Genomic DNA, 144,179 nt, shown 5'->3' on the forward strand with positions numbered 1-144,179 from the left:
GGATGCAGCCCAACCTCATTGAGGCTTAATCCCCACTGTAACCACTGGGGGTGGGAAATCCTGTTGTGGTAACTGAAAGGTGGGGCCTTGAAGAGGTGATTAGATTGCAGGACCATGCCATAGCAAAGTGATTAATAATGGTGGTCAGGGGTGTGGTTCTGAGGGCTTTAAAAAGAGAGTGAATGAGAAGGTTAGTCTCTCTCTTGCTCGCTCTGCTTCCACCATCTTGCAATGTGAGACCCCCGGAACCCTCACTAGATGTGTTCTCTGGACTTTGGACTTGGACTTCCTAGCCTCTGAAACTGTAAGCAATAAATTTCATTTTCTTTATAAATTACCCAGTTCCAAGTATTTTGTTATAAGCAACAAAAATGGACGTCTCTCAGTACTCCCATGCCCTGTGATTAAGGTCAATGGAAAATTACAACAACCAAATCCAGGCAAGACTATAAATGGCCCAGACTCTTCAGGGATGAAGCTTTGGGTCACTCCACCAGGTAAAGAACCATGACCCACTGAGATGCTCACTGAAGGCAAAGGGAATACAGAATGGGTAGTAGAAGAAGGTAGTTATAAATACTGGCTTCGACCACGTGACCAGTTACAGAAGCAAGGATAGTAATTGTTCTCCCTGTTGTATTAAGAATATGTCTATATGTATATATACTGTACACATATTAAGCAATGAATGTTATTTTTCTTTATAAATCACCCAGTTTCAGGTATTTTGTTATAAACAACACAAACGGACTAATACAGAAAATTGGTACCAAAGAAGTGGGGTGTTACTTATAACAGATACTGGAAAATGTGGAAGTGGCTTTGTAACTGGGTGTTGAGGAAAGGCTGGAGGAATTTGGAGGACTCAGAAGAAGACAAAAAGACTAGGGAAAGTTTGGAATGTCTTAGAGACTGGTTACATGGTGGTGAGCAGAATGCTGATAGAAATATGGACTGTAAAGGCCATTCTAAGGAGGTTTCAGATAGAAATAAGGAGCTTATTGGAAACTGGGGCAAAGATCACCCTTGCTGTGAACTGGCAAAGAACTTGGCTGCATTGTGTCCATGCCCTAGGACTTTGTAGAAGTTGAAACTTAAGAGTTGTGAACCAGAGTATTTGGTGGAAGAAATTTCCAAGCAGCAAAGCATTAAGGAAGCTGAACGGCTTCTTGTAACAGCCTATGCTGAGTTATGGAGGCAAAGGCATGACATAAAGCCGGAATTTAAAAGGGATATATAGAGTATAAAGATTTGGAAAATTTGCAGCCTGGCCATGTGATAGAGAAGCAGAGAGCATTTTCAGAAGAAAAATTTAGTGGTGCCAAGAAGATTAATACAAAAGAAAGGGATTATCAAGAGAAGGGGGGAAGGCTCTGAAGGCATTGCTGAAGTCTCTGGAGCCAACCCTTCCATTACAGGTTCAAAGGCCTAGGGAGACAGAATGGTCTGGGGAAATAGGCCCGAGGCACCCTCCATGGGCTCGCAGTCCAAGGCCACCTCAGGAAGCTGCTTCCAGCATCAGCGCCTCAGCTATTTTGGCTACTCCAGCTTTGGCTAAAGTGGCCCCAGGTGTGGCTGGACCTGCAGCTTTGGAAAATACAAGCAGGAAGCCTTGGTGGCATCCACATGGTGTTAGGTCTGCAGGCTCAGAGAATGCCAAACCTCTGAAGGCTTGGGAACCTCCACCCCGATTTCAAAGGCTGTATAGAAAAGTCTGGGGGCCCGGGAAGAGATCTGTCACAGGGGAGGAGTCACTGCATTCAGCCTTTGCTAGAGCAATGCCGAACAGAAACATGGGGTGAGAGTTGCAGCAGAGAAACCTCATAAGCACCATGTCTGTTGGGGCCTTGAAAGTAGGACAGCCATGGAGACCCCAGACTTGTGGAGCTACCAGAGTGGAATACCAGCCTGGGAGAGCTGAGGTGTGGGCTGAGACCAAGAAAGCCAGAGGAGTGGAGCTGCCCAAGGACTTGGGGACCCAACCCCCACACCAGTATGCAGAGGACATAAAGTCAAAGTACACAATTTGCCAGCTGTAAGATTTAATGCCTGCTTTGCTGGGTTTCAGACTTGTTTGGGACCTATTATCCCTTTCTTTTGGCCTATTTCTCACTTTTTTGAATGGGAACATGTAACCTACGTATGTGCCACCATTGTATGTTGGAAGTAGATAACTTGTTTTGAATTCACATACGGGACTTTGGATTTGAGGCTTTTGAGTTGAAAGAAGTTAAGATTTTGGAGATGAAATGAATGCATTTGTGTGTGGAAAGGGCATGAGTTTTGTGGGGGTCAGGAGCAGAATGCTGTAGACTGGATGCCCCCCCCCAACCTCACTGAGGCTTAATCCCCACTGTGATTGTGGAGGGTGGGAAATTCTATTATGGTAACTGAAAGGGGAGGCCCTGAAGAGGTGATTAGATTGCAGGACCACCCCATAGTGAAGGGCTTAATAATGATGGTCACGGGCACGTTCTGAGGGCTTTAAAAAGAGAGTGAACAAGGAGGTTACTTTCTCTCTGCTCTCTCTGCTTCCACCATCTTGCAATGTGAGACCCCTGGGTCACTGTGGCCACCACCAGATGGACTTTGGACTTCCCAGCCTCGGAAACCATAAGCAATAAATTTCATTTTCATATAAATCACCAAGTTCTGTGTATTTTGTTATAAGCAACAGAAATGGACTAATACAGGAACAAACATTCAGTTCGGGTGGGGAGGGGAGGGACATGGGAACTGTTAATGCGAAGAAACACTGACAACCAAAGCTTGAACAGAGGCACCGAAGCTGGACTTTCCTGAGCATTTTCCTACTTCTGATTAGCCTTGTTATCCTTCTGCAGTAGGACTTCTCTTACTTCCCCTGATTTTCTTTTTTCAATTTGATGTCATAAAAGAGGTCTTCAAAAAGTTCATGGAAAGATTCATATTATCTTTTTTTTTTTTTTTTTGGTGGCCAGCTGGTACAGCGATCTGAACTCTTAACCTTGACATTATAACACCGTGCTGGAACCAATTGTCATATTATCTCTTAATTCCACTTTTCCACGAACTTTCCGAAGTACTCTCATATGTTTCATGTTAATAAAATTCCATAAATAAATAATAAACAAATGAGTTTAGAGTGCATCCCCTTTCTCCGCATGAGAGGCAGTAAAGGACAGCCCTGATCTTCATTTTATACAATGAAGTACAATATTCAAGCAAAAATAATTACTAAAAGAAAACAATGTATTTCTGAGTGGTATTATAAAATGCTTTTCTTCCCTCTGTTTTCACACAGATGAACTCAGGAAGAAGGCCTTTGGGGAGGAGACTTCAGAGTTCACTTCCATCCCTCCCTAAAAGAAAAAAATGGGATAAAAAAGAATCTTTGGAGTTTCAAGATGGCGGCGGCTGCGGCGGCTGGCGCGGAGTAGCTGAGGTGGAAAAGGTGGCCACTGGGCCTCAGGCAGCTGGGAAACTTGTGGACCTTCCTCTGGCCATCTCTTAAGGGAGGACTGCTGCTGCTGGCCGGTCGTGGGGGCTCAACGCCACTTTGCCCCCGGCAGGAGAGGCTGCCTCATTTACCGGCAACAGCTTTGAAGTGTGGAGCAGGAAAAGAACTGATTCTTAGCTGCAAAAGCGAGTCTTGAAACAGGGAACACGGCGCCAGGGCTGCTGTGGATGCAGCCAGGATCCCGGAGGCTGGGGCCGCACTGAAGGCGGCCAGCTGCCCTATTCAGGATTCGAGGTTTCAGGCCAGCATTAAAGAAGATTCCTGGGAGCGCCCGAGCGGCGCCGCGACTGAACAGCCCGAGGCGGCAGCGCCGAGAACACGGAAGGCAACAAACCAGAGACAGAGCGAGCGCCCGACCTGGCACAGCACTGTGAGTGATCCCTGGCACAGCTCTGTTCGGGGGGTGGTTGCCCACCCGGCTCCCGCCTGCACCACCAGGCCACTCACTGCCCCAGTGCTGCCTCCATTTTCCCAGGTGCGGGCAGCTCCGCCCTGATCGGCCATCACTGAGCCCATTTGCTTAGCCTGGCGCGGGGCTTTCCGGACCCTGCGGGCCGGCCTCCTCTCCCACTCCCTCCGCGGTTCTCTGGCGGGGCTGGGGGTGTGGGGCGTCCCGACCAGTGTTGGGAGGGCTAGGAAACACGGGCGGGCCGACTGTCACTCCACCACACCCTGGACTCCAGCCCGGTAAACTTCCTGTTACTGGGAGGCAGATACCATCTCTGCGACCACCAGTTTGGAAAAAAGCCTAACGAATTTCTGGTTGGGAATAGTGTGGTAGGAGAGTTCCCAGGTCCGCTAGAACCTGCCGGAGAGCAGGCTGCAGGCGGGCACTAGACTCGGTTTATACCGGGGGGATACAAAGGTGAACAAGACCCGAGAAAGATCTACACAGTGCTACAAAGGCACCCAGAGAGACCGGTCGTCTGTGCCTAGCAGAAACCTGGTAGACTTCCTGGGCGAGGCAGTGCTGAGCAGGGTCTTGAAGGCCCAGCTGATAGACGAGGGGTGCAGAAGACACACCCCAGCCCAGCACAGTGTGCACAGAGGGGGGAGACGTGCGGCCAGGGAGGCGGAGACTCGACAGAAACCACACACCCGGTGGGGTCGCCACTGCACAATCTAACAGCCTGGGCCAGAGCACACGGAACGGGGAGAAGTCCTGTACAGAAAGTGAAAGCTCAACAGAGATCACACACCCTGTGGTGCGTGATCCACCAGCCCAGCAGAGTACAAGCTGACCAGAAAGGTGGATCCCCGGAGAAGCCCAAGACCCGAGGCAACCACACACACAAGACACTAGAGGCCAACTGAGCAGTCACGGCGGGAGCCATACCAAATTGGCAACCACAGCAACATCCTAGTTAGTCATTAGTCTCAAACCGCTGGACTGTGAAACCCCCTGCCACAATGAATAAACACCAAAAAAAAGACACCAGAAATACAAAAAATCAAGAAAGTACACCACCAAAAGTTAATAAATCTCATACTCTAGATCCTATAGAACAAGAAGCCCTTGAAATAACTGACAAGGAATTTCGAGTGATAATTCTAAGGAAACTGAATGAGATACAAGAAAACTCAGCTAGACATCATGATGAAATGAGGAAAAGTATACAGGATCTGAAAGAGGAAATATACAAGGAAATCAATGTCCTGAAAAAAAATGTAGCAGAACTTGCTGAACTGAAGAAGTTATTCAGCGAAATAAAAAACACAACGGAGAGTTTAACCAGCAGGCTTGTCGAAGTTGAAGAGAGAACCTCTGAACTTGAAGATGGGCTGTTTGAAATAACACAAGCAGACAAAAAGAAAGAAAAAAGAATCAAGGACATGGAAGAAAATCTGAGAGAGATATCAGACAACCTCAAGCGCTCAAATATCCGAGTCATGGGTATTCCAGAAGGGGAGGAAAATGGAGATTCCATTGAAAACATATTCAACAAAATAGTGGCAGAAAACTTCCCAGGTATAGGAAAAATCACAGATCTTCAGATCCAGGAAGCTCAACGATCTCCAAATGTATTCAACCCAAAAAGGCCTTCTCCAAGACATGTCATAGTCAAATTGGCAAAACTCAGAGACAAAGAGAGAATCTTAAAAGCTGCAAGAGAGAAGCGTCAAATCACCTATAAGGGAGCCCCAATCAGGTTAACATCAGACTTTTCATCACAAACCCTAAAAGCTAGAAAGGAATGGGATGATATTTTCAAAATACTAAAAGACAAAGATTGCCAGCCAAGAATACTCTACCCTTCAAGGCTATCCTTCCGAAATGAGGGGCAAATAGTATATTTCTCAGACAAACAAAAACTGCGGGAGTTCACTACCACAAGACCACCCTTACAAGAAATCCTCAAGGGAGTACTGGGTTTGGTTCCTGAAAAATAACTACCACTGTCATAAAAACCTAAGAAAAATCTAAACCCGCTAGTACAATAAAAATGGCATTCATGAAGAGAAAACAAGCTAACAAAAACACTATCTACAACCTAAGGAACCAACAAAGAAAGAAACCAAACAGTAAATCAGAAAGCAAGGAACAAAAGACACCTAAGACAACCAAACAACCAATAAAATGCTAGGAATAAATCAACACCTTTCAATAACAACTCTTAATGTTAAAGGCTTAAATTCCCCAATTAAAAGACACAGACTGGCTGACTGGATCAAAAAGCAGGACCCAACTATATGCTGCCTACAAGAGACCCACCTCACCCATAAAGATTCACACAGACTAAGAGTGAAAGGATGGAAAAAGATTTACCATGCAAACAGAAAAGAAAAACGAGCTGGAGTGGCTATTCTTATATCTGACAAAATAGACTTTAAACTAAAAACCATAAAAAGAGACAATGAGGGACACTACTTAATGATAAAAGGACTGATCCATCAAGAAGACATAACAATCATAAATATGTACGCACCCAATGTTGGAGCAGCCAGATTTATAAAACAAACTCTATTAGACCTAAAGAAGGAAATAGACACTAATACCATAATAGCAGGGGACCTGAACACTCCACTGTCAATATTAGACAGATCATCTAGGCAAAGAATCAGTAGAGAAACACAAGATCTAAACAAGACTCTAGACCAATTGGAATTGGCAGATATCTACAGAACATTCCACCCAACAACCTCAGAATATTCATTCTTCTCATCAGCACATGGATCATTCTCCAGGATAGATCACATATTAGGTCACAAATCAAGTCTCAGTAAATTCAAAAAAATTGGAATTATCCCATGTATCTTCTCAGACCACAATGGATTAAAACTAGAAATTAATAACAAACAAAACTTTGGAAACTATACAAACACATGGAAATTAAACAGCATTCTACTTAATGACATATGGGTCCAAGAAGAAATCAAGCAGGAAATCAAAAAGTTTATTGAAACTAATGAAAACAATGATACATCATACCAAAACCTGTGGGATACTGCAAAAGCAGTATTGAGGGGAAAATTTATTGCATTAAACGCTCACTTCAGAAGAATGGAAAGATGGCAAGTGAACAACCTAACACTTCACCTTAAAGAACTAGAAAAACAAGAACAATCCAATCCTAAAGTTAGCAGACGGAAAGAAATCATTAAGATCAGAGCAGAACTGAATGAAATTGAAAACCAAAAAACAATTCAAAAGATCAATGAATCAAAAAGTTGGTTTTTTGAAAAGATAAATAAAATTGACAAACCATTAGCATGGCTAACAAAAAAAAGAAGAGAGAAGACTCAAATAACAAAAATTAGAAATGAAAAAGGCGATATTACAACTGATTCATCTGAAATACAAGGAATCATTCGAGACTACTATAAACAACTATACGCCAACAAATTTGAAAATCTGGAGGAAATGGATAAATTTCTGGACACACACAAGCTCCCAAAACTGAACCGTGAAGACGTAGAAAATTTGAACAGACCAATAACAATAAAGGAGATTGAAGCTGTTATCAGAAGGCTCCCAACAAAGAAAAGCCCAGGACCAGATGGATTCACAGCAGAATTTTACCAAACATTCAAAGAGGAATTGACACCGATTCTTTACAAACTATTCCAAAAGATTGAAACGGACGCAAATCTCCCAAACTCATTCTATGAAGCAAACATCATCCTGATACCAAAACCAGGTAAAGATATAACCAAAAAAGAAAACTACAGGCCGATATCCTTGATGAATATAGATGCAAAAATCCTCACTAAAATACTAGCAAACAGAATACAGCAACACATACGAAAAATTATTCATCACGATCAAGTGGGATTCATCCCAGGGATGCAAGGTTGGTTCAACATACGCAAATCAATAAATGTGATACACCATATTAATAAACTCAAACACAAGGACCATATGATCATCTCTATAGATGCTGAAAAAACATTTGATAAAGTTCAACACTCATTCATGACAAAGACCCTCTATAAGTTAGGTATAGAGGGAAAGTATCTCAACATAATTAAAGCCATATATGACAAACCCACTGCCAATATCATCCTGAATGGGGAAAAGCTGAAAGCTTTTCCTTTAAGAACAGGCACTAGACAAGGATGCCCACTCTCACCACTTCTATTCAACATAGTGTTGGAAGTACTAGCCAGAGCAATCAGAGAAGAGAAGGAAATAAAGGGCATCCAGATTGGAAAAGATGAAGTCAAACTGTCCCTGTTTGCAGATGACATGATCCTATATATCGGACAGCCTAAAACCTCTACAAAAAAACTGTTGGAATTGATAAATGATTTCAGCACAGTAGCAGGATACAAAATCAACACACAAAAATCAGTAGCATTTCTTTTCTCCAATAGTGAACATGCAGAAGGAGAAATCAAGAAAGCCTGCCCATTTACAATAGCCACCAAAAAAATAAAATACTTAGGAATTGAGTTAACCAAGGATGTGAAAAATCTCTATAATGAGAACTACAAACCACTGCTGAGAGAAATTAGAGAGGATACAAGAAGATGGAAAGATATTCCATGCTCTTGGATTGGAAGAATCAACATAGTGAAAATGTCCATACTACCCAAAGTGATATACAAATTCAATGCAATCCCCATCAAAATTCCAAAGACATTTTTCTCAGAAATGGAAAAAACTATTCAGACATTTATATGGAACAATAAAAGACCACGAATAGCCAAAGCAATGCTCAGCAAAAAAAATAAAGCTGGAGGCATAACACTACCTGACTTTAAGCTATACTACAAAGCTATAATAACCAAAACAGTATGGTACTGGCATAAAAACAGACACACTGACCAATGGAATAGAATAGAGAATCCAGAAATCAACCCACACACCTACTGCCATCTGATCTTTGACAAAGGCACCAAGCCTATTCACTGGGGAAGGGACTGCCTCTTCAGCAAGTGGTGCTGGGATAACTGGATATCGATATGCAGGAGAATGAAACTAGATCCATACCTCTCACCGTATACTAAAATCAACTCAAAATGGATTAAGGATTTAAATATACACCCTGAGACAATAAAACTTCTTAAAGAAAACATAGGAGAAACACTTCAGGAAATAGGACTGGGCACAGACTTCATGAATACGACCCCAAAAGCACGGGCAACCAAAGGAAAAATAAACAAATGGGATTATATCAAACTAAAAAGCTTCTGCACAGCAAAAGAAACAATTAACAGAGTTAAAAGACAACCAACAGAGTGGGAGAAAATATTTGCAAAATATACATCTGACAAAGGATTAATATCCAGAATATATAAGGAACTCAAACAACTTTACAAGAAGAAAACAAGCAACCCAATTAAAAAATGGGCAAAAGAGCTAAGTAGGCATTTCTCTAAGGAAGATATCCAAATGGCCAACAGACATATGAAAAAATGCTCAACATCACTCAGCATCCGGGAAATGCAAATCAAAACCACATTGAGATACCATCTAACCCCAGTTAGGATGGCTAAAATCCAAAAGACTGTGAACGATAAATGCTGGCGAGGCTGCGGAGAAAAAGGAACTCTCATACATTGTTGGTGGGACTGCAAAATGGTGCAGCCTCTATGGAAAATGGTATGGAGGTTCCTTAAACAATTGCAAATAGATCTACCATACGACCCAGCCATCCCACTGTTGGGAATATACCCAGAGGAATGGAAATCATCAAGTCGAAGGTATACCTGTTCCCCAATGTTCATCGCAGCACTCTTTACAATAGCCAAGAGTTGGAACCAGCCCAAATGCCCATCATCAGATGAGTGGATACGGAAAATGTGGTACATCTACACAATGGAATACTACTCAGCTATAAAAACGAATGAAATACTGCCATTTGCAACAACATGGATGGACCTTGAGAGAATTATATTAAGTGAAACAAGTCAGGCACAGAAAGAGAAATACCACATGTTCTCACTTATTGGAGGGAGCTAAAAATTAATATATAAATTCACACACACACATACACACACACACACAAACCGGGGGGGGGGGGGAAGAAGATATAACAACCACAATTATTTGAAGTTGATACAACAAGCAAACAGAAAGGACATTGTCGGGGGGGAGGGGGGGGAGGGAGAAGGGAGGGAGGTTTTGGTGATGGGAAGCAATAATCAGCTGCAATGTATATCGACAAAATAAAATTTAAAAAATAAAAATTAAAAAAAATAAAAATAAAAAAATAAAATAAAATAAAAATAAAAAAATAAAAAAATAAAAAAATCCTCATGCTCAAAAAAAAAAAAAAAAAAAAAAAAAAAAAAAAAAGAATCTTTGGAACTAAAGGCAAGAAATTGCAGAGAAACATAAAGCAATTATGCATAAGGAACCCTAGCACAGTTTGACCTATTTGTAAAAATTAGGACTGGAGTATATAGAACTGATACCTGTAAAACTTGCTTTAAAAGTTGTTCTTCATGTGGTTAAACTGATACTTCCTATGAAGTTCAGAAGGAAACTTCAAATCCTTCTTTTCTTTGTGTGTCTTCCATCTCTGCAAATCCAGCACATCTGACAGGCAAACACGTGGATGCCATTTCTTACACAAGGTAATTGATAGAGTTGAACAAGGGATTCTGCCTTTCACCACAAAGTGTATGAGTCACTAAAAAAGCCATAGCTCTCAGGCAGGATAAGACTCAGATGGGAAATCTTGAAAGTAGAAATAGAGATAGGTCCAAAGCAACATAATACAATAGCTATGAGTCCTAGACCTTGTGCTGTCTAAGGCTGCACAAGGAAATCTCTGCACTCCTTCACTGGGGATCCCAAAAGCCTCTGGAACTTGGCATTTGTGTGGACATCTGGGATCACATTATGTCCTCATGTGGCTAATGCAAATATCCAAACTCTTCCACCTCACAGCTTCCCTCTTGTTTCTGTCTGACACCCCCACTAGAGGGCAGGAAATGGCATGAAGAACCAGTAGAACTCTATTAACAGAGTTCATAAAGTTTTGATAGTGAAGGATAAAGATTAGGAATGAATTTTTCTTTCATCCACAGGGTCTGTGGTCCTAATTAACATCCATAATGGAGAAAAGGATCTCACTTGAATCCCAGGGCCATTTAAAAAAACAGAAAATTCAAATTTTTGGACCCAAGCTTTTTCTAGCAGTGATTTTATTTGGTAAATCCATTCTTTCTCCTGGACTCTAAATAATACCTTTGAGTAGGCTCTCGTAGGCACATGTGAAAGACCAGTAACATTTGTGAGATAATATTAACTGAATTTATTGTAACATTTATCCACTTAAGGAAAAGGAAGACAGAGTAAAAATGTGATCCACAAATGATTTTGTACTTTTTCATAAACAAGTCCTAAGATTTTTTTAAAAGCGAGCAAGATTTTGCTGTGACATATTTACCCAAGCTCACCACAAAATGTAGGTTATAGTATCCAGATATGACATGAATAAAAATTTTTAAAAGCTACAATTGCACATTTTAGAATTGACTCCACCTGAAACAAAATATAAAATATTTATGCAGCCTTGATCATTTAAAAACAAAAGGTGCCTAATTCAGGGCTTAATTTTTTTTTTTAATGCATACTACTTGAGTTGTTGGAGAATACAGATTAGCTGCCCTTTCTACATAATATGCAACTACTGTTTCTATTCTGGGGATTTCTCATGAGTTAACAACCACACTGTCACATATGGTTGCCTTTCTACCTACTACTGTATAAGGTTAAGTACCTATTGATTTCTGTGACTGGCATTTGGGTTTTTTTTTTTTTTTAGGTCAAACGTATTTTATCTGAGAGGTCAGAGTGTGGCAATGCAGCCATGGTCTGGGCATTCCCAACAGGAAGAAGGTAACAACAACATATTTCATCTACAGAGCTAAGCATGAAGAAAAACTACAATTAGCTTTTGCTGCTTTTCTGCAGAATCTGCATTTGCATTTTAAATTACATTTTAGTATACTCATTTTCATCTTTCTTTTGGCTTTTAAAGCTGGAACAGAGACTCCTGACAAAAACACTGCCTAAGATTGGCATTTATTAGGGGAAAAAAACACATCCACATGCTATTTTTTTTTCTAAAATATTCCTTTGAGATTAGTTATTTTAGAAAGTCATGTTGACAGGCAGATGGAGAGAAACATGCAAAATGGTTTCAGAGATTCTAGGAATCTCGACGCCTGGATTTCCATCTTAACATTTCAGTTCCTTGCTAGTCAGTGAATTTCTCTAGCTCGCTATATTAAAATGTGTACTACTGTAATATATATTAAATTTGCTCTCCTGGTACATGCTGACAATTACATAGTTTATCACACCAAGAAGTTCATGGAAATAAAATCAAAACAAATTTCTTGTCTCTAAAATTGCTCATAGAGATGTTCTTTATACAAATTTGTTAAGCTCTCTCTGTTCTCTCTCCCCTTTAGTAGACTAAATGCTATTGATTAGCAATATCCTTCTCCCTAAGTGGTCATTGGGTATTAAAATGTAAAGCAAAACAAGAATTCTCATGAATTGGATTGTGAGCTTATTCTTCCTTCTTTGAAAGGGGCCAGTTCCTTCTCATTAAATGATTATCACACTTGACATTCTCATGGACTCTTTGTTCAATGACTTTATCGATGGGAAACCAAAAACACAGTTTACTTTTCATTTTATTACTAACAGTCAGATGCTAGAAAACTGAAGATTGAGCCATGTGCCAAGGGAGAATAGAAAAATATACAACTTACTGTCAGTTTTCTAAAGGCAATATTAACATGGAAATGTACTGCTACGATAGACTCAAATGGACTTAAAGATAGATATTGTTGAATATTTCTAATTCTCAATATCTTATTGCTATGTCTCATTGTTATATTTCTGAGTAGATCTTAGTCTGTATTTCTCTGGCACTCAGTCATTTCTTGCTATACTTTCTTATGGTGCAATAATAATGAAACACTTTATTTTTGAAGCACTTTTACATGCATTTTTACACAATACATATATATTGAATATAAAAGGTACTTGGGATACCTTTGTGAAAAACACAGATAAGACCCTGGTCTGAAAAAGTTTACATTCCAGTCAGCAAAACAGAGCTAAGAAATACGGGAAGCAAATCATTTCAGGTAGTTAAAAGTGCTATGAAAAATACAGTAATGAACTAGAATGAAGCTAATTCAGATCGAGTAATCTGGAAGAGCCATTGAAAATGTGACATTTGTGCTCCATGACAAGGAGACAACTATGAAAACACTTCACGTCAGAATTTGAGCAGAGAGTACAGCACATGCCAAGGTCTTGGTACATGGACAAGCTTGGCGTGTCTGGAGAAGCTGGAGTAGTGGGAGGGCAATAAGCAAGAGGGAAAATAGGAGATAATAAAGAGGCCATGGGACTATCTATTTCTGTTGACATAACTACCCTCCAAACTTAGTGGCTTAAAACAAACATTTTAATTTGCTCACAATTTGGAGTTTAGGAATATGGGAAAGCTCTTCTGGGAAATTTAGGTCCGATCCAGATGGTGTTAGCTGGGGCAGCTGAAGCTGTAAAACACGCTGCCCAGGTGACCCCTTCACTCAATGTCTGCTGCCTCATGCTTGTTGGCTTCTGTCTTTCTCTACATGGCGTCTCACATTCTATGGCCTCTCCACATGGCTTGTTCTTCTCACAAGTTGGCTTCATGGCTGCCTCATGGTAGTTAGACTTCTTATATGAAGACTGGCTTCCTCCAGAGCAAGCCTTGATCCAAGCTCCACTTCTTACGACCTCTCTTGGAAGTCTCAGAACATTACTTCTGCCATTTAGCCTTTTTTTTTTTTTTTTTTACTCAAACAAGCACAAAGACCAGCCCAGATTCAAGGGAGGAAAACCAGACACCTCCTCTTTACATGAGGAGAGTCAAAGAATTTATGGCCATCTTGAATCTACCACAGAAGCCACAGTGAGCATTCTGCATTTTATTCTGAGTGTTACGAGAGGCCACTAGAGGCTTTTAAACATGGAAATCACATGATTTTTTTCTTAAGAGATCATTTTGGCTGCCAGATAGAGAACACATGGAATAAGGACAAGAAAGGAAGCAGAGTAACAAGTTAGACACTATTACAGTTGTCTGGGTGGCCTGTAATGGGATGGCCACAGTGGGGAAGGGAAGAAGTGAGTAAATACAGAGCAGGTTGTGAAGGACTCATAGTCAGACAGGTCTGGGGAAAAGAAAAATATCAGGATGACTCCACATATTTTACTGAGGACCTGCACAGATGGTGGTGAGACATTTACTGAGAGAGGAAGGAAGGGGAATATCTACTTACATATCTCATTTAACCGTCCCACCTGCTCTCTGAGGAAGCTGTGTGGCAGGCATTATTATCCCCAACCTCTCCTCAGATGAGAACAATGGAGTTCTTAGAGAAAAGAAGGAAGGGAAAGAGGGAAGAGGAAAGGATGGGGGGAAAGGAGGGCAAGAAGGAATAAAGAAAGATTTTCCTAAAACACTTAACAAGATAATAGGAGAACTAGTCTAGAATTAGTTCTGATATCTAGTCAACACATCTTCCCCTATGCAACATAGTTAACTATCATTAGAATAACAAGTTGAATTTTAAATTATTTTTTTACTCTGATTTTAAGCCCATTCAAAGAATGTTTCCCTCTGGGTAAAAGAGGAAAAATAAAGATGAACACAAGCAAGGTCTGGCCCGTTAGCTCAGTTGGTTAGAGGGCGTTGTTCTAACACCAAGGTCAAGGCTTAGAATCTCCACACTGGCCAGCCATCAAAAAAGAAACAACAACAACAACAGCAACAACAAAAAGATGAACACAGCAAAAGTTTTGTTCTTTGTAACCGCAAAACTTAAACAGTGGATGCCTAAAACTTTTTAAGGTTCCCAACATTTAGATCGAATTGATTTTGATTTTACTTCTGTTCAAAAATTATATCTAGAAGGAGATACTTAAGTTAATTGATAAAAAAAGTAAATAGAGGAAGAGTGTGGTCTAGTAGAAAGGGCCTGAAAGTTCTGGTTCTTACTATTTCTGCCTTTGATTTAAATAACTATGAAAATTTCTTAAACTCTGTGCTTCAATTTTCTCATCATCAAAACATTATTACTCTTATCAACCATGTCATGGGCACGCAATAAGGAAAATGTCAGGAAAAAAGATTTTAGAAACTTCAAAAAAACTTGATTTGTTATTATGAATTCTTCTAAAAACAACATTAATTTTAAATTTTAATTTCATTACAACATCAGTTTATTACTAAATTTTTTAAAAAGATATCCAGAATAACCCAGTATGACTTTTTGCTTGTAAGCAGAATTTTTTTATTGCCACCCCTCTAAGCCACATTAATCAGTGTGCAGTATTTAGCAGAATTTTGCCAAAGCAGTTATCACATATGAAAACCCACAATATGGTAAGAAAACAAACATTCTATGAAAATCTCAGTCACCCAGACTGTCTGGGACTTTTATTGCAACAGCATAACTATTAGTCAAATTTTCATAACCACTGATAATTATTTTTATTTCCCAAGCCCTTGCTTTATATTGAATTGTTTTGTGGACACCTTCCACTTGGCAAGAGCCTGAGGCATTGTGCTAACACACACACACACACACACACACACACACACACACACACACACACACACACAGCCCAAGATACCTTTCTTTCACTCTCAGCAATGCTCCTTTACCCATGTCTTAATATTGGTTGGGCCTGTTTCCATTCCAGGGGAGTATAAGAGTAAAGTTTTCTCAATAATCATTTGGTGGCACAGTCTAAATAGTATTTTCCTCAGCAGAAACAAGCCAAAAACATCAAAACTGCCTGGATACTTTTTATCAACAGTCTTCTGTTGGATCTCAAAATTGTGCAGTAGGTAAGCTCTAAATACAGAAAACCAAACCATTTCTACTGTTTGTTTTGGGAAAGTGATTTAATAGATTTGGAAATGCTTAGATAAAACCAGGTTGAGAAAAGTCTGCTGAATGTGTAAATAAACATTCTTATTTTTCCAAGATTTAGCTAAAGTTTCTGAGAAATTGCAGCCAAGAGACCTTTGGATTTCAGTGCAACCAAAATTTAATCAGACATTCTACTAGTGTCATTATTCTCAAAATTCAAATTAAATAACATTCCAAAACATAAAATTTCAAAAGCATTTTCTTTTTCCTCAAAAAACATCTTTTTTTTTTTCAGACATCAATAATTCTGTTTCAGGCATCACTAATTCTGTTAAAGACCTGAGCATTCTTATCTCCCTCCAGGTTTGAACCCTCAGTCCTCCACTGGCACTGTGAGTCTGCCCTCAGAAGGACAGTTGCATTGGTCTCCCAACCATTCATGGGCCTGTGATTACTCCTTCCATACCCACTAACTCATCTTACAGTCTCTTTGCATATTACAATTCAGAAATAAAATTTGATTATGTCACATTATGCTAAATTTTATTTCAGTGTTTACTTATTGACTACCAAACAGTTTAAAGTCTTTAATCAGGCGCTTCAGGTCAGGGCCACCTCTAGAGTGCATGAGGTCCTGGGCAAATCTTCTTTTGTAGAGTCCCTGTCTATATAAACATTTTGACCAGAAATGGGCTAAGAATCCATAGGTCCATTTGAGGTAGAGTGATGAACTAATGAAGATTTAAAATAATGGGTAGAGAAGAGGGACTTACACATTTGTTTATTGTTCATTTGGGGCAGGTGAAGATTCTTCACAGGGGCCAGGCATTATCTCTTCCTGTTCAGGTACAGAAAAAATCTTGTCATATTCTTTTGATGATGACCACTCCTTATTTTGTATTGGCGAGATTAATTCCCCATCTCTTGTTATTACTCTTGACATTCCAAAATTTCTGTCAGTTCCTTACTTAATTTGAGTTCAAAAAAATCATGCTTTTCTTATTTTTTCCACTGAGAGAAAAAAGTACAAATGCTGTTATGACACAATGCCAAGGCTCTGAGGAATCTGTGTGTGTTGATGCAATAGAATTCCTCCTTCCTCTGCAGTTTCCTAGTATTATTTATATAATGACAGTCACAGTATCACTCATGCTACTCTTCAGCCATGAAACCAATCATGAATACTGGTTTCCAATGAGTCTTTTACAGGTGGTTAATATGCTTCAGGATGATGGCTAAAAGCAAGTCTTACTCAAAATTTGCTGGAGAATATGGCATGCTAGAGGTGCCCAACACACAATCGTCCCACAGAAAAGGACCACAGCAAGAAACAACTAAGTATGGGGAGAGCATGAGTGGAGAGCATGGTAGGGCAGCAGGAGCCTGGTGAGGACCCTGTGGAGCACGAAAACCAAGCAGGGTGGTGAAGAGGAGAAAGAGTCATGAAGCTTCAGCCACATCTCCAAAACCAGAATCAGCCAAAAAGAATTCTTCCTTGTGGCAGAAGGAATCTGCTCAGCATTGAGGTCTTCCCAGTGGTAACCCTCCTCTTGCCTCTGCCCCAGTCCACCTCCATCACCACTATGGTTTCCTGTGTCAGTGTCTAGTCCCAGAGCTGTGGCCCTTCTCCCCCAACAGGAGTTCACCCTGCATAGCACACCCCATTGTGCAGCTCACACCACCTGATGGTCCAGCTCAGCTGCCTGTGCACCACAACCACCCAGCCGCCAGTGAGGCACCACCCACCAGCCTGGGCCCAGCCATCCAACTGCCCATATAGCCCCGCCCACTCATGAAGGCTCGGCCATCTGGCCATCTGTACAACACCAGACATCCAGTTGCCCACACAGTCCCAGCCACCACAGCCACCCACCAGCCCCCCACACACATGTGGGACCAGCCGTCCAGCCACCCACATGGTCCCAGCTGCCCCAGCTTCCCACATGGCACCCACCCACCTGCACAGGCACAGCCGTGCATGCAGCCTAGCCACAGACATAACTGCCGGCACCCTCCAGAACTACTGAATCTACTCAGAACTACTAAGTCTACCTGGAACAACTGAATCTTCCCAGAACTACTGAAACTAATGAGTCTACCTGAAACCAAAACTAAAACACCCCACCAAACAGACAATGTATAACAAATTTACAGGAGGGAATCTCTCTCCTCAAAAGCCATCCCAGAATAATAGAAGAAGCAACTGCTCTACCAATGACTAGAAATCAACATAGGGATACTAGAAATACAAACAAGAAAATATGACACCACCAAAGGAATACTATAGTTCTCAAATATCAGTCCCCAAACAATGGGAAAACCTCGTAATGTCTGAAAAGTAACAATCTTAAAGAAACTCAGTGAGCTACAAGAAGACTTAGTTAGACAACACAAAGAAATGAGAAAAACAATCGAGACACGAAGGAGGACACTTACAAAGAGATAAAAACCATAAAAAAGAATGTAGCAGAACTCCTTGAACTGAAAGACTCATTCAACAATAAGAATAACAATTGAAAGCATAAGCAGCAGGCTAGAGCAAGCAGAAGAAAGAATTTCTGATCGAGAAGATAGTCTTTTTGAAATAACCCAAACAGACAAAAAAGAAGAAAGAAAGAAAGAAAGAAAGAAAAGCAAAATGAATTTTAAAAAATGAAGAAAATCTAAGAGAGCTAGCAGACAAACATCCAAGTATTGGGTGTTCCAGAGGGAGAAGAAAGAGGAAAAGGCATTGAAAATATATTCAACAAAATAATGACAGAAAATTTCCCAGGTATTAATAGGGATACAGACTTCCAGATCCAAGAGGCGCAAAGATCCCCAAACAGACTCAATCCAAAAATGTCCTCTCCAATGCACACTGTAGTCAAACTGTCAAAAGTCAAAGATAAAAAGAGAATCCTAAAAACAGTAAGAGAAAAGCATCAAGTCACCGGTAAGGGAGTCCCATCAACTAACATCAGACTTCTTAGCAGAAACCCTACAGGACAGAAGAGAATGGGTGATATATTCAAAGTACTAAAAGAAAAAATTACCAGCCAACAATACTATACCTGGCAAGACTGTCCTTCAGAAATGAAGAGGAAATAGTGTATTTCCCAGTCAAACAAAAGCTGTGTTCACCACCACGTGACCAGCTCTACAAGAGTTCTTAAGAGAGTCCTGCACCTGGAATGCCAAAAAAATGATAATCACCACCATGAATACATGAGAAAGAACACACACCACTGGTAGAGCAGATATGCAAATGAGAAAAAGAAAGAAACTATACCATACCACCTCAAAAGACCAACAAACACTGAAGACAAACAATAAAAAGTAAAGAAAGGAACAAAAGATATTTAAATTAACCATATGAAAAGCAATTAAATATCAGGAGTAAGACAATGCCTTTCAATAACAACCCTAAATCTAACTGTATTAAATTCCCCACTCAAAACACAAAGACAGACTGATTGGATTAAAAAGCTAGATCCAACTATGTTCTGTCTACAAGAGACTCACCTCAGCTGTAAAAACACACACAGACTAACAGTGAAAGGATAGAAAAAGATATTCCATGCAAATGAAAACCAGAAATAAGCAGGAGTACCTATACTTATATCAAATAAAATGGACTTTAAAACAAAAACCATGAAAAGAGACAAAGAAGGCCATTATATTATGATAAAGGGAATCTGTTCATAAAGAAGACACAACAATCATAAATTATGTGTGCACAACACCAGAGCACCCAGATATGTAAAGCAAACACTATTAGATCTAAAGAAAGAGATAGACCCCAATATGATAATAATGGGGACCTGAACACTGTCTCACAACATTGGAAAGATCATCTAGGCAACAAATCAACAGAGAAACAAAGGATTTAAACAGCACTTTAGACCAATTGGACTTGGCACATACCTACAGAATATTTCTTCTAACACCTATAGAATACATGTTCTTCTCACCAGCACATGGAACATTATCCAGGATAGACACATGTTAGGTCACAAATCAAGTCTCAAAAAATTTTTAAAAATTGAAATCATTTCAAATATCTTTTCAAACCATAACAGATAAAAACTAGAAACTAATAATTGAAACTCTGGAAACTACACGAATACAAGGAAATTAAACAACGTGCTCCTGAACAGCCTAGAGATCCAAGAAGAAATTGAACAGGAAATAAAAAAAATTCTTGAAACTAAAGGAGATAAAGACACATCATACCAAAACCTCTGGGATACTGCAAAAGCATTACTAAAAGCATTACTAAAAGGAAATTTTACTGCAATAAATGCCTGTATCAAAAGAATAGAAAAATTTCAAATAAACAATCTGACACTACACCTCAAAACTAGAAAAACAAGAACAATCCAATTCCAAAATTAGTAGATAGAAAGAAATAATTAAGATCAGAAAAGAACTAAATGAAATAAAGACCTAAAAAATGATACAAATGATCAAAGAAACAAAAAGTTGGGTTTTTGAGAAGATAAACAAAATAGACATACCATTAGCTAAGTTAACTAAAAAAAGAAGACAGAAGTCCCAAATAACAAAAATCAGAAATGAAAAAGGAGACATTATAACCGATACCACAGAAATACAAAGAATCATTAGAGACTATTATAAACAACTATACAGCAACAAATTTGAAAACCTGGAGGAAATGGAAACATATAAACTACCAAGACCAAACCAAGAGGAAATAGAAAACCCAAACAGACTAATAACAAGCAACAAGATTAAAGCAGTAATCAGCGATCTCCCAAAAAAGAAAAGCCCAGGACTGGATGGCTTTACTGTTGAATTCTACCAAACCTTTAAAGAGGAATTAAGACCGATTTTCTTCAAGCTATTCTAAAACATTGAGAGGACTGCAAGATTAGGCTCAGACCTTGGTTCAAAGATTGAGGGTGGTGATGGGGTTGGAGAAGGTAATGAAAGCTGGGATTCTGAAGGGCTGTGCTCATGGCAAGGCAGCCCTGGCTGGCCCCAAATGGTTATTCCCTGTCATCTGTCATCTGGCTGGACAATGACAGTAATCTGAGGCATCTCTCCATTAGCTTGAGGCTCCAGACCACCTCCCATCCGGGGAAGTATGGGTGTGGAGACACTACATGCCCCAGACATGATCTCCTCCATCATATCCTTCTGTCCTTGGTTTGGAACTCAAATTTGGATCATCCTACATTCCCTCTTGGGAAAAATCTGGGGTGGCTGGTTCATGAAAACTGGGGTGGGGTCTATGCCAGTGGGAAACTGCTGCACCCCTTGGGCTGGATAGAAAGCACCAGTGTAGGTTGCAAACTCTGTAGGATTTATACCTGGATAGAAGACTGGGGCTCCTGGATGCACAGGATACTGCTGTGTCAGGACAATATATGTGGAAGCCCCTGTCCAGGGATATAATAGGCCCCCTGGGAGGCTAGATAGGAGATCTGAGAAGGGATCATCATTACCTAGAATCCAGCCAGGTAGACATGGGCAGCTGGGCCATGGTGGGTGTGGGCCGCACTCTGCACTCGGGAGGCTACACTGCTTGGGGCTGGGCCAGTCTAGGGTAGAAGTGCTGTGGGAGTCCAGGGGATAGGACAGGCAGGGGGCCTGTGGGCAGTGGAGCTTTGTTCATTTCATGTGGTGCCACATCAGGGTCCCTCCAGCACCTTCAGTCTCCTTTAGTCCTCATGGCCAAGCCCCATACAGCTGTACAGTCCACAACCATTTCCAAAAGTATTCCCAAAAAATTAAAATGGAAGCCATTCTAGCAAACTCATTCTATGAGGCCAGTATCACCCTGACATCAAAACTGGACAAAGATACAACAACAACAACAAAAGTAAACTACAGGCCAATATCTCTGATGAACATAGATGAAAAAATCCTCAACAAAATAATAGCAAACAGAATACAGCAACACATCAAAAAAATTATACAGCTTGGGACCGGGCCGTGGCTCACTCAGGTGAGTGCGGTGCTGATAACACTAAGGCCACGGGTTTGGATCCCATATAGGGATGGCCGGTTAGCTCACTGGGTGAGCGTGGTGCTGACAACACCAAGTCAAGGGTTAAGATCCCCTTACCAGTCATCTTTTAAAAAAAAAAAAAAATTATACAGCTTGATCAAGTGGGATTCATCCCAGGAATGCATGGATGGTTCAACATACAGAAGTCAATAAATGTGATACATCAAATCAACAAAATCAAGGACAAAAACCATATAATTGTCTCAATAGATGCAGAAAAAGCATTTGACAAAATTCAATATGACTTCATGATAAAGACTCTCAGCAAATTAGGTATAGAACGAAAGTATCACAATACAATAACAGCCATAAACCCACTGCCAATATCATCCCTTAAGAACAGGAACAAGACAAGGATGCCCACTCTCACCACTCCTATTTAACATAGTATTGGAAGTACTAGCCAGAGCAATCAGGCAAGATAAAGAAATAAAGGGCATCCAGATTGGAAAAGATAAAGTCAAACTGTCCCTGTTTGCAGATAACATGATCCTATATATAGAAAAACCTGAAGACTCTATAAAAAATAAAAATAAAAAACTCTTAGAGCTGATAAGTGATTTCAGGAAAGTTGCAGCATACAAAATCAACACACAAAAATCAGTAGCACTTTATATGCCAATAATGAACTAGCAGAAAAAGAAATCAAGAAAGCAAGCCCATTTACAATAGTCAGCAAAAAAATGAAATACCTAGGAACAAATCTAACCAAGGAGGTGAAAGATCTCTACAATGAGAACTACAAATCATTGCTGAAAGAATTAAAAATGACATAAAAGGTACAAAGACATTCTATGCTCTTGGATTGGAAGAATTAACATTGTGAAAATGTCCATACTACCCAAAGCCATCTACAGATTCAATGAAATCTCCATCAAGATACCAATGACATTCTTTACAGGAATAGAAAAAACAATCCTCATATTCACATGGAACAACAAAAGACCCCAAATAGCCAAAAAATAATAATAAAGTCAGAGGGATTACATTACCTGACTTCAAATCATACTACAAGCTGTAGTAACCCAAACAGCATGGTACTGGCATAAAAACAGACACTTGGACCAATGCAACTGAATAGAGAACCCAGAAATCAACCCACATACTTACAGCCAACTGATCTTTGACAAAGGCACCAAGAACATACATTGAGGAAAAGATTCCCTCTTCAATAAATGGTGATGGGAAAACTGGACATCCATATGTGGAAGAATGGAACTAGACCCATACCTCTTGCCATATACCCAAATCAACTCAAAATGGACTAAAACTTTAGATATAGGATCTGAAATTATAAAACTCCTTAAAGAAAACATGGAGAACATTCAGGAAGGAAGACTGGGCAAAGACTTTATGAATAAGACCACAAAGGCACAAGCAACAAAATAAAAAATAAACAATTAAGATTATATCAAACTAAAAAGCTTCCGCACAGCAAAGGAAACAATTAAGAGAGCAAAGAGATAACCTACAGAATGAGAGAAAATGTTTGCAGACTATGCATCCTACAATGGACTAACATCCAGAATATACAAGGAACTCAAACAACTTCACAGTAAAAAAACAAGTAACCCAATTAAAAAATGGGCAAAGGAGCTGAATAGGCCTTTCTCAAAGAAAGCTATACAAATGGCCAACAGATACATAAAAAAATGCTCAACATCTTTAAGCATCAGGGAAATGCAAATCAAAACCGCACTAGATATCATCTCTCACCCCAGTTAGACTGGCTATTATCAAAAAGACAGGGAATAACAAATGCTGGCAAGAATGCAGAGAAAGGGGAACCCCCATACACTGTTGGACTGTAAATTAGTGCAGCCATTATGGAAAACAGTATGGAGGTTCCTCAAACAACTACAGATAGAACTGCCATGCAATCCAGCAATCCCACTGTTAAGTGCATACCCAAAGGAATGGAAATCATTGTGTCAAATGGATACCTGCACTCCCATGTTTATCACAAGTCTATTTACAATAGCTAAGAGTTGGAACCAAACTGAATGTCCATCAACAGATGACTAGATAAGGAAAATGTGGTATATATACTCAATGAAATACTACTCTGCCATAAAAAAAGAATGACGTTCTGTCATTTGCAGCAAGATGTATGAACTTAGAGAAAATTATGTCAAGAGAAATGAGCCAGGCTCAGAAAGAGAAATACCGCTTGTCCTCACTTATAAGCAGGAGCTAAAAAAATTAAATATTTTTTTAAAAAAGAAAGAAAAATAGAACGATTACAATATTACATTGAACTTTCAGAAGGAGAGAACAGAACTGCAGTTATCAGGGGTGGGAAAGTGGGAGGGGGTTAGCAAGAAATTGGTAAAGTGGCACAAAAAATGATTACATTGTATAATGCTGAAAAAACTAACTATCCTGAAAATAAAAATAAAAATAAATAAAATGCTAAGTCAATCGAAAAGAAAAAAAAAGAATTTGCAGTAAAATGTTAATGACAATTCATTTTCTGGTCATGCTAAATTCACTGTTCAGAATTTTATTGCATAAATGTAAAATAACCATTTTTTTATCCATGTCTTCTCTTAAATGCTTGAGACTATAATAATTCATTCCTAGAATGTGCTCTTTTTCAATGCTAACCACAACCCTACCTTTCATGCACCACTACCATTGGGGAAAAGGGAGAGGGGCCTACGGACAAAATGAAAGAAGTTGTCCTGCTCATGTAAGGAATGTCCATTCCTCGTCCAGCATGGCTTATGACCAGCCTGAAGGAGCATGATGTCACTGCATCAGCTGGAGCCAAGAGAGCCCAAAATTCAGAAGAGCTTAACAGCCTTTACTAATATGTATATTCTAATAAATGCAACTTTAGATCTCATTCCTGCCATTGGGATGAACTGATGCCCAAATAAAATCCTTGGTGAATTCATGTAAAATGTTTAAATAAACAAAACATAAAAGATAGGAATGGAATTCAATCTTTCGTTCTTGATTTTATCATTTCATCAAAAACTATCTAGTGTTATTTTTCCAAAGACACATCTACTAATATGATGGGATGAATTATATCGTGAAGCCATTTTATTCATCTACCTGAACTGCTTACAATCTGTCTTCTGTAGACTTGTTTTTCCCACAACTACATAGGCCTCCACTTGAAAGAAAACCAAACAGTGATCTAGTTTCACCTTCCAAATTGACTGACTCATTAATGACTGTGATGGCAGCTGCTTATGTTCTGGGTCAGGCTGACCTGCTTAACTATCTGGAAATCTATTATGATAATATTGTTATCTTTCAGGATAGAATATAGTACGGTTACAAAAGGTGTCTGGAAAAATGTCAGATGGAGTTTGAGTTTTCAAGGAAGCTGGTTGTTTTCCCTCAGTTTCTAACACCCATTCTGAACTATGAGAGCAGGAACACTGTATATTTAAATGCATCTGTTGTGCAACTGCTGAGTTCAGAGTACTCTAGTAAGGGGTGGGTAATCACACAGATGGTGTGCTTCACGACCAAAACCACTTGCTGTAGATGCCACATTCAGAGAGAACATGTAAATACTTGGCACAGTTGTGAGAGTTTTGGGAGGTGTTATATTCATTTAGAGAGTTACAGCTTTGGTGGTGACAGCTTCTCATTTTGGGCTAGCAGGATTAATTCTTCCTTTCTTATTTTTACTCTTGACATTCCAGAAATTGCCACATTTCTTAATCTAACTTGAGTTAAAGAATTGTGTGTGTGTGTGTGTGTGTTTATTTTCCCCCTCATTTAAAGAGGATTACTATACCACCAAGAATGGAGATGCAGAAGGACTGGGTGACCAGGAGTATACTGGCCTCATGTGCCCCAGTGGTGTTTTCAGGCCTGTATTTGTGTGCCTTCCCACATTTCAATAAATACCACCAGCAGCCAATAGTATTGGTTTTTTATTTTCTTTCACCCTCAAGTTACTATCAAAAGCATCAAGTTTTTAAATGTATGTTTCCTCTGAACATTCTCTTGCCCATCTACCTATTTGTTATATAGATTATTAGTTCAGGGCTTGCTAAGTGTAACATGTAATTGATAACCAGATCCTTTTCCAGGATCTGAATCTTCCAGCAGGAGCCATGTCAGAGTAAGAAAGTCAGGAAAGGGGCAAGGCTGAGAAGGTCTTGACAAGACAGGGGGGGAGGCCCATCTGAAGGAGGGGGAGAAGATAGAGCACAACAAGATGCGGCGTAAGGTCTGGGAGAACTGACTGACAGACAAGATGAAGTGTGGCAAGATATAAGTCGGGTTCAGGACGTTATCCACAGACAGCATGTTTCTGAGCATGCAACATATGTGGCCTATCACCCTTACTGTAGATCTGGGAATGGCTGACTAAAGGAGCAACACAGGGCCACACACTAGGGAAAGATTAAAATGACACAATAGCCCTTCTAAATAAAGCCAGAGTCTAGACAAGAATAAACATAATATACCAACAAATAGGAAAATAACCAAAGAAAGAGAGAAACCATAGTGAAGAGGAAATGTAGAGGAGTGTTAATAGTTTACTGAGTGAGGCACTTCAGGTTCCACAGAGGAAACAGCATTTATATGACGGTCTTATAGAATGAGAAGATGTGTGGTCGCCCAAAGAAAAGAGGAGTAAGAGAGATGAGCACAAAGTTTCCATTGTTCATTTCTCCTAATTCTGTAGCACATAGAATAGAGGCCGGCACACAGAGCCACTCAACATGTATTAAATGAATGAGTATATGAAGATGATTGTTGGGTGAAACATGGTAACATAAGATTCACACTTCAAGAACATACTTCATTCTTGCAATGGCATCCTACAGACTACATTAAAATGAAAAATGTGTAGAAAGACAGAGTTTATAAAACCAACAAACAAAAACAATAATATAGGGGGGAAAAAAAACAAGAAATGAGCTTAGAAAGCCAAAGGGAAAACAAGGATAGGCAAATAGTTTAAGCCAGAAAAGAAGCTTGCACTGAAAATAAAATTAGTTTGGTTCTTATCAGTGCCATTTCAATGTTTTTTCTGTTTGTTTATTTTCTATAGAAAACTCAGAAAAATGAAGCAAAACAAAAAACAAACTCCTAATTCCAACATCTAGAGAAAATCAATTACCCAGACACAACCACTATCAATTCCTTGCACATACTTTAAGATGTTAACACTAATATTTAAATGAAAATACTCACCTGTAATATTTTTTTCACTACTTGTTAGTATATTCTGAAAAAGGACATTACTAAGAGAATGAAAGAAATTAGAAATAATTATCATCTGATTTAGGAAAATTTTCTGAAATGTCTAAGAAAACAAGAAACTTCTAGAAGTAACTAAGTTATTTTAAGTTACAAAATGTTCTAGAAGTAACTATAAGTTACTTATAGTTACTGGTAGGCAGCCCAGTGCCTGTGCACTAGCTCCACGGTGTCATCGTCGGCCCAGGCTCTTTCTCTGTGTCCCCATTCTCCAACCATAACGTGTTTGCGTGCTCCTTCAAGGCCCCAAGATGGCTGTCCCAGCTCATCTTCATGTTTACATGTATGGCAGGAAAGCATGAGCCATGTGTGGCGCCAGCTTTGTCTCTCCCTTCAGTCAGAAAAGCAAAAGAGTTTCTTTCCACTTGACCCAGCAGGCATCCCCTACCTAATCAATGATGAGCCATTGCTTGCAGCTAAGCCCCTGGTGGTACCAAACAAAACTGGGGTTCTGTTAACAGGGAAGGAAGGGAAAATGGACATTAGGTAACCAGTTTTCTGCCACACATGATAATAAGAACCATGGATCACAAAAACCACCCAATAACCTCTCAGGTGTACATCAAATACTTCCCACCCTTTAGGGAAGTCTCATGCTCCACCTCCTCTAACTCTAAAAGTCATTTGCCCAGTCACTAAAATACATGCAGGTCTCTGCTCACTGACACTTTAATTCATTCATACATCTCACAGGCAGTACCACACAGCTCTACTCTCAGTCACACTGTCAGTATTTTCTGTCCTGTATGTTTCTTAGAATGTCTTTTATCCTCTACAGCAGGTGGCCCATGGACTAAATACAGCCTACTGCCCATTTTTGTAAAGTTTTATTAGAATACAGATATGCTCATTCATTTACATATTATTTATGGCTGCTTTAGCACTTGTTGGGACAGAAAGCACATGACTTCCAAAGCCAAAAAAATCTTTACTATCTGGCCTGTATAGCGAAAAGTTTGTCAAATTCAAGAATTAAGTAACTGACTAATTAAGGCAAAATACCCTAGTACTTAAAGTGTGGACTCGGATCCAAACTTCCTATGTTCAAAGGCTCTATGTGCTAAACAATAAACTTAACCTCTCTACAAAATAGAAATAACAGGATTTAATGAAGTGTGGGATGCTTAGGACAATACCTGACACATAGTAAGCACTCAAAAATTATTAGCTATGAGGAATGCTGTGACAGAGAGTCTATTTAAATATAAGGTATTATTTTCTTTTCCTTTCTTTGAACCCATTCTGTTTTTTTTTTTTTAAAAAAAAAAAAGGGCAATCTTTTCCCCAACATACGTCCTTGTTGAAGATCAGTTGGCTGTAAATATGTGGGTTGATTTCTGGGTTCTCTATTCTGTTCCATTGGGCCATGTGTCTGTTTTTTTTGCCAGTACCATTCTGTTTTTGTTACTATAGATTTGTAATATAGTTAGAAGTCAGGAAGTGTAATGCCTCTGGCTTTACTTTTTTTGCTCAGGATTGCTTTGGCTATTCAGGGTGTTTTTTTGTTCCATATGAATGTTAGGACTGCTTTTTCTATTTCTGTGAAGAATGTCATTGGTATTTGGATGGGGATCACATTGCATCTGTAGATCACTTTGAGTAGTATGGACATTTTTACTACACTGTTTCTTCCAATCCACAAACAAGGAATGTCTTTCCATCTTTTAGTGTCTTCTTTAATTTCTTTCAGTAGTGATTTGTAGTTCTCATTGTAGAGGTCTTTCACCTCTTTGGTTAGATTTGTTCCTAGGTATTTTATTTTTGTGTGACTATTGTAAATGGGCTTGTTCTCTTGATCTCTTTTTCTTCTAGTTTGTTGGAGTATTTAAAAAATAAAAAAAAATAAAAAAACAGGAACAGGATCAGGAACAATTTCTGCCTTTCCCTGGCGATGCTTCATCAAGTCTGAACTAAAAGAAGATTCAAGGTAGACATTGCAGGGACACCCAAGGAGGTAATTGCTAGTAACAGGGTCAGAGAACAAACTAGCACACACGAGGGGGGAAACCAAAAGTCACAAGCATGTCAACACAACATGATTTGGATGATGAGAAGCGCCAGTGCCACAGACATGAGGTGAATGGCAGGAGAGCTCTTTCATTGAACTGTCAACTAATGAAGTGGTGAGAAATTAGCAGGCTCTGTAATTTACACGCTAATTCTCCCTAATGCCACCTGGGGGTTTCCTTCTGGCAGAGGCGCAGAGGAGTGGAAAATGGTGTCGGCCAGCCTGCAGCCAGCCTGTGCCGCTATTCTCTCTCTGCCAAGCAACACAGCAGCCCAGCTTGTTCCCATTCACCATTCAGCAAGCAGTTGGCAGACTTCCCTCAGAGCACGGGCAAGCCTCAGCTATAAGAGCAAAATGAAGACAATGAAAGGAATTTTAAAAGCCTTCCACCTCTTTGCACTTTCTGTATGCTCTCTCTCTAAAAGTTGATGCAGTGGGTAGCCCTCTACCTTTCCTCAACCCTGCCACCTCCTCTCACATAAGAATAAGTCAATGGAAATGGTCACTGCAACCAATGCTCTCCCTGAAACAAAACTCAGAAATAAGATTGGTGATACACAGCACCCAGGAGCTGCGATCCCTGCATTTATCATTATTTAAAGGAGTTTTTCTTTTAAAGCTTCAATGTGCATTCCTTCAACAGAAATGTGGCTCTGCACACCAGTCTCCTCCCTAGTCTATTATGAAAGAAGTAACAGTTCTCACCCCAAAAACACATGCCAGGGGAAAGCAGGAAAGGACCGTTTCAGTCTGCTGGCATCTTTCAGGCAAGAAGCCAAGTCCACACTGAGGAAACAGTGTATGATTGTGTATAGAACTGCCTCCCATATTGTAATCATATATTTCCTTGAACATTCTCTAGACTGTCAAATGAATAATGCTGCATTTCAGCTCTCCCTGCTAAGCAAGGGCTGATTTTAAGACCATTAGGAAAGGGGCGAATGTTACAGTCTGCTCAGTTTCTCTAGGGTCACAGTGTAATTGTGTGGTGGGGAAACGGGGCCCTAGAGATGGCGTGACAGTCACTTCTCATTACCTCCCACTTGGTTCATTACGCCTGTAGACAGCGATTGCCCATGTGTGGATACTTCCATTACACAGAAGGATGTAATGTGCTATATAGACCTTGCATGGCTTTCAAAGGGAGAGAAGGCTGTTTATTCCAGGCACATACCTATCTTGTTTCCAGGGGCCATGCCACAAGAATGGAAAGTGACATAAGGAATAGATTAGTGGTAATCAATACAGGAGAACCAGGTCCCATGTGTGCTTATACCCAGTGAGATATTTATATGTATGCATCCCACTAACATAGAACACTTCTTACAAAGAACAGAACCCTCACTTACAAATCTACCAAATTTTACTTTAACAAACAGACATCCATTCAGGTGCATTGTGTATATATATATATAAATGCATTATGTATGTATATATATATAGGCTTCTTTGTGTAGCTTCTCTGGACTGGCATCCACCCTATTCTCTCTCTCTCTCTCTCTCTCTCTCTCTGACACACACACACACACACACACACACACAGATACAAAAGACCTTTCTCATTTGTAACAGTGAGTCCTGGGAACCATGGAATATAGAAATACTATTTCATACTTTTTTCAAAGGTGTATGAAAGCCACGATTAGATTATAAACTAAAGGGAGTTGGAGAAAACAAAATTATAGAGAATTACACAGTGTTAGAATCAGAAATGAATATTAGATATAATTTATAATAGATATGCCCAGACTTTTTCTTAAAGAAAAAAAAAAAACCTCTCCCCCAAAAGTTAATATGAGGTACCTAAAAATAGATGCTTATGATGAAATAAATCTAGGATGCTACATACTATATCCTATTCTTGGGAGTTCACAATAATGTCAGTTTATCAAAAGGTCTGAGAATTCCTGTTACAAAAAAAAAATTATTTAACTCAGTGTTACCCTAAATTATTAATTCAAGGAACACTTTATGTAACTCTTTTTAACTGCAATCTTAACATCCTACAGAACAATAGCACTACAGTAGGGAAAATCCTGTTCTACTATAGTCCCATCATTTTCTGTAGATTTTCTACAAACTAGTAATTTTCAAATTTTAGCATGCTTTTGAATCACCAGGGGATCTAATCCTTAGTGATTATTCAAAGAACCGGATAGGGTTCAGGAACCAGAATACTTAACAGCTCTTCTAACACAGGGAGCCTCATAGCCCACTTTGAGAAATACAAATCCACACATGTGTCCTTTGTCTGAACTCATTAGGGATTAAACTACACATTGTTGAAAAGAAAGCCTAACAGTTAAAAAGTTGGAAGTCTAGAGCTTTGACTCTGGAAGTTGACCAAGTTCATCATGAACTGCAAGGGCTTTTGAATGTGAAAATAAATGCTTGCCTCCATAAATTTACCACAAGTGATGGTCCACTCACCTGCGCACCTGGCTTTAAGGGTGCATCCCTTTCACTCTCCTGTGAAATCCCATCTACTCACTTGCTTCACTAATCCAGTTTTATTTACTTATTCCTTTAACAATTATTTACAAAGCATCCTCTATGTGTCAGGCACTGGCTGAAATACTAGGAATATCAGCAACAAAAACCTGGCCTTCGTAGGTTTACATCCTAGCAAGGAGGAGATAGGCAAGAACACATCAACATAATAAGTAACTTAGATAGCAAGTTAGAAGGTGGCCAGTGTTAAGGAAGAACTAGAGCAGGCTAAGGGGGATCAGAATATGAGTGGGCAGGGACCAGGAAAGGGCTCAGTTTTTAAAAGGGTAGTGAGGATATGAATTAGTGAAGTGACATTTGAGCAAAGCCTTGAAGAAAATAAGGGAGGTGAGCTTTTTAGGTATGTAGAGTAAGAGTCCAGACATAAAGAACAGCCAGTGCAGAGCCAGCTGCCTCCTATGGACAAGGAGCAAAGGGAGGGTTTGGGGGGGGGGGGTGAGAATGGGGAAGGAAGCGGAGGAAATACAGCCAGAGGGACAGCAAGGACCAGATCACCTTTATCAGGGCTTGGACTTTTACTCCCAGTGAAGTGAGAAGCTATGGCAGTATTCTGAGCAGAGAAATGAGACCATCTGACTTAATGTTTTTAAAGGATCTGAATTTATTCAGAATTTATTACACATTGATTGGGCTTCTAGTCATATGCCAGGCACTGGGCCTGGGGCCAGATATGCAAAGATGAACTTAACAGAGTCCTTGCCTTCAGAGTACTCAGCATCTCCTGGCCTCTGGTACAGCCAGAGTTCATACAGTTCAATATGTGAACATTTAAAATCTATTGTCCTCACCCCTTGAATAACCAGACCTCTGCTCAGTGTGTACTTCATGAGCTCAGCATCTACATGCTGCCCTGCCTGGGGCCAGAGCAGGAAGACCCGGGTCAGATCAGTCAGGTTGTTCAGGTGCCCAGCCCTGCCCTGAATATACTGTGTGGCCCTTGGCAAGTTATTAGTCCCTCTTCTTGGCTTCTCCATCTGTTTAGACAATTTTCTGCAGAAGTATGTTTTTTAGGTCTGATGAGATAACCAGCACCAAGAGCTTGAGGGTGTAATGAAAAACTGACAATTTTAATTTTCCCTCAAATCACCATACTCTAAAATAAATAAAGTTGAGTAGATTCTCCAGTTATTCATTCTGGCAGCACTGCCTCAGCTGAAGACAGTCTACAAGTTGGCAGGCCAGAAGCGAAGAGAAAATTATCTTAGTTCCTGGAGATAAAACCTGCTAGTTACCAACAACTGAAATTCTGAGAGAGGGTCTTCTGGGGAAAAGCCATTCGCAACAACAATCTCCTTTTAGAATTTGAACTTGCTTGCCTCCTGCTGACTTCTTTTTGTTAAGGAAGGATGTGAAACCCACGTTTAATTTCAGCCTCAAATGTAACTTTAAGTGATCAGACTTGACTGTCTCACCTCACCTGACAGTCATCAGTAGACACTTCAGAGATGAAACCTTCATTGTAAAGAAATGGAAATAAAATGAGAGATTTCAAGGAACGTTGTTCAGTAAACCAGAATTATTATCAGGGCTGTGTTTGCCTTCAGTATGCATATACTGCCTTTATGGAAAGCAACACCATTTTTATCAGATCCTTGTGATGTAACCTCACTGAAATCAGGGAAATTCAGGATTTGGCAGGTACTTGGGAAAAGAGAAATGGAATACAGCACTATTTAAGCCTGTGGTCTGCCTTGGAGCTGAACTACTCCAGATGTTTTTCTTTTGTCTTCATTTAATGATTCCTCTAAATACAATGTCTTAGTATCGGCCAAGGCAGCAAAATTTACAACATACTAATTAATAGCAAGATGCTTAGCTAAGCAGTTCTCTCTCTCAGTATATAATTATATTTTCAGAGCTTTAATTTTTTTCCTCTTACCTTTCTTCTTCTATATTTTACTAGTGGAGTAAGGGAGTATTAGGAGCATATAAAACCTCACATGGTAAGTGTGATTAAGTTTACTTAAACAATAAGACATAAGCTATGCTACTTATCCTTAAACATACTAGCAGTAATACTGGTTATATCAGTTATGAACTCAAAACAAAGACAAGTTGTACATGCAGCAAGAACTGCAACTCACAAAGAATAACTATAGGTTATTGCTATACATGAGGGGTTGTTGGGAAAATAGAATAGTTTAATCAGGGCCCCTTGCCTTAGGCCAGGTTGGGGGTGGTGCAACACATTTTTTGTAAGCAAATAAGTTGGGGGTGGAGTTAGTGCACATGTGCAGTGCCACCACCGTGGCTGGCTTCTGCCTTGGGCATCCACCCGCACACGGCCATGCTCTTAGACCTACAGCTTCCAAGGACCTTTTTGCCAGTTACTTAGCCATAGACCTGTATGTGAGGGGTCTGGTGACCCACCCTGGGATGTGAAGGGTTTATGACCCAGTCTGTGAATGGGCTTGAGGGTTCTGTGAGTTTCAGACCCAGCCCTAGCTTGACAGGGATCTTCAAAAAGTTCATGGAAAGATTCGGTTTTTGTTTTTTTGTTTTTTTGGTAAGGGGATCCAAATCGTATTTTTTTTTTAATTCCATTTTTCCAAAAGCTTTTGAAGTATCCTCGTATAGTTTCTTCCCACCATTACTGACATACTTATTTTTTAAAGTTATAGACAAAATTTGTTCCTTTTGCTTGTTTGGGGATTTGAACTTCAAATGATCAGTAAAACATATTGCTGCACCTGCCCTGCCAATCGCCTGCCCTGGATCAGTTCAACCATTAACTTTCTCAGCTCTTGCTTCCAGGCAGCTGAGCATGGCTAGAGAAAAATCACATAACTCCATTTGCTGGCACTCTGACAAATCTATGTTCTCCAGCATCAGCTGGGCCCTCTGCGCTACTGGCCATCTTTTTACTTGTCGCTAGCCAGCTCCGTTTCAGATTTCCCTTACAGCTGTTCCAAACTATTAACATGCTCTACAGTCCCTTCATTCTAAGCAGATGACCTTGCTCAAATATCACAGGCAAAATAAAGTGCCTCTCCTTTCTCCCCATTGGCAGATCGACCCATGAAAAAACCTACCTTCTCCCTCACTTTCTTCTGAATCAGAGAAGTTATCTCTTCTAATCCCCAAAGTTAACACTGCTGTAGAATATTGGACACCATCTCAAGTGTCTTCTGGCGCCTCATTACACCTATCATTTCCCTTCACACTTTGGTGTCTTTAATCCAACACTCTCTGTACTCTGGTTTCTACACTTTGGTCTACACATGTGCTCAACTCTTTCCTTATCACCATGCACACATACACACACACAGAAACACAATTTGTTAATGACTTAAGCCTCTCACTCATGCTGCAAATTGTCTTATACAATTATCTGTTTACATGACAGTTTTCAACTGGTCCAGCAGTTTTTAATCATTGTGTCCCAAATACTTTGACAATCTGATTAAAGCAATGGACCTTCTTTCCAGAGACATGCACATACCTACACACACACACACACACACAAAACTTGCACATACAATTCCACGTTGCTCACTGACCCCCCAGAGGAGATATTACTGCTGCTCATAGATGTTTCCAGTTCTACTCCTCTTCCAGGAACACCAGAGCATTACACTTCCTTGCTGACTTGAGGATAGTCACAGCTTTTGCCAAAGAAATGCCAGTGGAAGTGACGTGTGCAAAAGCTTTGAGAGCTTCTAAAAGCCATGCTTTCTCTTTTTGCTCAGTCACCAAAACTGCTGTGTTCCAGATAGTGACTACTATGTCAGCTCGGGTCCTGGAGTGAGGACGATGCACACAGAGCCCCTAGCCAACCTGTGATGGACATGTACATTTAGTGAAAAATGAACGTAGTTGTTTAGAGAGGCTGAGATTGAGGGATGATAGATTACCGTAGCATAACCTAGGCTATCTTTCTTGCTAGCAGGGTGCTCTTCATTAGATATAAAATAATCCACATCTTTCTAGGGGAGTTTAAGTTACTCTCCTTTTCCCTAACCAATAATTTTTCTTTCACCTCATATTTCTATATTTTCTGTTCTTTCTCACCCAGAAGATTCTTTCCTTTGTTCTTCCCATGACTCATCCTTCACATCTCAGTTTATAAGTTACCACTTCAGAGAGGTCCTCCTTGGCCTCTTTCCTTCTGTCACTCCAGCCCCCATAATTATTATACATATCACCCATTTTTTTCTTTCACCAAGTACGTCACTGCCTGTAATGATCTTATTTATTTTCTGTGTCTACAGTTCTCAATTTACAATACAGAATTTTTGCTATCAACAATGATCTATAAGAGTTCCAGTCAAGATAGCAGAATAGACCATCCCCATCATCACTCTATCCCACAAATCAACCAATTTACAACCATAAAAATGTAACAACAGCCAAGCTGGGGCTGCTGGAGCTCAGAGGAAGAGGAGGAGAGACCTAAGGAGTTCATGAAGGGGGAGAAGCCACAATGAGAGAAAGAAAAAACTGCTTGGAGCATTTCGGGCCATGGCCGCTTTAAGGCTGGAGCTGCTGAGTGCATGGAGCAGGAGCCACAGCTGTGCCCTTCAGATGGAGTTGCTTGGAGGCAGCAGGGGAGAAAAGGGGTTTGGTGGCCCCTAGAACAGCAAGACCACTAATAGGGTTCCCATGGACCCACACAGGAGTAAGGAGCCAGAACAGCTGAAAAAGGGGAGCCATTCAGAGGCTGGTGAGTCATCACAAGGGACTGGTGCAGGGCCCATCCCATGGAAAGTGTTTGGAGCACAGGCGGTGGGAGAGACGGGCCCACTGGAAGAACACTGGGACATAGCAAGGACAGGTAATCCGCCCCCCAATCAGCACAGGACCATGGAAAGGAACCTGGTCAAGAATGCAGAATTGCATGGGGTGCAATTTGATGAAAAGATTCAGGCCCAGATCAGAGTTTCTACACAATCCAGGTGAATCAAGTCTCCGGAGAGCAGGAAGTACCTATAAGGTCAACCATTAAACCCTGAGCTACACAAAGAGCCTTCCCTAGGGAAACAGCAAGAAAGCAGCAATTTAGCTCAACAACACAGCCAAGTACTGGTTCCCACAGGAAGTTCCCCTGTTTTAGAAGTAAGCAAAGGACAAAAAATTTGTTCCAGCCCAGGCACACTGCCAGTGCCTCAGGGCCCACCCATGGACCTGAGGCATGGAGCCATGGACCAGACCCCCCCGCCCACATCCAGGCACACTGCCATCACCAAGGAGCATGCCAAAAACATCACCTCCGTGTGGGTGGCCCACCACAGCCACCACAGTAAGCACGGCTTCCACAAAAGTGACTAAATGTCACAACCATCACATAGATGGCCCACCAGCCACTGGAGTGCATTGACATAAGGAGAGTCACCAGCAGAGATCAAAGAAAAGAAGAGGATGTCTCTCTCCACAAAGCCTATTCCAGTGACAGAAGAAGCATCTGCTCTATGATAATATTGGGGAACCTGAACACACCTCTCAGCATTGGACAGATAATTTAGGCAACAAATCAACAGAGTAACCATTACTCTTTCAGACGGGGAGAAGAAATCTAGGGTTATCAGAGGTGGGAGGGGGGAGGGAGAGGGGGATAGGGAGAGATTGGACAGGAATATAAAGATAAGTTAAAAAAATAAAAATAAAAGAAATAAAAATAAACTTTTTACCTCTACTCACAAAAAAAAAAAAAATCAAATAAAAATAAAGTTTAAGTACTTACATTTAGGTCTTTGATCTATTTTGAGTTAATATTTGTATATGGGGTGAAGTAAGGGCTCAACTTCATCACACACCAACTTTTCTCATAACAATTGGGTTGGCCAGTTAGCTCAGCTAGTTAGAGCATGGTGCTTATAACAACAAGGTCCAGGGTTTGATCCCTATACCAGCCAGCTACCAAGAAAAAGAAAAATTCAACTTTATTGTTTTACATACTGGAATCTTATTAATAGGAAAGAAATAAGTTAATAGATTTAGTCACATATTAACATTTCATTGTTGCACAGTGGTTTTATAACTGTCATGGGTATGTACTGAGTCTTACATGTTGCAGATTACAGAAGATTTTTGTTATTCATTCTGAGATTGTGATATTAGCTGGACTTTCACTTTCTAAAATTGAAAGGAAGTTGCTCTAGAATGTGGAAAGAAGTAGAACAGAATAGCAAAAGGGTAGGAGAGGGTTTGGGCCTACATGGGAAATGTCTTTACAAGAAATAAAAGTCAAAGCATACAAAATAAAAATTAAATTTAAAAAAAAACAATGATCCATACATAGATAACTATTGTCATGCTACTTTAACCACATATGAACTTAAGGGAATACATGCAAAATATGGACTGTTTTCATTTGTTTAATATGATAAAAATAGGTCCATGAATGTTTTATAGCAAGTCACACTTTATACTTTTTTAAACTATGTTAATAAAAGAAAAATCTCTAGCTAAAAATATTGGACTGATGTGCAAATGTTTGGATGTTCATCAAGAACAAACCACTGAATCTTGATTTTTCACCCAGTCACTGTTAAGAGGTCAGCTTGACATTTTGGGTTCTTTTCAGAGAGTTGTGGCCAGCAGCTCTAACATCCTTTGGTCCCAACCCAGTTAAATAGTAGTTTTTGTAATTCATTGGCTTATAGTTTTTGCTTTCTTTGCCTTTTTTTTCTTTTACTCAGTATCTGTGCCAAATAGTCTTGCTTCATAGTGATAGAAGGAATTAGTCCCGAAGTTTTAGAAGTATTGAGTGGCTAACCCTCTGTTACCATCCAAGGATACAGGTATAACAACTTGTCACAGAGCAAATAATCAATTCGCAATTGTTCAATGCATAAAAGAATAAAATAAGTATTATAAAATTACCAGAAATGTCATGTTTCATTTCAAATCATATTGAATTTCAAATTATATTTGTTTCATTTGACTGTGTATGACTAATGACCATAAAAGACAGCCACTATTGCAATTTTAAAAACCAAAGATTAGCCTTATTGCTTCACCTCCATACAAACATATGTTTAAAAATGTTAGAAATGCATAACTTAAAATCAATAAGTAAGTTTTCTATTTTCATTGTCTTTGTAAAATGTGTTCAAAAGCACTGACACCTGAGGGGAGATTCAGAAGTTGTGGTATTGTCCTTCCAGCATGTAATACATCCTGAAAAATATTCACTAAGAACCTTCACCTCTTCAGACACCCAATTCAAGAGCAGAAAGCTTTGAGATATTCTGAATTAATTGTTAGAGTAGGATAAATTTAAGTTTTGAAAATATTTTTAAATTGGTATAGAAATACGTTTAATTTAAAAACAAAAATAAGCTTTAGTTTTGTTTTGCTTTTTTTTATAAACTGGTTTTTTGTTTGTTTGTTTGTTTTCTTTAAATCTCCTTTGTGAAAGTGTGCATTGCAAAATACTATTTCTTAAAATGTGGAACATATCCTGTTACCCTGCACTTGGTATGCAATAGCTACATTTTTCCACTTATCTTTTATAAAAATTCACATGAGCAACAAAAGGTAACATAGATTTTTCAGGATGGAGCTAGGTGTTTCTTCTTTATTTTTGAATTGTTTAGTACAGTTAACTAATTTTTAAGAGGAGATGATCTATGACTTGCTACACTGTTTTTAAGAGGGTATGAGTAGTCAAGTGTACTTACTATCTGTAAAACTGAGCATGCAAACATTTGTGTACACATGTGTTTATGTGTAGGGTATAGGGCTTTATTTTTTATTGTTTTGCATGCAAGACTGGTCATTTCTCAATTCTTCACCACTACAACACAGCCTTCAAATAAAAACTACAAATGATTCTTTTCTGTTCTGCTAGAGAATTTCAACCAAACACATAACTTCCATAGAAACAGTTGCTATAGAAATGCAAAGGGGACAAATAACACTGAATTGTGCTATCAAAATTGCAACTGAAGTAGGGTAGTATCAAGGTTTATGTTTAATAATGCTGACTATATGTATTCTTGACTTTATGTGTACCCTAAATTGAATGTGCTGAGTCCCAAACTGGAGGCAAAAACATACCTAAATGAAAATACTTTAGCAGGCATTTCAGAGTAGGATATCAGTACATTCCAAGAAAGGTTACTTTTTTGTACAAAAATGATAAAATTTAATGAATAATGGATTCAAATGATACCAATTGTTTTCTTCATTTGATACAAAATTTATTTTATGAAATGAAGGAGAGTTAGATTTTCTACAGAAGATTTGCAGACACCTTGGCTCACAAGAATAAATGTTTCCTCAGGTTTTTACATGTCTTTAATTTACTAATGAGCTTATTTTGAAATAGTGCTCTATGACAGCATTTAGGGTAGCATAAAATTTTATGTTTATTTTTTTAAAACCATAAGGTAAGTATGGAGCAGAGAGATGTCCAGCAGGGGAGGCAGAAGCTCCGTAGAGCCCACACACCCTGTGGGGCAGCCACTGCGCAATCCAGCAGGTAGGCTTCACTTCCCCCAACCGGCTCCATCCCCAGCCTGGCCCAGTGTGCATGGAGCAGGGAGACATCCAGCAGGGGAGGTGGAAGCTCGGCAGAGACCACAAACCCTGAGGTACCACCCCGTGACCCAACTGCCTGGCCGAGTCCATGCTGACCAGAGAGATGGTTCCCTGGAGAGGCCCAAGACCTGAGGCAACCACACACACAAGGCACTAGTGGCCAACTGAGCATACACTGAGGAAGCCGTACCAAATTGGCATCCCCAGCAACATCTTAGTCAGACATAGTGTCAAACTGTGGACTGTGAAACCCCCTGCCACAATGAATAAATATCAAAGAAAAGATACTAGAAATACGAAAAATCAAGAAAGTACACCACCAAAGGGCAATAACTCTCAAGCTCTAGATCCTATAGAACAAGAAGCCCTTGAAATGTCTGACAAATAATTTTGAGTGATAATCCTAAGGAAACTGAATGAGATACAAGAAAACTCAGCTAGACAACATGATGAAATGAGGAAAAGTATACAGGACCTGAAAGAAGAAATGTACAAGGAAATCAATGCCCTGAAAAAAAATGTAGCAGAACTTGCCAAACTGAAGAATTCATTCAGCGAAATAAAAAACAGAACAGAGAATTTAACCAGCAGGCTTGCAGAAGTTGAAGAAAGAACCTCTGAACTTAAAGATGGGCTGTTTGAAATAATACAGGCAGACAAAAAAAAAAGAAAGAAAGAAAAAAGAGTCAAAGGTATTGAAGAAAATCTGAGAGAGATATCAGACAACCTTAAGCACTCAAATATCCAAGTCATGGGTATTCCAGAAGGGGAGGAAAAACGAGATTGCATTGAAAACATATTCAACAAAATAGTGGCAGAAAACTTCCCAGGTACAGGAAAAGTCACAGATCTTCAGATCCAGTAAGCTCCAAGATACCCAAATGTATTCAATCCAAAAAGGTCTTCTCCAAGACATGTTATAGTCTAATTGGCAAAACTCAAAGACAAAGAGAGAATCATAAAAGCTGCAAGAAAGAAGCGTCAAATCACCTATAAGGAAGCCCCAATCAGGGTAACATCAGACTTTTCATCACAAATCCTAAAAGCCAGAAAGGAATGGGATAATATATTCAAAATACTAAAAGACAGAGATTGCCAGCCAAGAATACTCTACCCTGCAAGGCTATCCTTCCAAAATGAAGGGCAAATAGTATATTTCTCAGACAAACAAAAACTGTGGGAGTTCACTACCACATGACCACCCTTACAAGAAATTCTGAAGGGAGTACTGGGTTTGGTTCCTGAAAAATAACTACCACTGCCATAAAAACCCAAGAAAAATCAAAACCCACTAGTATAATAAAAATGGCATTCATGAAGAGAAAACAAACAAACAAAAAGGCTATCTACAACCCAAGGACCCAAAAAATACAGAAACCAAACAGTAAATCAGAAAGCAAGGAACAAAAGACACCTAAGACAACCAAACTATAATCAATAAAATGCTAGGAATAAATAAACACTTTTCAATAACAATTCTTAATGTAAAAGGCTTAAGTTCCCCAATCAAAAGACACAGACTGGCTGACTGGATCAAAAAGGAAGACCCCACTATATGCTGCCTTCAGGAGACCCACCTCACCCATAAAGACTCACATACACTAAGAGTGAAAGGATGGAAAAAGATTTACCATGCAAACAGAAAAGAAAAATGAGCTGGAGTAGCTATTCTTATATCTGATAAAATAGACTTTAAACTAAAAACCATAAAAAGAGACAATGAGGGACACTACATAATGATAAAAGGATTGATCCATCAAGAAGACATAACAATCATAAATATATACACATCCAATGTTGGAGCAGCCAGATTTATGAAACAAACTCTATTAGACCTAAAGAAGGAAATAGACACTAATATCATAACAGCAGGGGACCTGAACACCCCACTGTCAATATTGGACAGATCATCTAGGCAAAGAATCAGTAGAGAAACACACGATCTAAACAATACTCTAGACCAATTGGACTTGGCAGATATCTACAGAACATTCCATCCAACAACCTCAGAATAATCATTCTTCTCATCAGCACATGGATCATTCTCGAGGATAGAGCACATATTAGGTCACAAATCAAGTATCAATAAATTCAAAAAAATTGGAATTATCCCATGTATTTTCTCAGACCACAATGGATTAAAACTAGAAATTAATAACAAATGAAACTCTGGAAACTATACAAACACATGGAAATTAAACAGCATTCTACTTAATGACATATGGGTCCAAGAAGAAATCAAGCAGGAAATCAAAAAATTTATTGAAACTAATGAAAATAATGATACATCATACCAAAACCTGTGGGATACTGCCATTTTTCTTCCTTTCTAGGTATTCATTATCACTCTCTTTTGCAGACTCTCTCTGCTATTAATTAAATGACTTCTGTGATTTTCTCCCTCTGAATTGTCTTCCCAACAATTCATGTCCACTACTCTCCTTGCCTGTGTCTTCAGCCATCACTCATGAGCTGATGATTGCCCTGGATATGTCTCCTTTCCACTTCTCTGTCCCAAGCTCTTAACCTGCATATTGCTCCAGCTATTGGACACTTCACTGGATTGTTCTGAGTGCCATCCAAAGCTTCCTCCCACTTGGATCCAAGATTGAAAGCTAGACCGCATCCCAAACTCTTGCTCTTTCATTCTGCTCTCACATCCCACCGGTCAATGATACCTTATTGATTCTACCTCTAAAATACCTATTTCTTCTCATTTCTGCCACTGCCTCAGTTCAATTCCTCATATGTAGATCAATGGAATAGCTTCTGTATTATTCAGAGTAGACTAAGTATTGTAACAAACAACATCTGTAACAAATGCGGCAATAAAAATATCAGTGCATTAGCAACATAAAGTTTTATTACTCCTTAATGTCACAATCCAGTGCAGGTTGTTGGTCAGGATCTGATTCATTCAGGTAACCAGGCTTCTTCTATCTAGTGGCTACACCACCTCCTAATGGCTCAGGGGCCCCCACCAGATCCCTGTATCTGGCAGGCAGGTGAAAGGAGAAAGGAAAGAGTTTGTTTATGGGTTTGCTCTGTCCGCAACAGTGCAGCAGTGATAGGATAACTGCAATTAAAACTCCCATTCAAAAGAGAGAATCATGGGATGGCCAGTGTTCACTATCCACCAAAATTCTGCAGTCCTACTTGCCAGGCCTTATGAAGTTCCCTACCCTGGGGAGAGGGTGAGTTACTTGATTAAACTTTAATTCTGCTCTCTGGGAATAATTCCTTTGTCCTTTTCCTCCTTGGTCCTCAGCTCTTCCCTTTAGCAGTTCTTCTTGCTTATTAACTCCCTTTGGCCATAGCTGAAATGAGTATAACCAAAAGACTGAAAGCAAAACAGTGATTATAGCTCAAATAATCAAAGGCATTTTAATCTGATATTTTGGATTTCTTGATAATACAAGTTCTTCAAAATTTGCTAGGCTTCTGTTTTATTTGTTTCCATATGTAATTCTCAGGTCTTTCTCTTCTCTTTTCTCTCCCTCCTTCCATCTCTCCCCCTCCCTTAATCTGATTCCATCATAAAACTAAGTCATGTTGTTCAACTAAAAAGTCTCACTAGGCCTTTGCAGCTCCATTTGGGATGTGGAAGCAATTGGATTTCCAACCATTTTTCACTACAAATTTTTGTGCTCTTTCTATTGTTTTCTCTCTAGTTTGAAAATTGGCCAATCCTTTCTGAGCTCATATCTTTCTTGAAATATCTTACCAAAGAAAGCTGACAAGAGCTACCATACACTAATGCTCTGATTCTTTTAAAACACATTTCCTAAAGCAATGGTTCTTAAAGTGTGCTCTGCACAACCCTGGAAATACCAAAGACCCTGTTAGTGGATCCATGAGGTCAAAATTATTTTCATAATAATAATAAGAGGTACTGCCTTTTTTACTGTGTTGACATTTGCAAAAGCAATGGTGGGTAAAACCATTGGTGCTTTAGCATAAATGAAGGCAGTGTTTCCAAACTATCCTATCATTGCATTATATCATTGTACACTGTATCATTTCACAGCCATGATTTCACAGTTTAAAAAAAAAAAAGTTTTACTTAAGAATGCCCTGATGAAACAGTAAAAATTGTTTATTTTATTAAATCTCAACACTTAAACATAGGAGAAACACTTCAGGAAATAGGACTGGGCACAGACTTCATGAATACGACCCCAAAAGCACGGGCAACCAAAGGAAAAATAAACAAATGGGATTATATCAAACTAAAAAGCTTCTGCACAGCAAAAGAAACAATTAAAAGAGTTAAAAGACAACCAACAGAGTGGGAGAAAATATTTGCAAAATATACATCTGACAAAGGATTAATATCCAGAATATATAAGGAACTCAAACAACTTTACAAGAAGAAAACAAGCAACCCAATTAAAAAATGGGCAAAAGAGCTAAGTAGGCATTTCTCTAAGGAAGATATCCAAATGGCCAACAGACATATGAAAAAATGCTCAACATCATTCAGCATCCGGGAAATGCAAATCAAAACCACATTGAGATACCATCTAACCCCAGTTAGGATGGCTAAAATCCAAAAGACTATGAACGATAAATGCTGGCGAGGCTGCGGAGAAAAAGGAACTCCCATACATTGTTGGTGGGACTGCAAAATGGTGCAGCCTCTATGGAAAATGGTATGGAGGTTCCTTAAACAATTGCAAATAGATCTACCATACGACCCAGCCATCCCACTGTTGGGAATATACCCAGAGGAATGGAAATCATCAAGTCGAAGGTATACCTGTTCCCCAATGTTCATCGCAGCACTCTTTACAATAGCCAAGAGTTGGAACCAGCCCAAATGCCCATCATCAGATGAGTGGATACGGAAAATGTGGTACATCTACACAATGGAATACTACTCAGCTATAAAAACGAATGAAATACTGCCATTTGCAACAACATGGATGGACCTTGAGAGAATTATATTAAGTGAAACAAGTCAGGCACAGAAAGAGAAATACCACATGTTCTCACTTATTGGAGGGAGCTAAAAATTAATATATAAATTCACACACACACATACACACACACAAACCGGGGGGGGGGGGGAAGAAGATATAACAACCACAATTATTTGAAGTTGATACCACAAGCAAACAGAAAGGACATTGTTGGGGGGGAGGGGGGGAGGGAGAAGGGAGGGAGGTTTTGGTGATGGGGAGCAATAATCAGCTACAATGTATATCGACAAAATAAAATTTAAAAAAAATAAATAAAATAAAAAATAAAAAAAAGAAAAGAAAATTTAGAAAGTTAAAAAAATAAAAATAAAAATAAATAAATCTCAACACTTGAGTATAAATCTTTTAAATATTCCATGGGACCAGGGCCGAGCCCGGGGCGCACCCAGGAGAGTGCGGCGCTGGGAGCGTGGCGACGCTCCCACCGCGGGTTCGGATCCTATATAGGAATGGCCGGTGCACTCACTGGCTGAGTACCAGTCACGAAAAAATAAATAAATAAATAAATAAAATAAAGCTGTTGCTTTTAAAAAATATATATATATATATTCCATGGGACCAAAAGAAAAGAATGCATGAAGCACTTCTGCTACCTACCCAAGTACAATGATTGTCTAGAGAAAAAGCAACGTGCAATTGTTTGAGTTGCAAACAGAACTCGTCTCTTTTTCATGGAACACCATGCTTACTAGAAAGAACAAGTGATAAGCAAAATATGGTTATTCATACTTGGGTATTTGGCAGTCATTTTCTTGAAAATAAATGAAGTGAGCCTGTCACTTGAAAGCAAACAACCTGACAGCATTTGTTGTAATGATAAAATTTGAGCTTTCAAGTAGAAATTAGAATTTTGGAATACTTATATCCACCACTATGAGCTTGACAACTACTGAGTAGTTAAGAACCTTTTTACAAGATCATTTCTGATATAAAAAAATGTGAAGTTTTCAATTGCTTGAAGTTGACATGACAAGCAAACAGAGGGGACACCGGTGGGGGGAGGGGGGGACGGAGGAGGGAGGGAGGTTTTGGTGATGGCAACAATAATCAGCCACAATGTATATCGACAAAATAAAATTAAAAAAAAAAAAAAAGAAATGTGAAGTTTTAAAATATTATGTAATAAGATATGCTAATTATATAACTCAGTGAAACAATTATTTTCCAAATAACCAATACAAGATATTACAAAATTACACTTAGGTAAAAGACTCGTTTAAAGTTCAAGTAAACCAATGGGCTTCAATGTAATAGAGCGTGAAAATTTCATTGATATCATTTCAGATTCCACACTGCGATAAACTTTTAAGAAATTATCACTTATTGGGTTATGATGTAGTATCAAAGAATATCCACAATTACCTAAAAAGACTATTAAAATACTGCTTCAAAAGAAGGATTATTGGTCTTCTAAGAAGAAATATATCTTGTGTGGGGCCAGATTTTCTTCATATACTCTAACTAAGATAACATAAGACAGCAGGGTGACTGAAGAAGCAAATGAGACTATAGATGTCTTCTCTTAAACTAGACAACACAGAGCTTTGCAAAAATGCAAAACAATGCCATTCTTCTTACTAATTTTTTTGCAAATACAATTATGAAAACATTTTTATGTTAACATAATTGATTTATTATTGTCATTTTCAATTCATTAGTATTTTTTAAATTTCTGTTTTAATCTTAATATGGTAAATTTTGCTAGATATAATCCATAAGCAACAGCTTTTTGTGATCCTCAATAGTTTTTAAAAGGGCAAGGAGCCCTAAGAACAAAAAGGTTGAGAATTACTGTCCTAGAGAAGGGATCAGCAAACTATGGCCTGCAGATAAAAACAAGCTCATTGCCTGTTTTGTTAATAAAGTTTTATTGGAAGACAGCCTCAACCATTCACTTACATGTTGTCGTGATTGCTTTCATGTTATAATAGCAAAGTTGAATATTTGCAACAGAGATAGTATTACTCCCAAAGCCAAATACTAAAATATTTACTATCTGTCCCTTTACAGAAGAAGTTCACTGATCTGTGCCCAAGAGCTTTGGTTCTCAGTCCTAGCTGTACCCAGAAAACTTAAATAATGCTAACGCCCCCTGCCCCCCAACACATGCACAGAGAGCAAGTAAATCAGAATCTCTGGGAGTGGAGTCTGAGCATGAACGGTTTTTTAAAATTTCCATGATGATTCTAATATGAAGCCAGGATATTAAATTGTAAGAAAGGGGGAGGAGGGATAGCAAGAAATTGGTAAAGGGCCACAAAAAATTATTACATTATGTAATGATAAACATAGTAATAAAAATAAATAAAATTTATAAAATAGAAAATAAACTGTAAGACCTTTAGGCATAAAGCCTGCCTTCCATGTTATTCCAGACAACAGTTTATCCAGGATTTTTCCCCTTCATAACATACTACATTTTCAGCACTTAATATTAGGGTCCTTACTGTCCACTGGCCAAACACTAAGTGAATGCCACATGTTTTGGTTTTTATTCTTGTTACATCAGCACCCCACTGCTAGATACAAACTTCCATATTAGTCAGGAGAGGGCACCTGCTGTAGCAAATGCTTTCCAAATTTCAATGGCTTAACACTAAAAAAGATTTACTTCTCATGCAAATCATGGTGCAATATGCTTTGGTGGGATCTCTGCTCCACATAGGGATCCAGCTGCTTCTAGCTAGAGACTCTGCCATCTCATAGTGCCTCAGAGTACAGATGCTCCTCTACTTACAGTGGAGTTACATCCCAAAAAACTCATCATAAGTTGGAAACATCACGAGTCAAAACTGCATTTAATACACCTAACCTACCCAATGTTATAGCTTAGCCTAGCCTACCTTAAATATTCTCAGAACATTTACATTAGCCTGCAGTTGGACAAAAGTATCTAATACAAAGCCTATTTTATAATAAAATGTTCAGTATCTCATGTAATTTACTGAACACTGTACTGAAAGTGAAAAACAGAATGGTTGTATAGGAACCTGAAGTACAATTTCTATCTAAGTCAAAAATATTGTAAATCAAACCACCGTAAATTGGGGATTGTGTGTACTGTGCCAGTCCCTCTACATCCAAACAGCAAATGAGAGAAAAGAGAAAGCATGAAGGACTGCATGGGAAGTGTATTATGGGCTTGGAGAAGGTGCACATAACCACCATCAGCCAGAATTTAGTCATATTGGCCACAACGAACTGCAAAGAAGGCTCAAAACATAGACTACCTCTCTGCCAAAGAGGAAAAGCAAAGTGGTTTGCTGAACTAGCTGTATGCATGTCCAAACCATTTTTTCCTGCTAGCCTCCTATATGGAGTTCAGCCTCCTAGAGATGTCCATATCCTATTCCCAGAACCTCTGAATATGTTACATCACATGGCAAAAAAAAGGATGTTTGCAGATATGATTAAGTTTAAGGATCTTGACATAGGAAGATTATCCTGGATTATTCAGGTGTCCTAGTCTAATCAAATGAACCCTTAATATTGCAGAATCTCTCTGTACTATGGTCAGAGAAAGATGTGAAAATGTAGGAAAGATCAGAGAGGTACAATGTGTCTGGGAAAAGGTAGAGTAAGGGGGCCCTGAGCCAAGGAATGTGGGCAGCCTCTAGAAACTGGGAAGGGCAAAGAAATGGATTATCCCCGACAGCCTGCAGCAAGGAACACAGCCCTGACAACCCCTTGATTTTAGTCCGGTGAGATCTGTATTGGACATCACACCTAAAGAACTATAAGATAAATTTGTGTTGTTTTAAGCCACTAAGTTTGTGGTCATTTGTTACAGTGGCAATAGAAAACTAATACACCCTTCTCTTCCATGTTCATCCTGCTGTCAGTGATATTCCTAAAATTTAAATCGTATTTGGGTACTCCTTTCCCCAAATTCCTTCAATGGCTCCTCATTTACTTAATAAATACACATTAAGCAATTACAATGTGTCAGACACTCTCCCAGCCACCAGGATTGCCACACCGAGTGAGGCAGACATGGTTCCTGCTTGAATGAAGCTAAGGGCATAGTGACTACAAGACACAACCTGAACTCTTTAGCATGCCATTTGACACCTCCACGATCTAACTCCAAACAACCTGCAAAACACCATCTCTTAGCTTCAAGACTCCTAATATAATAAACTCATTAAACTTATTCTAATATTCCACAGCATTCCCTGGCTATTTTAGGAATATCCCTGGCCACAGTATGAAACTATTTGCTCTGCCCTATTTCTTGTCTTCTTGGAAAACTTGGACTTCTCCTTTAAGAGTTACCTCAAACATAAATCACTCCAGAGATTCCCTCCTCTATTTCTCATTGCAGAGTTTTATACCTAATTTAGAATTTATATTACTGAGCTGAACTGCCCCTTTTCCTGCCTCATTTTGGCTTTTAACAGATTCAGAGAAAGTTTCTAATACATTTACTTTTAAATAAAGGTTGAGAGTTCTCTTCCTTTCATTCATTCGTTCAAAATAAGTTCATCAAAACACTTACTTCACCAGAATTTAATTCGGCAGGAAGATTGATAGGACCATAAAAATCCCAAAATAGAAAAAATGGGCAAGCTTCTAACCCTCTTTTGCAATATCTTTTCCTGCACAGATCTCACATCCATTTCAAAAGATCACACTTCCTAGAGAAACACAAAAGGGAAAGGAATTCTGAAAAAGCCACATAATGATACTGAATATGGCTACAAAATTAGGATTCTGCATGTTCTTCATTTACCAAATCTCTGCAAATTATTAAAACTGTGTGAAGGTGTGTAGAACCTGTAATTTCAACATAGACTTGTAACAAATTACCCACCAGTGGATTGAGTTTATATGGATCACTTCATTTGGATGAACTTAGTTCATCTTCATACAAAAACTGAAGAAAAAATCAGTCTTTTTATAAACATTTCTAGTGTAAGACATGAAACTTGTATTGTGAAACTATGTTGATATAATTTGCTATTAAGTTTTTCTTGGAAAAAAAAAGAGACACTGGTCTGTGTCACACCCTGACATGTTTTCACAGTACAATCCCATACACCATGCAAGATACAAATTCTACTTAATTAAGTGGACAAGAACCTTCCCCATAAATTATTAAATTCCCCTGCATCTAGATATTTTATGTTAACTACAGTGAGTATTAATATATTTTACTCAGTAACATGTCTGTTATATATGAATTGTGATCTGCTAAATAATGTACTGTTTATAGAGAATATTTTGATAGATTATTACTGTAACTATTGCAGAGGTTAAGTATTCTTCAGAGCCCAAATGTACTGTTTATAGAGAATATTTTGATAGATTATTACTGTAACTATTGCAGAGGTTAAGTATTCTTCAGAGCCCAATTTTATTACATTTTCAAACATTTCTTGAACAATTATTTTACACCTATTATGTATAAGGTACAGCAGGATATAGATAGATATAGATATATAGGTTGAAACACTTGTAATTACCAGTTGGTGGACAGAGTTAAATTTATTCTGACCAAGGGAAAATTAAATCTGACCACAGGCACATAATTTTCAATGTCCACATCCCAGCCATCAGACACAGTTTCCTGAACCTTTTCATTTATCTTTTGTTAAGAACTCTCCTCCAGCATCTAGCAAGCATTGGATTCCTGCTGTCCCTGTGGTTCAGTTTCCCTGCATACTGAATATTAATAGTAATTAGCTATTGTCCTCATTCTTACCTCCTAATACATTATCTGTTTTCCAGTGGGCATTGATTCTGTACTATGGAGTCTAACCATCTAATCACAGTGGCACAGGATAACCGGGGAATTATCCCCATAGGACAAGAGTTCTTTTCACCTCTAAGTCAATGATCATTAAAACCAGCCAATACATTGTTCAACTTAACAAATCACAATGGGGATAGGGACCCAACAAATTGCAATGTTGGAGTCACAATTATCTGGCAATTAGGTTTACCAAAGTATCCACCCTTTCAATAATCAAGTCTACTAAGGTTCCCAGATTTCTTTCTCAACTTAAGATGGAAAGTTTCTAAAGCTTCTTTTTTTAAGCAGGTTTCTGAAACCAAGGAAGAAATTGCATCTAATGAAGTAATAGTGACAAACATTATGAAGTACAAAGAACAGTAATTTATTCACCTAACACAGGTCTAATTTTTTAAGAAGTGGTGGCAGGGGTTGGGAGGGTGGAGTAATTGCTACGTTTGACTTTCAAATGGAATGTGTTCTGAGCCATCATAAAAATTTGGCTGCCAGAAGAGTTTCTAATTTAGTAAGTAATGAACACAGATACCTAATGTTTTAGGAATGCTTTCAGCTACAGGTAACAAAAAGCCTGACTAGCATGGCTTCAAAAAAAAAAAAAATGGAGAATTATTTTTCTTTCATAATGAGAAATCCAGAGTTATCAGTGGTAGGCTCTGGTTCAGCAGTTCAATGACATGAAAGACTGAGGTCTCCTTGACCTTGTCTTCATAATCACAAAAAGGCTATTGCAGCTTCTACAATTATATTCCCTTTCTAACAGAAAGAAAGAGGATGTGGCAGGACAAAGGGGTGGTACCAATATCCCAAAGAAGTTTTATCACGAAGCTCCCAGAAAACTTCTGTTTATGTCTCTTTGGACATAATTTTGTCCCAGAGTCACTTCTGGCTGAAAGGTGGCTAGAGAGAAAGGAGATGCAGAGAGAAAAAAGAAAAGCAGTTTCTGACATCTAGAAGCTGACCTGACACCTATAGCTAGGCCTTGATAGTGTGAAGAGCTGGCCCCGTGATCACAAATAGGCCTTAGTGATATCCTGTAGAATGTCAGTGACCATGACGAAGTGAGAATAACAAGGCCACTTCATCATTTTGTCTAAGCTCATAAACAAGGTCATTGTGCAAACCACAGAAATACCAAACACCTCCATATCCTGTCCTAACATGAGCAACTACTGCTTCTTTTCCGATTTTGGCTTTAGCCTAACTTTATTTTTGCCACCTTACAGATGATATTTTTAAAATTAGCAATCATAGAGTTTGCCAGTTCCTGACAGCATCCAATCCAGGGCAAAGCCACTTCCTTAAATCTTCCCCCAAAATTACCTGAGTCCAGATCCTATGAGTACAAGAATCCTTTCAAACACCCTTTTCCTAAAATACCTAACTTTTTCCATGGTGTGCAATCTCCTTCATTGCATCTAGTAAGAAGTCTACCTTGTTCAATTATAGGTGTGTTTCTGGTGGTCATTAACTGGACGGCATCGATGGCAGATTGGATTAAAGTACATGTATTTGCCACATCTTTGTTTCATTCTAGTCCATTTTTAATTAAAATGATGTACCTTAATATGGCATGCTTCAAAATCCTTAGCTATAAAAGAAGCCAGGATATACAGAACAGAGCATATGTGAATAATCAGGGCATAACGGCTCTCATCTGCTCTGTCCAATGAACTATTTATGTGACCCTGGAGAAGTCATTAAAGGACAGGAGAGGAACTGACCTCACAATAATCTGATGAACCAGCTAACAAGAACAAATTTGAGAGATGGCAAAACTAAAGCTCCAAGAGATTAAGTGCATTTTTCTTCTGTTTACATTTAATAAGTGGTCGAACCAGGATTTGAACCTATGTGTCTAACTCTAAACTCTAAAAGCTTTCTTTTCATTGCACCAGTTGCTTCACCAAACCTGAACTTCCTCCTCTGTGAACTGATGAGGTTGTTGAGCTAAAACTTAAAGCTCTTTCCGTTCACCATTCAAGGATTCTGAATAACAAACAGTAATGTTTACCTTTACTCTTTTTTAGTTCCACCTGATCTGTAGATGAAAGGTGCAAGAATAATTCGAGGTGATGTGTGTTTATACTTTTGAATTTCAGCAAGCCCTTTTCTAAACAGTATAAATCAAGGATTTGATCTACCATTTGAACTTCCAAGTCAAATCAATTTTCAGTTCCTTGTAATTTAAAATATGACTCCTTCACTTAAGAAATTGTTCGAGATACTGTACAAAGACAAGCTGAGAAAAGTTTTGACTTGGTAAAAGTAGAGGAAAAAAGTGGCATATTCTTTTTCTATATTCAACACTAAACTTTAACACTTTAACATCTGCACAATCATATCAGATACCTTACAAGCCAGTAATAGCAAATAAATAGGGGAAAATATAATCAATCACCAAATAAATAAGGACAAATGTAAAGCTGTATGCATTTTATTATTGATTAGTAATTACTTTTTAAAATAAATAGTAGTTAATGGTGTTGAGGATTTGGGGTAATATGCACTGAAAGACCAAAGGAAGGAATGTCACTTTGTAACTTTCTTTTGGAAGGCAATTTGAAAAATGTATCAAACACTTTTAAGACTTTTGCACATCACATTTGACCCACAATTTCATTCTAAACAAAATCACAGATGTATGCAAAGAGTTAGGCTCAAAAAATGTTTATAGAAATATTATTTATAATGGGTAGAAATTAGCTAAAAGCTTAATGATAGAAGATTGGTTAAATAAGTTATAGTTTATTCATACAATGAAAGTTTGTGTAAATATGAAAAATGAAATGAAAAAACATGAAGCAACATGAGCAAATGTTCCAAATACATTTCTAGGTTGAAAATGTAAGGTACAAATGTGGGATTCTGTTTTTGCTTTAAATATATGTATATAGGGGTGTAAATGCTTTTTAAAAAGAAAAATATATTGAATAATTATCTCTGACTAGTGGGATTATGGGTGGTTTCATTTTCTTCTTTTTATTTACCTACATTTTCCAAATTTTCTGCTAGGAACATATATTACTTTTATAATAAGAAGAAATGTATTTAGTGAAGTTTTGAAACATACTAATATATCTCAATAAATAAAAATATACTATTCAGCATTTCCAATGCTAAATTTGCTGGTCCTTTAAAATAAACAAAAAACCCTGGATGAAAGATAAGCTGTCTCCATATGTGAATTAGCTCACACATGCCAACCCAAGGGCCATCTTTGTTCTGAGATCCATGAATGCCCTTATTGTTAGAGGTTTGTCTTCCAAATAATTGTTTTAATTATCTTCTCTACTTTGAAATTTGGAAAGTTAACTTTAAAGGAATGCTGTATGTGTAAACTTACATTTTTAAAAAGTGAAATTATTAAAGTAGTATTATTTACCTTATAAAATTTTTAATTGTGGTGTTACTCACATGGACTTCTGAGAATTGTAATACAATTTGTTTACTTGGAGTATTTGCTTTAACATGTTGCATTTCTATAGTGTTATTTTTTAAGCCAATGCAATGTTGCCAACCAACAATTGTGCAATGATATTTGGAGAAAGATGGTATCACAGGAGGAGGTTATTTTCAGTTCTTCTTTTTCCTTTGGGCATTTTTTTTTTTTTTTAAACAGGAAGAACTTTCAAAAATCATCATAAAAAAAAAAAACTGTGCCTTATTTAACTGCCACATTAGTGGTATAAATTTAAACCCTGCTGAAATGAGAAGTTGAATTAATTTGTCAGCATAGAAAACATTACAATAGCTACGTTGTATTGGTTGCCTATTGTTACTTAGATCCTTTAATTCATTATCTTAACTCAATCCTCATGGGCATCCTGCAAAGCAGATATGATTAGCACCATTTACAGAAGAAGAAATTGAGACTCACAAAGTTTAAATAATTTGAACCATTTGAAAGTTTAGATAATTTGAACAAAATCACACAGCCAGAAAGAGGAGAATGAGGATTTGCATGCAGGTCTCTCTGATACCAGGCCTATGTTCTGCTCACTCTGTACACTGAAGTTGTACCTTCAGGACTAGATTCTATGATATGTCTGTTTTTCTCATTTGTTGCATATTGAGCACTTTAGAAATGTATTTCCTCACAGCGATAGGATGAAATATTATAAAGTTATTCAAACTCATGATTCTGAAAAACCTTTTATGATTTGGGAAAACATCCACAATATAGTTTTGCATGTGACCAATGTGTATGAATATGTAACTGGTATCTTCTTCCTCAGCTTGAGATACAAACAATGGCACTCTGCAGTAAAATTACAATGTACAACTCCAAGTTTCTCAGTCTATTTTAAAATTCTTTGTTCCAGTATATCCAATTATTCCCACGGTGCTTATTCTGCACAAAGGATCAACATTGGTTTCTCTCATCATGTCAATAGATCCAAACTAAATGTTTCCTCTTAGGCTGGGTTTCTCCATAACGATTGCTCTCAATGCTGGTTGTTCCCGAACCTCCTTCTGTGTTGTTGTTTTATGTTCAATGCTGGAGACTTGGTTTTCATGCCTGATGCAACCTGAAGGTGCCTCCTGAATGGATCACACACTCGGCCATCCCTTGTGTCCTTGCTCACTGCTATAGCTACCATTAGAGCCCAGGTAATCCACAGAGATGGACGTGAGCCAAGAAACATATTCTTATCTTTGCCAAAACTTCCAGTTCAGACTTTAGCCCAAGAAATGGAGTTATTAAGTACAAATAACCTATGTCAAATCTGGCTTGAACTCCCAAAGTTGCAACTCTTTGGATTTGCTCATACACCCACTCCTCTGAGGCAAACTGTTTATCAAAATGATAGTGTTCAAACACGTTCTGAGTCAAGCTCAGAACCAGGATCAACCTTCCCTTGATACATGTTTCTGTCTTCTAGTTTCACTTGGTCACACCCTCTTGATGTATTCTTTACAATACATCAGCATTTCTTAGCACTTCATTGACATCTCAACTTGGTCAGCATTACCCCACTTTATCCTGCAGGTTTTAATAACTCTTAAGTTTCTTAAGGTTGAGGTTTCTTCCTAGGATGTCCCTCCATTCCTATTGTAATCTTGATGTAAATATGCTACCCAACTTTCCTCTGACAAAATCTAAGCTCTGTGTACCAAAGATAATCCAGACAGAGTCATGTGATTGCCTCAGACTTTTATGCCTGAACCCAGGGCAATATCCAATTACAAAGTTATATTGCCTTAATCAGTTTGGGCTGCTTTAACAAAAAAATAAGTAAGTAAGTAAGTAAGTAAGTAAGTAAGTAAGTAAGTAAGTAAGTAAGTAAGTAAGTAAGTAAGTAAGTAAAGTAAGTAGGTAGGTAGGTAGGTAGGTAAGTAAATAAGTAAGTAGGTAGGTAGGTAAGTAAAGTAAGTAAGTAATTAAGTAAGTAAGTAAGTAAGTAAGTAAGTAAGTAAGTAAGTAAGTAAGTAAGTAAGTAAGAAAGAAGTAAGTAAGTAAGTAAGTAAAGTAAGTAAGTAGGTAGGTAAGTAAGTAAGTAAGTAGGTAGGTAGGTAAGTAAAGTAAGTAAGTAAGTAAGTAAGTAAGTAAGTAAGTAAGTAAGTAAGTAAGTAAGTAAGTAAGAAGTAAGTAAGTAAGTAAGTAAAGTAAGTAAGTAGGTAGGTAGGTAAGTAAGTAAGTAAGTAGGTAAGTAAAGTAAATAAATAAATAAATAAACAAACAAACAAGTAAAACAAAAAAACACAGATTGAATAGCTTAATCAGCAGAAATTAATTCCTTACAGTTCTGGAGGCTGGAAGTTCAAAATCAGGATGCCAGCACCAGCATGGTCAGTTCTGGAAGGACCGTTTTCCTGGATTACCATCTTCTTGTATCCTCACATGGTGGAGAGTGGAGAGAAAGAGAACTCCTATCTCTTCTTATAAGGGCACTAATCCCATTTGAGAGAGCTCCACCCTTATGACCTAATTACCTCCCAAAGGCCCTATCTCCAAATACTACCACATTGTGAATTAGGATTTCAACATATGAATTTTGGGTGAACACAAACATCCAATCTGCAGGAGATATACAAACATGCATACAAAAATAGACTAAAAGAAAATAATTGTATTTAAGTAGTGGTCAGAGTCACAGCATAGAACTGCAAAGGCCTGTACGTAGCACAACTGGCTCCACAAGGAGCCAGTCACATAGACTCCACTGTGAATGAACCCCCTGTTGATGCCTTACCCAGTGACTCCGATGGTAGTTATTCTGCAGGGGAATGGATGATATTGGGTGATTTTCATTTGCTTACAAAGGGGGACACCACACTGATGAGTCTCTATATTTTGCTTTCCTATTCTCTTGTGAAGAAAATACCAGATAGTTACCCATAGACGATGAGTCCCCTAAGAAAGTCATGTGTACTTTGAGAAAGACCTCTAACTGTTAAGCGAATTTCCCAAGGTTGAAGACACAGACACGGTTATAGGACGCACTGCACAGACAGCATACCAATCTTATCCCAAGAGTTTTGGGGCAGGAGTCTTTTCAAGGAAGATACAGGGGTAGTAAAGGAGGTGGGCATTAAAAATTATAAACCTCAGACTCAAAGTAAGAGCAACCTGGATTGAAATTAACAGTCAAATACATCATAAGTCCATGCCAGGAGCAAGGGCAGCAAAAGCAAGACACTCCTGCAGTGTTAAAGAGTGTCGGTGGTCAGAAGGGAGGCGATCAGTGTTTAGAGCTACAGGGGTATGGCAGGAAATATGGCAGCGATAACAACTACAGATGGATTAGACACCAGAGTTCTTCCAACTAGGGTCTGGAAGTCTAATGGACTCCTAGGATGGGAAGAATCCCAAGGGCAGGATACTGATCAGCCAATGGGCACTTGATCCTCTTGTAATTTAAACTGGAGAAGTAAAAGGGATGCAACTATTCACAGACATTGCTTCTTTATGTCTTTTTTAAATTTTATAAGTTATCTGCAATAGGCATGCATTATTACTATATTTAAAATTAACATTATCATAGTAATTATTAACAATAAATTATATTAATTAGATATCAACTTATATATAAATTAGTTTAGTAATAAAATAGAATTAACGACTGGTTTAAAGAAAGGAAACATGTTAGCACTTTCAAGCCAAAAAGATATCATACGAAAAACTGTACTTCAGTGTGCTGAAGAGTTGAGAAGCTACAAAATCATATGGAGAAAAATAAAGGCAGAAATCCATCAAAACAAAGACTGCTTGAGGACCTATTGGACTGGATAATGTTACACATTCCCTCGTCTTCTACCGGAAAGGTTTACGCAGGGAGACTGTAAATGTTTTTGTTTTGTTTATTAAATGACTGGTCCTGTTTAAAATATTGCTGAAGATTTCTTCCTGAAAAAATTAATAAGAATAACAATAATAAAACAACAACCTCTCTACTCTTTCCTTGGGTCAGTTTGAAGATACATCTCATTTATACTTGTGAAAGAGTGGTTGTTCTTTTATTTATTTATTTATTTTAATTAGGAAAAAGAAATTTCTTGTAAACTTCATCCTATATCATTTTATCTAAGTTGGTCATGCAAGCATCCAGTAAAGTTTCTTTACTTTTGCTCCCTGTGGTGAAACCATATTTTACTCCACTCAAAAAATGTATTGCCAAAGACTTTGATTACTCCTTATATGGGAAATTTAAACACACACATACATACCGAGTCTGCACTTAGACTATGCTTCAAATAGTACATTCAATTTTACATTGACTCTCCTAAAAACATTTAATGATTTATTTTAACTTCTTTTATGCAGAAGACATTCTGATAACAAAATGTGCAAATTATTTGAGAAGGAAAACACAGTGTTACCATCATTAAAGAAAAATCTTATGTCTGTAGCAAAGCCTAATTAAAATTTGCCACTTACTTCTTTACTTACATTTTAATTTTGTTTGGCTAAAACCTTTTGTTTATAAACTAGCATATTGGAGGAAAATAGAGAGAAATAGCCTACCCCCCCCCCCTTATTCTCACAATAAATTTGGTGGAGTTTTTTTTTTTTTTTTGGATGGCTGGGTGATACAGTATCCAAACCCTTGACCTTGGTGCTATCAGTACCATGCTCTCCCAAGGGAGCTAACCGGCCAGCCCTCAATGTTTTTTAAGACCTGTAGTAAACCACTAATCAGTTATCAAATCCGAGTTGGGGGGGCATTTAAAAACAACAACAAAAATGAAACTCTTCAGCTAGACTAAAATCAGAACTGCCTGAAAGATCCTCCTTCCTTTTTCAAGTTTAAACTCTTCTATTCCATCCACTATCCACTCCCATCATCGTGGTGGAAAAAACAGAGCTTCAATTTAAAGTCAAAAATTAATATATTACAACAGATTTAACAGCAAAGCATTGAAACTAGTCAGATAACTTTCTGTGATCAAAACCCACAACTAAGAAAAATTAAACTTCTATAATTTTATAAATTACAGCAGGAATACCTGTAATTACCCACATAAATGATGACCAAAATATTTGCCCTTAAGGGGTTGGATTACATTTGAAGGAAGGCTGTCTTGTTTGTGGTGCCCAAGAAAGTAAGCATGTTGACATACAGGAAAATAACAGCTAGTGCATTTTGGATAGTACTAAGAAAAAGGATTTTTAAAAAACCTGATAAACAGGACATGGCTGTTTTCTGTAAGGAGATTCAACAAGCCCAACAAAACCACCTGTGATGGCCAAAACTACCCCTTCACACACACACATACACAACCTCAACCTTTTCAACCAGCTCCTCAAACCCATTAGCTAGCTGATAATAATCTAAAGCAAACCAGATCTGCTGTTTATTTTTTTGTAAATCAAGTCTGAACCTCTTCTAAAACAGGAGAATTCAAAGGGCTCTGGAAGATACAGAATGCCTGCACCAAGACAATTGGCAGAGTCTCCAAATATTAATTCCACCATAAAAAATGAACATCGTTTCACACCAGTTAAATTAGACATACAAGATGGTGGAAATGGCATGCATTACTCCTATAACCAGTCATCCAAAATAAAAGGGCTCATTTATATATAGCTTTACTTTTTAAGAGATATTTGGAGGCAGACTTGTTTAATGTATAAATTAGAACATGTCATATCAAGCAACTTAGAGAATCCCGTAACTGATGTTATTTTTACCCTGAATGCACAGTTCACATTCATTTTTCCAGGTGGAAGTTTCATCAGCATTCCCTAGAACATTATGAAATTCTAATCCAAGACTCTGCCATCTATAAGAAAGGCATTTTCTTTCTTTGCTGTAAACAAGGCATAGATGCCAGAGAGCAAAGTTTCTCTGTAACACAAAAAAGTCTCTTTCTACCTCCTTTCATAAAGCGTAAGCATTGAATCTTTTGCAGGGTTTCAACTTTCACCTACCTGAATACAGAGGTGATTTGAAAATTCATGCTATATTTATTACGTAATTCAAATGGGTAAACACCCTTCATAAAGAATCCAGTGCTCTACAAATGTAGCTACCACTTGGTGTAGCTACAAATATGGTGGTAGCTTTCTAGTAGAAAGTATCATCAAATAGAGATATTCTCTGGGTAGACCCATTAAACCAGTCACAAGATAAAGATCATGTGTAAATGCTGTTCTTTCACAGACAAAATATTCTTAATTGCCTAGATTACATTCTGGAATTCAGTAGAGTACTTTCTGAAACTACATAATGTCAGTAAAACAATGCAGTACTGTTTTACTTTGTCACCTACTACCCTAAAGCTGCGGGTTCGGATCCTACATAGGAATGGCCGGTGCGCTCACTGGCTGAGTGCCGGTCATGAAAAAGACAAAAAAAAAAAAAAAAAAGTGGGATGTTCTAACTCAACAGCTGTGCCTCTCCACGTTAGGTTTTCTCTTTTGTCAAATATATGATTCTAGGGGCTTACGCCGTTCCTAAAAATGCCAGCCCAAAGGGGAGATGACAGCTATCCAGGAAGGAAGGCAGGCAGGGTGGAGGGAGGAAGGAACCAGCTCCACAACACTTAAAGGTGATTTTATTCTCCCTGTGGATCTCTAACAATCCAAATGCAGCCATCATTAGTCACAAAAACACATCTGTGTCTAAAAATTTAAAGTCTACTGAAAATTGAAGTGAGCTGCATACCACAGAAACAAAAGCTAAAAAAGATATGCATAAATATAATTTTAGAGAAAAATCTCAGTGTAAGAAATAAGGAAATATATGAAACTTAGACACAGAGATTTTTAGGTGACCTACAGGATTTATCTAGAGCCACAATTCTTACACGTAGATCCGTGTGTGATTTCTCCAAAAATGTGTATTCTGGACCTATGCTACATTAGCTAGCCCCCAACTATAAAAATCCTTAATTTCTAGTGGATGTAGCAGAACAACACTCCATGCAAAGGTGGCAAATCACATGTGAGAAAGACACTACAGAAATCCTGATAAAATACTTTTAGATGGCCTTTAAGTTCAGTTAAAAATCACCAGATGTTTTAAATTACAATGTCTCAGTATTTGTACCTCTGTTTATCTATCATTGCCTCAAGCCTTGGTTCTTGTTCATTAAATCTGTCTTAGCGACAGTTAACATAATTTTGCTTCTAGATTCGAAATAGCCATAAGGACTCTACTTCCTGGTTAACATGTCTTAACGAATCACCACATTTTCATACTCTCTCATAGGAAAGGAGCACGGTATAGTAGAAACAAGTTAAGGCATGATGATCTTCCCCTCTTTTCTGAATATGCCTCTGAATCTCTCTATGTACACCTCTAATACCCTATCATTTGTAAATAAAGAAACCACTATGGACTACAGCTTTTACAAAATGATGCCAATAGTGGTCAATTTCTTACAAAGATCTAGAACTTATTACAAAGTAATTAAAATCAACAACAACAACAAAACGGAAACAAACCTCCAAAAGGTAAAAGTTTTAACCAACTTGCATAATCACTAAAAATTAGCACCAAGTGATACCAAAAAAGATAGAAGCAACTTCACCACTAGCTCTATGATGAATTCCCATACACATGCATATTCATTAAGTAGAAAAGTACCTGGTTAAACTCGCAAAGAGATTTTCTTTGTAGCACTTTCCTTAAAAGGATCTTTTTCTTTTCCAAAATATTACAAATCATTATATTAGAGAATTCCTAGTATCTGCCATACTGGGTCAAAGATTATAGGTGTTTTAATGATAAGTTAAATACATTTTGATAGTTAAATGAACACTTTAAGCATAGCATTTGACACATAGGCAAATTCTGTATATGAGATCAGATGGCATTCCAAGAGCATCTCATTGCTATTTTTGTGTCACATTTAGACATGAGGCACCAAGTATGTATGTGTTGGCTAAGTGCTCACAAATCCTCTTAAGGGCATGGGTTGAGAAACTTGGCATTGTAAGGTTTTAGGGGATAATTGCATCTCCTGACCTCAAATCTTGGTGCAATTCTAAAGCCATATAGGCTGCTCCAGAATAGATCTCACTTCTAGTGAATAAATAGGTCCATCACTTCTTACATTGTCCTGGCTATTTTGCTAAGTAGGTGGCAAAAGTCTCCCTCTGTAAGACCTATTTGGCAAGTATTTTTCTAGGATATAAAACTGGAATATGATGAAAATTTTCATAAGCACGATGTAATCTAAAACCCTAGAAATATTCTATGGTATATGACAACCAATAACCCAATCCATTAACTGGAAGCTCATATTAAATACTAGATATTTGTTGATAAAGCCTTCACTCCTAAACTTATCGAAAAGCCTTTACTTCCTGATAAAAGGGACAGATGTGGCTGAAACCTTTCCTTCCCTCTTCTTCCTACACAGAAGAACAACATGCCCATGTTGTGGTAGCCATATTAAAAACCATGGGGCTTCTAGCAGAGGAGGGAAAAGCTGGCAAATGAAGGCAGACAAAATGGAAAGCTAGAGAGAACCTAAATTGCTAACAGCGTTGTGAGGAACGGAAACAATGCCAGCAATCGCCTGTCGACCTGCTTCTTGTTCTGTGAGAAAAAATAAATCCCTATTTACTTAAGCCACTGTCAGTCATGGTTTCTGTTACCTGCAGCCAAAGCTGCCTACCTGGTAACTTCTGCTCCGTGCTGGCAGCCCCATTGCCCCAAACCACACACTTTCCTATCTTCATATCTTTTCTCCACCTAGCTTTGCATATGTTTAATAAATATTATAAAATGAATGATGTGAACTGGTTAATGAAATTCCAGTTTATATAAATGGTCCATAACTAGATCAATCAGCCAAAAATTATTCCCTGAGTACCTATGATATGTGAGGCTACAGTTAATGTAAATTTTGAACTGTTATTTAATCATTCTATCCATTCCCAAATGACAACTTCTTCTTCTTTGTTTCTATGAAGACACAAAAGCCTTCAATATTGGTTTGATATACAGGGTGGTTGTCTAGAGGACAGAAACCCACCCTCCTGCTGTGTTTTATAGAAAGTCTAGATCAGTGCTGGCACTCAACAAATATTAAATTATAATAATACTGCTGTGGGTATCATTTAGGTTCTATGACATTGCTATAACTTTCTACTCTGTTTTTGAAGGTTGTGAGATCCTATAATAAAATTTTTTATGGAAGTAGATGCACATTATATACAGTGTGTCAGTCAGCTTACCCAGCTCTTATTAGAAGTATGTTATGCTCAAATAAAAATGTGTTTTAAAATTCTGTGTTGGTGCAATTCAACTGCAGCAGAGTGAGGTTCATAATTTACTGTAATAAATTACTTCTCAAAAACATTTATTATCAGAATGCAACTATTCTCAGTTCTAGAAAAAAGATACTGTTCTTTCCTAAAGGAAAACCAAAGGAATGCAAAAACATTTTTAAAATATAGGGGCTGGCTGGTGGCTCACTTGGAACAGAATGGTGCTGATAACACCATGGTTAAGGGTTCAGATCCCTGTACCACCCAGCCACCAAAGGAAAAAAAGAATGTTTACAAAAATATTTTTTAAATATGAAACTAAGCAGCTTAAATCATAGCTCTACTTAAAAGCATTCCTGAAAGAAAGATTTTGTTTTAACTATTCTTTAACTTGATGCATTTAGAAGAATATAGTAATTAAAGAAAAGGAAATTTCAAACTTACATAACTATTATTTTAAAGGGCACAATCAAAAGTCTTGAGATAGTTTAGCTGGGATTTGTCATACCTTAAAACTTCCAGAGAAATATTTATGCTTTATGGAATTTTGCTTAAAATTTCCTTAGCTTATCAACCTAAGGAATTATTTAAAGCATGACAATTCTCCATTGAACTGTTTGTTTTTCCACTCTCTTTCTGAAACTATACCAAATATTTTCCCTTTGGTTACTACTTAACTCTGTCTTCATAACTAGTCCTTAAGCTGAAGTCAGAAATGAATACCTTTACTAAAGAACTCTTCAAAAAGTATAGAGAAGTTTTTGACATAGAATAATCTCCATTTAAACCCACCTTTATTTTACTCCTAGACATTTATCCTAGAGAAATGAAAATTTATGTTCACACAGAAACCTATATACTAACATTTATAATAGCAGCTTTATGAGAGCCAAAAAAATGGAAACAACCCAGATGTCCTTCAACAGGTGAATAGTTAAACAAATCATAGAAACTCTATACTTTAGAATACTACTCAACAACAAATGAACAAACTATTGGCACACACTCAACCTAAATAAATCTCCAGAGAATCATGCCTAGTGAAAAACAGCCATTCCCCAAAGGTTACAAACTGTATGATTCCATTTATATAATACAAGGGGGTCTTCATAAAGTTAATAGAAATTGTGTAGTATGAAAAAACTATGCAAATTTCAAAAAAGTTTTGCACCAAAATAAACTTGTATTAACTTGTCATAACGTGTCTGAACAGAATCTAGTTTGAAGCACTAAGAAAGATAAGACATCAGTTTGAAAAGAGCCCCTATCAGAGCAACATAAATTCCACTAAAACTGAAGCAAAAACAAACATAAAATTTATGGTGAAACTTGGGTGGAATAGTGGTCAAATCACTGGTGCTTTAAAAAAAAGTTTACACAGACAATGCCCCAACAAAATCAAAAATTTACAAATGGGTAACTCGTTTTAAGAAGGGACAAGACCATGTTGAAGATGAAACCTGCAGCAACAGACAATCCACACAAATCCACAAGCAAAATGCCTTGAGCATCCCCAAAAAACTGTTGCCATGACCTTTGCTCTTGGCTGGTCCACTTTTGCATTGACTTAATCATTTCCACTTCTTGGTCGCCACAACTTTGATTGGCCTTTGTCTTCAGGATCATACTGGTAAAGCCATGCTTCATCTTCTGTTACAATTCTTTGATGAAATGCTTCAGGATCTTGATCCCACTTGTTAAAAATTTCCATTGAAAGCTCTGCTCTTGTCTGCAGCTGATCTGGATGCAACAGTTTTGGCACCCAACAAGTAGAAAAATGCCCAGGAAAGCTTCACCAGAGAGTCCTTCTTCACACAACAATGTTCCTGCTCATTCTTCTCATCAGAAAAGGGCAATTTGGGGAGAGTTTCGATGGGATATCATTAGGCATCCACTTTACAGTCCTAATTTGGCTCCTTCTGACTTCTTTTTGTTTCCTAATCTTAAAAAATCTTTAAAGGGCACCCATTTGTCTTCAGTAAATAATGTAAAAAGACTGCATGGACATGATTAAATTCCCAGGACCCTCAGTTCTTTAGGGATGAACAAAATGGTTGGTACATCACTTACAAAAGTGCCTTGAACTTAGCGCTATGTTGAGAAAAAAAGCTTATATTTTTAATTTTTATCTTTTAATTTTATTTTTCCACAAACTTTTTGACGTCTCCTCATATTCTTGAAATGACAAAATTATAGAAATACAGAACAAATTAGTGGTTTCCAGGTATTCAGGATGGGGGAATAAAAGAGGAGAAGTAGTTGTGGCTATAAAAGGGCAACGTGAGGAATAGTGATGAGGGAAATGCTCTGTATCTTGACTGTATCAATGTCAATATCCTGGTTGTGATATGCTACTATACTTTTATAAGCTATTACCAATCAGAGGAACAACATAGCCTATGTATTATTTCTTACAACTTCATATGAATTTACAACTATCTCAAAATCAAAAGTTTAATTTACTGCCCAGCACCATCCCATCTTCCTGTAAAAACTCCCTGATGTTTCTCAGAATCATGTATCCATATTCTCAGTTCATGTGGTTCAGAGCCAATCTTGGGCTTCATGGGTGGTCATGTAATTCAGACCTGATCAATGAGTCCATCTCTTTGACCACAGTGATTGGTTCAGAAATGCTCATATAATCAAAGTTGGTATAGTAAAACTCAACCCTAGGGGTTTTACTGAACTGTTGGGGAGAAAAGCTCACTTTACCAAGGTTGCTAAGTTTTGCTAGATGAAAAGCTCAACTAATAGGGCCTACTACATCAAGGTTGCTGGTCAGAGAATGAAGCCGGTGCAGAGGAAAGCAAAGCCAAAAGGTGGAGAGATTTGAGTCTTGATGACAAAATTTATGCCCCTGGATTCAACCGGGTCTGATGCTAGTACGCCCCTGGACTTTTCAGTTACATGAACCAAAAATATCCTCTTACCTTAAGATTTAAAAAAATAATAATTTAAAAAGAATCACAGTTGGTATGTATAACACAAGTGTTTCTGTTAACAATGTAGCAAATTTGAAATACTTTGCAACATAACATAAACATTTCATTATTCCACCAGTAAAAATTCTGTTTTGTACTTTAACCTCTTATGTTTAATGTCAGTTTTCCTCTTCTTCTGATCTTGATGTCCTGCTAATTTTTTTGAACAACCAAAGTATTTCTGGTGTATGCTATATTTTCGTTTTTACACATTTTTCTGTTGGGGTCTGCATTCTTACTGATTTGTGAAAGATTTTTGTATATTATGGACAGTGAGCTTCTGTCTACCGTATATGTGGAATATACTTTTTCCTACTGGCTGTATCTTTTGACTTCACTTGGAGTGTTCATTCTATATACAGAAGTACTTAATTTTTTGTAGTCACCTTTATTAATCTTGTTTTTTATTTTTTCAATCTTTTGTGTAATGCTTAGAAAGATCTTCCCTACCTGAATATTATGTTTAAAATCTGCCCATATTTTCTTCTGTTACTTTCACATTTCTTTTTTCTAACAAGTACAAGTATAAGTCATGTAAAGAACACCACAGAATAATGTAAAGAACCTTTTTGTCCCAAGTGGTTACATATTCAACAATGTATTTTTTTCATTCATAAATGCATTTTTTCCCCACTGATTCAAGATGCTAACTTTCTCATATGCTAAAATCCGTATACTTAGTTGGGTCTGAGGTTGGACATCTTGGTTTTTAATGATCTATTTCTCAGCCAGTACCACATTGTTTTAATTTCAGCAATTTTATGATATATTTTAACATCAGGTAAGGCAATGCTCTTTCTTAATATTTTTGTTTTTCAGAATGCTTGCAGCTCTCCTTGCATGCTAATTCTTTAAAGTGAAGATTAGAATCATTTTGTCAATTTCCTCACCACCTTCACCTTCAAAAAACTTGGTTGATATTACAGTGCATGCAGAGTAAATTTAAACAGAATTGACCTCTTTAAAAAAATTAAGCCTCCATTTTCTAAGGTATGTCTCTTCACTTATTCAAATCTTTTGTCATGTTCTCAAATCTTTTTGTCATGCTATCATGTAGAATGTTATAATTTTATTTTTCCAGTTCCCAAATATTTTTAAGAGTATTGCTAGATATTGGATGTTATTAAGATGTAAATGTAAATAGAATACTTTGCCTTTATATTTCCTGTATAAGAACATGATATATCAAAGAGCTACTGATTTTATTTATTTTATAATCATCTTAATAATATCCTTATTTTCTTAAAACTTTTATGTCTGCAAGATATACAGTTTTTTTCAATGTTTTCAAATGAGCTTAGTTGATTTAAAATAGTTCAGAAAACAACAGGGTAATTAGTATAATCTAAAATTTAAAAAGTGACTGCTGTTTTAAAATATACACACACACACATCCCAACACAAATAAATACACAAGAATCCTCTGGATTGGGATATGTTTTCTCATAGAATTTAAATATTAGCAAAAGTGAGGAATCCGATAGCTTTATAAAGCCCTCTCTGTTTTCAGAGCTCTTCGTCTGCAGCACTGTTTTGTTTCTCAAACCAGAGCATGCACCTCCCTTACAGGGCTCACTCCAAGCACCCACTCTTTTTTAATGATTCTCAAAAATCAAATACGGCAATTTAAAAATCAGAAAAGGTAAAACATCTCATCTGATGCTTCTGTTACATTTTCTTTTACCAGGTTCACAGCATATGATTAACAATGCACATAAACTTGGCTCCGTGATTTTGTGTTTAGATAATGATTGAAATCCATTAAACTATCCTTTTATGGTTGATGTTCTTTCAGCTGAACATCCAGCAGATTCTTTTTATAGATATATGATTTGATCTGCAATGTCCTGGAACATGTTTTTCCAGCTATTTGGCTTCAAGCTTATGCTAATTACCAGGCATTATCTCACAACTTCTGTGGCACATAGGAACATTAAAATATCACCTCCCCCCCAGTAGCTTTCCTTCTGAACCACTGGAATTTCTATAACATTCCCTGCAGATACTACTCAAATGATAAGGCTTTTTTTAACCTTCTGTTGTACTAAATTTTATTTTCCATATGTTTTATCTCCCCACATCACTTAAAAGTTCCTTGAGAGGAGGAAGGAAGAATTAATATTTTTGAGTTCCAGCTAAGTACCAGGCTGGCCTAATTGCTTTGAATACATTTTCTCACAGCAAATATTAGTTCTTATTGGCAGTTACATCCTCTAAGACACCTACTTCAGTGCCCAATAAATAACAGATGCTTGTTACTTACATGACTAAGTAGTCATCAGGGTACAGTATTTCTTTCTTAAATAATTTCCATCTAAGTGAAACAATAGTTTTCTTGTCTTTATTTTAAGTAGCCAATAAAAGTTCGTTGTTAATCAAGAAATGTAAGGAATTTGGTGGATTGTTGTTTTGAGAATTATAAAAAGCCAATAGGTTTCTGTTAGTGTTGTATTTTCTGAAAGTATCATCCTGAGCTACACTAGAGTCTCGCTGAAGATGTAGAAATTCGTTTGTCCTTTCATAGCTCTTTTGACTTAATAATTACTTAATAAGTCCCTTCTACTTTTTTCTTACTGATTCTGCTAATGAGAGATAGATTAGTTTTTAATCTGAATCTCAAAAGTATAGATCAAAATCCTTAATGTGTACATAAAATGAAACTAATAACAGCAATCATTTGTTGAATGATTATTATGTGTCAGGTACTAAGTGTCCTACTTGTATAATTTCATTTAATTATCATGACAACCCATTAGGTTGATGCTGTTATTATCTTCACTCTAATGAGGAGAAAACTAAGGCTTAGGGGAGTAAAGTCAGACAGAATGCAAAGCCTTAACTCTTATCCATTTACATACACAATAAAACAACCAAGAATTGAGTCTCCATTAGTGGCAGGAGTAAATTACCTACCTTCCTAGTGAACTTGAGAAGAAATCAGGGGATATCCACGAGGCAGCTATTATGATTGGAAAGAAGCTAGGATAGTAAAAACAAGGTCTTGCTGGAAATACTTTCAGAAATATTGTCTCTGAAAGCCCACAATCAGCCTGTCAAATCACAGTTGCTCCCATCTTGCAGATGAGAATGGCTCAAAGACACATGGTTACAAAGTGGCAAAGACAAATTCATATCCAGGTGTTGCAGATCGAAGTCCAACACTCCCACCATTTTCCTCAAGTTCACGGACATGGTGGCACAGATGGCAAGACTTGTCCCTCACAGTGTCACCCCTTTGGCTTCTTAAAGGCTCCTATCAACATAGTGCAGTCAGTGTGGCTGTCTGTAACATGCATCAACCAAAGTGACTGTTGAGCTCTATCTCTATGTACAATAAAACACCTCATTAGTGTATTTCCTTTTATATCCTGTTTTGCACCCTGAATTTCAACAAAACACCAACCAAACCAGTTAAAATGTTTAAAATTATGTAAATGACTTTTAGTCCACTTGATGCTTTATAGATGTATATACACTTAGATTTTATAAAATTAATTAGCTGCTTGAAAATCCTGTAGCTACATAAATTATTTCACCTTAATTATTCTGTACAATCCCAATAGGCCATTCACCATGGACCATTTTTTAAAACAATCCAATTGCTTTCCAAACTCTCCTCTGTACTCTGTAAAGCCCTACATGTCCCGGCCCTGTGTGCATGGCAGACACATCTGTGCCCCCCAAATGTTCTGTGTGTTCCCTCTATGCCTCAGCCTCCCCTGAAATTGGATTGGGGACATGTGACCAGTTTGGGTCTTTGGACAGTGTATGTAGTAAATCACTAAGCCTCACAATAAGGTAGGTATTCTGTGTTTTCTTAGATTATATACTTGTCTTTTCGGCATCCAATCATCACAGGGCCAAGTACATTGACTACACTTTCTTATTTTCTGTATTCTTGATGCTCTGGCATTTGGGGGCCTTACAGACCTGGGAAGAGAGTGTCCTTCCTTGGGCTAGCCAATTCTGAGAGAGAGCAAAGGTCTCGACTGGGAGCACAACTCTCATATACAAACCAACCTCCTTATCTCTCTCTCACACACTAAACCAATATTTCCCTTACCCTAAATCATGCCAGTTACCAGGCAACTGGAGATCACCCTTATAGCCCAAAGCCCTCTGGAATTATTCAGACTGGCCAGTCATAAACTGTTTACCCTGCCCTGCCTTCCCTTTGCCACAGAAACCCCAAGAAAGGCTCTGGCCTAGACTTTCCCCTTGTTTCTGTCTTCTGCCTCCTGACCCACACCGGTGCTTTTCCCTGTGGCTCTGTGTGGATGTGATGACCCCCCTCTCTGGGCTCTGTGAGCATAAAAACCTGTTTCCAAGCCTTGTTCTTATTTCCTGCTGTGGCCGCATCAGCTTTATCATACCACAGTCAACATGTACATTCTTAGAACAGTCGGTACCATTTTTAATCTCATTTTAGAGATGATGAAACTGAAGCACGGAGAGTTTAATCAATTTGCCCAAGATAATATGATAAACCAAGATTTTAAGCCAGGTAATCCAGCTCCTGATAGCAATCAAAGTAGAGCTTTGTCTTCTTCCTTCCTGTAACCCCCATACACACCCCTCTGCTGTACCTGGAATAGTGCCTGGCTTTACGGTTTTTCTTTGCATTCAATGGATACACTACAAGGCCACTTGTATATTTTTACAGGGTTCTCAAAAAGCAATAGCCGTAGATTTTGGTACATGAATTGACAGTCTGTTCTGCTTTACTATCACAAATCCTAGTTTTACTTTGTATTTTAGCCAGGTTTCTCATTTCTAGACTTTAGATCTCTACATATCTTTCTATTTCATTGTCTTCCTGTTATTCTGGTCACAAACATCTCTCTCTATTCTTGCCCAGCTATGGCACAAATCTAGGCCCATTGTTCCTGATGTATATAGGGGAAGGAATAAGCAGTCAGGGAGATTGTCCATGAGGTATATTCACAAAAACAGGTAAAAGGACATGAGAAGATGAGATATGTTCTTTTTCCCTAAGCTACACCATATTAAAGTCATCTCTACATCAAGGCATCAGTATTTCCACCACCACCATCAAATCTCCCAGGATTTCAGCTACATCCAAGTAAGCTAACCTAGCATGATCTGACATAAAAACACGAGTCCCAAGCTTTGGTAAAGAAGAAACCAAAGCAAAAGTAATTAGCAATATATTAAGTTAGATCCCCCTGAGAAACAGATCTCAGTATGGTCTTAAGACTTGTAAGCAACCCTTTGACCTCCACAAGTAGACCTTGTATTAACTCATTCTCCAAAGGATCCTTTGGGAGAAGACAAAAATACTTACATGGAATTCTTAGACAAGAATTCACACGTTTGCCCAAAACCAAGACTGCGAAAAAAGGTTTCAGGCTAATTAACGTACAATTGTTTATAGACACCAGTGTATATTCAGCTTAGTGTTAATAAGGAAAAGTGTACTTCTAATAAATATTTGCCACCACAAGTAGAAAGATACAAAAATCTGTTAGGGAAAACTACCAAGGCTCTGGTCTCATGTTTCCAAGAAGGGGCTTCTAGAATAACATTTCCTTCAGCTTCCCCACATACTCTCTGTGTTTTGCAGACAAATAGGAGAGACACAGATGACTGGAGAGATTAAAGCAAGGAACTGTGTAAGTGTGGCTCAGACCTTCTATACTCTCTCTTTCTGATCAGCAGAGAATAGAGTTTTCATTAGAGCAACAGAGAGCAGTTCGGGCCCTGGTGAAAAATATTTGGGGGGCCTCCAAGGAAGGGTGATAACAAAAACCTTTACAGAGCTCTGTGTTCAGAACCACCCCTTCCAAACCAACAGCCCCAGTTATTTGTCTGGTCTTCAGCTCTTCTCTCATTACCACTGGGCTTCTGCTCCAGATCCTAAACTTCATGTGGTAAATACACATGGGTCAGGGCCCAGAATTCCTTCTTGAAGCACCTTCTTCCTCTGTCTCAACTACTAGCATACAGCTGAGGTGCAGCAGTAATTCCGAGTCTGTTCTTACATTATTCTGGTGGATCATCCCAAAGCAAACACTTGGGGAAAACAGAAACAATCAAATTGCCTACTACTAAGAAAATATCTAAACTACGAACTCAAATCAAGCCTGAACAGCTGTTCATTTGATCTTGATCTATCTGACTCTGCCAATTTCCCAACTAGTTCCAAACTCAGAGAGGATTTATGGGGTCGTAGTAAGGATCTTCCATCTCTTCACATTTCAACAACATGCCATCAAAGGTAATCTAAACAGCCATAAAACATTTAATACCTCCCTTATACTAAGGAAAAAAATCAAACTTCTCAAACTCAAGTTTCCCTATGCCTCCCTATGTCCAAAGTTTATTTCCTGATAATATCAGTTAGAATAGCATGCCTTCAGTCTACCTGAATCTTTCTTCATTGCAGAACCCACAGAATCTCAGAACCGAAAATAATCTTATCTTGCTCAATATCACAAAGCGAGTTGCTGACAGAGCTAAAACTGGCACTCGAGACTTCCCACCCCCAGTTGGGTTCTCTTTCCATTATATTAGACTTCCTCCTAATGCTTTCTGGTGAGCTGATTCTATGTGTGTGTTCATTCCTTTTTTAACATATGAAAGAGATGTTTTGTAATGAAAGTAGATAATGTGATAATAAAATACCAGAACTTGAAGCAAAATTAGAGAAAACAAATATCAGCCCTCCTTTCATTCTATTGATGAGGCAACTGAGGGCCATAGATAGCTCAGCTAGACGCTGCTGCTCCTGGGTCTTAGCTCTTGCACCTCCCACACAGAAATGCCCATTTGAGCAAAACTCAAGTTATTTTTCTGACTGACAAGCAGCAGAGAAAATAGTAGATAACCTCTTAAATAGGAGGATAAACAGTACATTACTATAATTGTTACATAACTCTCTACAGAGATCATTTTATTGATTAACTTCAAGTAGTTTCTTCCTAAAACTTACCATGTAACCTTTTGGTAATAAGATTCTCCCTCCTAGCATAGACATTTAGAATACCAACCGCATTTCTTAGGTGAAAAACAATTCAATGATGAATGTTGATGAAAACCATTAGTCGTGCAAAACTGTTGTTTCAGTAACAAGACAGAGACTGTTTAATGAAGCATGTCTCAACAGTAAATAACAACAATAAAAGGAAATTTACTGTTTTTGTGCCCCATTGGACATTTGTTGCACATCCCAGAGCACTGGAAATTAAAATTGAAAATATTTAATTATTAATGTATAAGTAAAAAGGTAGAAAATATTTAAAAGAAGTCAAACTACAATTTGGTCATAATTTTTTAAAATAGGTTCATTTCTAGTGCAAATATGTGAGCTGTATATTTATTACATATTTATTTGGCATCTCTGCTGAACAAAAATGTGAATACTGAAATTCCTACACAGTTGTAACACATTCGGAAGGGTTTACTCCAGAGACTGTTGTTTATTATTTGCATAGAAAATCGGGGATAAATGAAGTGCTGACCTGCTTAAGAATTGCCACAGTGTGTGCACCCCAGGCTTGAGGGCCCTGATATGGTCTGATGGTTTATGGCCTCACAAAATTCATGTGTTGAAATCTTAAACCCCTGGGGCAATGGCATTGTGAGGTGAAGCCTTTGTGAGGTGATAAGGTCATGAAGACAAAGCTCACATGAATGGGATTAATGCCCTTATAAAAGGAACCTCAGAGAGCTACCTAGCCCCTGCCACCATGTGAGGATACAGTGAGAAGGTGTAATCTATAAACCTGGAAATGGGTCCTCACTAGACACCAAATCCACCAGCACTTTGAAATTGAACTTCCCAGCTTCCAGAATTGTGAGAAATAAATTTCTGTTGTTTATAAGCTACATAGTTTAAGGCATTTTGTTATGGCAGCCCAAATGGACTAAGACAGGCTCCACCTGTAGAAGGAAAGACTGAAAGAACCCATTATTTGCAGTAAGAACTCCACAGATGAACACTGGTCAGTTCCCAAGGGCTGAATCTCCATAGGACCAATCATTAATGTTCCCTTTTCCCCTATAACGTGAGTCACCCACCTAGATGGGAAGCTCCTTGTGAACAAGATGGCATGTTGTTCACCACTGCACACCCAGCACAATCTGGACAGAGCTGTCCCTTCATAGCCGCATCCTCTCTTCCTGCCCTCTGACCTTGTCTTACTTCTCAGTGGCTTCCCTGAAGACTCTCCTTTTCTGTATTTTCTAACTCTAGCTTTTCCAATTTTTCTTTCAAAACAAGCTCTAGAAGGGGAGTGGCTGAATGTGTTTGTTCTTCAGGTTATCCCCAGTATGCAACACTAAAAAAGTTCTCAAATACTTGCTGAATGAATTATTTATTGAATACATTCCCTTCACATACAAAGTAAAAGCCAATAGGCCCCTTGGACTATGATTAATAATATCTCAAACCGTTATTAGACAGAACTGGGTATAAATCCTGGACCTGTCACTTACCAAACTTACAAAATGTACCAACTTTTTACCAAAAGTTGCTTAACCTTTTGGGGGGGTGGGGGGGGTTAATGGCTTTTTTTCTTTTTCTGATCCCTTTATTATTAAAACAATTGATTACACAAACTTGTGGGATACAGGGTGGAATATCAATACCTATGTACAATATGTAACAATCAAATCAAGATAATTAGTACATTTATCATTACCAAATGTAATGTAATGTAATTCTTTGTGACCCTTTACCAATTTCTCACTAACCCCCCTCCACCACCTTCAGTTCTATTCTCTCCTTTTGAAAGTTCAGTGTATTATTGTGATTGTTGTATCATTCTTTTTTAGTTGCTTAACTCTTCTGTGCCGGAATTGCAATGTGTCCATTTAGCTACACTGGAAATACGTTTCCAAGAATTCTTCTCTTTGTATGGTCCAGATTAGGGTTGGATCTGGACCATACAAAGAGAAATTTGCACAAGATTTGGAAGGCAGGATTGAAGCAATGGTCACTCTGAACTTTGGTCTAGGGCAGATGCTGTTGCAGCTCAGGCACATTGTCACTGACCTGCTGACTCACTTTTTGGTACAGGACGGCAGCCAGGTCTCCATGTCATCAAGCTTCTACATCAGCACCTTACATCTGATCACAGTGCACATGCAGCTTTGCAGTGAACGGTGACTTCTTCTGCAGATCACTCGCATTGCTGGGGGGTCCAGCGTGTCCTCAAGGAGTCAAGTCTGTCCTTGCTAATCCCCACTTTATGTCCACTTTTCCTGTCTGCCTTCTCTGCTGACAGCAGTCCCAACATTGGATATAAAAGCAGCAGCCTTATATAGACTATTTAACCAGCTCCCATAACTGGAGAAGATCTAACCCCTATAATTAGCCCATGACTCTATGTCACTCAATGATTCTCCTTTCCTAATCTAACCTAAATGATACCCTTTCAGTTTTATCATTTGTAACGTCTATTTTTTAAAGTACCATTACTCTCTCAAAGTTTTGATGAACAAATGAGTTAATTCATGTGCATCATTTGTTTGGTGCCTGGCACATAACTTTTCAATAGATAATTTATATTACATTTTCCTTCATTGAATAAAATAACTTTCTCTTGGGATCAATCAATTCTGCTGATGTATGTGCACATACCAGGAACTGCCCGTATATTCATCAATGATTAATAACCTACCTCACCATTTTTATTTTGCCATCCAAAATGTATAATGGGAAGATTGTCTGTTTAATTTATAACCTGTTGATTAACAAAAGAAAACCTGGATTTAGCTTTACTACACATGTTGGTATGAGGATTTGCTTTGTTTTTTGGTGCGGGGGGTGGTTTTTTTAATTGAATCAGAATTGATTATACATATTCTGGGGGCTCAACACTGAGATATGTTGATCAATGTTACTAGCATATATATTGTTACGAATCATAATTATTCTTTATGCCCCTTATCCAATCTCTCCCTGTCTCCCTCTCTCTCCTCCCTCTCCCTCCCCCCTCCAATTACCCTAGATTTCTTCCCTCCTTCTGAAAGAATAATGTTTACTCTGTCGATTTGTTGCCTAGATGATCTGTCCGATGCTGAGAGGTGTGATCAGGTCCCCCAATATTGTGTGTGGTACATTGATGAACTTCAACTATATCCAAAGAACTGTATGTTCAGATGAAGATGAATATAAATTTTATATCAAAAGTTCCCTAAGAATGTCCTACAAAGGCCACCATATAGAATATTCTCTGCTGTTGGCAGCATTCCAACTTTACTGATGATGGTAGCTCTCAATCCAAATGTTTAATAAGAACAGTAGAAGAGCAGTAGAAGCAATAAGGATTATCAATCTCATGTTGCTCACAACAGGAAAAAGTGCCATGCTTAAATGATGGATGCACCTTCTTAGAAAAACATAATGCTTTAGTCACCTAGATGGGCCTAAAATAATGACAGTACATTCTGGCGAGGCTATATCTTTTGGGGATACGATGCACAAACGGAGCACGGCAATGGTCAGTGAATACTATTTGTGGGATATAAAAAATATAAAAGACTTGTAGTTTCCAGAGAACACAATCATATCTTCTCTTGCCCTTTGCTACAAGATGGCAGACACAATATGAACACTTATTTATAATGTAAATACAAATCCTGGAAATGAACATGAACATCCACACATACAATTAGGTAGAGCTACCTAAATGGTCCTTTTATTAGGATGCCAGAAAATTGGTGGCATGAATTTAATGTTGCTTTATAAGATTTCATTTTTAAGAAAGACTGACATTCACCTAGGTCTTAGTTTGCAAATAAGATTAGTTGTCTTCAGATTTACCTTGGGGTTTTGGTTGTAGTATTGTTTAAAAGATTATAGCTTTGCAGTCATACTTAATTGAAATATATTCCCCCTTTAGTTTGATGAAACCTTCAAATATGTTTGTTAATATAAAAAAATTACCAAGTTGCAAAAGTCAAATGTGAAAATATATCATATGGTGGCATAATAGAATTTAATAGAAAGGGGACAACGTTTTATTCATTCTTGGTTTTTTTAAGAATTTTACAAACTTACAATTACTGCCTGTTATTAAAATATTTATACTTTGGGATATCTCATTTCAAGATAAAACCCCAGTTAAACCAATTACTTAGTTACCAATTTAGTAAAACTATTCAGGTATGATCTTTGTGATAAGAAATTATATTTGGACACTAAGAAACTCTGGTGCACATATATTTCATCTCTTCTTAGAACATATATTCTCCTTAACATAAGGCATTCTGTCTTATCGTGTTCCATCATATTCCACCAAAGTACCAAGCTCTTTACCTTACTGAGTACATGTCTGTATGTGATGTCTATGTTCATTCACCAGTTACTCGATAGGAAACTGTCTTCAAGTACTCAGAAACTCAGTCTCACCGCTACTAATAGGCACCAAAACACCCAATCAGAACGCACAGAATTTAGAAAGGCAGAGAGTGAATAATAGCAGATCGCACCACTCCAGACAACCAACAGCAAAATCAGTATTCCCTCCAATACGATCTACCCGCTTCCAGCTTTCCTCAATTAGCAGATTCAACCTGGTCTGTTAAAGCAGAAAAGTAAAGGCTCCACCCATCCATTCTTCCAGTCTTTATTTCTCCCTCTAGCATCTCCTTGGGCATGCTGTCCTCCAGTATATTTGGAGGCAAGTTTAACACTTAACACTTATGTTCCACTTTTAAGGCAAATTTGATAACTTCTTTCCATCAAGTTCCCTCAAGAAAATTTCTGACTATCCTGAAAATTACATTCCTCATTTTATAGACTTTTTCTGAACCAAATTAGAAATGTAATATGTAAAAATTGAACTAAGGAAATTCTTTAGAATTCAAAGAAAATACTTGGTTAGCACTTATTCTAAAAATAACAAGAGAGATGCAGTTTGGATATTACTTCCTTGGTTAGAGTGCAGTGTTCTAACACCACGGTCAAGGGTTCAGATCCCCTTACCAGCCAGCAGCCAAAAAAAAGAGAGAGTATGGGTAGTACTTCCTTATAAAGCTTGCTGTTTTGCTGTCCATCAGGCAGCTATGTATGACTGTAAACTCAGAATTTCATGAGTGTCCTTGGTATCAGCTTTGTTCTTTAAACACTCTCAAATGTGCTAAGAGGCCGGTGCCACCCTACTGGTAGCCAGTGAAATAAAGTCATGTAAGTTTATAGAAAGAATACAAATGTCCATCTGTTTGCACTTCATCACTGGCCTTTTCTGATTTTAAAAAGAGACCGTAAAAAGACACATTCAGACAAAATGCCTTGGGACATGAAAACCTTTGAAAGAACTTCAAATCTCCTATTGCGCTATGAAGAATATGTACTAAAAGCCCATAACAGAATAAAATAAGCTTATATTTTGTTTTCAACTTCTAAGAGTATGGTCTATATAGAAACAGTTTCCTGAATAATGCAACTGAAAGTCTTCTTTAGTGTGAACTCTTAGGTAATTTAGGAAACAAGTGGGACAGGGAATAAAAAAGAGGTTTAATTATTCTGACTGGCTATATGTTTCATACACCACCATTTAATTGCATCTTCACAATAAATATTCACAAATTATCTCAGCCTGGATAGTTGTTCATTCTTCTGCTTCACAATTGTTAAGTACATACTGGGGAAAATGTCTTTGATTGAGAAAGTTATAAGTAGCAAAGGTTTTATAGATAATTCATACAGAAACCATTTTCCTTGACATTATTCCTTTAAAACAACCCTACATCCTTGCTTTCATAGAATCTAAGGTTTATTTATTCAAACCTCTAATTTTTTCTATAACATTGACAGTTTGCCCAGTGTCTATTTGTATAATTCTAGGGATGAAGTGTTTGAGATGGTTCCATTCACCTACCTTATGACAATTCTACTTGATAGACCCTTCTTCAGAAAACTCATTTGTGAGCATCTTATGGGTGGGGTGGTGATGAGCTTCCACTTCCTAAAAGCATATGTCATTATATTTGAGAAGTATGCCTTGCCATTTTTCTTCCTTTTGGAACTACACAAGAACTACAAGCCTCAATATTCAGTTAATGGAAGATAAGTAACATGTTCCCAACTCAGTATGTCTCAGACTGAATATGGCGAATTCTTCTACTGCCCTGCACATTAACTTCTGCTCATCTGCTATCTTAGTCCATTTGTTCTGCTATAACAAAATACTTGATATTGGGTAGTTTATAAATAGAAATTTATTTCTTGAAGTTTTAGAGGCTGGAAAGTCCAAGATCAAGGTGATTTGTTGGGAGGACTACACCAAACTCTTAGTGCTCAGTGACTTCCCAATAATTGGTATCCACTGTTATTGCTGCTGTTCTTATAAAGAGAAATAAAAGATCATATGATGCTACTTTTACATTAAGGAAGCATTGAACACCTTGCAAATAACAATTATAATCCTGAACTTATGACAAGATTTTTCTCCCAAAGTTTTTTTTTCCTAACTTATTCATTTTAATTGACAAAATAAAAAATGTAGATATTTATTGTCTGTGCATGATGCTGTGACATACTTATACATTGTGGAATGGCCAAATTGAACCAAATAACATATGCATCACTTCACACACATCACTTTTTGTGGTGAGAACACTTTAAATCCACCCTCTCAGAAGTTTTTAAGAATATAATACATTGTTATTAACTAGAGTCACCATGCCATATGAAAGATCTCTTGAATTTACTCCTATCTAATTGAAATTTTGTATCTTTGACCAACATCTCCCCAAACCCTGCCTCAGTACCCAGCCTGGTAACCATCATTCCATTGTCTACTTCTATGAGTTCAACATTTTTAGATTCCACATACAAGTGAGATCATGTAGTATTTGTCTTTCTGTGCCTGGCTTATTTCACTTAATGTAATGTCCTCCAGGTTTATCCATATTGTCAAAAATGACAGGACTTCCTCCTTTAAAGCTGAGTCATACTCCATTGTGTATACACACCACATTTTCTTTATCCATTCATCTGTTGATTCCATATCTTGGCTACTGTAAATAACAACTACAATGAACACGGGAATGCAGATAGCTCTTTAGCATACTGATTTCATTTCCTTTGGGTATATACCCAGCAGTGGGAATGCTGGATCATATGGAAGTTCCATCTTTAATTTTTTGATAAACCTCCTCTTTTTCATAATGGCTGTACTAATTTACATTCCCACCAGCAGTGTACAAGGGTTCCCTTTACTTCACATCCTTGCCAACACTTATCTTGTCTTTTTGATTATAGTCATTCTAACAGGAGTGAGATCTCATTGTGGTTTTAATTTGCATTCCTCTGATCAGTGATATTGACCATTTTTTTCATATACCTGGTAGCCATTTGTATATATTCTCTTGAGAAATGTCTATTCAGGTCTTTTGTCCATTTCTTAAATTGGGTTACTTGTTTTTATGCTCAAATTGAGTTCCTTATATAGTTTGGATATTAATCACTTAGATATATGGCTTGCAAATATTTTGTCCAATTGTTTAGGTTGACTTCAGACCATTAATTGCTTTCCTGGCTATACAGAAGCTTTTTAGTTTGATATTCTCATTTGTCTGTTTTTGCTTTTGTGGCCTATGCTTTGGGGACCATATTGAAAAAAATCATTGCCCAGACCAATGTCATGGAGATCTTCCCCTATGTCTTCTCCTAGTAATTTTACAGTTCCAGGTCTTCAATTTAAGTCTTGGCACAATATAAAAAACCCAACTCAATATGGCTTAATGTAAGCATCCAATTTCATTCTTCTGCATGTGGATATACAGTTTTCCCAACACCATTTGTTGGAGACTGTTCTTTCTCCATTGTGTTCTTGACACCTTTATCAAAAATTAACTGACCATAAATGTGTGGATTTCTGAACTCTCTCTTCTGTTCCATTGGTCTGTGTCTGCTTTTATGCTAGTACCATGCTGTTTTGATTATAGCTTGTAGTATATTTTGAAGTCAGGAAGCACGATACCTCCAGCTTTATTCTTTTTGCTCCTAAAGTATTTTGTATTAAAATTTTTCCTTAGAGCTGGGGACCGGACCCTTCCCCAACCAGGCACACTGGAACTGCACATCAGGGCCCTGCCCAGGGGCCTGAGGCATGGAGAAGGGGACTAGACCCCCCTCCCACAACCAGGCACACTGTGCCAGCTCCTCAGGGCCCACCCAAGGGCCCAAGGCATGGAGAAGGGAAACAAACCTCTCTCCCACAACCAGGCACACCATGCCAGCACCTCAGGGCCTGCCCTGGGACCTAGGGCATGGAGAATGGGACCAGACCTCCCTCCCACAACCAGGCACACTGCGCCAGTGCCTCGGGGTATGCCTAGGGACCCAGGGTAAGGAGATGGGGACTAGACCCCCCTCCCACAACCAGGCACACCATACCAGCACCTCAGGACCCACCTGGGGACCGAGGGTATGGAACTGGGGATCGGACACTCTCCACAACCAGGCACACTGCCCGCACCACAGAGCAGGCCAAAAACATCTCCTCCATGTGGGTGGCCCATCACAGCCACCACGATAACCATGGCTGCCGTGAAGGCAGCTAGATGCCACAACCACCACACAGATGGTCCACCAGCCACTGGAGTGAGTTGACACAAGGAGAGTCACCAGCAGACATAAAGAAAGGAGGAGGATGTCTGTCTCCACAGAGCCTATTTCATAGTGATGGAAGAGACATCTGCTCTATGATAGTATTGGGGGACCTGATCACGCCTCTCAGCATTGGACAGATCATTTGGGCAGCAAATCAACAGAGTAACCATTATTCTTTCAGAGGGAGAAGAAATCTAGGGTGATTAGAGGGGGAGAGGAGAGAAAGGGAGATGGGGTGGGATTGGACAAGGGCATAAAGAATAATTACAATTTGTAACAATATATATGCTAGTAATATTGATTTGATCAACATATCTCAATGTTGAACCCCAAAAATATGTATAATCAATTTTGATTCAATAAAAATTTAAAAAATTTTTTCCTTAGAAATGGAGAACATGATACAGGAAGAGAAAAATACTTCTTCGCAGACAGAATGTTAGACACTATTATTTATTCTTGACATGAAGCCTTCTGAATCATGTTCCTTGGAAAATGATGTGGGGTCCGAGCATCAACACAGGAATAGCTTTTTATTAAAGAGGTCTGCTATGAATTATTGTTTTTAGGGCTCTTACAGCTTCCAAGTTCCTGAAAACAAAGGTTTTAGCATAAAGAATCTAGTGTCAGGATTGAAAATACAAGAAATAGTTAAGTGACAGATTACAATCTCATGGCATATTTCTAACATGTAAGATGCTCAAGCAGAATGACTTCCCATAGTATCCTTTAGTTAAATGCTAAGCTTCCTCTGAGAGAAAAAAATAGTTTCAAACTTTTCCCATCACACACACATGAATACAGTATACAATCAGAGTGTTTTTCAACTCCTTGGAAAACATCATACACATGTAAAGTATATCAGCACTGTCTGGAAACGGAACAGTCAGACCTATAATGCTGTAAGCTTTCTAAACCCAGAAGCATTCAGCAGGAGGCAGATCTTCAAACACTGAAATATAAATATAGCATAAAATCTTCCTGAGGCATAAGAATCAACTGCCAATTTTTTTCAGATTTCAGCTTGAAATGTCCAATTGGCTATGTCCAGATTTTCTCAAAGCCAATCTGTGGATTATTATTCATTAACTAAAGGTTAATGTTCCCACTTTCGTAAACAAGCAGTCTACCTTCATTTTTCAAGAACTCTCATTACTTCCTTCTAGTCTCAGCTCCTCAACACAATGACCCCTTCTTACTCAAACCAGGAACTGATAATACTAGTTACTTTTTTTCCCTCCAATACCCAGGATGCTGTAAGCAGTTGAATTAAACCTAACCACCTACCTCTTAAATAAAACTTTTAAATCACTTGAGGCACTTGCTGCCAGTGTATTGGCAGTGGATTCATGGAAGGTTAAAGGAAATACTGGGAAACACTAAAAAAAAAAAAAAAACTTGAGAAAGGCTTCCTCGGCTTTTCTTAAGCTAAGAGGAAACTAGAGGTATTCTAGACCCACCCTTCATGTTACTAATGAGAAAATTGAGTTACACAATACCTCCCAGGTTTACAAGGGCTGGGCTCATCAAAAACCTGATATCCAACCCCTAATTCAGTTTTCACTTATACACACATACACATACACACCTTGATTTCACTTGAATTTCCTCCTCCTTTTTGATAAAGGGTAAAAGCACCGATGGCCTAATTTTATAAGAAACCACTGAAAATTGTTGTGAAAACTGGTTTCACAACTGACTGATTTAATTCCAGGAGGAGAGGGAAGGATAAGGCACTGTGATTACTGGACTACCACACAGCCGGGCACATTCACAAGGGACGTGGGAGTACAGGAGATCCCCGAGGGGGAAAGCACACAGAAAAAAAAAAAAAAAAATCGTATGTTTAACCATGGGAAGAGCCTGTGTTTATGGAGTGGGAGGAGGATGAGTAACATTAATTGCCGTTTTGGGTTTCTTCCACAAAGTACTCTAGGACTGGTTTTTCAAGTGTAAAGAAAGGGATCAGACAAGCTACAACAGCCCATGGCACATTTTCTTGTCTCCCACGTATATATTTGTGTCTAGGCCTGACACTGCACTCACCCCAGACTAGCACCTGGTCCCTGGGCCTCACTCAGAGAGAACAGATCACACCAGGTGTCAGTAGAAGAGCAAGAAGTGGTGGTAGCTTCAGAAGACAGAAGGGATGGCAGGACTACAGCCATTTCTCAGTGTTTCTCGATAGCACTGTTGTTTCTCTCTCAATCACACTTGTCCAGTTTTTAGAAGGAAGCTGCTTGCCTGGATACCACTGAGAGCAACCTGAGGGCTTACCTGAGACAAAGCCTTTAGTACTGATTCTGACTTTCTTTTCCCTTTACCATTCAAAGGAGTGGCCCATGTCTGAAGCTGCCACATTAGCTCCCACTTTCACCATTCAATGAAATCTTGTGTTCATACACTGCTGCAGTTGGTCAAAACCAATAGGTTTTGTTTTCTTTCTTCTTCTTCCATCTCACCAGCAAATTTGGCACCATTGACTTTATGGAGAATTTTGAAGTTAAATTAGGTCTGAAAGGATGGGTAGAATCTGCTCCCACTATATTCCAGGAGGGAAAATAATATATATCAATCTTTATATGAACATCATTTATTTATATATCACCTTCACAGTTTTTCCATATTAATATTTTATCTATATTAACACTTAAAACTTTAATATTTACTTTCACCTCAGTCCAAGCAGTAAAAATCTGTCAAATCATGGATTTGCAGTACATGTGTATTTTTCTACTTTACACCAAATTTAAATATGTATAACTACACATTTTTTAAGTTTATTCATGTAGCATCAAAAAAATGGCATCTCAAGTGTCATCACTAGGAAGTATCAACTTTGAGAATCACTAAATTAATCAAACAAAAGCATGCTGTGAAGTATGCATGACAGACTTGTCAGGAAAAAAAAAAAGAGCAAAATGGTACTAAATAATGTTAGGAGGAAAGGCTTGGGCCAAACTAGACAGACCTTTGATATGGCCAAAACCAGAAAGCAATGAGAAGTGGTGAGTGAAATGAAAGCAACACACAAGAGACATCGGCCTGCCAGGTGTGAGCAGAATACGCTGGAGCTACAGGGCCCAGATTTGAGAAGGCCAGAAATCCATAAAGAGAATAGCCATGCCAGGTAGGGAGAGCCCGGACCGAACTGACAGACTCAAGATGAGAGGAGAGGAGGAAGAGCTCTATTACAGTAGGGAAAATAGACAAGAACTGCAGAGGAAAAGGAAGCCGAAAGACACAAAGTCAAAGCTGACTGGGGCTTTTCAGGTATATGTGACTGCACATCCTATTGGCAGATGACACAGGAGTTTGAAATGAGACATTCACCTGAAAATACCCAATAAGCTGTTAGTGACATAGTCTAAGAGTTTTATGAGAAGACAACTAACTATATCAATTTGGGAGTCATCAGCAAAGATCTGACAGATAAATTCATGAAATGGATACATAAGCCAAGATAAAAAACGAGGTGAGCCGAGTGCAGTTCTTTTCAGGAATCCAAGCTGAATCCTCTGAGAGGGAAGTCCCTTAACAACAAAAAAGTCGACTCTAGAGCAGGTTCCTCAACCTTGACAGGATATTAGGAAGATTTGGGAACTTTAAAAATTACCAAGGTCTGGACCCCACCCCAGGCCAGTTAAATACATATCTCTAGGATCATGGCATTAATATTTTCACCAGATTAAGATGGTGAGAAGTAGGGCTGGCCGGTTAGCTCAGTTGGTTAGAGCGCAGCCTTTGTAACACCAAGGTCAAGGGTTCAGATCCCTATACTGGCCAGCTGCCAAAAAATAAAAAAACAGATTCTGAGAAGTATGGAAAATTCTAGACATATAAAAAACTTTAAGCCAGACCTCTTAATCCTACACTGCATGAATGGAAAAGACAAAGAAGAGCAACCCAATTATCTAGAGCATTTTCTACATGGAGATAATATATTCATATACTTCATTTCATTTATTTATAGTAATTTTATATGAATATTATTTCTAATATTTTTATTTATTTTTTCTGAACTTCCATTTTTATGGAAACATCTAAAAATTTTATTCATCTAGTCTGGACAATCACTTTTAATAATAAAAAAATAATCTATATGCATATATTTCCAAATTTTTTCCTCAATTGCTAATGCTTCTAAAATCACAGGTCCTAGTAAGGGATTTTTTTCCTTTATATATTTTTAAGAGTTTTTTTTTTTTTTAATACCTATTTTGGTATTTTCCATATCTAATACTTTCAGAGATAAACTTAGATAATCTTAATATTTACTCATTATTTGCAAAGATTTTAAAAACAAATATAAAAGAAACCAATGAAAGTTTAAGCAATTTTTCAAATTCTTTCATAGCTTTTTTTCTGATTACTTCACATTGGATAGGAAAAGAATAAATTTCCAAGAGAAGATGCCTATCTTAAATTCAACTTTGTCCACCACGGAGAATAACTGTGCCTGTTCCTCTATTGCCCTGAATAATGATATCTGATATTTACCTGAAATATTTTCTCATATGAATTTGGATGAGAACCCATTACAATTATTACACATACAGATAAGTCTGATACTTGAAAATTAACCCATTTGCCTGCCTTCCCAGAACAACTTATTCCAAATAGTTAAAAATTCTCTCTAAAACTCAGTAAATCATGTTAGAATTCACCACTTTTTAATGTTTTTGCTAGACAACAGTGATAATAATGCCTTACGTTTACATAGGACATGCTATGTGGCAAAATGAGGAAGTCGAGTCCAAAAAAAGTCAAGTAACTTAAGATTATAGAACTTGTCTTAAAGAAGACATTAGTGGGTCAACTTGTTAAATTGTAAATTAAATAGAAGAGAAAATCCACTAAGAAATCAACATGAAGTTTGTTGTAAAACCTAGAATACCAGAAATAAACGTTCTCTTGGAAATCAAAAATTTTATATCACTAATTTTTTTCTTCCATCCTTGTACACACACCCTGTGTCCTGATCCTCTCCCCCCATCAAAATCTACAGAACACATTCTGTGCATCTTTCCCACAAGAGCCCTTCAAATATTTGAAACCGGTGATTAGGCCCTCTGGTTCGCCAGCTCTTTGCAGGCCAATGCCCCATTCACTTACCTGTTCCTTACAGAGACCTTCTTTCTCCTCCTGGTTAGTCTCCCTTGAATGTCTGAGATACCTATGTCTTTTTCTAAACTCATGCTCTGCAGAAGTAAACATGATACTTCAAATGCTATTCAACAAAAACTAGTGAGGAAAGAAATATTGCCTACTTGAGTTTTGATATCTTTATTAATGCTAATTTCTGGGTTTTTTTCATATCCAAGTCCCATTCTGGATTCATTGCTGCTGCTCTCTAGTATTAATCTCAAGTCTTTCTCTCATGCTATAAGTAAGCCAATAGCCCAGCCCTATGCTTATAAATGGAGTTTGTTCCTTTTTATAAGTTAGATAACTTTAAAGTCCCTCTTAACTCACTATCAGAGTGATCTAGACATGGCAAGAGAAAAGTACATGGATCAAACCCTACACAAAAATCACTTAAACCTGAGTGTTTATCCTACATGAAGCTTTAGAAAATTTATCTGATTATTTAAATACCAAAGAGATGTTTTTGAAATGATTCTTTTGTCTTCACAGAGGATTTCTAAAATGATCACAGGGTACCCTTGCAAAATTTATAAAATGAAGCCTCATTCTCTAGAAATGTGCCCTTGATTACAAAGGCTGGCTTTTATCAGATCAGGGGAGAGTAACCGATGTTTTTGATCATGCCAGGAATCCAGGGTCCATAGGTACCATTTCTACTTTTGATCAGGAGGCAAAACTCACACTGTAATTTATATGTAGGGATTTAGCAGGATAAATAGGAGAATGGAAGTTTCTCCAAGCAAGAGCCAAACATTCATAATCTCAAACAACAGCTCACACTCAGTGGCCAGAACCAGCCTGTGAGATTGTGGGGGAACAGTGTTGCTTAACCGAGAGAGCAAGGATGATCAAAGTTGAAACAGAGGCCAAAGTAGAGAGAAGATACAGTAAGAAAGAGGCAAAGTATCAATTTGAGGCAATAAAGATAATAGTTGTCAAAATGATGAAGTTACAGAGTCAAGAGAGTTAGGAAGAGATTAGATGGAAATAGAAAGAACAGAGGATGATTTACAGAAGGGTGGTGTAAATCAGAAAACTGCTGCAGAGAACAGAACAATTTAGCGTACAGTAGCTAAGAACTGTTTCCTAGGAGAATTTAATACACGGGTCTTTTCCCATGTTTAATATTGGCTTGCCATGAAATTAAGAAATGTTTTACTTTCAGGCATCCAGGCTAAGTGAACTAAAGAAGACAGCAGGATTTCTCAACACTGGCAGAATATTAAAATCATCTCAGGAACTTTAAAATACTGTTTAAATTTTTTCATTTGGTTTCTACTTGATTTTTTTTAATCTAGTCAATGATATTTTTTGTTTTTGTTTTTTCTCTGTTTCATTCTTGTTTGTTTTGGTGACCCCGATGTGATTCGGAGTGACATTTTTTTAAAAAATAGTAATGCTTTCTTTTCAGTTAAAAGCTTAAATCAGAGAGTCATTCATAGACCAGTGGAAAATTATCTCTAGTTTTATTGAATATTTTTGGAGGTTTTAAACTTCAAGGCACCTTCCTTCTCTTGCAACTTCCTTATAATTTTCACTTTGAATTTATGTGGTCACAGAGCAAAATGCTGCTTCAGTAAGTCTATACTGAAGCAACACTTTGATTTCCAATTCAAATGAACTCCCTATTGAGAAAGACATACTAATTTCAAGATCTACATGGCTAAACAGAGTCTCAAGTTCAAGTTTCCCACCACTATCAACAGACTGTAGGAAAAAGAAAAATACTGATTTAAAATACTGAAAGGAAATTACAGGTTTCTGGGAAAAGCATGACATTCAGAGAAAAATAAGATGCTTTGCATGCAAATATTCCTGCTAAAAATGTAATTTTTCAGGAAAATTATACCTTTGCTGCCACATATCTGATGGTCTAGAATTCATGTTAAGTGTTTTTTTCTAAACCACTTAAATCTAAATATCAAGGTTTTCCATTTGCAATTCTAAGACACAAATAAAATTGTTTTTAGAATATTTCCATTCTTAAAAGAAAGGGCCAAACACAAGCAGACATTTTTTCTCATTGATATTTTCTAAATTTCTTTTTATACTTGTGAAACATTCCTTCCATGTATGAAACTGAAGGAATTCTTGATTAGTTGATATTGAATGTTAACCTGGAGGTTAAAAATAAACACACAACTCAACCTTATAGTACAGTGAAAAGGGGAACTGGTATAGAATTGGAATATAAAAAAAGTAAAAAAAAAAAAATTAAGCCTAATGAATAAACGTGAAAGAGGTAATTGTTTTTGGAATGACTAAGTTTTGCCATCATTCACATGCTAAACTATGCATCCTTCACTTTCCACTACATAGATTGATAGTTTGTGTATCTGCAGTGACCTTTGAAACAAAGAGCAGGTTTGATTCATTCGGTTCAGTTGAGTTCCTTCTTTTATCCACCAAGCATGAGTCCCTCTGCTCACGCAAGCCCTATGATGACACATCTGTCAACATTTGTTTGTTTCTCTTCTTAACCTGATTATTCACTTACTTCTTTAAACCTAACTATCCTTCCTTAAAGTATCACATAAGGCCTTTCCAAACTGGCAAACTTTTTCCTCTTTCTTGATCAATGGGAAAGGAAAGCGGAAAGGAGGCCCCACTGGTGTGTTAGATGCATTTGTTGTTTCATGTTTACCCTGGCAATCAGATTTCCTGATAACACAAATGTCATCTGGTGCCTGGTAGCTAGTCTCTCGTTGAGAAAAAAAAGGGAATTAATATTTATAGTGTGCTTGATGCCAGAGAAAGGGTATGGGGAGGCCCAATAGCCAACCTCAATCTACCCCATCCTCTACAATGTTCCTGACTCCACCACAAGAAAGAATTCAAGAGCAGAATCACAGTAGAAAGTGAGAGCAGGTTTAATGTAACAAGTAAGAGATACAGACTTCACAGAGAAAGTGCAGTGTAGCTCCAGAGACTGAGCAGGGCCCTCACCAAGTTTAAAACAAAAGTAAGAAATGCATACTTAAAGTTCAGTACAGAGTGCAGGCTGGCTCGAGAGAGTAAGCAGCCCCTTGCTGAAAGTTAGTTTGATACAAAAGAAAGCACACACACCTCAGCCAGTAAAGTGTGGGTTGGCCCCAGGAAAGTGAGCAACACCCCCACCTTTTGCCAGGATTCCACTTTTATAGTTTCGCTACCTAATACGTATTCATGCTATCTAATGACTATTCAACTAAGAGGGTGATTTCCTGCTATGTAACACAGTCCTGCACATGCTCAGTGGGTCTCTTTTTAGAACATGTTCATCGCTTAAATCCTATCACATGCACCAGACATAGTCAAGAATATTCTGTGCTCTTTAGCACCCCTAGTGGAAGGTCATTTAAAGGATTAAACTCCCTTCCACTGAGCATGCTCGGCTATCCAGGTTCTATAACTTTCACTACTGAGCATGCCCAGCCACTGGATTTGCATAAGCCAGCCCCTTGCAGTCTCAATTTCCCCATGTTGGTGCCCAAAATAGGTCTAACTAGCAATAGTAACTTTCCTCTGAGGGGGACTCAGAGGAGGGGCCTGAGATCTTCGGGAATGGCTTGAAATCCAAAGGTGTGTCCTATAACCTGAGCCCTTGGAAACCAAGAACCTCCTATCACATGCTGACTCTATACAGGTATTTTCTATATGTCATAATTAATCTATACATAGACCTGTCTACTAGGTGCCACCCTTAGATGTTTGTATGTTGTGCCTTACTAAGCACCCCATTACAAACCAGGAGGAGCATCAAGATGCCTGCAGGAAAGAAAGGGTCAACCTACCCTAAGTAAGCATCTTTGACAAACTTTCTCAAAATTCAAGTTGTCGCTATAAGATCATACCATGCAACAAACCGGTTTTGTGTAAATGCATATTACAGCACAGCATGTTCAGACAGTGTGATACTTAGAATCAGACTTTCTCAGTCATCCTAGAGATTTGTTTTCCTATTTCAAGAATGAATAAAACACCTCTGCTTTAAAATTCTTCCAGACCAAAATAATATTTTCCCCCCTCCTATGTGGCACCCATCAAAAATCTGAGAGAAATAACAGATACAAGACAATAAATGGACATGCTAACCATTCATACTCTACGAATTTAATTCTTGTCCCTGACTCTTACACTCTAGAAAGCAGTACACTCAGTCCTTACACTTCCTAACATTAAATTTACATTTTCTTGTTTGGTCTTCAACTTCTCAAAAGCATCCCTAAGAAATCACTTTTGAAGTAGACTACTGCAATTGCTGTAATGTGCTAAGGTTGATAGCGGTTTCACCCAGTGCTCCAGCAGCAACTCTGAGGTAAGTCTGAAACTGAATCAAAGAATCCATAACAATATTCACTATTACAGAGGCATTTTTCCTTGGTCCTTATTTTCTATTTATATTTAGTTTAGTTGTTTAAAGTTATTTGTAATTACAAGTTCTCTTATCCTATATTACAATAGTCAGGATATACATAAATTTAATAAATAAATATGGTAAGAGCTTAGCATTTATGTAACTAAAGTAATTGTTTATTCTCTGTAATTCTATAAAAGTAAACATTCTAACATGACTGCAAACCTGACTATGTCACTCCCTGGCTAAAAACTCTTCCATGGCTACCACTAGCTCCAGAATAAAGTCCAAGTTCCTAAGTGTGATTGGCCACTGTATTTGTAAAAGTGCCCATACCTCCTGTCTTTCTCTCTCCCTTGCTCTCTAAAGAAAGTTCCACCTCTGGCAGGCCTTTTCTGGATCTTTTGGTATAGAGAATCAGGAGGTTAGTTAGACAAGAAAAGGACCAGAAAAGGAGAAAGACTTGAAGACATTATGTAAACTTAAGAAATTGACAAGAATGAGAGAGCAGGGAAAAAATGAGATCTGGATGACAAGAAAATACTGGAGATTAAGAGATACATGGGATGCTCTGAGGTGTGAGAAAATATTAGAGCGCAGTGTTATAACATCAAGGTCAAGGGTTCGGATCCCATTTGCCAGCCACCAAAAAAAAAAAAAGAGGTGTGAGAAAATAGGAATACAAAATAGGAATTAGAGAGAGTAATTAAGGGTTTTAATGTTCTTTAAGAAATGCAAGTAAAGATCAGAACTGCCTTATGATTTTTTTGTTGTTATAGTACTGGCTGTTTTAGAGACCTCTCCATAAAGAAACCAGGTTGTGTGGGAGCCTGGGTTCTTTAGGATTACTCAAGTAAAATGAGCAAGGCTTTTTTTCATTTGGTCACCATGACTCCTCCTTAGCCCACCACAGTCACTCTGGCTTTAAGAGTCGCCTGCAGGTCACAGAGCCCACCATGCTTTTTCTCACTTCTGGGTCCTTGCACTTGTCAAACAGTAGTCCATCTACCTAGAGCACTTATTGTCACCCCTTCTTTTACACTAGGCTAAACTCTACAGTTTCTTCAAAATCAGCTTAAATTTATCCTACAGGAAGCCTGTAGGTTCCTCCCCAACCCTCCTACAGTCTCTGTTGAAATCTGATAGATGCAAATACAAGCAACACAGAGAAAGCACATCTGCTTTATCATTCTGTTTACTTTGGTCTTTCCCATTACACTGAGTTCCATGAGGGCAAGATGGTAAACAGCAATAAAATGAACAAAAGGAACAATGTCCCAAGTGAAACTAAAAGAAGGAGAAACACATGGCACCGACAGTATAAGATTAAACATTCTTTCACAAAGTACAGCAGCAGGAAATAACTCATGAAGAAGCTGATCTCTGCTTTACAGTGAAATGACTGGGATTTATACCACCAAGGCTTTGAAGATGGTACAGTGTATATGAAATCTGCAAAAAAAACTGTGATCTTACTTTCTAAGCAAACTCCCAAAGATGGTAATGAGAGAAAACAGAAAAATTTAACTATACAAATATCTGAAAATTCATCACCAGAAAATACATCATAAACAGACTTCCAGAAAAGATGGTGGTATAGTCACAGATATCCAAAGTGCTTCCTATAAATTGAGCCAAATCACAGGGGAAAACCAAGAATAGGGAAAATCCTGCTACAGTGTTCACACTGATTGAGGTGAAGTGGTAGATAATGAATCTACTTTAATTAAGCAGAAAGTTGGGTTTTTTTGTTTGTTTGTTTGTTTGTTTACAGGACCAGATGCTATTAGAGTTATTAGAAAACTGAACAAACAAACTCCAAGTTAAGTTTTTGGAAATGACTGAAAACCACACAACAGAACTGAGCCATGAATAAAACTGCTTGCTTTAGAATCAGGAATCTACCTGCAAAACTTGGCAGCTGCAAGTTCACCTGTGGATATATTTATCTTCCTCCCTACTCCCCTCAGGCTGATAAATGACTGGCAATTTAACTGAATTCATTCAACTAAAGATCTTAAATTCTAAAAGGAAAAATCCAACAATAGCCATGGGGGAAATAGAAGGCAAGGACAGATCTGCTCTCGTAGGTAACAAACACATAGGGGGAAGCATGCAAACTAGCATAAGAAACTCAGCTACCACCTGTATCATCCACAGAGACATTAAAGAAAACTAATCAGAGGGAATGTCAATACTCGCACCCAAGACAAGAGATGAAAAGAAAACTAATAATATTAAGTAAAGAAAACAAATAATGCAATAGTAGCATTTTAAATAGCACTGGAAGCAAAGATCAGATTCAACTACAGAAAATAAATTGCAGAGAATCTTTCAGAATTAGGTAAAAAAACAATGGCAAATGAAGTAGACAATACATTTGAAAAAAAGCCAGATATATCACATATGAATAACTGGTATTAATTTAATAAGTGTTGTTGAACATCTTTGTCTAGCTTAAAACAAAATATGGAATGTGCAAAGATATTAGAACTTTCCTAAACTAAGTAAAGACATAAGCAGATAAAAAAGGCTCAGGATATACTAGGAAAAATAATGACAAGTAACCTTCACTGTTACATCAAGGTGAGACATGGTGGGGAGAGGGGGAAGAAAAAAAAAAAAAGGCTGATCCTGAGCTTCTTAATGAACATATTAGATGACAGAAACAATGAGAATTTCTATGGAAATTTTAGGGGGGAGGGGGAAATGTGATCCAAGAATACTATACTGAAACAGTTATTCACATGTAAAGGCAAAAATAGTTTCAGATATATGGCCTCAAATTCTTGCCTACCACTCTGGCAATCTTCCTGAAAAGAGCAATTGAACAAATATTTCAATCAACCAACACAGAAAAAAACAGATTATAAAAATAGGCAAGCTGTGATATAAAAGACTATTAGTTAGGTGCCAATACACAGAATACTTACCTAAAACTAGCTCTGAAAATGTAGCTTCACACAATAAGTGCTGGGTGTTTGTAATTGTTTATTTGGTTCAGCAGACTGGTACAAAAATTTTCTTGAAGACAAGGTATTTTCCACCTGTTCTTACATGTAATTGGGCAGAACTAGGCCACGTGGTCAGTTCTAACTGCAGGAGAAGCTAGGACGGTGTTCTGTTTAGATTCTATCACAGACAGATGGTCTCAGAGCAGCAAAGACAGGAAGTAAATGACTATTGAACAGTCACCCAAGAAAATTGCGTTGACCAGTTACTATAAAGTCCTGTAAAACATTTCTGTGTGCGGTTTTTGGTTTTGTTTTGGCCACTGACCAGTAGGGTATCCATCAATTCTTAAAAGATATATTTTAAAAATATATCACATCCAGACAAAGCTCAGGATATACAAGGGTACTTCAAAAAGTTTGTGGAAAAATTGAATTAAAAGATGATACAAATCCTTCCATGACGTTTTTGAAGAAATTTTGTACTAACAAAGAATCAAAAAGGAGCTTGGCAGGGGTGGAAAGAAGAGTATGGAGATCATGGCAAATGCTAAAACTATTACAAGTGAGGCAGTCCCTCCCTCCGGCCTTCTCTCTCTTTCGCTGGAAGGGAAACCTAGATGCACCCAAATCCTTGACCTTGGGAATGGTTAACAGACCAGGTAGTTATCTGGATGATATCCAAGAACCACCCTGTGAGTTCAGATTTTCCCTGACTCCCCTCCATCCTTCTCACCGCCTTTTCAGGTAGTACCAAAACTAAATTACCACTGCTTTAAGTCATTCAGACATTGAGCTCACACTGTTTGTCAGTGTTATTCACAAACACTACAAGCAAATGAGAAAATCTTGGGCTCATCCCCTTTGCCAACTCCAAGGAGAGGAAGGATTGGGAAAAACAGTAGATCAAGAATGAAGCCAACCCAGCAAAACCCGCAATGTGGAGAAACAAAGAGAAAGTTCCTTCACTGATAAGAGAAAACAAACCTACTAGTAGTACAAAAAGACCTGATTCATTTACCTGATGGAACCGGAGGAAGAAGGCAGCTAGCTGAATTGGAATGAGTGTTCCAGCTTCAATTACAGATCTCATCCCACAGGAAAACAAAGAGATAGCTGGTTTGACTGGCACAGTACTATCCCAGGACGGTAAAGGAGGGACCACTCAAGCCATGTTGGCTCTGGCCCATTCTCACCTGCTGAGAACACTTCTCCGGTACTCACTCCCCACTCCAACCCCCACCTCTGTTTGAAAGTGTGAAAACTTACAGATGACATGGGAGACTCTTAAATCCATGTTCCTAATTCCAATCTCTATGTCCTTCATCCTGTCCCACCTCTCCAACCCACAAGGGCCCCCTTTCTACTATGGAACACTACTTCTCTCCTCTAAACCTCCATCAAGATAATGAGTTAGGGGCTGGCCACTTAGCTCACTTGGTTAGAATATGGTGCTGATAACATCAAGGTCAAGGGGGTTCAGACCCCCATACTGGCCAGCCTCCAAAAGAAAAAGATAAGCAGGAGTAAAGTAAAAGAGTAAAGTTTTAGTGCAATCATGGAAAGGTCACACAAATTTTGTCCATTATTTGTCCAGGATAAGATGTATCATCCTATTCTTTGTAGGGAAGAGGACTTTGTCATACCCCTTTTCAATTCTCTCTACAGTCCCAACATATTTTCTTCCATGACTCATATTCCCTTGAAAACTAGTAAATACAACCCTATGTCACTAAAAGCTTTGTTCTCATAAGGCTCAGATCAACTCAAAGAATAAGGCTTTCCCCAACATTGAAAGAAAGAAATAAAAGCTAATCCTTTTCTCTCTCCATCCCCTTTATGTTTGAAGTACCAGAAGAGAAACAGGAAGCACTTGTCAGAGGAAATATTCAGGAAGCCAGCTAGTAAGTCAGGTACAAGTTGGAATTTGGGGATCATTCCCTTTGAGTGTGCACCAACCCCAGTGTACTCTGGGGAAAGGAGGGGAAAACACACTGCTAGTGCCTACCTCTGCCTACCATGCCCACTACCAAACCCCTCACAGAGCTGTCTTCATCCTTACCTTCCACCTAAAAGAAGAGGACATGAATAGACCCCTCCAGCCCAGAGACAGAAGAGTAAACAGGGCACCAAGAACCAAGGGCCCTTTCTAGAGCTTTCAGAGAAATTGGCAGACCAAGAAAAATATTAAAAGAGGAGTAGAGTCGAGTGGACTAAGCCAGAAAATCAGATATACACCTGGAGATATTTTCCAGGAAAAATGAGTGGAAAGGGTCTAATGGTACTCACTTTGCAGCCCTGAGGCATCAAGACAGGGCTTTAGGGACTTTGCAATCAATAATCATGGAGAGAGAATCCCAGCAGCTGCTCCTTCCAAAAGAGAGCTCTCTCCAGCTCAAAATATGGGCACTGGAGTCAAAGGAGCCATAGAGGAGCTGGGGTATTTCTGGCACCCCTGCAACCCCACTGCAAGCTTACCTCCTGGCCCAGATGGACAGTAGCTTCAGGGACGCATGCACTCTCTGCCTTATTGTGCTTGCTCCTAGGCAAAAATGGCCTGTGCCTCCTGCAGCCTCTGCTCCTTCTCCAGAAAGTAGAAGCCCTAGAGGTGGGCTGGCAGCAGCTCACTGGAGCTTGTGCACAAAGTGTTCCCCACTGGCATGCAGTCCCTGCCTCACAGCCCTGGCCTAGAGAAGCCCCTTCCCACACCTTACCTGGAAGCAAGACTGTTGCCAGGCAATAAAATCCCACCTCTATTGTATCTCTTGACACAGCTGGACCAGCTCCTTGTCATGATCTGTGATGCTGAGGATGGGCTCTACAGCTAGGGGCTCCTCTGCAGCCTGGCCTGGGACAGGAGGAGGGATGCAGAGTCCACATGTGAAGGGTTTCAAGCCTCTAGCCCCCAAGGCCATCTGTTCTGAGAGAAACATCCTGACCTCAGCTCTCACCACACAGGGACTATCTGGGCCTCCAAGTGGGGGAAAACCCTACCTTGTTTTTCCAGTACCTCTACTACCTTCTTGAGGCAACTCCAGTGTCTCCACAAGGGACCACAGTCAAAGCTGTGGCCATCTGGGCTTTTGTGAGAGGGAAAGGTGCGATGGAGCGGGAAAGAAGAGTGAAAAATGGGTCTTCCTTCAATGAAGACAATCCATCAAGCCTGCAGTTTGGGGGACCCATACAGAGTGCTCTAGAAAGTACAACAGACTGTTACCCCACTGGCTCCTGCTAAACAGGGTAAGTTTCTGGAGGCAAAAAAAAAAAAAAAAAATCACCACCACCCACCCTCAGTAAGCACTTGAGAAAGATCTGTTTATATATCGGGAGGCTGACCTGAGGTTCATTTCTCTTTCCGCCACGTGAAAACTCACAGTGGGACTATCCCAAGGGCAGCCCAGGAGTGCAGCCACCTCCCTGTCTAGCATGGCTGGCAACTGTGTGAGTTCTTCGTTTTCCTTGGAAACTGCTGCCACCTGCTCTTCGAAGTTTCTCACTACTGTCTGGAACGACTATCCCTCTTTCCTACCAAACAGAACAAGACAGGTGAGAGAAAGACAAATTCTCATAGTTCAAAACCAACCCCAGGGTTCCAGCTCGCTCGTCCCACGCTTTCAGTCTCCCGCCTCCCCACCCCCTACACACAGCCACCCCTTCTTCCAGCTGTGCCAGTTTTCCACGCGGGCTGCCTCTCACTGGACCACCCTGGGTTGTTGAGGATGTCAATGTCCGGGTGGGGAAAGAGGAGAGGGAGGGTGATGAGGGGCTGGGTGGCGAGAAGCTTCCTCCTGGGAACATGTCCCTGGACCCTCCAAGTACTGACATCCAGGTGATTCCATCCCAATGCCCCATCCATCTGCTGCAAGCACCTCCAGCTTCCTCAGCTCCTCCTTCTCCCTCCACATGCCAGCGGGTTCACAAAGGTTACAGCCGCTTACTTGGTAAGACAGAGGGGACCATTAAACAGGAAAGGCACTACCAGGACTCCCAGAGCCACCAGCAAAGGGAAATAAGTCAGACCCTACATATGTGGGGGAAAAGAGTAGGGCCTTCCACACATGAGTGAAGAGGACACAGCCATGGGAAGCTTGCCTCCTCCCTGTCCCCACAAAGCCAACGTCACTACTCTAGCTCCTGCCAAGCAGGCAACATACAGCAACTGGCTCTGTTCTTCAAGCTTCTGTCCCTGGGCCTGCACAGCAGCAAACTTCTGCTCAGAAGCCCATACCTGGATTGGGGCACTGTCTTCTCCTAAGACAGTAATTGTCAAACATTAGTAGGCATCAGCAACACCTGGAGGGCTTGTTAACACAGACTGCAGAGCCCACGTTCAGAATTTCTGATTCAGCTGGTCTGGGGTGGGGCCCCAGAATTTGCATTTCTAGCAAGCTCCCAGTTGATGCTGATGTGCTGATGCAGAAACCACACTTTGTGGATCACTGCCTCGACCTGGCTATTTGTTGCCTTCCCATCCTCCCCCTTCCAGATTCCATGCAGCCTTCATTGACAGGAAGTAGCTCTGGGTGCTTTAATCTCTGAGCCCATTTCCTCTTATTCTAAACCTTCAAGGAGTGATAAGGCAGTTGTTCACACCCTCGAAGCCTGCTTTGCAAAATGGCTAAGAATGCATAGGGTCTAAAAATTGAGAGAGCTGGGTTCAAGTCCTGCCTCTGCCACTCAACAAACTGTGACATCAGCAAGTTACTAACTCCTGAAACTGCCGTCTCATCCACGAGATGGGAATAAAATCCTACCTCCTGCATAATGTGTTCCTACTACTTTACCCAGCACCTAGCGTCTGGTGTGTGCCTTATCATTGCTAGTTACTAGCATTATTGTTGGAAGAATTTTCAGACAATATCTGCTTCTCTGTGTTTTCTTCACTATGTACTCAATCTATCCAACAGTCCTGTCGAGGTGGGGCTCGGCCCCTCAGTCCTATCTTCAATAGTTCCTGACTCCTGCTTCCATTGCTGTAGTTATAGTCCCCATAATCTCTCTCCTGAACTATTGCAAGTTCCTTATATTCTTTCTTTGACAAAACCCTCTTGCCAAATCCTCTTTTTACTCTAGCATCCCAGCCCTCCTCCTAAAGCACTATTAGGAACATACCACAACTCTGCTCAGGAAGCCTCCAAGGGCTTGCTAATCTGGTCAGACTTTCTTTACTGTGAGCAAATGAGTGGCCCTCTGTGCCCCCCAGCAAGACCTGTCTGTGTCTATCCTCCAAAGGCATAAGCCAGAAGCCCCCTTTCTCCTGATTACCTAACCTGCAGTTTTCCCTCCTTCCCTAAATTCTCATAGGATTTTGTATTCTATCAATATCACCATAGTATTCCTTGAATTAGAGATAGAGGCACGTGCCACTCTCCAGACTGAGAGACCTCTAAAGTCAGGAACCAGGATGCTTTCCTCTTTACAACACCTAAAACTTAAGCACCATATTATTAATTCACTTACTATTAATTCTCACCAGGGAGATACAAATTAAGACCGCATTGAGATATCTCACCCCAGTCGGACTGGCTATAATCAAAAAGACTGAGAATTACAAATGCTGGTGAGGATGTGGAGAAAGGCGAACACTTCTACACTGTTGGTGGGACTGTGAATTAGTGTAGCCACTGTGGAAAACAGTACAGAGATTTCTCAACAACTGCAGATAGATCTACCATATGATCTAGCAATCCCGCTGCTGGATACGTACCCACAGGAATGGAAATCATCATGTCAAAGTGATACTTGCACTCCTATGTTCATCACAGCTCTACTTAAAATAGCCAAGATATGAAACCAACATAAATGTCCATCAACGGATGACTGGGTAAGGAAAATGTAGCATATATACACCAAGGAATACTACTCAGCCATAAAAAAGAATGAAATTCTGCCATTCACAGCAACATAGATGAGTTTGGAGATGTAAGGAAAATGAAATGGATAAATGGTCAGTGTCCCTCGGGTGTTCAGAATCTTGCCAAGCATTTGATGTAAATATAACTATGTATGTGCACCCAGGTGTTCCTTGGTTATTGCCTGATGTAATTGCACATATGCACCCAGGTGTTCTTTGGTTGTCTGACTCACACCCAGGTGTTCCTGGGTTATTGGACTTCAGTATAAAGGACTAACGGCTCAGATACATGTGGCCCCCACCCAGCTGCTAGTGCCTCTTGGACTCTGCAGCTGCTAAGAAGACTGAGGACTGAGGTTACTCTGGAATGAGCCTGTCAACTCACTAACGGCTCCTGGGATCTTTTACCAGTTACCTAGCTCATAACCTGCATGTGAGGGGTCTGGTAACTCCATCTGTGCAACAGATTTGAAAGGTCTGAGCCCTAGCCCAACAAAAGAAAATGTTAAGTGAAATAAGCCAGGCAAAGATGGAAAAATACATCTCATTGCTCATAAATGGGAGCTAAGAGATAATGAAGAAAAGACCACAGTGGTTCATTGGACTTGTAGAGGAAGAGAACAGACCTAGGGTTGTTTGGGGGGAGGGTTGGGGAAATACTGAGGGGGGGCACAGAATAATTGTGATTTGAAGCGGTGGATGTAAAGCTAGGGCTAATGTTGGAATCCTGCCAACATAGCCCAATTGTAAAGGTACATGACTATGCCAGTTTTCAAGTAAGGCAAATGATAACTAAAGCCAAAATATTTCATTATGTTATACTAAGTTTCCATTTATATTGTCAGAGCTAGGGCTCAGACCCTTTAAATGCATTGTACAGACCGGGTCCCTAGACCCCTCACATGCAGGTCCATGCTAGGTAATTAGGAGAGATCATGGGAGCTATTGGCAGATGACATGAGCTTGGTCCTAAGCAGCAGCTTATAGGTCTAGCCTCTTGGAGGGTCCTGAGGGCACTAGCAGTAGCAACAACAGCCTCCAGCAGCAGTAGTGACCTCCCCATGCACCCTTTCCTGGGGGGCATGGGGGACGCCATGGATCAGAGCCACCTGTCCTTTATACTTAAGTCCATAACCCAGGACACCTGGGTGCACATGAGCAATTACATTAGACAATAACCAAGGAACACCTGGGTGCACGTGCCTATTTACATCAAATGTTCGGCAAGATTCTGAACATCTGAGGGGCCCTGACCATTTACCTGTATTTTCCCAACAGTGGGCATGCTGATGGTATTGATCTGATCATCACATGCTGAGCACAGGTGCTGATGGTCACCTCTGAGCTCCATGAATATGTATAACCAACAAAAGAAATTTTATTAAACTAAATTATGCTTGAAATAAAAATGCTGTTTTTAACAAAGTTCCAACATAGAGCTCTCCACTCTCAAATCTGTTTTGAGTTCAAGAGTGACCAAATAAGTTTATCAGAGCTAGTCTGAAGCAATTAAACATATTTCCAGAACCCACATTAAAATGCTTTTTGCTTCAAAACATCAATGGGGATGGGACCAGATTTTCATCATGAGGTTAAGATTTGCTACGTAAATTTTTGGTAGTCAGACATGTTTTCCTGGTGTATATCAACCATTAGGAATACTTTGTTCATTTCTGTGGTACAAATTTATAAGAAATCTCAGTGGCATTTTTTCCTTTCAGGTATTCACTTTGATAATCTCTGTTAAAGATCTCTTTTGTCACAATAAAGATTACTATTTAAAAAAAAAAACTCTAGGAATTCTGTATTTCTATTCAAGAGTTACTTAAGATTGCTTTTGTTTTCATCATGCCAAAAAGTTTTAAAAAGCATTTTTTGTTCATATGAAGTGGTGTTAGATAACTGAAATGTGGAAAACAATTAAAAAATAGTGATTGTATGACTTTCATAAAGTATTTTAAAATATTTGAGATTAAGAATGTTTTCTCCTCATCGATACCATTCTCTAGCTTGTTCTTTATGCTCCTGTTTTTTTTATTTTGTGCTCTTCCTGCTCTGCAGTCCCCTGCTGGAAGTCTGGGCCAAGACATAATGGAGAGGGAGCCTTCTGGTTTTTGTGGTACCCTTGAGATAGCAGCGTCTATTTGAAGGCTGGCCTCCAGCACTCATGTTGATGAGCCCAGAGACTTCTTTGTACTCATCCCAAATATTTCTCTAAGTCCTTTATATTTGCAAGTAGCAGCATTTAAACTTCTGGGAGAAATCCGCATGTTCCTAGGCCCACGAGCTCTGCCACTTAGCACCAGGCATGCTAATGCCTCTACAGCACTATGTATGCATTTGGCCACCTGCATTCTTCCATAGGCTAGGTTTTGTGTCCACTGCTCAGAGTAGCACTTTACGTTTATATGTTATCTTTCTATAATACTCTATATATCACTTTTCAAAGCTCTCACAGAGATCATGTGTTCTTAATGTTTGCACACATTAGAATCACCTGGAGAGATTTTAAACCCTCCCTCCCCATCACCAACATCATGTCCCCTTTGCCTGCATGCCAATTAAATCAGGATGTGTTGGGGATTGGGGGAAAGAGCCAGGTAACTGAATAGTTTTTTTGGGGGGGAGGGAGATTTGGGGGGGTTTGTTTTGTTTTTATGGGTTTTTTGTTTTGGGTTTTTTTTAAACAGACCCCCCCCCCTTCCCAGGTGATTCCAATGCACAAGGTTTCAGAACCACTAGGTAAATGGTAATCATTTCTCACCTCTACCAGGGGAAGAAAATTTCTGTCTCCAAATTCCCAGCACCCACCACAACATGGAGCATCAGAGACCTGAAACCCAAAGGTTTTATTAAGCCTCTTAAGTCTTCCCTTACCTGGATCACACTGTTAGTTACAAAGGATGTCCAAATCTCTAGATGTTTCTGCTACTTTCATTCTGCACTGCAATCCTGGGGACATTCAAAGTGAGGTCACTCCCCCAGAGCAGCCTCTTCCAATCAAGGCAGAAAGCTCAGGAAGAAAGGAGGCTCATCCTTTAACTAAGTCATTCCCACCTTCTGCCCCATCAGAGACAGAGACATAAAGGAAGCTACAGTCAATGGCCTCTCAACCCCAGCGCATCCCCCTCACCTCAGACAGAAGGCAGAACTCTATTCCCTGAATCCAGGGGGAAGCATCCCATTGGCTTCACCTGGACCTAACTGAGCACCAAAAATTGAGCAAAAAAGTGTAGGTGTGCCGAAGTGGGAAAGAAGACAGAAATGCCAAGTGGACACAGGGGAAGGATCCTGGGAGGGGATAGGTTATCATGGAGGTAAAGCAATCATACCACGGAGCAGAAAAATCCATATGGGCCAGGACAAACATAAAGTCAGGAAGAAGTAAGATAGGAAAAGCTTCAGCTACTACCTAGTACAGGAAACACTTCCTCATGAAGTTCCCCAATGCCTACTGAAACTAGAAAAATATTAGAAGCAGGATTTCCCCAGCTTTCTGCAAACTAGCCCTAAGTTGAAGAAGGGATGGGAGCCTGCCCCAGCATTGCTTATTTCAACTTCAGTTGCATTTACTCCCTTTCTCTCCTAATAAGAGTTTGGTTTTTGTTTTAAACTGGAAAATACTTCAGGGATCAAATAGTCAAATTTTCTTATTCTAATAAGGGAAAATACTGTCACACACTCAGCGAGTGGTAAAGCCAGAAACGAATCCGAGTGTTCTAATTCCACGTTGATTTTTTCCACTCTACCATATTTCCTCACCCTGATTCATATTCCACCATCTCTAATCTATTTGTTTCCAGGCAGCCAAGTCAGAGAATGAATTCTTACCTACCTTAGCCAGCCCCAGAAAGCCCTTTTTCCCAGAATGACTTTTTCTTTAAGACTGACTGACTTTCTCACTGAATGGTCTTGGGTTCTTGATTTTAAAGAGAGAAAAAAGAGAAATAGAAACCATGAAGAAATGACATGAGGAAAGTAAAAAGAGTGACTGTTCAATGTTACTCCACCAAATGAATTCTGAGGATTTTCAATGTGGAGACCTATGGAATATACTATAAAGCATATGTACTTCACAGGGCCTGGTTTTCCAAAGCCTTGCAATTTCAAATATTGACCTTGCAAGGACAGGAAATTTTCCTCAGGCTATAAGTCTCTGGTGTAAGATAAAGATTTGTGGCACAGCAGGTTGCTGGCTCAAGGACAGACTAGTTACTGATTGTTATGTAAAGATACTGAGAAATTGCTGTAAAGGAATGTTTGCTAAGATCAAGCTTGTGTTGATAAGATCACTTAATTGTCTACTGGAATGTCATCTGGCTTGTTTCACTGAAAGTTACCAGCCTATATTGTTAAACTATAACCCCACCTGTTTTCTCTTCCCGTAACTTCCTAGTCTGGAAAATAAATGCAGGAAGGGAACCCCAATTCTGTGTTAATTTCCCAAGGAAGGGATCCCTCTCGCTGGAGGGTCCCGGGGAAGTTAACCACTTCGGGGCTTCTCACTGCTCAGAAGAGATGGGCTTTGAGTAATCCTTTGCATCTCCATCACCCAGGGAAAGTGGGGTGACAAATCCTTGGGGGGCAAAGCAACATAAAGCAACAGAGACCCAGGCTCCAAGGGCCAACCCAATTGCTTGCTATTTCTCAACCTTAGCTACACCATAGAAATGCTTGGGGAGGTTTAAAAATTTCCCACGCCCAGACCAATTAGATCAGAATCTCTGACTAGAAAACCCAGCCAGCAGGATTGTTAAAGCTTCCCAGGTGATTTCAGTGTGTAGAATCACTGTTCTAACAAGCCATATGTTAGTTCCTCTCAGACTCTGAGCCTGATCAGCTGCTGTATAAGCTTTCTGGGTAGGAATAGCTGAGTATGAGTGAGGGCAGTTCTTTGGCAGCAGTGTAAAAAGTAAAGTTAAGCAGCCACCCAGTAGGGAATAAAATCATACTTTAATTTTAAGTTAAAGCCTGCAATTATATTAAGTCAGCTTTCATTTTCTCATCTGGCTTTTTTCTCCTTTTCAGTTTCATAAAATTATGGAGATAAAGCAGTGATGCTAACGGGATCGATACCATTTATTACTAGAGGCGGATGCTGTAGCTTTTATTGACAGTTCTCAGTTAAGCCCTAGAGCTGAAATAAACTATGCTTGCTCCCACCATCTGTCTGCTAAGCTGGCTGCCTTGTCTATCAGTTAGTTCTTCCTTTCCAGTCACTCAGACCAGCACTTTTCATCAAGGCTCATCTAAGGAGTCACCTGCATGGAAGAAATCTGAGAAGGCTGCATAAAAGAAGCATTTATCTGGTTAGCGTTTATCTGTTACCTCCTCAAAAAAAGTATTGCTCGGCTGTTGTCAACTGGCTAAGACCCAGATAGTAGATAGAAAAGGACTGGGAAAGTAGTTTACGGGGAAAAGAAAACACAGAGGCAGGAAGCCATGTGCATGTTTGGAAGCCCATGATAGTACACTGGAGCCCCTTAAATATATGGCAGAGCATTTCTCTTTGATTCCAGGTGAGTAAATTGGACTGTATTTCAGGTGTGTCTTTATAAATGTGCTAGAAGAGGCAGCGTGGTATAATGAAAGATAACAGGATTTGAAGTCAGATTCAAATCTGATCTCTGACACTAGCCCTATGTTCATGGGGGAAGTTTTTTAACCTCTCTTAACCTCAGCTTGCTCACCTACAAAATAGGGGTAATAATATCTACCTACAGCATTGTTTTAAAGACTATTGTTCTTGTATGTAAGTACCTAGTATGGTGAGTGGAAATAATGGGCACTCAATAAAGAATTGTGGCAACAAGAAGAACAGCAATTGTATTCACAGCAGCAGGAGTAGTTGCTGTTGCAGCATACCGACAGAGAAAGAACTCGTATCCCAAACTGAGAACTCTCACTTTATTCAGTTATTAGTTATTAATTTTGAAAGCTTGACATGAGTAGTATTTATAAGTATGCAACTGAAGCTTACAGTTATTATAAACACAATTCCATTAAGAAAGTTCTCAATTTCTAATTTTAAGGTACTGAAATGATATGAGAAGGCTTAAGATAACATTTTTCAGTTCTTAAATCAGTGAGACCAATTTAAGCAAATAGTCCCTGGTTTTAAAAGCAATGATTAAAAAAAAAAGAATTCCTATACTGGTATGCAGAATTGGGAAAATGAGTATGAAATGAATTTGAAATCAAGAGATTTGCTGAACGAGTGAAGAATATTCACATATTCTTGCTGAATATGTCATTTTTTTGCAGAGTGTTTAGTAAAGAAAATAATGACCTAATACAACCTGGCAAAAAAGATGCATAAAACCTTCCTTCTGCTGGTTGTGAATGTTTCAGAGAAATTACCAACAAATGTATGAAGATCAAAAAAAATTAATAAATAGCTCTGTGGCCTTGAGAATGTTTAACCTCAGCATCCATTTCTTGATCAGTAAAGTTAAAATAATAATAAAATATGTTATTTTGTGTGTGGAATTGAGTTGGTGTAAAGCACTTAATATAGTGCCTATCTCTGTTGTTGGCTATCATTTTTATCTATGTTGCTAGGATTAAAGTGATTTAGTAGAAGGATTTAAAGGCTTATCAGAGAACAATGATCTAGTTAATTTCCAATACCTGAGCCTACCATAAGATTAGAGTGAAGTTTCAGGTATGTCACAAGCTCCTGGGGTCCTCTCTTACTCTGAGCTCGTCAAGTAGAAACTACTAAACTTAAGAAAGCACTAACGAGAGTTCTGGGTTTTAATCAAGCAGATTAGTTACGCTGAGGTATGACACCTCTTTTAACCCCTTTTTTGATATTTTTCTGCAAAGTTTTTATCAGAAAGCTGCATTATAAAATGCTTTTAATTTCTAACAGTGAGAAATCCTTTCCAGTTAGTTACCCAATTTGCCTTGCCATAACATTGAGCAGTATGCCAGAGGTTAAGAGGACAAAGCACGCACGAGAGTCTGCTAGCATGGGGACTCATCCTTAAGCATGAGCCCAGGGATTCACCATTAGGCAATGATCCTGGTGGACTTTGCAAAAGGTATAGCAAACCTTTCTATTGTATGCAATTATTATCAAATATTTCTTAAGCATTTAGGGTTGGCTAACTGCTATAACAAGCAACCCCCAAATTTTACTGGGTTTACACTACAAGATTTAGTTCTCAAGGGCTGGCTGCTTAACTCACTTGGTTAGAGTGCAGTGTTGATAACACCAAGGTCAAGGGTTCAGATCCCCATATTGGCCAGCCACCAAAAAAATAAATAAATAAATAAGATTTAGTTCTCATACAAAAAGTCCAATCAAATATTCTTGATCAGCAACTTTTGTCCAAGTGATGACAGAAATCCCAGGTACTTCTGTTAGTGATTCTGCTGTCCTAGAATCTTTTCAGAGTCCTCTACTGAATGTTCTACACTCAGCCAGACAATGGGCAAAAAGTAGATTTTGGAAAATTGAGTGCCTGATTCTTAACCACCTCTCCTAGAATATGTACGTATCACTTCTGTCTCACCTAGATACAAGGGAAGCTGGGAAAAGTAGCCAAGTAATCACTTCCCAGAAACAACTCTACACTATGGAAGAGAAGTGTGATTCTGTATTCTCAGCTAGCCCCTGCCATAAGCACCTAGGTGCTAGGGGTAGATCAATTTTTAAAATAAAAATAAAAATCCCTTTTCTTATGGAGGCTACAAACTAGTTCATTTCTACTCTAGAAAGAGATCCCTCCTGATGGCTCCTTGTATTGAGACCTTTTATCAAACATTACCCTCATCCCTACCTACTCTGTGGAACTACATTTCCCAAAATGCCTTTCCAGTATCATTCAGGGTTAGATTCTGCCAATGAGGCATTCACAAAGATTTTGAAGAGAAGCAGCCATTTTTCTCAGCAGCAGCTGTTTGCAGGCAAATGAGATCATAGTTGGCAACATTCCTTAGCTTTCAACACTTCTCCCAGGAATCACCTGCTATAAGCAGGCAGCTTAGATCATCAGCAGAAGTTTCCAGTGGCTCCAGCAGTTCTCCTGAGAGTAACTCATTTCAGTGCTGCATGCAACTAGGACCGTTGACAGTGGCTCTCCTGCAATTCTGCACTTTCAAATTTGCTGAAAAGTTATCTTCCAGACCTTTTTTCCTCACAGCCCTTCTAATACTCTGAACTAAATTTTTCCTACCCAAAACACTAGAGTTATTTCTATTTTCTGACAAAATCGGAAAACACTCAGGAAAAAGTTCAGTGTTTAATCAGTACTTCAAAAAAAAAATACTTTCTAATGCTTGCTATATGCCAGGCCTGATGCTGAAACATACAGTGACAAGCCAAATAGATAAATTTCTACCTTCATTTTACCTATTTGTAATCTACTCAATGAGGAACACATAATATAACATAATAAACCAATTAGTTTATACTCTGACAAGTGCTTTGAAGCAAAATCACAAGAACTATGAGAGAGTACAACAGGAGGATTTTTTTCAAATAAGGTAAAGAGTTGGAATGGGTAGATTCCCACTATCCCCATCAAGTTAAAAAAGAAGAAAGAAAATCAACAGTAATTCAGTGCTACATTACTAAACAAAAGAAATTTGGCAGAATGAATATATGACTAATTAAATTTGGAGATATGACTAAGTGATCTTAAAGCCTCTGGATTATAACACATCACAGTGTACATGTGGTGGTAATATGTCACATGTAATAGGACAAAATATTTGGTCTTAACTATATGGCTGAAGGATTTAGATCATCAGGAAAGCAAAACAATAGTTGGCTGTAAATATATGGGATTTTTTTTTTTACCTAAATGTTGGAATTTCAGAGTAAAATTAATTGGAGAGGAGGGACCAAGTAGAGCAGAGTAGATAACTGCTCTGGGTAATTCTGATCAGGAAAGATAGTATTTATATTGTTCATACACATTAATTCTATTTATCAATTAATACTAAAATGCTTATTCATATTATATTTTATAAACTAACCTAGAGAAAGACCATCAGTCTTTACTATTGGAATGTGAACATAGTTAATAATTTTCTCTTAGTAATTTGGAAAAAGAAAATAATCATGAATGGGCAACCATCAAGCTCTATCCTAATAACAGCTAGAACATATAAAATGTTTATAAAAATCTGCTTGGCTCTTTATTCTATCTATATCTCTTCAGGCTCCAGAGAGGGGTCTCTTAATTCACCTGTTCCCAACCTCTTAACATAATCAAGGAGATATCATGTAACCCCTGTCCAGTAGTTCAAAGCTCAGCATCTGGCCAGTCTATCAGACAGTAGCTTGTTCTTTACAACCAAGCTTCTAGCATACATTTATTCACTCAACAAATATTTATTAAATACTTTGTGTAAATTAGGCCCTGGAGAGTATAACTAAAGAGGTTATATATGGTCCCTACTCTGACAAAGCTTATTTGGGTGTGGGAAGTGGGGAGAAAAGAGAAGAAAAATGTATGAGAGGTGTTCATTGCAGCACTATTCCCAATTGACAAGAGATAGAATCAATCTAAATGCCTATCAACAGATGAATGGATGAAAAAATCTGTGGTATATATACACATGGAATGCTATACAGCTATGAAAAAAGAAAAAAGAAAAAAATCCTGTCATTTGCAGCAGCTTGGATGGAGCTAAAGACCATCATGTTGAGTGAAGTAAGCCAGGCCCAGAAAGACAAATAGTACATGATCTCACTCATATGTGGAATCTAAAAAAAAAAAGTGTCCTCATAGATGTGGAAAAATAATAGTTACCAAAGGCCAGGAAGGGAAGGGAGTCTGGAGAAGAGGTGGATTAACAGGTACAAAGTTACAGGTAGATAGGAAGAATAAGTTCTGGTGTTCAGGCTGACTAGAGCTGGTAAGATTACGTTGTATATTTCTAAATAGCTAGAAAAGAGAATCTTGACCATATTCACCACAAAGAAAAGATAAATGTTTAGGTGATGAATATGCTATTTACTATAAGTGAATCACTGTACAATATATTCAGGTATTGAAACAACAAACACTCTGTATCCTACAAATATGTACAATAAAAAACTTTTTTAAAAGATTTTTTTTTAAAAAGAAAAATACATGGGAGGAAGTACAGGGGCAACTAATTCAAACTCAGCAGATTTGAGAGAGTTTCCCCGAAAAAAATGCCTTCTAATCAAGAGCTAAAGGATGCTAAAAAAAGTTATTCTGGCACAAAAAAAAGAGGTAAAATAATCTGACAGAAGGAAAAAATCTTGAGAAACTCAGAGGTAAGAGAGACCACAGCAGCTGTTCTATGTGTCGGAATTATAAAGTACAGTGGTGAGGGATCTAATAGACGAGGCCAGAGAATTAAGTAGGAGTAGATTTTACAAGACCCAGTAGGCCATGTTGGGAGCTTGAACTTTAAAAGCAATTTGAAGCCATTGAAGGTTATAAACCAGGGGAGGAACAGTAGGACCAAATTTGCATTTTGGGAATTTCATTCTGGCCACCATGTGGAAAATGAAAAGGAAGGGGAGAAAGATTGTAAGAGGAGGAGCCATATAGAAGATTATTGCCACATAATTCAAGCAAAAAAATATTGTATGTAGTTAAATCTAGGGCATTGAGTCCTCTGGATTTATTGGCTACTATTGCATTTCATTTAGAATTGGGTTTCTGACATATTCCCACAGCCCTTTCAAGATGTTAAAATCCTACTCCAAATTAGTCTCAATAGCTGAGTTTCTACTTCATGTTACCAAATGTACTTGAAAGTAATTGATTGCCAGGCTGTGCCTCTGCTGATTGCCTTAACCATGTGTTCCCTACCCATGCTGTGCTATACTCACCTATTGGGACATCTCTGTCTTGCCTACTGCAGACCTTTCCCTAAACAACTCCCACTTAACTATGTCCTGTTTTCTCATGGTAGGACTTCTTAATTTTCTGAAATTCCCAGGTGAAATTTCTCTCCAGTTCCTTACCATGTTGCCCTCTTCTCCCTGTGACTAAGCTCCAATTAGAACAAATGCAATAGCATGGACTCTAAAAGGCATGGATATAGATCTTAGAATTTTGAACTTTTCCTGATTGGGCTGGATCACAGACCCCTCTGCCCCATCCTGTGCAGGTCATGAGTCAGGTAGTTGCAAAAAGATTCTGGTGACCAATAACAGGATAAATATGCTTTATTCCGACGTGAGCTCTGTCGGCCAGCAGTTTAGAGCTGTTGCCTTCTTCACTGAAAGTACATAACAATGGCAAGGAGCCAAGGAGTATGTGGGGGCACACGCACAGTCACACCACTCATATAACTTGTTTACAACGGATTTGCTGAATCATACCCAGCCAGATATGAGGCGAGGAGACCTGACTATATTGACTACATTTTCCTAATGCCCGACCTTATAGTTCTTAGGCTGAGGTCTGGCTTCATAGAAATTTCTCCAGCCTGTATTTAGTAGCTATTTTGACGTACATAGGCAATTCATCTTTCAAATATTATAAGAGCAACTGTAAATTTACAGGTACATTGGTTCATTCATTCATTCAGTAGTCATTAGGGTCAATCCTATAGTAGAATTTTACCAACTCCTGGAAATGATAAGAATTGGCATGTAATTCTTCTTTCCAAGAAGTTAAACTGGTTGGAAGCCAAAGAACATGAACATTGAACATTAAGCTAATAAGATATTTAATTATCTCAAGATAATAGATATTGATTTAATTTGAATGCTTACTCTGTGTCAGACTTTGTGCCAACTATTTTTTTAATTATCGCAATAATCCTGCAAAGCATGTCTTATTATTCCAATTTTTTAAATGAGAAAATAAGACTCAGGGAAGTTAGATGACTTATAAGTCTTATAGACGGTAACTACTAAAAGTGGATTCAAATCCAAGTCTGTTCTACCATGGAGGATTTACTTTTTACCCCTTTGCTATGAGTGCTTGCCTCCTAATACCTATGAATCACTTTATATCCCAGTCTAAAACCCATTATTTTCACTTAGTATATGTTCTGAAAAGGAATATAGTAGATGAACAAAGACAAGGATAGCACATTGCTTTCACACTTTCATGGTAACTCCAATTAATTTATCATGGCTAATCAAACACTGTCTTGAGAGGAGTTATATTAGTTGGAAGTATTCTGAGGCTGCACTAGGGCTCAGTGGGAAAAAATGCCACCTTTGATTTGTGATGTCTGCCCTGAAATCAGAGTAGAGAAGTTATGATCCTCATACCATGTTGGTAGCTAGCCCTGTGCAGGGGAGTTTATGAGTTTATGAGATATGAATCACGTGGGGACTCAACTGAATTTTTATATCATACGTCTGTCCTGAGCTAGTGTCTTACAAATCTACATCTTCATTACAGTTGTATCCAACAATCCAACAACAAACAAAAAAAATAATAGAGAGCTGTGAGGGAATAATAGACCAAACCTGCATTTTCTAATACAGTAGACACTGGATTTTGAGCACCTAAAACGTGCCTAGTGTAACTGAGAAACTGAAATTTTTATTTCACTTAATAATTAATTAGCATTTAAATTAAAACAGTAGATACTCTATTTGGTTATTGGAAATGTTTAAATATGTTTAGAATAACTTGAGTATCTGATTCTACTTTTTAACTGTAAATTTTATGAAATCTAACAGATCAAGGTATTTTAATGAAAATTAGCATTCAAATTGAAATGCACTGTAAGTATAAAATACACACTGGATTTTGAAGATTATCACACACAAAAAAGAATGAATATCTCATTAATAATTGCATTAATTGGGCTGGCTAGTTAGCTCAGTTGGTTAGAGCACAGCCTTATAATACCAAGGCCACAAGTTCTAATCCCCTTAACAGCCAGCCACCAAAAAAAAAAAAAAAAGTCATTAATTATATTTTGAATATTTTGGATATAGTGAGTTAAGTAAAATGTATTACACCTTTTGTAATCTATTTTTAATGCAGTTACTATAAAATGTTAAATTTCATGTGAGTCTCACTTTTTATTTCTATTAGACATCAGACCAGACACTACAGAAGATTACAGGACAGAGGAGTCTAGGACAGGAGTAAAGTCAATATTGGTATAATTGAATATATACATGCAAGTATGGCTGTTGTTCTCAGTCCTTTTTTTTTTTTTTTTTTTTATCATCACCCTGTAAGGTGCCTTTTTAGCTTTTTAGCCAATTTTTCCCTAATCACTTCCCCCATATTTAAAATACAGATCTAAATCTATTTTTTGTTTGCTTAAACATCAGCTTTCCACATTGCCTACAGAAGAATGTTGGTGAAAACCATTTTAATTTATGACACAAAACACACTAAAAGACACAGAATCAGCACAATATCCCTCATTTTTGTGGAGTGCATTGCTTTTTCCCTCAAGTAGGGAATTGTTTTTTGCATTAAAAATATCCAGAGGAATGCAGTTGTTGCCTCTGTTTCAGCTGCACCAGTGTGGTGTGGCATGCCAACCTCTTGGCAGTTCCCATGGCTTTGCATTCATGGTTGCAATATGGCTGCTAAGGCTCTAGCCATCATGACCTCATTCAAGGTAGGACAAAGTGGGGAGGAAAGGGACACACGAAAGCTTTCCCAAAACCAACTCCCACACAAATACCACCAGATTTCCACTAATAGTTTATGCACCAGAAATGAGTCACATGAGAGAAAGTGAGGTTCCCAAGAGAAGGGGTTAGACTTTAAATGAGACAAAATGAGGATAAGAGAGTGTTAGGGACAATGAAAACATTGTAGAATTGTAAGTTCCAGGAGGCAAAGGATTCTTTGGAATCTGGGTATTATATGGAGGAAAGCACACTGATAGGAGGTAGTCAGCAGAGTGGACACTGGCCGAATGAATGATAAACTGATTGACTTCCTAGTCAATATTTATCTGCAATCTTGATGCTCTCCTGAGATCTAGACCCTCTTGTCAAACAGCTTTCTTCTCTCTGATGTCCTGCAGGTGCCTAATCTCAACATGCTCACAATCCCTCAGTTTTGAGCACCTCTGGTTAGGAAACTGCATTCGGTTATTTCAGCCAGAAATCTAGGAGTTGTCTTTGACTCCTTCTCTTTCTCACTGTCCACATCTTAGCAGTTACAAGGTTCAATAACGTTAACTTAAAATTCTCTTTTTATTCTGTTTCTTCCTTACCTCTAATACCTGGATTCAGACACACATAATTTCTTAACAGGACTTTCTTAGTAGGCTTTGAAATAATTTCCCTATATCAAAATTGGATTTTTCTTAAAACTTCTTGATTAAAAATTTCTTTGAAATCTCTAAAGTAATGTGTTAACCCCAATTTGTGGATCCAGGGACAGGTGTAAATAAAGGCACCACTTCTGTCTTCTGCCATAACGCTGTGAATAAAATGGCATCCATCTTTCATATCTTTTGCATGATCATATACATAATTAATCATTTACAGGACTATTTTTTACTGGTGCTTGTTTTACAGAATAGGATAGATCCATATATCCTGTACATTAATTTAAAGGTACCTAAAGCTAGTATATAACACACTGATGTATCCTAGTAATTTGTGCGTCATCTTTCAATTTTTTTGACCTTTGCTTATCACAATTATCTCTTGTTATAATCACATATTTAATTGCCTGTTAGTCTCTTAGCACTATAAGGATAGAGACTATGAATATTTCATTCACTGTTGTGGGCCTTCTACCTAGAGCAAGGTTTAATGTCAAATAAAAGTTTTTTGAATAAATGCATGGATGGTTAGAATAGCAATAGCAAATAATATGTCACTAAAACAAGAACTGAAATGAACTGAGAATGTAAATATGGGCCACAGCTGTGAGGACATACTATGTGCTTACATGCATTTTTTTTTTACTGCTCAGAACCTATGAAGTAGGTACCCTTACTACCCTATTTCACAGATGAGGGAATTAAAGCTTAGACATCTTAAGCCATTTGTCCAGGGGTCGTGGCTACTGCGTGAAGGACCCAGGACTTTAATTGTGTCTGATTCCATGCTCTTCATGACTACAGAACTAACAAATTAATTACCTTTTTAAAAGCGTGAGCATATTTCAGAATTTTCCTAAAATATGTATTCTCACTCCCTTGCACTCTGTTGGAGCTTCTTCAACAGAGAATTTTAATTGAGCAAGGGGTACAGTGACAGAGCAGCTCAACATTTCTCATTCCTGCAGCCTCTCTGTTCCCTGCTGTGGTGTGTAGAGAGCAACATTTTCTAATAAACTCTTCATAGTTATGAGTATTGTAAATTATCGCATGAATGAATTATCTCTTTTTCGAGAAAGGGCTTTAAATAGTTGGACAATTTTTTTATATGGTCAATAGATTAAGCAACTAGTGCTAATATTTTTGCTGCAGTAAACCCTATTTTCAAGAACAAATACTTCATATTAAGTATATGTTATTTTGCTCTAAGGTTGAAGCAGCTGTGACAGGGTGTACAAAAGATTTCTTAAATATTACACAAATAGAAGCTCCTCTTTGGTTCCTATTTTAAACACGTGGAGAATAGTTTGTTTTCTTGGCAGTTCAGAGTGAGGGGTACAAGGTTTTGGATCTCTTGGCCTCAATCCTTATAAACAATAAATGGTCCCTGAACTGCTTTCTAAAGAAATGGGGTTATGTATGCAGAGCTGCATGGTGCTAGACTAGACTTTCATTTTGTGGGAAGAAAAAAAAAAAAAAAAAAAGATGAGAAATGAGGCACTCTGGCAGGGGATTAGGAATTTTGAAAACAGGGGTCATATTGTTTTTCTATGTGATGTGTAATATAAATCTCCTGTGCAGAAAAGAGTTAACATAGCAGGCCTGACATCTATGCTTTGAAAGACCTGCTTGCAAGGTTGGCTCTTGGTTGTTGTCTGGGAATTTGGATTTCAAGGGGGTTCCCCCCCATTCCCAGAACTGATAAAATTGTCTCACTGTGCCTAACCTGTGCACATATCATGGTTTATCCTCAACACTCACATTCCTTCTGGGAATCTGGAATTCTGGTGCCAGCAGAGGGTGCCTACATAATCAGCCCCCAGTAAAAACTCCTGGGTACTGATGAGCTTCCCTGGTTGGCAACAGACAGCAATGAGTTGTCAGAATTTGTTGCTAGGGGAATTAAGGTGAGTCTAGTGTGACCCTCTGGGAGAGGGTCTTTGGGAGCTTGTGACTGATTTTCCCAAGACTTCACCCCCAGTGTCTTTCCCCTTTGCTTTGTTGCCCTTTGTGTTACAAATTAGAGCTGAGAGTGCAACTACTTGCTGAGTCTGTGGCCTCCTAGTGAATCACCAACCTGGGGGTGATCTTGGGGACCTTCAACACAGCACCTTACCCACTATTACTAAAAATCTTCAGTTACCACACATCTATTGACTTCTCACTATGTGCACAAGTGCTTTTTAAGCATTGAGAGTATGATATAAATAAGGTATAGCCCCCGTTAAGAAGCCTATGGTCCAGTGGAGTAGTTCCCACCCAAGGTTGACTTTTGTCTCCCAGGGGACATTTGGCAGGGTCTGGAGACATTTTTTATTGTCACCACTGGGGCAATGCTGCTGGCATCAAGTAGGTGGAAGCCAGAGATGTTGCTAAACATCCTACAATATAAACAGAACAGCTCCCCACCTCCCAACCCCAATAAAAGTTGTTTAGTCCAAAAAGTAAATAGCATGATGTTGAGAAACCCTTATCTACTTGGAGAAACACAAACATACACATAAACAGATCATTTTAATACAATGTGAAACTGTTTATTGACTTCTTCCCCTCCAGTGATCTTGCATTCTGTGCTTGCTTTGTCACTCATCCCCACAACTAGGGACACCATACCACCCTTTCACTTTTCTCCACCCTCATGACCTCATGTTTCCCTTGATGAGGTGAAATTCCATGGTCAATCACTGTAATTATTCCATTTCATACCCCCTATACTCACATATCTAATTAAATCCTAGTCTGTCCCTACTACAGACCCACAACCATGCAGCTGGCCTTGACCGTTTCACTTTATTTATTTATTTTTATTAATGAATATTATGATGGTTTCACTTTAAATTCATGATCACTAGTCATCAAGTGAGCACTGAGTGATGCCCTGACATCACAGTTCTGTAGTCTCTTCATTCTCTGGCTCAACAAATTCATATCTCCCCTCTCCTCAAATCTCCCAGACCTCCCATGTCTTCTTTACTCTCAAGTTGTTCACCCAGTTTCCAGTTTCTCTGAAAAAATAAGATCACAGAACATCCACTGCTGTCACTGCCACAGCTACTTACCTACATGCAACTAGCCCTACAGACTCTTCTTCCCATTACAGGGGATGAATTCCATTTGTCAGCCAGTCCTAACTCCCCCTCAATTGCTCAAGGATATCATTCTAGCAACTCCATCCTCCTCTCCTGTATCATCATTTTTTCTCTCTGTACTGAATCTTCCCCCACAAACATGCAACTATGCCATTATTTTCCCATCTTAAAAAAAAAAAAATTCCTCTTCGGACCCTACTTTTTCCTCTAGTTATTGCCCTATTTCTCCCCTTCCCTTTACAGCAAAACTCCTTAGAATAGTTGCTTGTATTTGCTGCTTTGAATTTTCCTTCTGCTATTCTTTCCTGAACTAATTTAGTTTTTCACCAGCAACTGTTTCTCAAATCTGCTCTTGTTCATCCTCTTACTGTCTAGCAACGATAAGTTGTCCTCTCATAAGTCAGATGGAGGGGGGGAGCCCGGGTACTTCCTACTGTCCCAGGCCTGTGCTAAAGCCCTCAGCTTCTCCACTAATCTGACTCCAGGGTTCCTGTTTTTTTCATGAACTGCGCAGTCCCTCTCAACTCTCTGAATCATGACTTTCTATTTTAGCTCCCAGTGCTAATTGCTTGGTTCTCTTAGTGGCTCTAAGCTCAATTCCGATGAAAAATAATACAATTAACCAACTCATATTTTTCATGCCCGGCTACATCATATGTTATCTACCAGGCTATAGACTAGCTGATTTGGTTCAAGCATATGTAGCCAGTCCAATTACTGGCCACACCTATGAAAAAAATAGCTCATTACTGTTTCTCTGAGTTGGCAGCTGAGGAGAAGGCAGCTTTATCAAAGAAAGAGCACAGGCATTGAAGACAGTGTGATATATCCAGTGGAGTGCCACTCAGTATATTTTCAATTATTTCTTCCATCTCTAATGGCATGGATCACATACTGCCTTGTAATATAGCAATTCATGTGCATTACATGTGGCATCTCCTATATTTAAGTGCCTACATTCAAGAACTATGTCTTAGTCACCTTCATATCTTTCAGCCCATGATTCTGTGTCCTCTTGATAAAGCCATGTTAGGGCAGTATAAAAGGAACCTCCACACTTAGGGCATTAGTCCAGTTCTTGCCACGCTTCACTCTGTCCTCATAACCGACCGTCTCCTCTTCTGCTCCTGCTCCTGGCCTCTTCAGCTCTGTGCCAGACTGTAAACTCTGTGAGGACAGGTCAGCAACTCTCAGACTTACTGCTCTATCCCCAGACTCTTGCTCCCCACCCTAGCCCATAGTAGGTTATTGGTGAATATTAACTGAATGAAAAACAACTGAGTACTTGTCCAAGATTAGTTTCTTTGGCTCCATTTTTACAGCTCCCTGGCTAGCCACCTATGCATCTTGGTTTACTCATTACACTTTTTTCCATCTTATTCCATACCCACCCCCAAAGTCCATGCTGGGAAGCCTGTCAAGGCACAGTGCATTTGCACAAAGAAGGCATGCAATACATTTTTAGCAAATAGTCTTCATGGAAATATAATCCAACACAGCAGCGGTCCAGTGCTTGTTATTATGGCTGTCAGCTTTCCCTCCACTCACCATTACTTTGTGCAATAGCAAAGAAATTAGCCCATTTAATAATAATACAGTGTTACTATAAATAAAAGTAAGAGCTACATTAGTGCCAAATTATATACCTTTTACTGGACTGGGAAGTTTTAATATGTTTCTATGTTCAACTGCTTGTTGTTCAGGGAAGGTTGTTTTGGTTGAGATGGTCTCCAAGTCATTTTTTATCTACTAATAATTACATTTTGGACATTACACAGCTCATTAGCATCCTTACTAGAAGAGGAGAAGTGTAAGGAGAAAGGGAACTAAAATTCAAATTTAGTAACTGAGTTGTTTGCCCATAACTCTGGTAGTTTTTTTTTTTTTTTTTTAAATGTTGGGGAAGAAAAACTAGTAGAAGGGGCAAGGGGCTAAAATCTGTGATTAGAAATGAACTATGGGAGCTGGCCTATGGAATTCCTCTATAATGGATTACATGGCTCCCTTTATAATGGAATTCCATCAAAATGGATCTTTGGAAGGCAGCCATAGTATTCTGTATAGGTAGTCCATAAACACTCTCAGTGTGGAGCATTTCACATGTGTAAGAGTCTGGACTTGGGGGCAGATGGAGGAGAAAGATGTGATATGATGGAAATGAGCCAGAAGAGTAAATTACACACATTTGAGTTGAAGCTGCTCTTGGCAGGCTATAAATTATGAGAATCATTTATAAGAGCGTCCATAATTGCTAGAGGAATTTCTGTGTTAATCATCAGGAGACAGATCCCATAATAATAAAAAAAAAAAATCAGTGCCAGCTTAGGAAAGTTTCCCTTTCTCTTCCCAAATCAATTATTGGATATTCTCTGTTGATGACTGAGGAATGATAGAAACTTAATTAGCTATTTTTCTATTTAAGATATCACATTGCTTTGATTGAAGCACGCCCATACAAGCTATCCAGGTCTGTGTCTATAATGTAGATTTCAAAGAATCCCAAAGCCAGCCCCTTTGATTTAAAGAAAATGATGATGTAAGATATAATTTTAGCTCTTATTTAAGAAGATTAAATTCTACTTTAACACAAAACATCTCTTTTGCTCTACGGTTACTATAATAGACTGAAATTTTGCAGAGAAGAAAATTAGTGAAGAGTAGTTGTATTTATAAGAAACATGTATTTGCCTGAATCACACCAATACAAAGAATAACAAATATCATCCAGACTAAAGATAAATTTTAAAATACAGTCAGTTGTTAGACATGTTAATTTTCTCTTCTTCCTAGTTCAATAAACTACTTTGCCACTATTACTTGCTGTAACTTGAAAATTTTAAATATTTATAAAATAAAAAAGATTTTTGCTTATTGAATAATCCCTCAAAGAGCAGATCAGACCACTGTAAGTCATAATATTCTGATATAATACTTATTTATTTCAAATAGTCACACAGCAAAAGTAAGCCTAAGTTTGGGCGTTTTTTTTTTCCCTGTTTGCTATCCTGTTTGAAAGTACAACTTTCGAATTTCTATATTTCTCTCGAGTCCAGGTTTATTCTTTTTTTACCTTCAGATGAGTAACATCATTATAGTAAGCACCAAGGAAATACCGAGCTGGTTTAGACAAGCATGTTGCCCCCAGCAAGTTTACATTCTAATAGGAACAGATCATGGCTATTTAAATAACTAGAAAGCAAGATACACATAGATACTTAGAAAAGATTGGTACACATAAAGGGCCATGAGAGTTCAGAAACAAAAATGTTAATCTTGGGTAGGGAGATTAAAGTAGGTATCACAGAGAAAGTTGTGCCTGAGCAGAGCCTTGAAGGATAAGCAGAGTTTATACATGCTAGGGCAGGAAAATGAGCAGATAGGATTGTATGCGATAACCAAGTTTAGTAACTGATTTATTTATATTTTTTCTCTCTTTCAAGCTATAGCTGTCCCATACTGATTTCAGAAAGCATGGTGTGGTTTATTCAATATAGAGCTTGATACCCAGCAGTGCCTTTGTAGCCATGGTACATGAAGGAATGGATGACCAGGAGCTGTTATGGCAACACTGACACAGATGTAGATCTCCATCTTGACTGACTTTTTAGATGGGGACAAACTGATATGCCAATAAGTGGCCTCCACAACATGACCTCTTCTCTCACTCCCCCCAAAAAGAATGTACCTTGTATTTTTTCACAAAAAGTATTGCAATATGAGATTTGTGGGGGGTTTTTGAGTCATAGAAATATCTTTTAACCTTTATTTAGCCTTCTGGGTAGTGTGCAGTAGTTGCTGGAGACTGCAGTGTTAAATAAAGAGGGAATGATTCATAGAAAGAAAAGATAGAGAAAGAATTTTTAATAATTTTAAGTGGCCAACATTTCATGTCATCCTATAGCTATGTAAAATAGTCCTATGAATCTTAACAACTAGTTATTGAGTTCCCACTGTTCACCAGTAAGATGGCAGTGATATATACGAGAATATTTCTATAGTTCTTCCTAATCATATGACATCCCAGAAGCCCTAAAGAAAAAGATTGACACATTTGACTGCAAAAAACTGTACAATTTAATATTCAAAAACAGTATAAACAAAGTCAAAAGACATTGTAAACTGAGCAAAAATATTTTCAACCCATATGGCAGAGGTAAATATCACTTTATATAGAAAGCTCTTACAAGTCAAATTTTAAAAAATAGATAATATAACCACCATTAAAGATATAAAATCCTACCTCAACAATAATCAATTCAATTTAAAAGAGAAGGAGCTGGCCCATAGCTTACTCGGGAGAGTGTGGTGCTGATAACACCAAGGCCACAGGTTCAGATCCCGTATAGGGATGGCCGGTCGCTCACTTGGGAGAGCCTGGTGCTGACAACACCAAGTCAAGGGTTAAGAGCCCCTTACCGGTCATCATTTTAGAAAAAAATAAAAAATAAAAATAAATAAGTAAATAAAAGAGAAGAAATTAATTTTACTTATAAGTCAGGCCAAGATTTAGAATAGGAATATCCAGAGTTGGTGAGTATAAAGGGATATCAGCAAATTTATGCACTTTTATGGAAGTATAAATTTCTACACTTCAACAAGCTATTTAGCAGTATTTCTCAAAATAAAAGTGGATATTTACTTTGACCCAGTAATTCTACTTCTATAAACTTATCCTACAATAATACAGAAACATATAAAACATGTAAACATGATCACCTTAATAGTGTTTGTCTTAGCAAAAAATTAGAAACAACCTAGAAGTTCGTCAATCAGAATTGATGAGCAAACTTATAAATTTTTACAAGCATTTATCCATTTTGTAATTTCAGAAAAAACTTCAAGTAGGAGGAAGGGAAGGAAAAAGAGAATTGTCAAAAAAAAAAGTTAACTTTAAAAATAAAGTTAACTTGCAATCCCCATCAAAAACCAATGACATTCTTCACAGAAATGGAAAAAACAATCTCAACATTCATATGGAACAACAAAAGACCCCCAAATACCAAAAGCAATCCTGAACAAAAAACATAAAGCCAGAAGCATAATACTACCTGACTTCAAATTATACTACAAACCTATTGTAACCAAAACAGCATGGTACTGGTATAAAAACAGGCATTCAGACCAGTGGAGTAGAATTGAGAACCCAGAAATCACCCCTCAGGCTTACAGCCACCTGATAGTGGACAAAGGCAACGAAAATCTACATTGGGGAAAAGATTGCCTCTTCAACAAGTGGTGCTGGGAAAACTGGATATCCATATGCAGAAGAATGAAACTAGATATGCACCCCTCACCATACACTGAAATCAACTCAAAATGGATTAAAGACTTAAGTATAAGACCTGAAACTGTAATATTACTAAGGGAAAATATAGGTGAAACACTTCAGCAACCAGGTCTGGGCACAGACTTTATGAACATGAACCCAATAGCACAAGCAGCAAAAGAGAAAATAAACAAATGGAACTATATCAAACTAAAAACCTTCTGCACAACAAAGGAAACAAACAACAGAGTGGGAGAAAATTTTTGCTAACTATGCCTCCGACAAGGGATTAATATCCATAATATACAAGAAACTCAAACAATTATACAGTAAAAAACAACCCAATTTAAAATATTGGCAAAGGAGCTGAATAGACATTTTTCAAAGGAAGACATACAAATGGCCAACAGGTACATGATAAAATGCTCAACATCACTAGACATCAGGGAAATGCAAATTATTTTTTATATACCTTAATAATCACACTTTTATTCCAAATTGAAGTGAAGTTTTGCCTTGGTTTACTTATGAACCATTATTTTCAAAAGTTTTATTCTTATATTTTCATCTCATTGCTTCATTTAAAAAACACTATAACTTTGGTTTTTTTTCTTTCAGTTTTTACGCTGTTTTTTTTTAATTTATTTTATTTATTGAATCAAAATCGATTATACATATTTTGGGGATTGAACATTGAGATATGTTGATTAAATAAATATTACTAGCATATATATTATTACAAATTGTAATTGTTCTTTATGCCCCTTGTCCAATCGCTCCCCTTCCCCCATTCCCTCCCCCTCCCCCCCAATTGCCCTAGATTTCTTCTCTCCCTCTGAACGAATAATGGTTACTCTGTTAACTTGTTGCCTAGATGATCTGTCCAATGCTGAGAGATGTGACCAGGTCCCCCAATATTATCATAGAGCAGATGCTTCTTCTGTCACTCTAAAATGGGTTTTGTGGAAAGAGACATCCTCTTCTTTTCTTTGTCTCTGCTGGTGACTCTTCTTGTGTGAATGCACTCCAGTGGTTGGTGGACCATCTGTGTGGTGGCTGTGGCGTTTAGGCACTTTTGCAGCAGCCATGGTTATTGTGGTGGCTGTGGTGGGCCACCCAGGTGGAGGTACTGTTTTTGGCATGCTCCTTGGCACTGGCAGTATGCCTGGTTGTGGGATGTGTTTGGTCCCCTTCTCCGTACCTCTGGTCCCTGGGCAGGCCACAAGGCACTGGTGCCATGTGCCTGGTTGTGGGACAGGGGTCCAGTCCCCTTCTGCATGTCCTGGGTCCCTGGGTGGGCCCCAAGGCACTGGCGCAGTGTGCCTGGTTGTGGGAGGAGGTTCCGGTCCCCTTCTCCATACCTCGGGTACCCAGGTGGGCCCCGAGGTGCTGGCGTTTTGTGCCTGGTGTGGGAGGAGGGTCCAGTCCCCTTCTGCGTGCCTCTGGGCTGGGCAGGCCCTGAGGTGCTGGCATAGTGTGCCTGGTTGTAGGAGAGAGGTCCAGTCCCCTTCTCCTTGCCCCAGGTCCCTGGGTGGGCTCCGAGGTGCTGGCATGTTGTGCCTGGTTGTTGGAGGGTGGTCCGGTCCCCGACTCCATACCTCGGGTTCCTGGGTGGGCCCCAAGGCACTGGCTCAGTGTGCCTGGTGTGGGAGAGAGGTCCAGTCCCCTTCTCCACACCTCAGTTCCCCAGGCAGGCCCTGAAGTGCTGGCTCAGTATGCCTGGTTGTGGGAGAGAGGTACGGTCCCCTTCTTGCCTCAGGTCCCTGAGCAGGTCCCAACGTGCTGGCGTGGTGTGCCTGGTTATGGGAGGGGGGTTCAGTCCCTTTCTCCATGCTTCAGGTCTCGAGGCTGGCCCTGAGGCACTGGTGCAGTTTGCCCGGAAGTGGGAGTGGGGTCTAGTCCCCAGATCCAAGCCTCCAGTTCTCAGGCAGGCCCCAAGGTGCTGGTGATGTGCCTGGGCCAGAACTAATTTTATGTCCTTTGCTTCTAACACGGGGGAACTTCCTGTGGGAACCAGTACTTGAGTGTGTGGTTGTTTAAATTGCTACTTTGCTGCTGTTTCCCTGGGGAAGGCTTTTTGTGCATCTCAGGGTTTAATGGTTGACCTTATAGGTACTTCCAGCTCTCCAGAGACCCAGTGGATCTGTGTTCTGTAGAATCTCTGATCTGGCCTTGAGTCTTTTCATCAAACTGCACCCCATGCAATTCTGCATTCCTGACCAATCTCCTCTAAGTGGTCCTGCGCTGATTGGGGGGCAGATCAGCTGTCCTTGCTGTGTCCCAGTGTTCTCCTGGTGGGCCTGTCTCCCCCACCACCTGTGCTCCAAACACTTCCCATGGGACGGACCCTTCATCGGCCCCTTGCGACGACTCACCGGCCTCTGAGTGGCTCCCTTTTTTCAGTTGTTCTGGCTCCTCGCTCCTGCGTGGGTCCATGTGAACCCTATTAGTGTTCTTGCTGTCCTGGGGGCCGCGAAGGCCCTCTTCTCCCCTGCTGCCTCCAAGTTACTCCATCTGAAGGGCACAGCTGTGGCTTCTGCAGGCTCCTGCTCCATGCACTCAGCAGATCGAGCCTTAAAGCAGCCATGGCCCGAAAAGCTCAGAGCAGCTTTTTCTTTCTCTCATCATAGTTTCTCCCAGCTTCATGCATTCCATAGGTCTCTCCTTCTCTTCCCCTGAGCTCCAGCGGCCCCGGCTTGGCTGATGTTACATATTTATAGTTGTAAATTTGGTTGATTTGTGGGAGACAGTGATGCTGCGGACCGTCTATTCTGCCATCTTGATTGGATCTATCAGGGAAATGCAAATTTTTTAAAACTACATTGAGATACCACCTCACCCCAATTAGACCGGCTATAATCCAAAAGATGATGAATAACGAATGCTGGCAAGGGTGGAGAGAAGTCAACACTCCTACACTGTTTCTGGGACTGTAAATAAGTACAACCACTATGGAAAACAGTATGGAGTTTTCTCAAACAACTACAGATAGATCTTCCATATTATCCAACAATCCCTCTTCTGGGTAAATACCCAGAGGAATGGAAATCATCATGTTGAAGGGATACCTGCACTCCCATGTTTATCTCAGCTCTGTTTACAATAGCCAAGACATGGAACCAACCAACCTAAATGTCCATCGATGGATGATTGGATAAGGAAACTGTGGTATATACGCACCATGGAATACTACTCTGCCATAAAAAGAATGAAATACTCCCATTTGCAATGACATGGATGAGCTTGGAGAAACTTCTGTTGAGTGAAATAAGCAAAGCACAGAAGGATAAATACCACATGTACTCACTCATATGTGGGCACTAAGAGAAAGAAGGAAGGGAAGAAAGACCACAGTAAGGTGTTGAACTTGCAGAGGGAGAGAACATTCCTTGGGCTACAAAGTGGAGTGGGAGGGAAAGGGGGAGGGGGGAGGTTGGGGATAATGCAATTTGCAGAAATGGATATGCTGCCAGTATGAATCTGGTCCCCATGGGCACAAAGGGTGACAATCAGTTTTGTATCTCATGAATATTCCTAACCAATAAAAATAATAATAATAATAAAGTTAACTTTACCATCCATTACAAAAGTCTGTGAAGTAAAAGATTCAAGCATTGCTCATTCCCAACCCCAACCTGACTCCCAAAGGTTGCCACTGTTAACAATTGGGTGTGTATCCTTTCAGAAATGTATCTGCATATATATTTTAAAGCCATATCTGGCACTGCTCTTACTAAGCCAAAATACATTTAAATATTAGTTTTTAAATCTCATAATAACACATAAAAGTAAACAGTCCCCAAATAATTACACGTCCCAGTCTACAGTATCCAAAAGAACTGAAATCACATCAGAGGTATTATTCAGCTGTGGTTTCTAAAAAGCAGAGTTTAATTTCTATACTTCTGTGATGGGTCAAATGTCATGGACAACACAGAGAATGCAGCTTTTCTGAGCCTTAACATTTTCCTTCCAAACTTCCTGGTTTTCACCCCATCTATTATAAATGATTTGCTTCCTTATTTTAGGCAAAACATGTTTTATCATTTCCATCATCTCCTCTTGCAGCAGGTCTTTTTTATTCTCATAGACCTACCCTTCCTTTCTCTTTCTAAAATCCACAAGTTTATTTGAGTTGTTTTAATTCAACAAACATTTAACAATGATTGGAACGATTGTTATAAAGAGTGTTTAGACTCCTGGCTGACCCACAATTCCCATTTAAACCACAATTCCAGTACCTGGAATGAATTCCATTTATTGTTTTACTTTGAGATGATCTACTCACTGCCTTGTGAGACTCTCTTTACTACCCTCTTTCTCCTACTCCCCTTTCTTTTCCTTTTTCTCCCCTTTTCTCCCTTTCTACTGCTCCCACCTCTCCTACCATCACCACCAAACCTACTTCCCCTTTCTATTATGTTTCAGGTAAAGTATGTGTTAAAACAGGTCTTACGGATTGCTCTGGGATCCAAAACACGATGTACAACATGGTTTCTAGAAAACTTGTTGTATAGGCTTTAACAAGAAAAGATCATAAATAAAATTGTTCATCATCCTCCTGGCTACAGCCTTGTACAAGACAGGAAGGGAATGCAGTTATAGGAGGGGGGAAAAATCTTTCCCTTGCAGAGCTTAGGCCTGTGTATGTTGCCTTCTGTGTACAAGGGCCTCTTTGCCTTTGATCATTATCTTACATTAAATCATTTGAGACATCCTGTTTCCTTCCATTATACCATCACTATCTTGTTATTTATAACTCCTTGTCCCTGTGCACATCTCACCTCTTCAGTCATGTACATCTAATTGTCACCCATACCTCCCTTTCACTTGCACCCATTCCTTGGCAGTGCAATAACAATAAGCACAGTCAACATACTGACTCTTCAGTTCATTGAGAGGTGCTTCAAAGTTCTGTTTTAACCATACCTAATAAAGTAGTTTTGTTTTTTTGTTTTGTTTTGCTTATTATTGCTTTCCAATAACACGTGAAGTGATGAGATAAAATGGAAATATTATGACAAATGTATTTAAGACTGTGAAAGAAAAAAAGAGTTACTTATTAGCTCCTAATATTTGGAAATTGGAAAACTCAGGTCTGCTATTGAGACATTATACTTGGAATTTACAAAAAGGACAGGGGATGATATGAAGAAAGATGTTACTTCGGTCCTTTAAAATATGAAACTTGGGTTAGCTGGCTAGTTCAGTTGGTTAGAGCACAGTGTTATAACACCAGGGTCAAGGATTCTGATCCCCATACCAGCCAGCCACCAAAATATGTACATGAAACTTACTAAGAGAAACACCACAATCCTAACTAGTTTATTTGCCTCTTGACTCCTCATTCACCCTCTCCTTTCCAGAAATATCTTTCTAATAATGTTCTACTGTCCTCTCCAAGTCCTAAATCCCATAGCATGGCATCTATCTACATATTCAGTCTTCTCCCTGCCATTTTTCCACCATGCATCTATCCCATAACCTTAGTGACTTCTCAGTATTCCCTGAGAAAGGAATTATAGCCTTTGCTATCCCCTCTATCTAGAATCCCTTCCCCACTGCTCTACATGGCTACTGTCCTCTGCCAGCCATCTCTCTTCAGCTCCAGAGTCACCACCCTGTGAAAAGCACCTGACTCCCTAGGCAAGAATAGGCACTTCCTTCTCTACTACTCTCATCCTTATACATACTTCCACTACATATTATTCCTTTACATATTACTATATGTTTACACATACTATTGAAAACTTTTTGTTTAACATATCTAGCTCCTTACTGTGCTGTACTTTTCTGTAAATAGAAACCACATCTTTTTATTTCCATGACCTCAGCACATAAAATGGCACATGACATTTAGCAAATGCCCATATCAGTGAGAGTTCTTGCTTTAGGACACTGTAGCAGACTACATCTAAGTTAATTAGAAAAGAAATGTATTAAGAAAAATATTGGTTAGATTACAGAATTAAGGAGAAGGCTAGATAGAGAAAGAGGCTCAGAAAATAAGCAGAAACTACTGGATTTAAGGCTGCAGAACCAAGATGAAAGCCATGCCACCAGAATATTCTAGTTACCTTGCTATCATTATACCTCCATCCTTGCTGGGCATCCCTATTGTGGACACATGGTGCTTTTACCACTGGATTCTCAATACTTTTAAATTGTTTCAGTTTCTTGTTTTACTACCCCAACATTCAATATTCTGAATAGGGAACATCCAGATGGTTGAACCTAGTTATGAACCTATACCTTGACTTACAGTGGTGATAGGGAAGATAAAGAAAAGTAGACATCACATTCCACCAATCCGTAATATGGAAAATCCCCCCAAATACAAATGGAAATTATACACTGAGCAGCCACCCAAAATTACGAATGACCATGAGAGTCACTCAAATATTACCATATTATCACTATGAACTACACTGAAAAGCAGAATACATTTAAGGTTCACTTAATGATTTTGAGTCTAGCCTTAGGGATAACAGAGTGATTCTTATTACTTTCACCTATTACAGAGACATTTTAGAAAAAAAATGAAATTTCACTAAACAAATTTCTTTACACAGCTTTTTAAAGTGAAGTAACCTGGATTATAAAAATATTTTCTAAAAAGTAAGAAAGCAAATAAAAATCCAACTAATATAATAAGATTATTAACACATCTCAACTATTGATTAGATCAAAGAGATCACACTAGTTGCCTATAACAGAAGTGATCATGTCCTTTATAGGGACAAATATTATCTACTTAAGTGTCTATTAATCTTTTATACAAAGTGTCTGACATATATAAAAAATTAGGAGACATTAGACAAAGCAGGAATATGACCCATGACCGAGAAAAAAACATGCAAAGAGGCACACTAAAAAACAATACTTCTCAACCTAGAATTGTATACACAGTAAAACTTTTCTTCAAAAATTAAGGTAAAATAAAGACATTTTCAGATGGACTGAAGCTGATAAAATGTGTTGCCAGCAGACCTGCACTACAAAAAATATTAAAGGAAGGTATTCAGACTAAAGGGAAATTATCCTAGATGAAATACCAAATATTTGGGAAGGAATATAAAGCACAATAAAGAGTAAATATGTGAATTAATATAAAAAAGTGTTAAAATTTATTTAAAAGATGACTGAGTGTCCAAAGTAATATGATGGCAAAGATGACGTCCTATTGGCTTTTGAACATAGAGAATTAAAACATATGACAAAAAGCACAAAGAATAGGAGGTGGGATAAGTGGCATTATTCTGTATAAAGTTCTTACATTATTAGTAAAGAGACATAATATTGATTCAAGGCTGATTATGATAAATTAATGATGCATATTGTAAATATCTATACTAATCTCTCTAAAAATGATTCCTAGATGGCTTTTAAAAAATCCAATAGAAAAGATAAAGTACAAAAATAAGAATATACTCAATCCAAAATGGTAAGAAAAGAAAGACAAAGGGTACACACAAAAAAGCAGATGGAAGAAATAGAAAACAAAATAGTAAGATAATATATTTAAATCCATATTGAATATTTGCATTAAATGTAAAGTCAGAAACTGTTGCACGAGACAAATATGGTCACTATTTAAAGGGGTCAATTCATCAAGAGTGTGGAATATAGTAAAAAGCATATGTACTTCACAAGGCCTGGTTTTCCAAAGCCTTGCAGTTTCAAATATTGACCTTGCAAGGACAGGAAATTTTCCTCAGGCTGTAAGTCTCTGGTGTGAGATAAGAATTGTAGCACAGCAGGTTGATGGCTCAAGGACAGACTAGTTACTGATTTTTATGTAACAATACTGAGAAACTGTAGAGGGAGAAGGAATGTTTGCTAAGATCAAGCTTGTGTTGATAAGACCACTTAATTGTCTACTGGAATGTCATCTGGCTTGTTTCACTGACAGTTACCAGCCTATACTGTTAAACTATAACCCCACCTATGTCTCTTCCTATAACTTCCTGGTCTGGAAAATAAATGCAGGAAGAGAACCGCAATTCAGCTTTAATTTCCCAAGGAAGGGTTGCCTCTCACTTGAGCCTCCCCAAGGGAAGTTAACCACTTCATGGCCTCTCACTGCTCAGAAGAGATGGGCTTTGAGTAATCCTTTGCATCTCCATCACCCAGGGGAAGTGGGGTGAAAAATCCATGGGGGGTGAAGCAACACAAAGCAACAAAGAAGATATAATGATTATAAATATATATGTAGCCAACATCAGAGCACCTAAATATATAAAGCAAATATTAATGAACATGAAGGAAGAAATAGATAGCAATATAATAATAGCAGGTGGCTTCAGTACCCCACTTTCAACAATGGATAGGTAAACCACAGAGAAAGTTAACAAGAAAATACTGGACTTGAATTGCACTTCAGAACAAATAAACCTAACAAAGTATATAGAACTTCCCATCCATAGAATATACTTTTTTCTAGAGCACATGGAACTTTCTCCAAGATAAACCACATGTTAGACCACAAGACAAGTCTTCACAAATTCAGAAAGATTTAAATCATATCTAGTATTGTTTCAACCATAATGGTATAAAGCTAAAAATCAATAAAAATCAATGAGAGTAATCTTGAAAAATTAACAAATATGTGGAAATTAAAAACATGCTCCTAAACAACTAATGGGCAAAAAAAGAAATAAAAAGGGAAATTTTAAAATATCCTGAAACAAATGACAATGGAAACACAACATATCAAAATCTATGGCTGTAGCAAAAGCAGTTCCATGAGGAAAGTTTATAGCAATAAATGCCTACATTAAAAAGAAGATCCCAAATAAATAGCCTAACATTATGCCTCAAAAATAGAAAAGAAAAGAAAGAACTAAACTCAAAGTTAACAAGAGTTGTAAGGAAATTCTAAAGATCAGAACAGAAATAAAGAACAGAAAAATCATACAAAAAAATTGGCAAACCCCTTGTTATACTGAGGAAAGAAAAGAGATAAGACTCAAATAAATAAGATAAGAAAAAAAAGTGGAGACATGATAAAAGATACCTCAGAAGAGACTATCATGAATAAGTATATGCCAACAAATTGAATAACCTAGAGGAAATGGATAAATTCTTAAAAAATATAACCTATCAAGATCGAATCAGGAAGAAATAGAAAGGATGAACAGAACAATAACAAATAAAGGGATCGAATAAGTAATTTAAAATCTTCCAACAAAGAAAAGCTCAAGATTAGATGGCTTTATGCCTCAATTCTACCAAACATTTAAAGAAGAAATTTTACCAGCACCTCTTAAACTCTTCCAAAAAATAGAGGTAGAGGGAATACTTCCAAACACATTTTACAAGGCCAGTATTACCCTGATACCTAAAGACACCACAAGAAAAGAAAACTACAGGCCAATATCTCTGATGAACATTGATGCCAAAATCCCCAATAAAATATCAGAAAACTACATTCAAAAATACATCAAAAAGACTATATGTCATGACCAATTTATCCCTGTCATGCAAGGTTGGTTTAACATATGCAAATTAATCAATGTGATACATCACATTAACAAGAATAAAAGATTAAAAAACACATGATTACCTTAATTGATGCAGAAAAAAGCATTTGACAAAGTTCAGCATCCTTACTTGATAAAAACTCTTAAAAGTTTAGGTACAGAAGGGAAGTTTCTCAACACAATAAAGGAACTTATGAAAAGCCCACAGCTAATATCATAATCAAGGGGGAACAACAGGAAGCTTTTCCTCTAAGGTCCAGTACAAGGCAGGGATGCTCACTCTAGATACTTTTATTCAACATAGTACTGGAAGTACTAGTAAGAGCAATCAGACAAGAAAAAAAAAGCATCCAAATCAAAAAGGAAGAAGTAAAATTATTTCTATTTGCACATGACATGATCCTTTATGTAGAAAACCCCAAAGATTACACACACATACACACACACACACACACACACACAAAGTTAGAACTAATAAATGAATTCAGTAAAGCTGCAGGATACAAAATCAATATACAAAAATTAGTATCATTTATATAAATAAACGACCTAGCTAAAAAAGTTAAGAAGACAATCCCATTTATGATAGCATCAAAAAATAAAATACACAGGAATAAATTTAACCAGAGAGGTAAAAGATTTATATACCAAAAACTATAAAACATTGATGAAAGAAATTGAAGAAGATACATATAAATAGAAAAATATCTCATGTTCATGGATGAGAAGTATTAATATTGTTAAAATGTCCATACTACCCAAAGTAATATATAGATTTTAACATAATCCCTATCAAAAGTCCAATGACATTCTTCACAGAAATAGAAAAAAAATCCTAAAATCCATATGGAACCACAAAAATCCCTGAATAGTCAAAGCAATACAGATAAAGAAAAACAAGTTGGAGTCATCACACTTCCTGACTTAAAATTATATTACAAAGCTATAGTAATCAAAACAGTATGGTACTGGCATAAAGACAGAACCATAGACCAATAGAACAGAATAGGGAGCCTGAAATAAATCCAAACATATATGGTCAACTAATTTTCAACAGGGGTACCAAGAGGACACAATGGGGAAAGCATGGTCTCTTAGATAAATAGTGCTGGGAAAACTGGATTTCTACATGCAAAAAGATGAAATTGGACCCTTAAACCATACACAAAAAATCAACTCTAAATGGATAAAAGACCTTGAGGTAAAACCTGAAACCATAAAACTCCTAAAAGAGAGTACAGTGGAAAAGCTCCTTGGCATTGGCCTTAGCAATGACTTTTTGGATATCACACTAAAAGCTTAGCCTGCAAAAGCAAAAACAAATAAATGGAACTATATCATACTAAAAAGATTTTGCACAATAAAAAAAAATCAACAAAATGAAAAGGAAATGTACAGACTGGGAAAATAATATTTGCAAATCACATATCTGATAAGGGGTTAATACCCAAAATTTATAAAGAATTCTTACAACTCAATAGCAGACAAACAAATAGCCCAATTTAAAAATGGGCAAAGGATGTGAGCAGACATTTCTCCAAAAAAGACATTAAAATGGACAACAGGTATATGAAAAGGTACTCAACATTACTAATTATCAGGGAAATGCAAATTAAAGCCACTATGAGATACCTTACACCTTTTGATGGCTATTATCAAAAAGACAAGAGATAACAAATGTTGGGGAGGAGCTGGAGAAAAGAGAAGTCTCATACACTATTGGTGGGAATATAGATTGGTATAGCCTTTATGGAAAACAGTATGGAGGTTCCTAAAGAAATTAAAAATAGTCTACCATTAGACTCAGCAATCTCTCTTCTGGGTTTTTACCCAAAGGAGATGAAATCACAACCTCATAAAGATATCTTCACTCCCACATTCATTGCAAGATTTATTCACAACAGCCAAAATATGGAAACAACCTAAAAGTCCATCAACAGATAAATGGATAAAGAAAATATGGTATATAAATACAATGAAATAGTATTCAGCCTTGGAAAATGAGACCCTGCCATTTACCACAATATGAATGGACCTGGAGGACATTATGCTAAGTGAAACAAGCCAGATACAGAAAGAAAAATATTACATGATCTCACTTATATGTAGATATAAAGAGGTCAAATACACAGAGATAGAGAATGAAACAGTGGTTTCCATAGGCGGCAGTGGGAGGGAGATGAAATGGAGAAATATAGGTCAAAGGATACAAAGTAGCAGATATGTAGGATGAACAAATTTAGAGATCTCATTTACAACACGAGGGAGGACTAAAGTTAATAAAATCATATTGTAATAGGGATTTTTGTTCGATATGTAGATTTTAGCTGCTCTTGTCACAAAAAAAGTAACTATGTGAGATGATAGATATGTTAATCTGCTTCACTATGTAGTAATCATTTCACTATCTACATGTATACCATAAAATCATGTTGTAAACCTCCAATACATGCAATGAAATTTATTTAAAAAGAAAAAAACACTGGCACAGCCAGCCCAGGGCAAGGATGGCCAACTCTTCACCCTGCCCTGAAATGCTATATAAATAGCACCTGACCCTCCCAAGCCATGATATGGCTAGTTGGTCTCCTCAAGAAATGGTACCATATCTGAGGCTCAATGTTGGTACAAGTTGCTGACAGACAGAAATTTGATGGTGGTAGTACACAGTAAGATTAGTTTTACTAAGAGGGAATCCACGCCAAAGGCCTCGTGCAGAACCTTGTCACCATAACCACTTTGTTCATGTGACTATTGTTCTAGCATTGGGGTAGCTGATGACAAAATCTGTTCATATCAACCACCCAAGTTATTCAGTCCATTTTATTTTTTAGTGCCTGTCTGGTGGCAGTTGTTCTCTGGTGGGAGTTAATAAGTAATATAAAAGTCTTTAAACTTTGTGTCCATCCCCATATGCCCATCCGTATTCCTGTACCTCATCCCTTTTTGTCCCCAACCATGCAATCTTCTTCCATACAAGGCACCAACTAGCCAGCTCAACCATTCACCACTGTCCAGAGGTCTATATATTCTTCTATCCAAAGTAGATGACCAGAAGCATAATCCAGAGCTCTGCCTACTGAGGGGATTTTCTCCTATCACTGTCTTTCAAAGCCACTGAATCAGGCTGTGTCATGAAGTTGCTGTCCATCTTGGGCAGTTACCAACATACCATGCTGACCCGTTTCTAAATTAAGCTTGGGCTTTGTTTTCCTCAGTCATCTTATTGTCAGGGATATCTCACATAATCAAAATCATGAGCTGTGTGGTTGCTGCTGCAATAATGGCAGATGATATAGGAGTTTAGGCTACTTGTTCATGCAGCTAGCTTTTGCCCTTTGCTCATACTCAATACCAGCTATACTACTTCCATTTTACAATGGATTGTTGCTGGGCCACCCAGTTGTACATCTCCATGAGTCTGACAGACCACAGCTCTTTATGGCAATTCCAGACACATGGTTATGTACTCCATCTCTACCACTGCCTGGTAGCATGCCAAGAGTTGTTTTGCAAAAGGTATATATTTCTCTAGCTAACTTTGATGTTATTTGGATTTACTATGATGCATTAGATGTGATTTTTTTTCTTTTTTTTTCTTTTTTTTTCTTTTTTTTTAATTTCCCTGCTTGGAATTTGTTGGATTTGTGGAATTATATCAGTATCTTTCACCATTTCTAGAAATTTCCCAGCCATAATATCTTCAAATATTCCCTCTGCCTCATTCTCTCTCTCTCTTCTCATATTGAAATTTTAACCAAATATATATACATATGTGTGTTTGACCTTTTCTGTTTATTCTACCTATATTTTGGCCTGTCTTTGATATTTTCACGTTTTTGTCTCTCTAATCTCTTCAAGTTTTTGTTTTTTTTTTTTTCTGATTTGCTAATCCTTCTTTCAGATGTATATATTCTGCTGTTTTGTACTTTTTCAAATTTGCTCAGATTTTATTTATTGAATATTGTATATTAATACACTTTTATATTCTGTGTCTTATAATTCTGAAATGTGAAGTTCAAGTTTCTGTTTCCTTTCTCACATAGGCTGGTTTTGTTCCTGGTGTTTAGTGATTTTTTTTTTAATTATAAACTGGTATTATACCTTGGAACTTTATCTGTGCAAATATGTTGATGCCTTGTTTGAAGGTAGTTTATTCCAGAAATAATTTGTCTTTGTTTCATTCAGGCATCTCTTTAAAATGAATTCTCAGTTTAGATTCTTTGGCCATCCAGATAGCATGAATTTAGGTCACAAAACTGAAATGTGGTTACAAATATCAAAGGTTTTTTTTTCCTACTTAATGTCAAGGTTAGGGAGGGGCCATTTTTTTTACAGTTTCTCTAAGAGAAAGGGAGAGGCAGAGTTATTTCTAGTCTACACATGCCAAGTGTAGAGTCCTTTGTAACTCCAGCTTCATGTAAAGGTTTTCGTATCAGACTCTCACCTAAGGTGGCTTCCGGGATGCTTTTTCTTCTTCTTTGAATTTCACATTCTCACCAAAACCAATGCTCAAGCTCGCATGGTGTAGTTAATGCCCTTGAGGGAAAAAATCTTGTTTGGAGTATTCTCTGCTCACTTACCTGGGTACCCAGGTACACCAGTCTCTGGCCTGCAAATTCCTTACTTCTTGCCAATTAATGAATGCAATTAAAGAAAATTTTTCTGTACTTTAATCAACGTTTTGTTCTCAGGAGGATAGTTCATCTAAACATCTAGTCTGCCCTTTTTCCAGAAACCTCTTTTGGCCTTTTCCCACTCAACTTGTCAGTGTCCCATTGTGACAACTATTCAAAATCTATGTCTGTTATGAATTAAGTGGCTTCAAGTAACCAAAAAAAGTTAAATTGTTGCTACAAATAACTGGGGTTTTTTCTCTTGAAACAAGAAGTCTGGAGTTAGGCGTTCCAGGTCATTGCAGCTGCTCAGTGACAATGACAAGTACCCAGCCTCTTCCCACCTTTTTGCTCACAGAAACTTAGTGTTTTGACTTTTATCTTCATTGCTTGTCAAAATGGTTACCAGCTAGCTACTGCTTTTTCAGAATTAGTCCATTTTACAAGCAAATCAGAGGGGAAAATCCAGAAGGACAAAAGGCTAGGCCAACCAAGTTTGCCACTTTTTGTCAAGAAATAACACATACTTTATTTTGGTTCTTATTGGCAAAATCAAATTACATGGTCACTCTAGAAATCCATTGCACAGGTACATGAGAATACCAATTCCTGATTTAAACCAATCACAACCCATTCCCTGAAGCTAGGACTGGGTCCTACTTCACTTGAGATCTCATTGCTACCTGAATAAATGTGGATTCTGTGAGTAGAAAATAGGGGGTTGGAGAATTAACATTGGGTAGGCATCAGGTCGTGTCTGCTGTAACACCTAGCACAGTTTCAGCATCTAGCCCCTCCTACCTGGGATGCCTTCTCTTCTCCTTTCATCTGTTTACATATGTCTTCATGTCCTTTAAGTATGAGTTTATGGCTGCCTTTTGTTAAGGCATTTGACATCATCCTCTGTCCCCTGGGCTTGCTCTCTTTCCATCTATCAACTGCTAACAGTTATTACAGTGCGTACCGTTCCTCTGAGTATGATCACTTGCTATTTTCTTGTTCTTTCCATCTCTCAATCCAGAGTGGAAGCTTCTTGAGAGTAGGTGTCACATCTCATGTCACCTAGCCTAGTGCCTTGAACACACTATATGCTCAGTCAATGTTGATTCTTTACTAGAGAATTAACTAACTGTCTCATTACATATGCTCCTCGTAACTCCCTCTGCTTAATGACATTACATCGACATTTATCCTAAATCCCAATCCCATGACCCTATTTCATACCCTAACCTTATTGATCTCCTTGTTTGTGGACTCTGTTAACTACTCTTGTACAGAAACTCTCTTCTTCCTCAGCCTTTTCTACTGTGATGATCTGTTACTGATTACCAGCTCTACTCTTGGTTTATGTGATTCTGTACTATTCTGGTCAGCCTCCTACATTTCCAACTATCTTTTTTCTGCCTCTTTCACTGGTTCCTCTGTCTACCTTGTTTCTCCTTAGGGTTCGTTGTTGCTGCCACTGTGGTTGTCTCTGATGTCACCACACCCCCACCCACTTGTTTTCAGTTATGCAGTTTGTGAAATTTGAAAATGAAAAGAGCTTGCTTGAAACCACTTATCTGACTGAGATTTGTTCATCTTTACATAATTCTAGCTTTATTTTTAAAAGAGAGAAATTCCATCTGGATATTGGCCTTTGGGGGGACTTTGTGCAGGTGGCAGGCCACTTAACATGGTGGAGATTTCCTTTTAATTATGTTCAGGTTGAATGCCTCCCACAAAGTAGGTAATCTGGACTGATTTCTTTTAGTCATTCTAAATGAATGTTCATACTGATTTTTTTCCTTCTTTGAAGATTGTTTATTGAAAAAAACAGGTTAGGTTTTTAAGGATCAGATCCATTTGATTAATTTATTTTCTTTCTCCATAGAGCAAAGATATTTCAAAAATGTTTCACTTTAATGATTTTTTATACATACTAATCTTTTGTGAAAGTGTGAAATATCTGCATGCTAAAGACAAACGTGCATTTGAATGCACAATTGATTAACCAATTTTCAAATAATTAACTCTTTAGATTTTGCATGTGCATTTGTTGCTCATTTGACCACATAATAATTAATTAGCCTTAATTATAATGGATTGCACCTTCAGATCCTGCATTCATGTTCTAATAGAATAACAGCATTTTACATCACTTTTTATATTTTAGATAAACAGACAAGCACTCACAGCAAAGGAAATGAATTTTTTAGGTGGGGGATATTTCACATCTGTGGAAGTAGACATTTTGATTAATGAAATGTTACAGTTGTTTCTAATGTATTTACTTGGTGGTGCATTCAGTAAAATTAATCCTGATAGATGAAATGTGTTTAAAGCACTGCTTACAAAATGAATGGTGTCTCCAAACTAATAGAGTTAAAAATGAACAGAAAAAAATGAAAAAGACTTTAAAAATGAGTCAAGTGAAAATAAGTGCCAGATTAAAAAACAATTTACTGTATGTGTCTAGAGAGCCAAAGGGAACTCAGCTGCAAAGAATTTGAATTACGGACTAAGTGAACAGCTGAAATATTTAAATTCCAGCCTAATACTCTTCAGTCATAATGGTGGAAGGCTACATAAATTTGGGCTTCTTACCTGGACTTGTGGAATGTAGAGCTGAAAGGCAAAAATCAAAATTATGTCCTGAAGGGCCGGCCCGTGGCTCACTCGGGAGAGTGCGGTGCTGATAACACCAAGGCCCTGGGTTCGGATCCCATATACGGATGGCCGGTTCGCTCACTGGCTGAGCGTGGTGCTGACAACACCAAGTCAAGGGTTAAGATCCCCTTACCGGTCATCTTTAAAAAAAAAAAAAAAAAAATTATGTCCTGAAGAGTGTATTAAGAGTCAAGGAGTGCATCCATGCCATTCATCAGTGATTACTAGGAGCTGTGCAATAGCTTGAGTATCAGGGAAAACAGGAGCCAGAAACAATAAGTCGGCCCAGACATCTGAAAAGCAATGGGGATGAGTACTACAAACTGAAGCCAACTTGTCCACAGGAACTTTTGCCCATCTCAGTTTTTGTTTTTAAAAGCAGAATAGGTCCATTTAAATAGACCAATACAGGGCCGAGCCTGTGGCGCACTCTGGAGAGTGTGGCACTGGGAGCGCGAGGACGCTCCTGCCATGGGTTCGGATCCTACATAGGAATGGCCAGTGCACTCACTGGCTGAGTGCCGATCACGAAAAAGACAAAAATAAATAAATAAATAAATAGACCAATACAGCCCCCTGGTCTCCCCTGCAGGAATGAGGGGGTGTCACAGGCCTCAATACTGCCCCTCCTCCTTCCTCCTTCTCCCACCCTATTTCCTTCCACCTTTTCCCTCTCCCCCTTCCCCCAACCGCTCCACAACAACTTCATAGAATGTAAAAAAATAATATTAATAAATAAATAAACTTTGAAAAAAGAAAGTGACCAATGCAGAACAGACACTTATCTACAAAATTCTTTATAAAGGAGAATTCCCGTTTCATAAAAAATACCTTGAGTCTATAAAGACAATTCTCCTAAGATTTTCAAAATATGTGAATAACCAAATTTTCACTCTTAGGAAAGGTCAGATAAATATAAATATTCTTTGTACTGTATAGTGCAGGGCTTCACAGAAAGCTACATGGGTGCAAATTCAGGCTATATCATTCACCGCCTACTTGACCATGGGAAAGTTAAAAAAAAAAAACAAAAAACTCTGTGTAGCTCACTTTTCTTCATATGCAAATGAAGATCAACAATATTTTATCATTTATCTTTAATCTTACTCAGCAGAATTTAAGATATATGAGGACAGCCATTTTGATGGTGGTGTTCACTGATGTAGCCCATGTGCTCAAAAAGTACCCACCACTTAGTAGGTGATCAGGCAATGTTTATTTAATAAATGAATGGATATATAAAGTATTTTTCACACTTCCTGGCACATAAGTGTTCAATGAATAAATGGTAAACAAAATTAAATTTGGAAGAACCTCTACTTCTAGGCATAATAAAGAAGCATATAGCAGACCCACGCTTCAGCTGAAAGAATCTAAGAACCCCAGATAATATCTGATGGAATCAAAAAGCTGCCAAAGCAACCAGGACTTGAGGGAACAAGCCATAGAGAAGAGAACTACAGAGAAGCTATCTGACTTTCTGTATGTACCTCTATCCTATCAGAACCTGGCACAGTGCAAGAAACGGGGGGGAAATGGTAAAGGGCCCTTGCTAAAAGGCAAGGAAGCCAGCAGAGCTTACGAAAATCTCACAGTGCTGAAGAAACAAAACTTAAAGTTTAAGGTGCCCAAAGTAACCAGGATCTGAGAGTTCAAAATCCCAGAGAGTGCAGAGGTCCAGAAAAGTAGGTCCAGCGTTCAATGGATTCCTTAAGAAACCAAGCAGAAAGTCATTGAAAAGGAGAACAGGCACATTTGCAGTCTCATGGTATTGAGGAGACAAATATCGGACTTTAAGACTAACCAAGAAGGGGTGTTTCAAGTAAATACCCAAGGCTTTAAGATGAGAACGCTACAGGGCTATGCCTTACTAGTGGTGGCAAACCAGACGTAAACTAAATCTTACCCAAAGTGCAATCCAGTCTCAAATCAGTTTACATCCCATTTTTATTAAGGTGACAGGCCCTTACACTAGCTGCCCAAGGTTAAAGATGATTTCTTCTATGAGGATATGATCTAGAGTCTATATAATACCCATATTTTAATATAATAATACCCATATATAATGCCCATATAATACCCATCATTTAATTTAGCACATAGCAGGCATTCCAAGAAACAAGACCAAGAAGTAAAAGAAAGTAAACAAAAAAAAAGAAAGAAACAAAGAAAAAGAAACCCATAGAGGATAGAGATATTGGAAGTATAAAATATGACCTTTAAAATAATTGTGATTAATAAATATATAAGAAAATAGATAAAAAAATAGATAAGATGGAAAACTTTACCAGAAAAATGGAATCCAGGGCTGGCCCTGTGGCTCACTCGGGAGAGTGCGGCGCTGGTAGCGCCATGGCCGCAGGTTCGGATCCTATATGGGGATGGCCGGTGCGCTCACTGGCTGAGCGTGGTGCAGACCACACCATGCCGAGGGCTGCGATCCCCTTACCAGTCAGAAAAAAAAAAAGCAAAGAAAAATGGAATCCAGAAAAAGAATCAAATGGATATTCTAGAACTAAAATATTCAATAACTGAAAGTAAAAAATTGAGCAAAAAGACTCAACAGAAGCTAGTGAAACTGAAAATAGGTCAGTAGAAAATATCCAAAGTATGGAGAGAGAAGCCGATGAAAAGTAAGCAAAAGGGCATAAGCAACATGTGGAACACACTGAAAACTTCTAAATGACCTGTCACTGGAATCTCATAAAGGGAAGATGAGAAAGAATATGACAGAAACAATATTGTAAGAGATAATGGTCAAGAATTTTCCAAAACTAATAAAAAAAATCAATTCACAGATTCAGAAATTTCTGTGAACTAAGTAAGATACATACAAATAAAATTTCTGAGCCTATCAGAGCAGAAAATCCTAAAAGCCAAAGATGAGAAAATCCTAAAAACAGCTAGAGGGAAAAAATAACACATTTCCTTTAAAGAAGGAATAGCAAGAATGATAGCTAAACTCTCAACAGAAACTATGGAAACCAGGAATCAATGCAATGATATTTCAAAGTAGTGAAAGAAAATAACTACAAAACTAAAATTCTATACGCTGTGAAAATATACCTCAAAAGTGAAAATGAAATAAGTACATTCCAGCTAAAAAAAAAAAAAAACAGCAGAGAAAATTTGTTACCAGAGACTAAGACTATAATAAGTACTAAAGGAAAGTTTTCAGAGAGGAAAAAAAAATCTGATTTAAGTAGGGAAGAATAAAGAGCAACAGAAAAGTGGAAATGTGGGTAAACCTAAATGAATATTGACATACAAAACTATAATATAATATGTTGTAGGGTTTTAAATGCATATAAAATTAAAATAAATGATAACAGTTACACAAAAGACAGAAAGATAAACAGAATTAAAGTTTTCTATTATCCTAACATTGTTTGAAAAGTAACGAAAGTACTATGCATATAATCTCTAAGGTAAGCATTATAAAAATAGGATGGATGGGTTGTCAGACAGACAGGTAGATAGACAGATATAAGGTATATAAAATATATATTATAAGAATTATGTTATATATAACAATTGTAATAATCAAAAAGAAAGCAATAAAGGAGAGAAAAATATCAAGCGTGTGAAATAGTAAACAAATAGCAAGATGGTAGATAATAACCTAAATATGTCAGTAATTACATAAAACACAAATAAACTAAATACTCCTATTCAAAAATTAAGATTTTTTTTATCAATATATAATGTAGTTGACTTTCATGTCCTTTTATGGATTCCTCCCTCCCCTCTTCTTCTCCCCAAAGATTAAGATTGACAACACTGATGAAAAAATTAAAACCCAAATACATTCCCCTTAAAACAGAAACATCTTAACTATAGAGCCTTAGAAAGGTTGAAAATAACAGAATAGAAAAAAATGTATATCATATTAACATCAACATGAGAAAGTTGATGTAGCTATATTGATATCAAAGTACATAATGCAAAACATATACTACTTATGCAAAGGAGTATTTCAAAATAGCTGTGCGTTTCATGAAAGAGATATAAAAATTCTAAATTTATATGAACCTAACAATATAACTTCAAAATAAGGCAAAAATTGCAGAACTAAATAGAAAAATAAATATAACTATAATCATTGCTGGAGATTTCCACAATCAACACTGAATATAAGAGAACAGGGAAAATGTATATCATAGTAGCTGTAGACACTGTCTATTGTTGAAATTTCCAACAATGATTGTGGATAAATCATAGCTGGAGTTTTTATCTCAAAAATGTATAGGAAAAAAAAAACCTAATTGACAATCACAGAACACTGCATCTAACAACTGCAGGATATATATCTTTCCATACATACATGTAACCTTTAGTAAAATTGACCCTATGGACCACTGCCAATAACATCCTGAATGGATGTTATTGGGACAGGAACTAGACAAGGATGCCCATTCTCACCACTCCTACTCAACATACTGTTGGAAGTACTAGCCAGAGCAATCAGAGAAGAGAAGGAAATAAAGGGCATCCAGATTGGAAAAGATGAA

This window comes from Cynocephalus volans, chromosome 9 (genome assembly GCF_027409185.1).
Source record: "Cynocephalus volans isolate mCynVol1 chromosome 9, mCynVol1.pri, whole genome shotgun sequence".
Classification (NCBI taxonomy): domain Eukaryota; kingdom Metazoa; phylum Chordata; class Mammalia; order Dermoptera; family Cynocephalidae; genus Cynocephalus; species Cynocephalus volans.